Source organism: Amblyraja radiata, chromosome 2, assembly GCF_010909765.2.
Source record: "Amblyraja radiata isolate CabotCenter1 chromosome 2, sAmbRad1.1.pri, whole genome shotgun sequence".
In the NCBI taxonomy this organism is placed as follows: Eukaryota; Metazoa; Chordata; class Chondrichthyes; order Rajiformes; family Rajidae; genus Amblyraja; species Amblyraja radiata.
Genome location: NC_045957.1, coordinates 7,280,969 through 7,425,147, shown reverse-complemented (window position 1 = coordinate 7,425,147; position 144,179 = coordinate 7,280,969). Strand labels below are relative to the sequence as shown.

At 46.5% G+C, this 144,179-nt stretch overlaps 3 protein-coding genes across 7 annotated transcripts; 1 reads left to right on the top strand and 2 right to left on the bottom strand.

Moving 5' to 3' along the window:
* Positions 1-30,851: 30,851 nt before the first annotated feature.
* LOC116986042 (solute carrier family 52, riboflavin transporter, member 2-like) lies at positions 30,852-56,473 on the bottom strand. Of its 2 annotated transcripts, none has more exons than XM_033041232.1 (5): positions 56,385-56,473; positions 38,008-38,233; positions 36,070-36,886; positions 32,414-32,537; positions 30,852-31,823 (listed from the first exon to the last, which is right to left on the bottom strand). In XM_033041232.1, the coding sequence occupies exons 2-5, from the start codon at positions 38,132-38,134 to the stop codon at positions 31,611-31,613; spliced, it is 1,281 nt and encodes a 426-aa protein (XP_032897123.1). In that variant the 5' UTR covers positions 38,135-38,233; positions 56,385-56,473; the 3' UTR covers positions 30,852-31,610. The 2 variants fall into 2 exon arrangements, with proteins under 2 accessions (XP_032897123.1, XP_032897126.1); XM_033041235.1 differs by having other exon boundaries at positions 38,008-38,145; positions 56,385-56,462.
* A 3,467-nt stretch (positions 56,474-59,940) lies between these two features.
* fbxl6 (F-box and leucine rich repeat protein 6) lies at positions 59,941-88,471 on the top strand. 2 transcript variants are annotated; one of them, XM_033041222.1, is made up of 10 exons: positions 59,941-60,020; positions 64,454-65,032; positions 71,557-71,715; positions 72,491-72,554; positions 75,331-75,462; positions 78,105-78,212; positions 80,045-80,158; positions 80,689-80,920; positions 83,966-84,206; positions 85,461-88,471. In XM_033041222.1, exons 2-10 carry the CDS (start codon positions 64,545-64,547, stop codon positions 85,648-85,650), a joined length of 1,728 nt encoding a protein of 575 aa, XP_032897113.1. In that variant the 5' UTR covers positions 59,941-60,020; positions 64,454-64,544; the 3' UTR covers positions 85,651-88,471. The 2 variants fall into 2 exon arrangements, with proteins under 2 accessions (XP_032897113.1, XP_032897121.1); XM_033041230.1 differs by lacking the exon at positions 59,941-60,020 and adding an exon at positions 61,390-61,408.
* A 1,293-nt stretch (positions 88,472-89,764) lies between these two features.
* LOC116986009 (sphingomyelin phosphodiesterase 5-like) lies at positions 89,765-128,301 on the bottom strand. Of its 3 annotated transcripts, XM_033041199.1 has the most exons (9): positions 127,999-128,301; positions 118,382-118,677; positions 116,303-117,622; positions 114,418-114,493; positions 109,051-109,191; positions 108,218-108,307; positions 94,769-94,832; positions 93,572-93,731; positions 89,765-90,547 (listed from the first exon to the last, which is right to left on the bottom strand). In XM_033041199.1, the coding sequence occupies exons 3-9, from the start codon at positions 117,458-117,460 to the stop codon at positions 90,431-90,433; spliced, it is 1,806 nt and encodes a 601-aa protein (XP_032897090.1). In that variant the 5' UTR covers positions 117,461-117,622; positions 118,382-118,677; positions 127,999-128,301; the 3' UTR covers positions 89,765-90,430. The 3 variants fall into 3 exon arrangements, with proteins under 3 accessions (XP_032897090.1, XP_032897084.1, XP_032897099.1); XM_033041193.1 differs by lacking the exon at positions 118,382-118,677; XM_033041208.1 differs by lacking the exons at positions 118,382-118,677; positions 127,999-128,301 and adding an exon at positions 118,198-118,359.
* Positions 128,302-144,179: the final 15,878 nt, after the last annotated feature.

The window sequence follows — 144,179 nt, the reverse complement described above, 5'->3', positions numbered from 1 at the left end:
GAGTTTCTGGCGCTGTACTGGCCCTGTCCCACTGTACGAGTTCATTCACGTGCTCGCCCGAGTTTAAAAAAAAATCAAACTCGTGGTAAGCACGTTAGAATGAACGTAGCGGGTACGTCGGAGCTCGGGGACATCTCTTAGCGGCTCGTAACGCTAACGGCAGGTATTTGGGAAGACTCGCTAACGGCAGGTAAGCTCGGGAAGACGCGTGAAGATTTTGCAACATGTTGAAAAATGTCCACGAGAGCCCCGAGTACTTACGAGCGGCCATTATCATAAAACTCGGGAGAACTCTTTGAATGAACTCGTACAGTGGGACAGGGCTTTAAGGCAGCAACTCTACCGCTGTGCCACCGTGCTGCATTTGTTGATGGTAAAATCTAGACGGACGACACTCTGTTCCCTCAAAATTCTCGATGCAGATTGAGATCAGCTGGCGTCTGCATCAACCCATTAGACACAAGTGGTCAGGCCCATGAAGTGACGTACTTGTATTCACATCCACTATCCATGAATAAACTTCTCACCCACACTCAGATGTGTTTTGCCGGCCAATATACTAATTTGGTTTGATTTCATGAAACATTTTAGTCAAGGTCTTTTGAAAGCACATACGTTGTTTATTATTTGCTGTACGTCTTTATTTAACGGCAGCAGTAGGCCAGTGAGCCTTTTCAGATGGAAAGAATTTATAAGAGAAAATCTGACGGGATCGGGTTATCTGATTATTTGGAAAGAGAGGGTTGTTTTGTGTGGGGGAAATGTTGCCTCGGTAATTTATTTGAGTTTTTTTAATTGAGGAGTAAGTTAGATTATCATAGAACACAGAACAGTACGACAAAAGAACAGGCTCTTTGGCCAAATGATGCCTGTGCTGAACATGACATCCAGGCCAACTCTTACCTGCCTGCACTTAATCCGTATCCATCCATTCCCTGCATTTCCATGTGCCTATCCCACAGCCTATTAAATGCCACTATCATACCTGCCTCAAACACCACTCCCGTCAGCACGTTCCAGGCACCCACCAACCCGTCTGTGTGAAAAAACATGTCCCAAATATCTCCTTTGAACTCTACCCCCCTCACCTTAAAGCTATGCCCTCTAGCATTTGATATTCCCACCCTGGGGGGAAAAAGGTTCTGACTGTCTATCCCAGTGATTCCCAACCTGGGGTCTTAGGGGCCATGGCAAATTTCAGGGGGGCCACAGAAAAACTTAGAGATTTAGGGGGCCACAGAAAAACGTAGAGATTTAGGGGGCCACAGGTTCAATGAAGGGGGACACTTTTTTTCCCCGCTAATAATGTCGGGGGGGGGGGGCACATAAAAATTAAAGAGCCCAAGGGGGCATGAACTAAAAAAGGTTGGGAACCACTGGTCTATCCTATCCATGCCTCTCGTAGTTTTACATACTTCTAGCAGGTCTCCCTGCAACCTCCAGAATTCCAGAGAAAACAATCCAAGATTGTCCTACCTCTCCGCTAATCCTCCTCTGGACCTTGTCCAAAGCCTCCACATCCTTCCTGCAACGTCCCCTAAACGTTATTCTATTACCATGTATCTCTACACTGTAAATGGATCGAATGTAATCATGTATTGTCTTTCTGCTGACTGGTTGGCACGCAACAAAAAGCTTTTCGCTGTACCTCGGTACACGTGACAATAAACTAAACTGAACAATGGGGTGACCAGAATTACACACAATACTCCAAATGCAGCCTAACCAATGTCCTTAAAGGCTGCATCATGACCTCCTGGTTCTCATCATGGCAGGACCAATGTAGTTTACCTAGCATGCAGTATGCCTTCTTTACCAACTATCTTCTAGTGCTGCCATTTTCAAGGAGTTATGGACTTGGACCTCAAGATCCCTCTGTACATCTGTGGAGTCTTTTAAGCTCCTTGGAACCATCATCACCAAGGACCTTAAATGGGGGGCCACCATCGACTCTACAGTCAAAAAGGCACAACAGAGGATGTACTTCCTGCGGCAGCTGAGGAAACACAATCTGCCACAGGGCTTTGGCCCGAAACGTTGCCTATTTCCTTCGTTCCATAGATGCTGCTCACCCGCTGAGTTTCTCCAGCACTTTTGTCTACCTGCCACAAGCAATGATGGTCCAATTCTATACGGCCATCGTAGAGTCTGTTCTCACCTTCTCCATCATGGTCTGGTTTGGCCCAGCTACCAAGCACGACATCCGGAGGCTGCAGCGAATCGTCCGATCAGCTGAGAAGGTTATTGGCTGCAACTTTCCCTCCATTGATGAACTGTACACTGCAAGGGCCAGGAAGCGAGCGGGTAAGATCATCTCTGACCCCTCTCACCCTGGCCACAAACTCTTTGAATCACTTCCCTCTGGAAGGCAACTCCGGACTGTCAAAGCCGCCACAGCCAGACATAAAAACAGTTTTTTTCCACGAGCAGTAGCTCTACTCAATAACCAAAAATCTGTAGCCTCCTTTTACTCTGGTATTTTATTTCATTCTTCGCATGTCTAAACTATAATGTTTTATTCTTAATGTTTTATGTTTTACTCTTAATTGCTTACTATATGTCGTGTTGTTACTTGCGAGCGGAGCACCAAGGCAAATTCCTTGTATGTGTACATACTTGGCCAATAAACTTATTCATTCATTCATTCATGGCTGGGTGAATGATGAGTTGGCCCGGGGTGCTGGACTGTACACAAAGCCCAGCCGGCGGGCCAGCTGAGGAGCTTTGGCCCAGGCGCCAGGGGCTCGCGCAAAGTCCGGCGCCCCATCCAACTTGTGAACCGATGATCGGCCATGAGAAGGAGGGGTGGTGGTGGTGTCGGCGGTAAGCGAAGGTCCGAAGGTCGGACAGTTGGCCGGGCTGCCGACCGACGGGGCCACGGGCGAGGCGCTGCTGCTGCTGCTGCACTCCATGGGCTGCACTACGTCGGGACGGGTGAGGGGGGGCCGGACGCGACAGTCCCCTCGACCCGAGTAGTAGCGGTCAAATACGGGACAAGGGCGGTCCCGTACGGGACGAACCAATTTAGCCCAATATACGGCATGTCCCGGGTAATACGGGACAGTTGTCAACCCTAGTTCCCACTGTACAAGGTTTTACCATAGTTCCAAACCCCTGCTTGCTCTCTGCAACTCCGAGCCTCCCCCAGCCCCCACTCTCCCCACAGCCCAGAGAAATCCCTCTTGACACTTTCAGTCTCACTTCCTTCACTGTGATTTCCAGAGAGTGTAATCACAACAAGCAGTGAAAGTTTTTCAGCTTCCAGCCAATTCTCTACATATGAACGATGGTTTAACAATGGACCATTTCCCAACTCCCACAAACTCAGTACCGGATTTGTATCGGCACAAGGAACTGCTGCAGATGCTGGAATCTTCAGCAAAGCACAGACTAGGGGCGGTGGGAGATGGTGGGAGAGGGGGGGGGATGTGTGCGCACCAGGATGGGGAGGAGAGGTTTCGATGGGCGCGCTTTGCAAACGTCAGCAGAAGCTAATCTCTGGAGCACCGAGGTCCCGTGCCAGATATTACGTGCTGTGCTCTGCCACTGCGATAAGCAGCAGCCGCAAGGCCACAGGTTGATAGGAAGGAGTCTCGCCCCCATAAACAAGCGAGGGGGCGGGAGACTGCCCACAAGGAACCCCCTCCACTCCCTTTAGTCAGGGATTAGTTAATCTGTGGAACTCTTTGCCACAGAGGGCTGTGGAGGCCAAGTCAGTGGATATTTTTAAGGCGGAATAGAATGGGTATCAGGGTTTATTGGGGAGAAGGCAGGAGAATGGGATTAGGAGGCAGGGATCAGCCATGATTGAACGGCGTAGTGGGCTCGATGGGCCGAATGGCCTAATTCTACTCCTATAACCTGTGAACCTGTGAACTCTTCCTTCTCGGTGTGAGCTCCCTGACCATACACTCCCACCAACACCCTCGCCTCCCCCACTCCATCTGCGGCTGCTTGCTCGAAGATGGCTCCCCTTCCCACCCCCTGGACCTCGGCCTTGTGCGTCATCTGGAACCAGCGACCCTCCTGCCCTCGCTCAGTACGTCCTCCCACCCCCTCCAGAGCCGGCCTTTTGCAAATCTACTGGGTGGTGTCATATTCCTGTCACCCATTTACTTGTTCTCTGCACCTTGAAGTTAATAGCGAGGAACCTGTCTTGTATGAAGTGTAATCTATTAACCTTCCCGTGGGAGTAAGTGGAGAGCAGTCTGCACATCCAGTCTATTCTTCCATTCAACCGGAGAGAGGCCATTCAATAGTCTGTACCACAGCCATAGAGTCATACACCATGGATACAGGCCTTTCAGCTCAACTCATCCAAGATGCCCCATCTAAGCGAGGCCCCTTTGTTCACATTTGGCCCATATCCCTTTGAACCTTTCCCTTCCATGTACCTGACCAAGTATCTTTTAAATGTTATTCTACCTGCCTGAACTACTTCAGGGCCTGTCCCACTAGGGCGTTATTTGCGCGTCATTTACGCGACGTCATTTACGCGTGGTGACGTGCGCGTGGTGAGACGTGGTGGTGTAGGCAGTGGCGCGCGGTCGCGCGTGGAACCCCAGGATTTTGGGATTCACGAAATCTTCGCTCACCACCTGCGTGACGCGCAAATGACGCACAAGTGGGACAGGCCTATTCCTCTGGCAGCTCGTTCCATTTTCCCACCACCCTCTGTGTGACTAAGTTGCTCTTCTGATTCCTATTAAATCTTCCCCCCCCCCCCCATCTTAAACCTATGTCTTATCGTTCTTGATTCCCCTACTCTGGGTAAAATACACCGTGCATTCACCTTATCTATTCCGCTCATGATTTTATACTCTACCATAAGATCACCCCTCATCCTCCTGAACTCCACAGAATGCAGTCCTAGCCTGCCCAACTTCCCCCTCTTGCTCAAGCCATAGCCATAGCATTCAGCCTATCTATCCCCCTCATGATTTTGTACACCTATAAGATCACCCTCCAGTCTCCTGCCCTCTAAGGAATAGTCCTGGCCTGCCCAATGGCTGCTACGGGCCTTCATGGCCAGCTGCAGCCTGGACTTTGAAAATGGCGCCAGGACCGGCCGACTTGTATATGGTCTCAGTGGACTATTTCTATATACTTTGTACTTAATGTGGGATTGTGTTTGTGTGTGGTAATAATTTACTGAACTGTATGCAAAACAAATGTCACTGTGTATCTTGGTACATGTGATAATAAAGAGCCATTGAATCTCTCCCTATAGCTCAGGCCCTATAGAATAATATAGTCATTGAGTCATACAGTATTGAAACAGGCCCTTCGGCCCTACTCGTCCAGACTGTCCAAGGTGCCCCATGTTTCCCTGATAGTGCAGCTAGGGGAAAATATACCAAGAAAAAGAAAACAATATACTCAGGAAAAAAAGCTGATGACAGGTTAGGAAATGTAGGAAGTATGAAGAGGTGTCTATAATCAGGATGGACGTTGATAGGGGAATGCATAGTATTTTTCCCCCAAGGTAAGGAAAGACAAAACTAGAGAGCATAGGTTTAAGGTGAGAGGGGAAAGATTTATTAGGGGTCTGAGGGACAACCTTTTCACACAGAGGGGGTGGGTTTATGATACGAGCAGCCAGAGGAGGTAGTTGAGGCAGGTACCATAACAGCATTTAATAGACATTTCTGGGTAAAGAGACACAAGCAGTCAGCGTTACAGTCGACGAGGTGCTGAAGGTACTGTCATGTATGAAGGGAGCAAATCCCCGGACATGATCAGGACATTGTGGGAAACTAGCGAGGAAATTGCGGGAGCCCTGGTTGAAATTTACGAGTCGTCTTTAAATACAGGAGAGGTGCCGGAAGACAGGAGGGTGGCAAATGTTGTGCCTCTATTTAAGAAGGACTGCAGGGAAAATGCTGGGAACTATAGGACAGTGAGCTTAACATCTGGAAAGTTGGAAAGCTACAAGAGAGTATTCTGAGGGATAGGATATACAGGCATTTGGATAGGCAAGGGTTGATTAGGGATAGTCAGCATGGTTTTGTACGTGAGAGGTCGTGTCTTACAAATCTGATTGAGTTTTTTTGAAGGGCAGAGCTGTAGATGTTTTATACATGCACTTCAGCAAAGCATTTGACAAGGTTCCGCATGGTAGGCTGCTCTGGAAGGTTAGATCGTATGGGATCCAAAGTGAGATAACTGAATGGTTAGAAATTTGGCTTCATGGAAGGAAGCAGAGGGTGATGGTGGAAGGTTGCTTCTCGGACTGGAGGCCTGTGACTAGTGGTGTGCCTCAGGGTTCAGTGCTGGGCCCGTTACTGTTTGTTATCTACATCAATGATTTGGATGAGAACATACAGGGCAAGATTGGCAAGTTTGCTGATGATACAAACGTGGGTGATTTTTTGGGCAGGTGGGCTGAGGAATGGTTGATGGCATTTAATACAGAGAAATGTGAGTTGTTGCATTTTGGGTGGTCTAACATGGGCAGGACCCACACAGTGAACGGCAGGCCTCTGGGGAGTGTTGTAGAGCAGAGGGATCTAGGAGTGCAGGTGCATGGTTCCTTGAAGGTAGAGTCGCAGGTGGATAGGGTGATCAAAAAGGCCTTTGACACATTGGCCTTCATCAGTCGGAATATTGAGTATAGAAGTTGGGACGTCATGTTGCAGTTGTATAGGACGTTGGTGAGGCCACATTTAGAGCATTGAGTTCAGTTCTGAGCTCCATGTTATATGAAAGATGTTATCAAGCTGGAAAATACAGAGAAGATTTACGAGGATGTTGCCATGAATCGAGGGTCTGAGCTTTAGGGAGAGGTTGAGTAGGCTGGGACTCTATTCCTTGGAGCACAGGAAGATGAGGGGTGATCTTATGGAGTTGTATAAAATCATGAGAGGAATAGATCGGGTAGATGCCCAGAGTCTCTTGCCCAAAGTAGGTGAATCGAGGACCAGAGGACATAGGTTTGAGGTGAAGGGGAAAAGATTTAATAGGAATCTGAGAGGTAACTTTTTCACACAAATGGTGGTGAGTGTATGGAACGAGCTGCCAGAGGAGGTAGTTGAGGCAGGGTTTATCCCAACGTTTAAGAAACCGACAAGTACATGGATCAGACAGGTTTGGAGGGATATGGACCAAACTATTGTCTATTGTCAAACGCGGGCAGGTGGAACTAGTGTAGCTGGGACATGTTGGTCGGTGTGGGCAAGTTGGGCCGAAGGGCCCGTTTCCACACTGCATCACCCTGACTCTATTTGGACAGATACATGGATAGGGACGGTACCGAGGGATGTGGGCCAAACGCAAGCAGATGGGACTATCACATGTAGACATCCTGGTCGGCATGGTCAATTTGGGCCGAAGGAACAGTTTCCATGCTATGTGACTTTCTCCAAGTAGAACTGCAGCCGCTCCGCTCCAGCGACCCGGGTTCCATGCTGTCCGTGTGGAGTTTGCATGTTCTCCCTGTGGCTGCGTGGGTTTCCCCCGGGTGCTCCGGTTTCCCGGTGGTGCGTGGGTTGGAGGGCGAATTGGACGCTGTAAATTACCGCAAGCTTGTCGGCTGATGATGGGCATATGGAGCGAATGAAACGAGTTTAGTGTAGGATTAGCTTAAACGGGCTGTCGGTGGGCTGCAGGGACACGATGGGCCGAAGGGCCTACTGCCATGCTGTGGATACAATGGGGAGTTTCCAATGGATACCGGAGTGATTCAAGGATGGTTTCTTAGCTTTGTTTTAATGGAATGAACTTGCGGAAGGAAGGGAGAGAGATTGGAGGCTTGTATCTGAAATCGGTTGGATTTAGACATGGACAAAGATAGACTGGGAATTTACGTTTTGGATTGGACCAAGGCCAACTTTATAAACCAAGATGCGATTTGGCAATAGTTTCTTGGAAGCAATTGTATGAAGGGTAAATAAGTTTCAGAGCAGTGAGGCATTCAAGGACATGACACTGTACGTTCAGACCTAACATTCTGCCAGTAATCAGAGGATCTAACTTGGTCAAGTGGGAAATGGTGTATTTTAGTTTAGTTTAGAGATACAGCGCGGAAACTGGCCCTTCAGCGCCCCGAGTCCGCACCGACCGACGATCCCCGCACACTAACACTATCTTACACACACAAGGGATAACTCACAATTTTACCAAGCCAATTAACCTGTGCGTCTTTGGAATGTTGGAGGAAACCAGAGCTCCCGGAGAAAACGCACGCAGTTAGCAGGGAGAACGTACAAACTTCGTACAGACAGCACCCACAGTCAGGATCGAACCCGGGCCTCTGGTGCTGTACGGCAGCAACTCTACCGCTGCGCCACCGTGCCACCCTTAAAGCCGGGCTGGACCAGCGCCGGGACTTCCAGGCGCCCCCTGGGGAGTTTTGTAGAACTGGGGATGCACAGTATACACAAGGAACTGCAGATGCTGGTTTACAAAAACAAAAGATACAAAGTGCTGGTCGACAAAAGTGCTGGAGAAACTCAGCGGGTGCGGCAGCATCTATGGAGCGAAGGAAATAGGCAAAGTTTCGGCCCGAAACGTTGCCTATTTCCTTCGCTCATAGATGCTGCTGCACCTGCTGAGTTTCGCCAGCACTTTTGTCTACCTTCGATTTTCCAGCATCTGCAGTTCCTTCTTAAACACAAAGTGCTGGAGTAACTCAACGGGTCAGGCAGTATATCTGGAGGATGTGGAGAGGTGATTGTTCAGGTCTCGGGACCTCTCTTTACAATTGCCTGAGATGGGGGGCTCGTCGACAGAGTGGAGAGGAAGGCGTTTTATGCCCCTGTCCCACTTAGGAAACCTGAACGGAAACCTCTGGAGACTTTGTGCCCCACCCAAGGTTTCCGTGTGGTTCCCGGAGGTTGCAGCTGGTTGCCGGAGGTTGCAGGCAGTGGACGCAGTTAGGGAGACTGACAAAAACCTCCGGGAACCGCACGGAAACCTTGGGTGGTGCGCAAAGTCTCCAGAGGTTTCCGTTCAGGTTTCCGTTCAGGTTTCCTAAGTGGGACAGGGGCATTAGTCACACTGGTCTTCGTCGGGCACCCTGCTGAGAGGCCATTCCACTAAACACTGCCAAGCCACACTTGGTGTATTGTGCACAGTTCTGCGACCAACCTATGGGATGGGTGTGAGAGGGTGCAGAGATAGATTCACAAAGATGGTGCCTGGATTGGAGAACTTTTGTTTAAGGAGAGATTGGCCTGTTGGGTTAGGTTTCGCTATGGTGAAGGAAACTGAGAGGTGACATGATATAGGTATATACAAAAGATGAGAGTTACAGGTACATACAGGATAGAATAGCCAGAGAATACACAGAGTGCTGGAGTAGCATGGAGAACATGGAAAACATGGCCAGGCAACATTTCGGGATGGGACCCGAGATGCCACCGATGGGCACCAATGGGGGAGGGGAAAGTGGGTAGCAGAGGGTTCGGAGGGAACCAGGGTGGTCAAGGAGAGAAAGGAACACAGGTGTGAAAAAGGGTCCCGATCCAAAACATCACCTATCCATCTTCCCCACAGATGCTGCCTGACCCACTCCGGTACTCCGTGCCTTCTTTTGGAAACCTGCATCTGTAGTTCCTTGTTTATACCTAGAATAGCCAGAGTCGGTTTCCCAATCTGGGGCATATATAGGGAGGTTGCATGGCAGTCGAGGTCACGACCCGTGACCCGTACTGTTGCCACGCAACGCCAACTGGAGGGCAAGCATTTACTACGGCTGCCAGCACAGCCGGCCCTTCTTCTGGCCCAGCACCCGGACTCCACGGTGACAGGTTGCACACTTGCGGACCCCGGGCCATCTGTGGGTGGGAGGGAGGGGGGAGGAGGAGGAGGTTTGAGGGGGGTTGGTCGGGGTGTCGGTGCATTGCGGTCAGTGACTCTGGGTGGGCAGAGGGACCAGACTTCCCCCAACTCTGCTGCAGCTGACGGGGACGTTGCGGATTTTCATCCCCGTGTGTCCTCTGCCCGGAATTGCGGCCCCGCTCCACCAGGCCCCGTGTGTGTGGGCGCTGCCGACCCACAGCCCGTGACAGTGTGGCCGCACAGGGGGAGACGGGGCGGAGGGCGGCCGTGGCCGGACAGCGCTGACCCCGGGGGGAGAGTGGGGGCTGCCCCGAGGGATGCGCTCCTTCGGCCGCTTACACCTTGGTGCTCTGGTTCAGAGTAAAGATACCACAGCATTTGGTCCAGAGCGCTCAGTCACCCTCCACAATTATTTAGAGCGCAAAAATTGACAATTTCGCTGGTTTTTAACAGGTAAGAAAGTACGTGTTTCGTGTGTTAACATTGTATGCCGGAGGCTGCCATGTCCTCCAGAAGGATTGAGCTGCTCCGTGCCTCGCGCCATTTGACCCGATGACCTTACGTGCAACCCCCCTATAGAACAAGAGGGCAGAGGTGTAAGGTGAGAGGGAGAAGGTTTAAAGTGGATCTGATGGCTTCTCTTGAACACTACACAACGCTAACCTCAGTAACTACAGCCTTTTCTGGACTGTGTCTTTGGTTGCACTCCAGTGTTTGAGTTTTGCACTATTATGGTTATTAATATATGAAATTATTGATTATTATATCTGTGATTGATTATATGTTTATCGATGTGTTAATGAGCCTGTTAAGATGCAGCGAGTTAGAATTTAATCGTTCCTTTCCATATGACAATTTAACACTCTTGATTCTTGAGATTCATTGGAAGTTATGCAGTTGGTCATGATACATTTACCAAGGCACCTCGATAAAATTCAAAGCAACGAGAACTGAACATACGACTGTAGATGTGTTTAAGAAGGAACTGCAGATGCTGGAAAATCGAAGGTAGACAAAAATTCTGGAGAAACTCAGCGGGTGCAGCAGCATCTATGGAGCGAAGGAAATAGGCAACGTTTCGGGCCGAAACCTTTCTTCAGACCCGAACTGAAGATGTTGGGATTCCCACATATTAAAACAACGCTGGGACTCCTTCAACACAGAAGCTGCCCGACCAGCTGAACCTGAACAACCTGAGCATCAATAGTCATTGCTAGCCATGGATACATTTCACAGGGCCATCGAGATACACAGCACAGAAACAGGCCCTTCGGCCCACCAATCTCCCTGCCGTCCCATCTGCTCAGATTAGTTTAGAAATAATAGACAATAGGTGCAGGAGTAGGCCATTCGGCCCTGCGAGCCAGCACCACCATTCAATATGATCATGGCTGATCATCCCCAATCAGTACCCCGTTCCTGCCTTCTCCCCATATCCCCTGACCCCGCTATCTTTAAAAGATCCATCCAACTCTCTCTTGAAAGCATCCAGAGAACCTGCCTCCACTGTTCTCTGAGACAGAGAATTCCACAGACTCGCAACTCTCTGAGAAAAAGTGTTTCGTCATCTACGTTCTAAATGGCTTACTCCTTATTCTTAAACTGTGGCCCCTGGTTCTGGACTCCCCCAACATCGGGAACATGTTTCCTGTCTCTAGCGTGTCCAAACCTGCATGGAAACCGGCCCTTCGGCCCATCAAGACCACGCCGATCATCGATCACCCTGTTCACACTCATTCTATATCATTTTACTTTCTCACACACTTTAGGGGAATTGACAGAGGCTAACAAGGGGTCACAGTTTAAGGATAAGGGGGAAGTCTTTTAGGATCGAGATGAGAAAAAAAAATTTACACAGAGAGTGGTGAATCTATGGAATTCTCTGCCACAGAAGGTAGTTGAGGCCAGTTAATTGGCTATATTTAAGAGGGAGTTAGATGTGGCCCTTGTGGCTAAAGGGATCAGGGGGTATGGAGAGAAGGCAGGTATGGGATACTGAGTTGGATGATCTGCCATGATCATATTGAATGGCGATGCAGGCTCGAAGGGCCGAATGGCCTACTCCTGCACCTATTTTCTATGTTTCTAATTAACCGACAAACCCACACGTCTTCTGGAATGTGGGAGGAAACCAGAGCAACTGGAGGAAACCCAGGTAGAACGTGTAAACCCCACACAGACAGCACTCAAAATGGGGATTGAACCCGGGTCTCCGGTGCTGTGAAGCAGCACTGCGCCACTGTTGAGTGTTTCACAGAGCGGTTAAATCAAGAGACTGAAGAGTGTTTAATTGTCGTATGTATGGACAGTGGGACAATGGAATTCTTACTAGCAGCAGCGTAACAGGTCTGTAAATGCACCACTCATAACATACAATAGATGAAAGTTACACAGTCCATCACACAGACCAGACACCCCACCTTTGACCCCATCCACAATTCAAGCTGTCTCGGAAAAGCAGCCAACACAATCAAAGATTTGTCCCATCCCAATCATCCCTTCTTCTCCCTGCTCCCATCAGCAGAAGGTACAGAAGCTTGAAAGCGCGCATCACCAGACTCAGGAACAGCTTCTTCCAGTCTGTTATCAGGCTTCTGAACGGCCCTTCCATAAACTAGGGCAGTGCTTCTTAAACTGGCGAAAGGTTCACCCAAAGGCGAATGAAATTATTTTGGGGTGAATGAAACTAGAGGGGCGAATGATTTAATTTATTCAGATATTTATATATTTTTTTCTATACTTAAAAAAAGGCCTTGCCATGAAAGTGGTTAGTGAGCTCTTATTGGTTTTAATGGCAGTGGAGCTGGAAATTTGATGGGGTTTTCTCTCTACCTATGGTTTTCTAATTTCAAAGTAGCAGGATATTTCCCAAATTTACTGTAATATAACCTTTTATGGAAGACCAGACGAGCTAGTGGGATAATAAATATATAGATGGCATCACTGGAGGATCGCCGTAGGCAAGTGTTGAACAGTAACTTTACTTTGTGTAGCAATTTAGCTGCCAAAGTTGATATTTGGTGGTATTGTGAGCTTTCGTCGTACCATCAAAGACCCACACCATCCTGGCCACACACTCATCTCCCTGCTACCTTCAGGTAGAAGGTACAGGAGCCTGAAAACTGCAACAACCAGGTTCAGGAACAGCTACTTCGCCTCAGCCATCAGGCTATTAAACCTGGCTCGGACAAAACTCTGATTATTAGCAACCACTTTCTGTTATTTGCACTACCAGTTTATTTATTCATGTGTGTATATATTTATATCATGGTATATGGACACATTTATCTGTTTTGTAGTAAATGCCTACTATTTTCTGTGTGCTTAAGCAAAGCAAGAATTTCATTGTCCTATACAGGGACACAAGACAATAAACTCACTTGAACTTGAACTTGAGTTAGAGAAAGTTATATTAGTTGGATACTGATATATTAAATCACAACTCCATAGTTTTTTGAGCTAGTTTTCCAAGAAAAAAAACTGCAGTAATCAAAGCCCGAAAGGATAGGATGGGCCTGTGGAAAATATACATCTTCTAGATGCGCTGGGATGCACCCTCTGTGATGTGACCTGGGGTCATCGGGTGTTTCGGGTCTCACAACATCAGACACCCTCGCCCAGGCGACCCAGCCGGGGTTGATCAGGCCCCGACTTGCGTCCCAGCAGCAACTGCCCACGGATCAGCCATCTTAATAACTACTCTGCAGGGGTTGGGAGACTCTAGTGCGTGGAGGGACTGGGCTCTGTGGGGTGAGTCCTGGCCGGGCTCCTCCTGCGTCTCTCCAGGTTCAAGGCCTGTGCGCTGCACCTCTTTCTCCTTCTCCGAGCATTTCATTCTCACCTGATGGATTTTTAGGCCACGGTGGCTCATTAGGCCTTTCCGTAGCTTTGTTGGGTGACTTTCTCACGAAAGACACAGACTGGGGTGCCGTCTTTCCGTGCTGTCAACTATCTCTCCAGTAGTCACCAAACTATTCTTGGTTGTCACCCAGTCTATTCCTAGGTTGAAGCCCAGTGTTTAGACATTAGAACGTTTTTTTTAATCATTCTCATAGAATTATTTTCCAACTCCAACTCCAATGATAATTAAACTTATTTTGTTTTCTTTACATATTTTTAAGATGTTTAAAAAGTTGAATAAAATAAACACTTAAAAAATGAGTTAATTTATGTTTTTTGCTCATGTGACAAAATAAATGATTACATATAAAATTATACACAAGGGAGAAGAAGACGAAAATTTACCAAAAAAACATAAGAAAATGTAGTCGAGAATGAATGAAACATAGAAACATAGACAATAGGTGCAGGAGGATGCCATTCGGCCCTTCGAGCCAGCACCGCCATTCATTGTGATCATGGCTGATCGTCCCCAATCAATAACCAGTGCCTGCCTTCTCCCCATATCCCCAAATGTTGTGAGAAAGACTCAAGGGTGAATGACACTAGACTAGTTCACTGCGGCATTGCTCGAGGTTACTGTCTGATTCACCTCTACCCCACTACGGACATTGGACTTTGTCTCTGGACCTGATGCACTAACAACGCTGCGAACTACATTCTGCACCCTGTATCTTCCTTCCCCTTTGGTCTACCCGTTCCACTGGAGTTTGACTTGACTCAGACTGTACGTGTGTAGGAAGGAACTGCAGATGCTGGTAAAGGGAGGTTTCACGGCAGTCGGGTCACGACCCATGACCCGTACTGTTGCTAGACTACTCCAAGTGGAGTACACGCGATGAACTGCAGGTAGGCACTTACCATTGTGTCCAGCGTAGCGGGCCCGTTAAAACCCGCTGAAATTGTCCATTTTTTGCGCTGTAAATAAATATGGAAATCGGGATAAGCGTGAGAGACATTTAGCCTACTTCACAATTCCAAAAGTGAGGAGAAATGACGGTGGATAAAAACAAGAGCTGAGGGGACAACAACAGCTAGAGTGCTTGGCGACCATTGGCCGTCTGCTCACTGCATTTCATCAACTAAGGCATTATTTGTGTTTTTTCTTGATTCCTTTGGCATCTAAAAAGTTTCAGAAGTGATAAATCTGGCTGTAATTTTTTTAAATCGCCCATGGTTCTCAAGTGGGTTTTTACATACAAAATGCCAACGCATCTGAAGAAAATTTTACAGCCAGATTTACCACTTCTGAGACTTTTTAGATGCCAAAGGAATCAAGAAAAAAACACAAATAATGCCTTACTTGATGAAATGCAGTGAGCAAACGCAATAATTCCCAATATTTTCAATGTTTACCAAGCACTTTAGCTGCTGTTGTCCCTTCAGTTCTCGCTTCTCTATACCTTCATTTCGCTTCACGTTTGGAATTCTGAAGTTGGGTACATGTCTCTCACACTTACCCCGACTCCCACAATTTATTTCAGCGCAAAAATTCAACATTTTGGCGGTTTTTAACAGGTAGGAAAGTACGCGTTTCTAGCATTAATAACATATACCAGAAGTGACGGATGTCTTCCAGTTGGATTTAGCGGCTCCGTGCGTCGAGCCCTATGACCCAGTGACCTTTCGTGCAACCCCCCTATAAACCGAAGATAGACACAAAGTGTTGGAGTAACTCAGACAGCATCTCTGGAGAGAAGGACTGGGTGACGTTCCGAGTTATCTGTATAACTGGTCTGTTTGGATAGCATGCAAACAAGCTACACCTCGGTTACACGTGACAATGGTAAACCGAAGCCTACCTAAACCACAATGTAACAGGTATTGTATCTCAGGGGAGCGGTCTTTAATGCCCCACTCCACCCAAGCCCACATATTGACTCACCGCCCGCTGAGAACACATTCGTCCTCCAGAGATGCTGCCTGACCCGCTGGGTTACTCCAGCACGTTGTGTCTAACACCGCGCGGTAACGGGGCTGATTTACAAAAGCTAAACTCACGGGAAGCTGGTGGACGAGACGAGATGGGACAGCAGGTTGATGGCGAGCAGAGTGCTCTGTCTCTGTCTCTGTCTCTCTCTAGCCCCAGAGTGGTAGGAGCAGGTGGAGCGCGGTGATTCAGCGATTCTCTGGGCTGGGCTGGGCTGCTGATCCTTCTGATGTTCACCGCGGCTCGGAGGCAGATTGTGAATGGGAGCGGGAGCTGGAGCAGAGACACCTCACCCCGCCGTCTCCACCCACACGCCTCCCTCCCTCCCTCCCTCCCTTGCTCGGCCAGTGCCGGAGGCGTCACCCCCCATCTCACTCATTGCAACATTTCACGCTCTATTAACTGTAGAGATGCTGATTCGTTCCACAAATTAAAAAGGAACCTGGACCAGCCACTCGGCCCCTCGTTCCTGCCCCGCCATTCATAGAAACATAGAAACATAGAAATTAGGTGCAGGAGTAGGCCATTCGGCCCTTCGAGCCTGCACCGCCATTCGATATGATCATGGCTGATCATCCAACTCAGTATCCTGTACCTGCCTTCTCTCCATACCCTCTGATCCCCTTAGCCACAAGGGCCACATCTAACTCCCTCTTAAATATAGCCAATGAACTGGTCTCGACTACCCTCTGTGGCAGAGAGTTCCAGAGATTCACCACTCTCTGTGTGAAAAAGTTCTTCTCATCTCGGTTTTAAAGGATTTCCCCCTTATCCTTAAGCTGTGACCCCTTGTCCTGGACTTCCCCAACATCGGGACCAACTTCCTGCATATAGCCTGTCCAACCCCTTAAGAATTTTATAAGTTTCTATAAGATCCCCCCTCAATCTCCTAAATTCTAGAGAGTATAAACCAAGTCTATCCAGTCTTTCTTCATAAGACAATCCTGACATCCCAGGAATCAGTCTGGTGAACCTTCTCTGCACTCCCTCTATGGCAATAATGTCCTTCCTCAGATTTGGAGACCAAAACTGTACGCAATACTCCAGGTGAGTGGTACAGTACTTCATGTTACCAGGGTCCCTCTTTCCGCTGTTAAACTCAGTCGATCGATTGAAAAAGGTACATAGCACCTCACACTTGCCCCAGTTACATTCCATTTGCCATTCCTTCCTCCCCCTTTCCCAGCTGATCTAGTTTGGTTGGTTGGAAGCTGCAGCATGGAAACCTGCGGACCCACTGAGTCCAGCCTGCCATCAATCACATGTTCACACTAGTTGCATGTTATTGCACTTTCTCATTCATTCACTACACACCAAGGGGCAGTTTACAGAGGGCCAAATAACCTACAGACCCCGCACGTCTTTGGGATGTGGGAGGAAACCGGAGCACCCGGAGGAAACCCACGCGGTCACAGGGAAACTCCACAAGGACAGCGCCCAAGGTCAGGATTGAAACTGGGTCTCTGGCGCTGTGAGGCAGCAGCTCTACCAGCTGTGCCACAAGATTCCCTTAAACTGTCTGAAGATGGGTTCCAACCCTTCAACACCTTAAAAAAAAGTTTTCGTTTTAGAGATACAGCGCGGAAACAGGCCCTTCGGCCCACCGAGTCCGCACCGACCAGCGATCCCCGCACATTAACTCGACACTATCCTGCGCACACTAGGGACAATTTACACATACACCAAGCCAATTAACCTACAAACCTGTACGTCTTTGGAGCGCGGGAGGAAACCGAAGATCTCAGAGAAAACCCACGCGGTCACGGGGAGAACGTACACCAACACTATCCTACATTACTTACTTACTGCCTATTATGGCCCCTGGCATGTAGGGCAGCAACGAAGGTCCTCCACTCAGTAGTGTCGATTCCTTCAGTTGCTGTTTCCGTAACATATTTGTTTTACGAGACAGGGTTGTTAGCCCTGTGCTCAACTTCCAACCTGGAGGACCAGTGGATCGCTCTTCGTCTAGCCTCTACCCTTCGACCTGTCCAGCATGGGAGACCCTAACAGGAGACGAATCTCCCGCTGGCATAGCTCTAGGGGTCACTGACACACAAGCTCCCCGACCACGACAAGGTTGCAATCCAACGGGGAGACTATCCTACATACTAAGGACAATTTACAATTTTACAGATGCCAATGAACCTGCAAACCTCTGTCTTTGGAGAGTGGGGGGGAGACTGGAGCACCCGGAGAAAACTCACACGGTGACAGTGAGAACGTACAAACTCCATATCTGCTGATCAGGTTGCAACTCTGGAGAACATGGACGCGTGATGTTTTGGGTTGGAGCCCTTCATCAGGGCAGAAGGTACAGAAGTTTGAAAGCATTCACCACCACACTCAGGATCAGCTTGTTCCCATCAGTTATTAGGCTTCTGACGAGTCATTCCTTATCTAGGGTAGTGTCCGATTCACCTCTACCCCATTGCGGACAAAAAACTCTATTCTGCACTCTGTATCTTTCCCTTTGCTCTACCTATTGTACTTGAGTTTGCACTGATTGCATTTATCTATAGTATTATCTGATTTGTTTGGAAAGCATGCAAAACAAAGATTTTCACTGTACATTGCACATTGTACATGACTATAATAAGCCTGAGCCTAAAACGCCAGCACTTTGTTTTGACTAAAGATTCCAGCAGCTTAAGTTCCTTGTGTCTACTGTAGTTTACCATCTACGTCTTGTTCAATGAGGTTCATGACCCCACATCAGTCTGAAACATAGAAACATAGAAAATAGGTGCAGGAGTAGGCCATTCGGCCCTTTTGAGCCTGCACCGCCATTCAATATGATCATGGCTGATCATCCAACTCAGTATCCTGTACCTGCCTTCTCTCCATACCCCCTGATCCCTTTAGCCACAAGGGCCACATCTAACTCCCTCTTAAATATAGCCAATGAACTGGCCTCAACTACCTTCTGTGGCAGAGAGTTCCAGAGACTCACCACTCTCTGCGTGAAAAATGTTTTTCTCATCTCGGCCCTAAAGGATTTCCCCTTTATCCTTAAACTGTGACCCCTTGTCTTCCCCAACATCGGGAACAATCTTCCTGCATCTAGCCTGTCCAACCCCCTGATAATTTTGTAAGTTTCTATGAAGAAGGGTCTCGACCTGAAACGTCACCTATTCCTTCGCTGCCTCACCTGCTGAGTTTGTCCAGTAATTTTGTCGAGGTTCATGATGGAGATCATTTGAAATTCTCATCTGAATCAGCTGATCTTGCTTAAAACAAACCGTGGATAATCATAGCCTTGACATAGCCTCTGCTGTTGAATAGTATTAATGTGCTGGATGGGCTGCCTCAATGAAGGGAGCATGCAATCTGATAAAGTAAAACACAGAGTGCTGGAATAGCACAGCGGGTCGGGCAACATCTGTGGGAAAATATGGTTAGGAATCAATCCGATCTTTATCTTGTTTAAGTTTGTTACTTTTATCCCACTTTGATATTCATGTCGGGTAAACAGTCAGAATTTTTTGTTTATCCCAGGTTGGGAGTCTAAAGGGCAGAGCTTTAAGGTGAAAGAGGCAACGTTTAAGGGGGTTATGCAGGGGAAGTTTTTTCCCCCCACAGTGTGTCTGGAATCCACTGCCAGGGATGGTGGTGGAAGCAGGTACGACAGTGAGATTTATGGACAGGCATGTGGGTATGCAGGGAATGGAGGGATATGGATCACATGCTGGCAGAGGCGATTAGTTCAACTTGGCATCAAGCTCAGCACAGACACAGTGGGCTGAAGAGCCTGTACTGTAGTGTATGCATTACAGACAGAACCGTGCCGTAAACGGTTTGAACCATTTGTTCCCAGGTTGGGAACATCAAAGACTAGAGGGCATAACTTTAAAGTGAGAGGGGGATATTTTAAAGGAGATGTGGGTGAAGAGCTTTCTTTAACACAGGATTATAAGTGCCTGGCATGTGCTGCTGTGGGTTATGGATGAGGTGGACATGATAGTGATGTTTAAGAGGCTTTTGGATAGGCACGTGGATATGAAGGGATACGGATTATGTGCAGGCAGATAAGAGTTGGTTTAGTTTAGAAATACAGGGCAGAGACAGGCCCTTTGGCCCACTGAGTCAGCAACGAGCTATCCCCGCACACTAGGGATAATTTACACTTATACTCTTTACACCGTCGATTAATCTACTGACCTGTACGTCTTTGGAGTGTGGGAGGAAACCGGAGATCTCGGAGAAAACCCACGCAGGTCACGGGGAAAACACGCTAACTCCGTACAGACAGCAACCTGTCGTTTCCCAGCACTGGAGATGTTGAGGAACGAGAGACTGGATAGGCCTGGTCTGTTTTACCGGGAGCAAAGGTGGCTAAGGGGTGACCACATAGAGGATTTACTAAATCATGGGGTCTGGATATAAATTGGATAGTCACAGTTTACACATACACCTCCCCCCCCCCCCCCCCCCCCCCCACCCCTTCCCCCCTTCCCGGGTCAGGAGTCTAAAACTAGAGAGCGTATGTTTACGGTAAGGAGAACATTTAATAGGAACCTGAGGGGCTCCTTTTCCACAGAGGGTACATGGAACGAGCTACCAGAGGAGTTAGTTGAGGCAATTACAATCCTTATTACTAAAAAGTAAGTAAGTTTATTGGCCAAGTATTCACATACAAGGAATTTGCCTTGGTGCTCCGCCCACAAGTAACAACATGACATACAGTGACAGTTACGAATGACTCAGAAAACATTAAACATTAATAATAAAACATTAAGGATAAAACACCATTGACCAAGCATGTGAACCAACAAAATACCAGATCAAAGGGAGGCTACAGATTTTTGGCTGTTGAGTAGAGCAACTGCTCGTGGATAAAAACTGTTTTTATGTCTGGCTGTGGCAGCTTTGACAATCCGGAGTCACCTTCCAGAGGGAAGTGATTCAAAGAGTTTGTGGCCAGGGTGAGAGGGGTCAGAGATGATCTTGCCCGCTCGCTTCCTGGCCCTTGCAGTGTACAGTTCATCAATGGAGGGAAGGTTGCAGCCAATAACCTTCTCAGCTGATCGGACGATTCGCTGCAGCCTCCAGGTGTCGTGCTTGGTGGCTGAGCCAAAGCAGACCATGATGGAGAAGGTGATGACAGACTCTACGATGGCCGTCTAGAATTAGACCATCATTGCCTGTGGCAGATTGTGTTTCCTCAGCTGCTGTAGGAAGTACATCCTCTGTTGTGCCTTTTTGACTGTGGAGTCGATGGTAGCCTCCCACTTAAGGTCCTTGGAGATGATGGTCCTTGGAGATGATGGTTCCCAGGAACTTAAAAGACTCCACAGATGTGACTGTGGTGTTGTTGATGGTGAGTGGTGTGAGGGGAGGGGGAGCTCTCCTAAAGTCTACAATCAATTCCACTGTCTTAACAGCATTGAGCTCTAGGTTGTTGCGATTGCACCAGGATGCCAGCTTTGACACTTCCTGTCTGCCCGCTCGCCGTGATCCTGCCCGTTCACAGTCCTCCCCGCACGGCCGGCCATCCGCCCGGCGCTCGGGTCCATGACTGCCCACCCGGCTGCGGCCTCCCTTGATTCCACGTCTGCCCTCAGCCCTCTCTCTCTCTGCCCTCGAGCGAACCAGCACTCCACTGTCATGACCCCTGCCCCCCCCCCCCCCCCCCCAGCCCCCCTCCGGGTTCTGGATTGAAGCCGCTGAACACGCAGTCATTTGGTTGATGCCCGCGCCGCTTCCCGCTGCCCTTTCCTCACTACCCACCTCCTCTCTCCCTCTCTGTGCCTCTATCTGTGCCCCTGTGTCTCTGTCTGTGCCCCTGTGTCCCTGTCTGTGCCTGTGTCCCTCTCTCTCTACCCCCCTCCCTCTCTAGAAGCGCCTGCGAGTTGGGGGCTATGAGTGAGTGGATAGGGCGGGGGATGGGGTAAAAGGAGTGTGAGTGTGTGTGTTTGTGTTTGAAAGTGTGTGTTGGTGAGAGTGTGTGTGTGTGTGTGTGTGTGTGTGTGTGTGTGTGTGTGTGTGTGTGTGTGTGTGTGTGTGTGTGTGTGTGTGTTGGTTAGTGTGTGTAATGCCGCAGGCCGCCCCTTCCCCCCGCAACCGCGTATTGAGGGGACGTGACCCAGCGGGTCCCCCTTGGTCTAGTAATATTTAAAAGGATATTTGGACTGGTACAGATGGGAAAAGGATATGGGCAAAGTGGGACTAGCTTGGATGGGGCATTCTGGCTGAAACAGACTAGATGAGCCAAAAGGCCTGTTTCCGTGATTCCTCTGACCTATCTTTTGGAAAGTTGTATGGCAAATCCATTTTGTTTTCTCATTTGCAGGAGAGTGAGCCTAATAAGAGGGGAAGAAGCTGCTCCTCAGTTTGGTGATGCGCACTTTCAAGCTTCGGTGTCTTCTGTCTGATGGGAGCAAGTAGTTCCCTGGAAATGGGTTCAGAGGGAAGTAAAGACAGCAAATGGTGCTCTTGGCTTCTTAGGATGAGGCATTGTGTATATGTGTTGGGACATTGTGTTACACTGGACATAATATAGGTTGGGCTGCATCTGGAGGACTGCATGTAGTTCTGGTCGCCACATTGCAGGTAGAGTGTGATTAAGCTAGAGAAGGTGCAGAGGTATTTTCTGCACTGCATCGCAGTACACATGGCAATACTAATCCAATACTAAAGGACTCACTAGGATGTTGCCTGGATTGGGGTGCGCTTGAGATTGCATAAGCTAGGACTGTTTTCTTTTGAGCAAGGGAGGCGAGGACATGAAATAATAGCACATCTGATTATGAGGGGAATAGACAGGAAAGACACCCAGAGTATTTTTTTTTACATGTTAGGGATTTCTGAAACGAGAGGGCAGAGGTTTGAGGTGAGGAGTTTTAAATGGAATCTGCGGGATAACTTGCCACCCACAAAGTGTAGTTGGAGTTTGAAGTAAGTTACCAGAGGAAGTGTTGGAGGCAGGGACAGTAACAAGCTGCGAGAGGCAGGTATTGGAATGAGCAGGTTATAGAGGGATATGGAATTAATGCAAGCAAGTGGGAATAGTGTGGATAGGCACAATGGTTAATGGTGGGCTAAAGGGCCTGTGTCTGTGCTGTACAACCACGACTTTATGAAAGGCAGAGCAGCTCAGGGGGCCGATTGCCCTAATCCTGCTCCGATTCCTTATGTTTGGCGATCATGGGTAATGCACGTCTTTTGGCCGGGACTGGTCTTTAATGTTATACCAGAGAGGAAACCCTCATCCCAACCTCTTCCCCTTGCTCCATTCACATTTTCTGACTTTCCTCTGCACATTTAAACTCCCAGGAGACAGGATTGTTGCACCAAAACCAACAGGGACAGAGTCAGAGAGATATAGCATAAAAGGCCATTCTGCCCATTGGTCCACACTGGCGGACAACCATACATTTACACTAATCCTATATTAATTCAATCTATATACTATTAAAAGTCTCATCTTGTTTGTCTGTCTGTCTGTCTGTCTGTCTATCTGTGAATCAAGGAACTACGCCAAACCGGTACACAATAGCGTGAAAATGTTTGCAGAGTTACTCAACTTTTTCCCGTGGTCTTTAGTATCAAGTTTCTTCAAATTTGATGTTATATTTCACGTTATTGATATTTAAAGGTTTAAAAAAGCCAACTTTGAAAATAATAACTGCCTGTGAGAGTGAGACTTTTCTAGCAGCTTCCAGTGATGATGTCATAATGGGGTCTCATTTACAAAAGCTACCGTGAAGATTCCGACAACCGAACATGACATCACGATGTGATCTCGGCTGCCAATACACAAGCTATGAGGGTTGACGGAGTGGGGAATAGGAGGAGAAGAAATGTTATTTAAACATTAGTGAGGGAGTGCGAAAGGGGAGAGGTGAGGGAGGGAGTGACTGAGGGTAATAATAATAATGGATGGGATTTATATAGCGCCTTTCTAATACTCAAGGCGCTTTACATCGCATTATTCATTCACTCCTCAGTCACACTCGGTGGTGGTAAGCTACTTCTGTAGCCACAGCTGCCCTGGGGCAGACTGACGGAAGCGTGGCTGCCAATCTGCGCCTACGGCCCCTCCGACCACCACCAATCACTCACACACATTCACACACATTCACACACAGGCAAAGGTGGGTGAAGTGTCTTGCCCAAGGACACAACGACAGTATGCACTCCAAGCGGGATTTGAACCGGCTACCTTCCGGTTGCCAGCCGAACACTTAGCCCATTGTGCCATCTGTCGTCCTGAGGGTAGGGAAAGGGAGAGGCAGGGAGAGGTTACAGAGAGACAATGGAATCAGCAGCTTCAGGGGGAGTAAGAAGCGAGTGAGAATGGGCCTGTTGAGTAAATCACACATACTCTGCATCTGGTTTACCAGTATTTAGTGAGTAGCGTACACCACACACTGCAGCATGTTAATCCTATCATGCAAATCCTACCATGCAGCAGAACCAACTTAAGGGCCTGTCCCACTTTCCCAAGTTACTCACAAATTCTCCCGAGTTTTCCCCTTGATTCAAGCTTGCAAATTACAGTAGTAGCCAGCCGTAGGTACTCGGGGCTGTTTTTTTTTACTCGTAGACATTTTTCAACATGCTGAAAAAATGTCCCGACTTACCTGATGCCCCGAGTACCTATGGCTGGCATTACGAGCCGCTACAAAATATCTACGCACTCCAACGGCCTCCTACGGACTCACTACAGACTTTCTCCGAGTTTGAATCATGGGGAAAACTCGGGAGAATTCGTGAGTAACTCGGGAAAGTGGGACAGGGCCTTAACAGTACATGTCGGGTTGCAATAATATGAATGGTGTGGTAGTAGGCGGAGTTTATAATAATAAAGCACTACATTGGTTAGTAAGTAAAGTAACCGATCTACATCTTTCCTTGTAAGAATAAAAAATGAAACGCATCTACAATAAAGTGATATATGTATAAGCACGTTACTATGTTCTGACTGATTAATAATGTAACCAAAACGCCAAAAGCCCATACAAGGAAGTAGAGATGGTTCAAACCAAGTCCCTGTATCTAAAGGGCAGCCTACAAACCCGTCCCGCGCGCGTACGGCACAGATCCGCAACACCTCCCTTCACTGGCGAGAATGCCGGAGTCCCAGGCGGCGGGGGACAAACATGGCGAGGCAGGCGAGCCATCATTGTGCCATCATTGTCTATGACATTCTCGTTGCTGGATGCAACATGGCTGAATATTGATGCCAATTTTTTTAAAGTACTGGACCGTGCAAAAGACATCCACCTCAAACTCAACCCTCTGAAGTGCAGATTCCGCTTCAAGGAGGTCCAATATGTCGGACATGTATTCACCAGTGACGGTCTCAGACCTGAGCCCTCCAAGACCATTACCATCAACGAGATGCCAGTTCCCACTGTCGTGACTTGTTGCAGAGATTACTGGGAATGGTGGACTACTTGGAGAAATTCATTCCCAACTTATAAGCAAAATATCTGCCCCCCCTGCGACATCTGACTCACAAAGACACTACATGGTCTTGGTACCCACAATACCAGAGGGCGTTCGAAATCCTTCTATTACAATTGTCCAGTGCTCCTACCCTCACTTATTTCGATTTAAAACTACCAATGACACTTACATGTGATGCCTCCCAATATGGACTTGGAACTGCTTGCCTCCAGAATTCCGTCGAGGGAGACTGCCGACCTGTTGCTTACGCCTCCCGTATCTTGTCTGGGACAGAACAGCGCTATGCCCAGATGAAAAGGGAGTTATTAGCCATGGGTTTTGCCTGCACGAAATCCAAGGACTTTATTTTTGGGAAGATCGTGGTTGTTGAGACAGACCACCAACCATTGGTCACTATTCTGAACAAACCTATTCATGCTGCTCCTGCTCGCCTGCAACGCATGATGATGCAGCTACAGAGTTTCGATTTTACCCTAGTCTACAAATGGGGCAAGGACATGCATCAGGCTGACACGCTATCAAGAGCCCCACGAAAAACCTGCGAACAACAGCTGTCTGAAAACGACCAGTTCACAGTAATGATGGTGTCGTACATCCCTACAGAACGCCCAAGCGACCAGGCAGAGCAAACGGCTGCAGATAACACTTTACAGCTACTGTCTTCAGTCATCCGGCATGGCTGGTTGGATAAACAATATCGCCCACCACTTCCTATTCGCCCATACTACCAGGTCTGCGACAAACTGGTGCTGCAGGGCGGTGTCGTAATCAAGGGTCACAAGGAAGTCATCCCAACTGCCATGCGGGACAAATATTTTGATGCCGTCCACAGGGGTCACCCTGGAGTGGAAGCAACGATACTCGGAACAAAGAGCATGTTTTACTGGCCCGGAATTACCAAATTCGTGTGTGGGAAAGTTGAAGCCTGCGCCATCTACAAGAGCCTGATGTCACACCAACAGAAGCGGCCCCTGCTCTCACACCCTGTTCCAACTCTGCCTTGGTCCACGCTTACTACTGGCATATTCGAGTGGCGTGGCAAACAGTACCTGGTTCTCGTTGACTTGTCTTCGGGCTGGTTCGAAATCGACCTGCTCCAAAGCCCAACATCCACTGCAGTAATCCAAAAGTTGGCGCGCCATTTCGCCGTACTCGGTGCCCCCGCATGCCTCTTGTCAGACAACAGCAGTCAGTTCACGAGCCAGTGTTTTAAAAACTTTGCTCAACGATGGGATTTTCGTCATGTCACCAGCAGTCCAGAATTCCCACAGTCAAACGGACTTGCAGAACGGGCTGTCAGCAGCGCCAAGCAATTGATGGAGCGCTCACACCTTGCTAAATCCGATATCTACTTGTACCTGCTCAACCTGAGAAACATCGCCCGTGACCCAATACTGGGATCTCCTGCCCAACGCCTGATGTCCCGACAGATCCGTGCTGCACTGCCTGTGCCCCAAACAACTACTGCAGCCACAGGTTCGTTCAACACTTGCTGTACAGAAAGAACTCCAGCTGAAATGCGATACCCAAATGCGATTTTTTTGATAAGTCCAGCAAACCACTTACACCTCTCTCCAGTGGCCAAGTCATTCGCCTTCAAACCAACAAGGGCTATGGCCGTTTGGGTTTCATCCACAGTCCCGCAGAAGAGCCTCGCTCATACCTGGTGAGTGCAGACGGAGGGATCTCCAGACGCAACCGTCAACATCACCTTCCTGTGAAGGAACCACGTCCTGCTGTCTCCTATCCTGATGCTCCACGTCCGATCTACCAAGCATTAGCTCTGCGTCACACCATTCAACGAAAAGCAACAGAGGTTTCTTCAGTTCCTGAAGTGCTGGAGGCTCTATCAGGAGGGAACAGTAACAGTGTCACCACTGTATGTCAGGGGTCATAAATTCCACACAGCAGACAGATAAAATCACCAAGGGGCGGATTTTAAGTGGCCATTCATACTGTAAAGTTCCCGGAGGTTTTTGTCAGTCTCCCTATCTGCTTCCACTACCTGCCACCTCCGGCAACCACCTGCAACCTCCGGGAACCGCACGGAAACCTTGGGTGGGGCGCAAAGTCTCCAGAGGTTTCCGTTCAGGTTTCCTAAGTGGGACAGGGGCATAAAGATGACCAATAAAGAAATATGTTTGAGGGAACAAAGGGTAATTTTGAACAGTGTAGCACAAGAACAGGCCCTTCAGCCCACAATGTGCCCAAGACCAGGCGGAACGGTGTCACAGCGGTAGAGTTGCTGCCTTATAGCGCTTGCAGCTCCAGAGACCCAGGTTCAATCCGGACTGTGGGTGCAGTCTGTATGGAATTTGTATGTTCTCCCCGTGACCGTGTGGGCTTTCTCCGAGATATTCGTGCTTTACTCCCACACTCCAAAGACATAGATGTTTGCAGTTTAATTGACTTGGTAAGTGAGTGGACCTGATGGGCCAAAGGGCCTGGTTCCATGCTGTATCTCTGAACCAAATAGACTAAACCAACTCAATAGACAATAGACAATAGTTGCAGGAGTAGGCCATTCGGCCCTTCGAGCCAGCACTGCCATTCAATGTGATCATGGCTGATCATCCACAATCAGTACCCCGTTCCTGTCTTCTCCCCATATCCCCTGACTCCGCTCTTTTTAAGAGCCCTATCTAGCTCTCTCTTGAAAGCATCCAGAGAATCTGTCTCCACCGCCCTCTGAGGCAGAGAATTTCACAGACTCACAACTCTCTGTGAGAAAAAGTGTTCTTGGGCTCTTGAAGATAGCGGAGCACAATCAAATAGAACAGGTTGTCCTACAACTTTAGGCTGTGCACACCATACGCAAGAAGAAGGAACAAATCTTCTCTGCCTTCATGTAATCTATGTCCCTCCATATCCATGTGCCTATCTAAAAGTCTCTTAAACACCACTATTATATCTGCCTCTACCACCATCCCAGGCAGTGCCTTCCAGTCACCCACCACCTTTAAAAAAACTTCCTTCGAAGGAGGTAGAGGCGTTAACAAGCCTTCTTTGAGAGTGCATTAATCTGCTGGCCCACGACAGATATTCAGAGAGGCGCACAACTATGTTTTAACGTGTCTTGTATCAAGAACCAGACTCCATATGGAAAGAGGAAAATTCAATCCATCTTGATGCCTTCCACAAGGAATTCAAATAATCCATCATTGCTATGTGCAAATTGGCTGCTCCTTTTCCTAGACAAGTGACTATAGGAAGGGCAGAAGGAACTTAAGTCATAGAGTGATAGTGTAGAAACAGGTCCTTCGGCCCAACTTGCCCACACCGCAGCCAACGTGTCCCAGCTACACTAGTTCCACCTGCCTGCATTTGGTCCATATCACTCCAAACCAATCCTATCCATGTATCTGTCTAACTGTTTCTTAAACCTTGGTATAGTCCCAGCCTCAACTACCTCCTCTGGCAGCTTGTTCCATACACCCACCACCCTATGTGTGGAAAAGTTACCCTCAGACCTATTAAATCTTTTCCCTTTCACCTCAAATCTATCCTCTGGTCCTCGATTCACCTACTCCGAGACAAGAGACTCTGTGCATCTACCCGATCTAATCCTCTCATGATTTTATACACCGCTAAAAGATCACCCCTCATCCTCCTGCGCTCCAGGGAATAGTCCCAGACTATTCAACCTCTCCCCATAGTTCAGTTCCTCTAGTCCTGGCAGCATCCCTGTAAATCTTCTCTGTACCCTTTCCAGCTTGACAACATCTTTCCCATAATATGATGCCCAGAACTGAACACAATATTCTAAATGTGATCTCACCAATGTCTTATACAACTGCAAGATGACCTCCCAACTTCTATACTCAATACTCTAATGAAGGCAAATGTATCAAAAGCCTTTTTGACCTGCGACTCTACCTTCAAGGAACCATGCACCTGCACTCCTAGATCCCTCTGCTCTATAACACTCTCCAGAGCCCTACCACTCACTGTGTAGGTCCTGCCCTTGTTAGTCTTCCCAAAATGCAACACCTCACATTGCTCTGTATTAAATTCCATCAACCATTCCTCATTCCAACCATTTTTCATAATTATCTTCACTACCTGCAAAACCACCCACTTTTGTATCGTCTGCAAACTTGCTAATCCAAATCATTGATATAGATGACAATCAGTAACGGGCCCCTCCTGTCTTTCTGTGAAACTCACAAATTTCAACCAGGGCTCCCGCAATTTCCTCTCTGGTTTCCCACAATGTCCTCGGATATATCTAATATGGCCCCGGGGATTTGTCTACCTTAATACCCGATAGTACCTTCAGCACCTCGTTGACTGCTTATGTCTCTTTACCCAGAAATGTATTTTAAATGCTGTTATGGTACCTGCCTCAACTACCTCCTCTGGCTGCTCGTATCATAAACCCACCCCCTTTGTGTGAAAAGGTTGTCCCTCAGACCCCTAATAAATCTTTCCCCTCTCACCTTAAACCTATGCTCTCTAGTTTTGTCTTTCCTTACCTTGGGGGAAAAATGCTATGCATTCCCCTATCAAAGTCCATCCTGATTATAGACACCTCTTCATACTTCCTACATTTCCTAACCTGTCATCAGCTTTTTTTCCGGAGTATATTGTTTTCTTTTCTTGGTATATTTTCCCCTAGCTGCACTATCAGGGTAACATGGGGCACCTTGGACAGTCTGGACGAGTAGGGCCGAAGGGCCTGTTTCAATACTGTATGACTCAATGACTATATTATTCTATAGGGCCTGAGCTATAGGGAGAGATTCAATGGCTCTTTATTATCACATGTACCAAGATACACAGTGACATTTGTTTTGCATACAGTTCAGTAAATTATTACCACACACAAACACAATCCCAGATTATGTACAAAGTATATAGAAATAGTCCACTGAGACCATATACAAGTCGGCGGGTCCTGGCGCCATTTTCAAAGTCCAGGCTGCAGCTGGCCATGAAGGCCCGTAGCAGCCATTGGGCAGGCCAGGACTATTCCTTAGAGGGCAGGAGACTGGAGGGTGATCTTATAGGTGTACAAAATCATGAGGGGAATAGATAGTCCTAGCATTCAGCCTAAGGCCTGAGCATTAGGGAGAGGTTCGGAAAGTCTGACTTTATTCTGTGGAGCGCGGGAGGCTGAGGGGTGAACTTATACACCTCACATTTCTCCGTATTAAATTCTGTCAGGTCAGTGGGGGGGGGGGGGGGGGCACCGTGCCCGTTGATGTTTTCTACGATGATGTCGGGGCGGTCGGGGCGGTCGAAGCCCCCACATCAGGGTGATCGAAGCTCCCACGGCTTGGAGCTTCGAGGTCGATCCCCGACAGGGTTTGCCAGCTCCACAATGTTAAGTCCGTAGGCTCAATCGGTTGGAGCTCCCGAAGTCGGTCTCCAGCAAGAGACCGCCAACTCCATGATGTCAGGCCGCAGTGCGGACGCAGATACGATACGGAAATTTTTTTTTTTTTTAAATTGCATCTCCGTCGAGGTAAGAGATTAAAAAAGTTTCCCCCAACCCCCCCCACACATAAAACAAGCTAAAGAACACTAAAACATACATTTAACACATACTAAAAAACACGAAACGAGGAAGGGACACGACTGACCATTGGTGAGGCGGCCATTGCTGGCACCACCCGGTGGAAACATAATCTTGAGCAAAACACAAAGTTGTGGAGGAATTCAGTGGGTCAGGCAGCATCGGTGGCGGGAATGCAGAACCTGGACAGAAGAAGGGGCCAGACCTGAAATGTCATCAGTCTATTCCCTCCACAGATGCTTCCCGAGTTCCTCCAACAGAGTTTGTTTGAGGACGGATAATCGCATTACAAAGCAGAGCCAAAGGCAATTTAGAGAAATAATACGTTTATTCAAGTTTTAAAAATGTGTCCATACTTCCTGTAACGAGATGAACAAATACTAAGGCTATTGGTTCTTTCAGGCCTCAGTGAGGGAACCCAGTGTTAGCTGGTTAATTGTAGTGCAGTCAGACCCTGGCCTTGTGTGTCAGGCTGGGAGAGCGTGTGAAGGGAGACCAGCCCTGTCCTACGACAGGGAAAGGTTAACCTTGGGCAAAGTGTAAAGAGAAAGGCACCAAGGGCCAGCTTATTTCCACGGGGATCATTTAAGTTGGCACATCACACCCTTTTGCCCCCTGGACCACATCCCAGCCCTCAAGTCAAGCAGTCCCTCCAATGCTTGGGTGATTTCCCTCCAACCCCCAGAAAATCGACCACATCACGCTGATCAGTAGGTCCCTGCAGCGTTGGTGGTCAAAATAAAGAGGGGTGTACCATCTACCAGTGAAAATGACAAAACCCTGCCCATCTCACTCTTCAACTGAGTTAACAGAGCAAAACATTAATGAATGTGGAGACACTAACAACAATATTGACCAAGAGAGAGCAGGCCAGCCAAATGAAAACATGGTTGGGAAGGGGGTGGAGAAAAACACCAGAGGGAAAGAACCTGGGACAAAGCAAACAAAACAATGCATTTCCCTCGGGAGTGCAGTCTCCAGATTATCAGTGAAGTGTTCTGATGCCGTTGTCACAGTTGATCCCGGCAGGGTTAATGTCCCAGTTGGTCCCAGGTGCTCAGTGCCAGGTCAGTGGCTGCAGGTATCCACACACGGCTGGCTGGAGATGAAGAGGTGGTAGACACTGACCAGCGGGAACATCACCAGCGCTCCCAGCAGTGAGCCCACCTGGATGGCAACCCCGCACCACACCAGGGCGAGGTGGCCTGCCTCGTGCAGGATGCTGCTGATCACCACCTTTACGTAGGAGAACAGGCCCGTGAACACCATCCACGCAACCACCTGCAAGGAGGAAAGTAAGTCACTCAGAGGATCGAAGCCAAGCCAAGCATCCATCTCGTCAATCCCAATTCATCGCGTCAATCCCACATACCCCCACCCACCCCACCTCACACCCACCCCCCCACCTCACTCCCACCCACCTCACTCCCACCCACCCCATCTCACACCTACCCCACCACCTCACACTACCACCCACCTCCCCACCTCACACCCCCACCCACCCCCCCACCTCGCCAACACCCACCCACCCCACACTTCCGCCCACCCCCCCACCTCACCAACCCCCACCCACCTCGCCACCTCACACTTCCGCCCATGCCCCCACCTCACACCCCCATCCCCCTACCTCACACTCCCACCCCGCTCTGCCGCATCCACCTCGCCCCCCCAAAACTCCGTTGGGAAGTGGAATAACATAGAACTAGTGTGATCGGATGATTAATGGCCAGCGTGGACTTGGTGGGGCGAAGGGCCCGTTTCCACGCTGTACCTCCAAACCAAACAATTGCGGCCGAACAGATGTGGCTAGTTCAAACGCTAGTCTATCAACAGGTGGGCCACCCATGTTAGAGGGAGTACACTGTACTTACCACTAAAGTAACGCCTGTCGACTTCCCCAACAGCGGAGGGCATGGACTGAAGGCTGCCAGTGTCAGAATGTAGGCTCCAAACAGCAGCCCCAGCAATGCTAGTATACTCAGTCCAACACTCGATCTGTACACAGTAAAATGCACGTTTTAATGCATTTAAATAGGACTTAACCAGGTCATGCAACCCAACACAAGTCAAGAGTGTTTAATTGCCGATGTACCAACAATGGAACAATGAAACTCATACTTGCAGTAGCTTAACAGGCCTATAAACATTATGAACGCAGATTTAATTTAAGAAAATTATTATAACGGCAATACTAATGCAAAAACTGTAGTCCTCAGTTCAACCACAGTCCATAAAAATTCATGGTTCCTGAGGTGAGTGTGGTGTGGTGTTTGAGAGCTTGCTGGTTGTTGGAAAGAAGCTGATCCTAAACCCGCATTTCTCAGTCCCCTGTCCCTTCTTCCAAATGCTAGCAGTGAAATGCGAGTGTGGCCAGGGTGGTGAGTCTTTGATGATATTGGCTGCCTTTGAGGCAGCGCCTCCCATCCATCCTTTCAAAGGTGGAGAGGCCAGTGCCTGTGATAGATCGAGTGTCTACCACCCTCTAATCTCCCTCTTTCCTGGGTGTATAAGTTACATGCCATCAACATAACCTCCCACATGTTACTAACTACTAAATGAACCAATATTTTGTTTTCAAGAGAGAGCTCGATAGGGCTCTTAAAAATAGCGGAGCCAGGGGATTATCAGAAGGCAGGAACGGGGTACTGATTGGGGATGATCAACCATTATCACATAGAATGGCGGTGCAGGCTCGAAGGGCCGAATGGCCTACTCGTGCACCTATTGTCTATTGTCTGTTGGGAAAACAGATGCAAATTTGATTTACATAGTGATTACTACAAAAATAAAAGGGGATTTGCAAAAGGATACACAGGGCAGCACAGTGACGCAAGGGTACAGTTGCTGTCTTACAACGCAATAAACTCAGTATCGATCCCAACTATGGGTGCTGTGTGTAGAGTTTGTACGTTCTCCCTTTGACAGAATGGGCTTTCTCCAGTGTGCTCTGATTTCCCCCCACACTCCAAAGATGTACAGGTTTGTAGGGTAATTGGCTTCTGTAATTATAAAAATTGCCTCTAGCGTGTGTAGGTTCATGTACGGGGTGATTGCTGGTAAGTGTGGACTCGGAGGGCCTATTTCCACGCTGTGCCTCTGATTTAAAGTAAAAAAAACAAGATGCTCCATTAATAAGCAGCATGGAGACCAAGTGGCAAGATCTGTACTGGGGAATCAATGGCTGTGTGAAGGGTTTAAATGGATATCAGGGATGACACTAATAAAAGCACAAAGCACAGCAGCCAAATGTTCTTCTCAAGGAGAATTTAAGAGGGGTTAACCATTTCCAAGGGTAGTATTGGTACTGTTTTATTATTATTATGTGGAAAAACTGTGTTCTATCCAGTCAAATCATACTATACACAAGTACATAAAATGTTCAAGAAGGAAATGCAGATGCTGGAAAACGAAGGTACACAAAAATGCTGGAGAAACTCAGCGGGTGCGGCTGCATCTATGGAGCGAAGGAAATAGGCAAAGTTTCGGGCCGAAACCCTTCTTCAGACTGATGCAGAGTGGGAGGGGGGGCAGGAAGAAGAAAGGAAGATAAGGAGGCAGAGGGCTGAGGGAGAGCTGAGAAGGGCAGGAGACAGCAAGGGCTACCAGAAATTGGAGAAGTCAATGTTCAGGCCACTGGGATGCAGACTGCCCAAGCGGAATATGAGGTGCTGCTCCTCCAGTTTCCGGTGGTGCTCACTCTGGCAATGGACGAGGCCCAGGACAGAAAGGTCTGATTCGGAATGGGAGGGGGAGTTGAAGTGTTGAACCAGGTTGGTTAATGCGGACCGAGCGGAGGTGTTCGGCGAAACGATCGGCAAGCCTACGCTTGGTCTCACGAATGTAGATCAGCTGACATCTAGAGCAGTGGATGCAATAGATGACGTTGGAGGAGGTGCAGGTGAACCTCCCTGGTCAATCCTTGCCTTCCCACCCGCACCACCCCTTCCCTGGGCACTTTCCCTTGCAACCGCAAGGGATGCTACACGTGTCGCTTTACCTCCCCCCTCGACTCCATTCAAGGACCCAAGCAGTCGTTCCAGGTGCGACAGAGGTTCACCTGCACCTCCTCCAACCTCATCTATTGCATCCGCTGCTCTAGATGTCAGCTGATCTATATCAGTCAGACCAAGCGTAGGCTTGGTGATCGTTTCGCCGAACACCTCAGGTCCGCATTAACCAACCTGATCTCCCTGTGGCTCAGCACTTCAACTCCCCCTCCCATTCCGAATCAGACTTTTCTGTCCTGGGCCTCTTCCATGGCCAGAGTGAGCACCACCAGAAACTGGAGGAGCAGCACTTTCTATTCCGCTTGGGCAGTTTGCACCCTAGCGGCATGAACATTGAGTTCTCCAATTGCCGGTAGGCCTTGCTGTCTCCTCCCCTTCTCAGCTCTCCCTCAGCCCTCTGGCTCCTCCTCTTCCTTTCTCCTTACCGCCCCCCTCACCCTGCATCAGTCTGAAGAAGGGTTTTGGCCCGAAACGTTGCCTATTTCCTTCGCTCCATATATGCTGCTGCACCCGCTGAGTTTCTCCAGCATTTTTGTCTACCTATACACAAGTACAACAGGTAGTGGAAAAATAGAAATACCACAGTGTAGATTATAGTGTTACAATGTTAGTTACAGAGGAAATGCAGATTAAAAAGTACTGGGGCTGCAATGAATTAGGTTGGGAGATCAGGATTACACCCTAGGCCTATGGCCATTCAGTAGCCTGATAACAGCATGGAAGAAGGTGTTCCTGCATCTGGTGGTGTGTGTTTTTAAGTTCCTGTATCTTCTGCCCGACGGGAGAGGGGAGACGAGGGAATGACTGGGGGGGGGGGGGGGGGGGGGGGTGAGTGGTCCTTGCTTATGTTGGCTGCTTTCCTGAGGCAGCACGATGATTTCAAACATGCCAACCGGTGCACTAACCCTCACTGAAAACTCAACGGCAGTGTTCAAAGGAAATTGGGCAAAAGGGGGAATAAAGAACGTGGAGTCAGCGATAACTGAACAGCACTTTCAACTGGGCTAGCATGGGGATGAGACACAATGGCTTTTTCCAATGAGTGCAGGGTAGGATGTCACAGAAGCCTGGAGATTAATGAACTCCACTTGATGAACTGAACAATAACTAGGGCAAGAAAATACACAAAGTGCTGGAGTAACTCAGCAGGTCAGAAGCATCTCTGGAGAACATGGATAGGTGACGTTTTGGGTCAGAATCCCTCTGAAGCTAGGTTCTGAAGGATTTTGTACTAAAACGTCACCTATCCATGCTCTCCAGAGGTACTGTCTAACAAATTGAGTTACTCCAGCACTTTGTCTTTTAAAAAAATATATAAACCAACATTTGCAGTTCCTTGTATCTGCAGGCAGGTGACAGGTGGATACAGGCAATGGATGGGTGAGGAGATGTGATTGGGAGAAGGGTGGATCAAGATGGGAAGATGAGAAAAAGCAGTGAGGTAAGGAGGGGGCAGGGGAAGGGGATGCTGGTAGAAGGGGACAGGGCAGGTAAGAGGAAGGGAAGTAAGGTGTTCTCACCTCCAGAGGGCAAACATGGTGATGAAGCAAGCGATGGGGTTGGCCAAGTTGCCGAGCACGACTGCCAAGTGGAAGGTGGTGCTGCCGTAGGGAAGGCAGGAGTACGTCTGGATAGATGGCAGCACGCCGTTGGTCAAGGCGTTGGAGACGGCCAGCAAGATGAGCAGGTAGACGGTGCGAGGGCTGTAGAACGGCGAGGATGGCTTGGGGGCCGCCTCTGCCTCGGCCGAGAGGTGGCACGACTCCTCGCCCGTGCCCTGCTCCCGTGGCACGCTGCTCCTGGCCGCCCGCCAGGTCAGGGCGATGAAGGAGAGCAAGGAGACACCCATCAGGACGGCCAGGAGCCAGAAGAAGGAGCCGGCCGAGAAGTTCTCCTGCAGGTAGTGCGGCTGGAGAGAGTGAGAGCCATTGTCGCCCGTGACATTGCGACACTCCAGCTTGCTGACTCCTTGCACCAGGGCGGCAAGGCAGGGCATCAGGGCGCCCAGACCCTGGCCCACAAAGAAGGACCTGATGAACCTGGAGGGCAGGTGGAACATGAAGGGCAGGAAGGTGACGTTGGAGGTGCAGCAGACAGCAGCCAGGATGAAGGTCAAGGTCAGGAAGGCAACGCTATGCTGCTCCCCACCAATGACCACTGTCCCGTCCCAGCTCAGGGCCAGGGCGATCGAGGACATCACACCCAGTGTCTGGATGGAGTAGATGACGCAACGCTCGTTCAGCAGACCCGGGGAGAACTTGTGGGCCAGGGTGACAAAGAGGGGGCCGATGTTGGACAAAGCGATCAACACAGTCAGGTAAGCTGGCAAATTCCACCCTGGGGAAGACACAGAAGCAGAGCAGCATTACAGTCGGAAAACAAGTCCCACTCCAAGGAACCGGCCAGTCTCGGAGTCTCGGCTGAATTACCGAGGACAAAATCGCATGGCAAGTTTGTCTTCAGTGGTCAGGGCAATGAGTACAAGAGCAGGAAGCCATGTTGCAGCCTTCTAATGCTTTGGTCTGGCCAAATTTGGTGCAGTGTGTGAAGTACTGGTCACCCTATCACAGGAAGGTTGTGGTGGCTTTGGCAAGGGTGCAAAAGATGTTTACTAGAATTCTGCCAGATTAGAGGATAGTAGCTATGAGAAGTTGGAAAAAGTTGGAATGTTTTTCCTGGACAGAGGTTGAGGTGAGACCTGATAGAAGTGTATAGAATTATGAGAGGCGTAGATATGATAAACAATTAGAACCTTTTTCCCCCCAGGGGGTAAATGTGAAAGACTAGAGGACATAACTTTCAGGTTAGAAGGGTAAACGTTAGGAGTTGTGCAGGGCAAGTTTTTTTTATTCCCAACAGAGGTTGGTGGGTACCTGGAACACATTGGAGGCAGATACAACAGTACTTCTAGGATGCTTTTAAATAGGCACATGGCTATGCAGCGAATGGGGAATATGGATCATGTGAAGGCAGAGCAGATTTGTTCAACTTGGCCTCATGTTCAGCAATGACATTGTGGCCAAAGGGCTTGGTCCTGTTCTATATTCTATTGTCTACGCAACGTGGGACTACACACACAGCTCAGAAACAATGGGCTAAGAGAAAAAGTATTGGAGCCACAGAATGAGATCCAAGCCACAACCTGGTTAGTCTAAAGATTAATCTCATGTGCTTAACTAGACAGCACAATGACGGTATTCAGTGGACAATGTCAAAGATAGGGTTTTCCATGTGATATTTATGCAAGATCTGTTGATTTAGATAAGAATTTTAGGGCCACTTTTCCACCACAAGCCTAATTGAAAAGAGATGCAAAACAACAGTGGGGATATCATCTGCCTCAGGCGAGGTCATGGAGTTGCACAAAGCCCTGAAGATGAATTAGCTTCCCTGGAGTGAGCAGGACTGGGGATCGAGGAGGGAGCATGTGGACACGACCGGCCATCACCGACACTCACCTTCGGGCAGGCTCTTTGTCACCACGGGAAGTTCCACCCACAAGGCGTTCACTGCCAGCCAGGAGCCCATTCCAAACATGGCCACCAGCAGGTGGGTGATGAGGTAGCTCTGCACAGCCACGGCCATCTTGGTTATATCTGGGACGAGAAAGCACTTCTCCAGCACGTGATCAACACACTCGCCTCTGCTATGACGGAGGGTTCGGAGGCATCCCCAACACACAGTCTGAGCAAATGGTCAAATCTCAAAGGTCAACGTTTCCAAAAAAAAGTCACCAAGTCATACAGCGCAGAAACTGGCCCTTCAACCCACCTTGTCCATGCTGAATTAGTTGTCTCATCCAAGTTAATCCCACTTGCCCAAGCCTATCCTGAAACTTTCCCAACCACGTATCTGTTCAATATTAGGGTCCTTCCGCTACTGGGCATTGAGGGGCAGAGTCCAGTAAGGACCTCGAACCTCAAATAATGGAATTGACACTGAGAATATCTGAGGTTTTTTGTGCAGTTTTTGTTTTGAATACAGTTTTTACTCTGAACAAAGTTTATTTTTGAAATAAAGTCTTTAAACGTTACAATATCCACCTCAACCATTTCCATTGGCAATTTGTTCCATATACCCACCACCTTCTGAAAAAAGTTGTTCCTCAGATTCCTAGTAAATCTTTTCCCTCAATTGTCCTCTAGTTTTTGTTTCTCCTTAGTTTTTGAAAGACACTGTTAAAACTGTGTGTGTGTGTGTGTGTGTGTGTGTGTGTGTGTGTCTGTGTTTCCCCAGATTTTGAATAACGTTGTTCACAAAACTCACTTTTTAAAATTTAATCGCCGCTTGCACGCTGCTGACGTCACAATGCCCACATGCCCACCAATCCAGGCCCACCTGTCACTCTCCCCCAACCCCCTGCCCTCCCCTAAACCCCCATCCCCCCTCAACTCCACCCCTCCCCTCCACCCCCTTCCCTCCACCTCCCCTCCTTCCCACCCCCTCTCCCCCTTCCCTCCCCCCCTCTCAGCCCTCCTTTTCCTCCTCTCTCTCCTCCCATCTCTTGCTCCCCTCCCCTACCCCCCCCTCACCCACTCCTCCTCCCCCATCTCTGTCTCTCCCCATTCTCACTCTGCCCTCACTCTACCCCCCCTTCCCCACAGCCCCTCCACGCGCCTGCGAGTTGGGGGCTATGCGTCAGTGGATAGGGCAGTTATGGGATAAAAGGAGCAAATTAATAATATAATATTAAGGGAGGTAGTTAGTGTGTGTGGGGGTGGTTAGTGTGCGTGACGCCGCATGCCGCCCCGCCCACCCCCCCTCCCGCAAACGCGCGTTGGGGGAACAGGCCCAACGGGTCTGCACTTGGTCTAGTATACTTATAAAACTCTGATATTGGATGTGGATGTATTTGTGTGTTTACTTGTGTGTTTTTCTTTGATTCACATCTCCTTAAAAACCTGACGCGCTAACGGTGAAATTTTTGCATATTCCGGTAGAGATTTACCTGCTGATATCAAAACTCGCCTCATCTGAAAATTTTATTCATTATTTGATGTTATTTCTTTGAATTGTTCACAAATCTGAGATCTTTTTTAAAGCTAACGAGCTGGATGACATCACAATTGCTCTGCTCCTCGCGGCCAGCTGCACAGTTTCCAAAGCGCAGCCTGCCGGGCACTGTTTTTGCACGCGTTGCAAGTTATGTTGACCCCCCCCGGTTCTTCAAAAGACGCAGAAAGAACGAGCAAGTGGGTTCAGTTCTGCAGATCCCGAGAGCTTTAGAGCGCTTCCGATGTCGACGCACACTAGCGCCTCGGCTTTCCCAAGAGCTTTGGTCGACGCACGACGCAGTACTTGACTATCAACACACATAAGGGCTTGTATTCATATACAAAGCTGCCCTATGGTGTGAAATCCTCCCTAAAAAATTATCAGACTGTCATGGACAAAATGTTACAAGGCATTCCGCACTGTGTGTAAACCAGGATGACCCACTGATATTCACAAAGGGGGAGGGGGAGTGGGGAGGCTGTGGGGGCGGGGGAGTATCACCGATCGGAACAAAACTTATTTGCCTTGCAGCAGAGGAGAATGGCGAGTAAGGTGGCGAAAAATCGTAACGCTATGGGGGATCGTTTTTGTGCAAATCTAATTACAACGCAGACAGGACGTGGTCAAGATGAGAGTTTTAGTAATATATAGATTGTTGGGACGCAACACGATAATCAACCTTTATTTTCATAGCAGTACAACAAAGGAACGGGCCCTATCAGCCCATAATGTCCATGCTGAACATGGCGCCGTTAAAGTAACCATCTCTGCCTAAATGTGATTCATATCCCTCTATTTCCTGCATATCCACGTGTGTCTATCTAAAAACCTCAGACGCCACTATCGTATCTGCCTTCACCACTACCACTGGCAGCGCGTTCCAGGCACCCACCACTCTCTCACCAGTATGAGAAATACTTTGTGATTACACATCTCCTAGGCCACAATTGTTAAGGTTGGACTCCACAGACCTCTTGGGTTGAGATTTCCCAACATTCGCAACCCCTTTGTATGAAGAAGTTTCCATAACCTGCCTTGAATGGCCCCTGGCACTGGACCATCAAATGAAATCCCACCCCTGTATCTGCCAGCATTAAAATGTTGCACTTTTCTATGAGATCATCCTCTTTCCAACTTTTAGCCACAGGTCTGCACAATCACCTCGTAGAATAACATCGGCACGACTTTGCCCGCCAAACCTCAGCGATGGATCTGTTGAAATTTCTGCTGCACTCCCTGCATTGCAGAAGACGAACAGAACTCCACACACCAACATTCCAGAATGAAGGAGGGTCCCAATCCAAAACATCACTCATCCATGTCCTCCACAGATGCTGCCTGACTGCTGAGTTACTCTCGTACTTTGTGTTCCATGCAAGATTCCAGTATCTGCAGTTCCTTGTCCCTAAATTCTGATCGTGACATTTTGCAGTTAAGTCTTCATGCAAGAAGGGTTAAAAATAAACCACATTTGTCTCTCTAATTAGAAACATGGAAAAATAGGTGCCATTTGGCCTTTCAAACCAGCACCACCATCCAATATGGTTTCGAGTTTTGTTTTGAGATACAGAGTGGAAACAGGCCCTTTGGCCCACGCCGACCAGCGATCCCTGCACATTAACATTATCCTACACCCACTAGGGACAATTTTTACATTTACCAAGCCAATTAACCTACAAACTTGTACGTCTTTGGAGTGTGGGAGGAAACCGAAGATGTCGGAGAAAACCCACACAGGTCACGGGGAGAACGTACAAACTCCCCACAGACAACACCCGTAGTCGGAATCCAACCCGGGTCTCCGGCGCTGCATTCGCTGTAAGGCAGCAACTCTACCACTGCGCCACATGACTGCCCGAATGATCTAATATCAGTACCCCGTTCCTGCTTTTTCCCAATATGCCTTGATTCCTTTAGCCCCGAGGGCTAAATCTAACTCTTGAAAACATTCAGTGACTTGGCCTCCACTGCCTTCTGTGGCAGTAATTGGTTGTTCTCTGCTTCCGATTTGTGTACACGGTCACCAAGGTCCTTTTCAATAGTTCATTCTCCAAGCTAAATATAGAACTAGATACAAAAATTAGATAACATAGAATAAGCGATCAATAGTTGACGTGGAATCGGTGGGTCAAAAGGCCCGTTTCCATGCTGTATCTCCAAACTAAACCTCAATTTTCCCCCCACATTGTATTCCTTTCAGTCCAGCACTCATCTTGCTGCCCATTTTCACAATCCACACAGCCACCTAAGTTAGTTGATGGTAAAAGCTGGATATACTACGCTCTGCTCCCAAGTTCAAGTTTTTGATACAGATTGTGATCAGCTGGATCAGCTGACACACAGCCGGTCAGGCCAAACAAGTGACAATGATGCCTACATCTATTATCCATGAAGGAATCCTCTATCCACATTCATTTTTGTATTACATGCCAATATACCAATTTGGTTTAATTTCATTAGGCACTTCAGCTAAAGTCCTTTGAAAGTACATATGAAAGACTTCTACAGATGTACCATACATGATGTCAGATTGCATCACAGCTTGGTTTCGGAATAGCTCTTCCCAAAACTGTAAGAAATCGCAGAGAGTTGTGGATGTACGCCAGTCCACCCAGACCATTGACTCCACCTGCACGCTTCCTGGGAAAAGCAGCCAAGATAATCAAAGATAGACACAAAATGCTGGAGCAACTCAACGGGACAGGCAGCATCTCTGGATAGAAGGAATAGGTGATGTTCCAGTTCGAGACCCTTCTTCAGTCTGACCCTATACGTCACCCATTCCTTCCATCCAGAAATGCTGCCTGTCCTGTTGAGTTACTCCACCATTTTGTGTCTATCTTCGGTGTAAAACTGCATCTGCAGTTCCTTCCTACACAAGATAATCAAAGATTTGTCCCACCCATTCAAATGTCTTTTAAATGTTGTTATTGTACCTGCCTCAACTGCTTCTGGCAGCTTGTTCCTTATACCCATGACCCTCTGTATGAAAATGGTGTCTCTCAGATTCCTGTTTAAATGTTCCCCTCTTACCTTAAACCTCTGGATTTTGATTCCCCTCTCCTGTGAAAAAGACTGCATTCACCCCATCTATTCCCCTCATGATTTTATACATTTCTATACAATCACCTTTCAATCTCTTGCACACCAAGAAATACATTTCCAGACTGCCCAACCACTCCTTGTAGCTCAGGCCCTCAAGTCCTGGCAACATCCTCCTAAATTTTCTGCACTCTTTCCAGCTTAATTCCATCTTTCCTCAAGTAGGGTGACCATTACTGAACTCAGAACTTCAAATGCAGTCTTGGCAATATCTTGTACAACTGTAACAAACATCGCAACTTCTCTTAATGCCCTTGTAGATGAAGGTATGATACCAAAAGCAGCTTTCGCCACCCTGTCTACCTGTGACACTACATCTGGGAACAATGTACCTGCACTCCTAGATCCTTCCAGTCTACAACACTGCCTATGGACAACTGTTCACTAAGAGTGTCCTTCCCTGGTTTGACTTCCAAAAATGCAACCGTTCACTCCTATCTGAATTAAACAGCATTCGCCACTTTCCAGCACACTTAGCCAGCTGATCAAGATCCCTCTACAGAGGTATATTGTCAGGAAGCATGAGAGCTGTTCCCTGTGGTGAGATGGTAAATGTAGCCTCGCTGATTAGGAAAAAGAGGCAAAGGCAAAATGGTGAACTACAAGACACAGTATGGAAAAATGCCGGTATCCAAACTGTAACTGTGCACTCTGAGCATAAAAGGATGGGGTGGTCACATAGATCTATCACATAATTTCCATTGAGAAATTTTCTCTGCAATTCTCCTAACCCCTCAGATTATACCACTTCCCGACACACTATCAGCCATTCAGTTGTCAATTAAGCTACTGATATCTTCGGGGCAGAGAAGAAAACAGCAACTCACAGGAGCTCAGAAAAAAACAATGTGTTTGCAGGATGGACATGCAACCTCCACACACAGGGGAAGTTGCACTTTGGGAAGGAGAATGCAAGGGGAAGGTATGCAGATAATGGCAAGGCCCTTAGCAGCATTGATGTACAGAGGGATCTTGAGATGCAAGTCCTTCGCTCCCTGACAGTGGCAGCATGTAGATAGAGGTAAAGATGGCATATGGTATGCTTGCCTTCATCAGTCAGGGCAATGAGTAAAAGAGGCGGCAAGTCATATTGCAGCTTTATAGGACTTTGAACGGGACAGGCAGCATCTCTGGCACAAAAAGCTGGAGTAACTCAGCAGGCCAGGCAGCATCTCCGGACAGAAGTAATGGGTGACGTTTCGGGTCGAGATCCTTCTGCAGACTGAAAACTTTGGAATATTGTGTGCAGTTCTGGTTGCCCCATTACAGGAACGTATGGAGGCTTTGGGGAGGGTATAGAAGACATTTACCAGAAGGTATTATCTATAAGGAGAGGTTGGACAAATTTGGATTGTTTTCTCTAGAATGGGAGGTTGAGGGGAGACCTGATGGGTATATCAAATTAAAAGGCATAGATAGGGTAGACAATCAGAACCATTTTCCCCAGGTGGAAATTTCAAGGTCTCGAGTGCATAGCTTGAAGGTGAGAAAGTGAATGTTTAAAGTAGCCGTGTAGGCAAGCTTTTTTTTTTATTACACAGAGCAGTGGGTGCCTGGACACACTGTTAGAAATGGTAGTGGAGGATGATACAATAGCAGCATTTAAGTCTTTTAGATAGGCACATGGGTATGCAGGGAATGGAGGAGTATGGATCATGTACAGGCAGAGGAGATAAGTTCAACTGGCATCATGTACAGCATGGATATTGTGGGCTGAAGGACCTGTTCCTGTACTGTACTATGTTGGAGCCACAAGGCAGCACTTCCACCATTAAGAAGCAAATCCAATATTACTGAAGGGAGCCCTTTAGCCCATCACATCCATGCCATCTACACCAATCACATTTGCCCACATCCTTCTACCCACGCCCTGTTTACATGTCTGTCTCAGAATGTCAAATGTAGTGGCCGTATTCAACTCCTCCACCAACTTTGGCAGCGTGTTCGGAATATCAACCAGTGCTTAAAACGCTCTCAGATAGAGACATGGTGCTGGAGTAAATCAGCAGGTCAGGCAGCATCTCTGGAGAAAAAGGATGGGTGACGTTTTGGGTTGGGACTCTTCTTTAAAAATACTCCTTATATTTCCTTTAACACCCTCTCTCTCATCTCCCCCAGTATCTTTTTAAACTCCTGTCTCTCTGTAATAATAGAGTATTTGCTGGTTCTTTTTCCTGGCCCGTGGGTGGAGGGAATGCCCATGTTGCTTCACACTGTTCTAACCTACGTGACTCATCAACTTACAGTAACCGGAAGCCAGCCAGTTGCCACTATTGCTCAATATTACTTGAAAAACCTGCTGGGTTTCAGCTTCATAATGATTTTGGGGCGATCGTACAACATAAAATAGTACAGCGCAGAAACAGGCTCAGTATCCGTGCTGAGCACCATGCCCAGTTAATTGCCTCCGCACATGATCCTATATCCTCAGCCTAGCAGCGTTGGAGATTTCGACTACGTTGTGAAGCATCGCTCCAGTCCAGCCTATTCAACCCTTCTCGTCCATCTGAGCTTTGACAAGAGTTACCACTCTTATCCCAACTAAAATAATAGTTGCGGTTCATCCAAATAGATCATGACTAATGTGATCTTGGCCTCAACACCACTCCCACATTTCTTGCCACCTTGAATATTTTCCAATTGCTAAAGGAAGCTGCAGAAGCTGATACAATTAAGATTTTCTAAAGACAATGACAGGTATGGATAGGAATGGTTTAGAGGAATAGACAATAGACAATAAGCCATAGAATGTAGGCCAAAGGGGCAAATAGGCCTTTCCCAAGATAGGCATTGTGGGCCAAAGGCCCTGTTCTTGTGCCTTAGTGTTCTAGGTTTTAGGTTGGACCCACAGTGTGGCAGCTCTACCAACAGCACAGTGACGCTCTATACGTGAATCTATTGAATTTCCAAAAAAATGCAAACACCAAATCCAATATCGCCCGAGTTACCTCTTTCATAGTCAATTTTGTACACTGATTCTGACCAACTCTCAGGGAAGGAGTTGCAAAGATATACAATCTTCCAAAAAAACCTTGCACCTGAAATAACACCCACTTATTCTAAAATTACACCCCTACTTCTGCATCCCCCACGCCCCCCCGTGGGAAACACTCAGCTTCCACTCTATCAATCCTCAATCTTCCTACAAAATCATCCCTTTCCTCAAAACACTAAAGCAAGTTTAGGTTCAGCTTATCCACCTACAACAACTACTTTATCCCAGCGATCACCCAATGTATCCATTCACATACAGGCAGTTCAGTTATAATTCCTGTTCCCATAACATGGATCGTGTATAATGAGAGGAATTAATAAGAAAACTGTGCATTTCTCAGGCCTTATTGAATACAATACAATTTCAATCAGGAACTAGAGAAATTACTTTGAAAAATGACAAGCAGAAAAAAGCTGCCTTATATTTAAACAATATTAGGCAGGAAAACCATTTCCAGGTAAACCTGCCTGCAGTAATCAGAGCAATGGTCTCCTAAGAACAGTCTGTCAGTTTCACCTCAGGAGGCAATTGAAATCACTTCTATTGACACCTATGTGACAAAACCCTGTTAAATAATGTAATATACAGGCTGCTGCTGCCAGTTAGCAGTAACAAAATAAACTTATCTATATACTTAAAAGTCTGATCTTGGATGTGTGTGTGTTTATTTGTTTGGGTATAATCACATCTTCGCAAAAAAACAATGCAGTAACGGTAACATTTTTACATATTCCAGTAGAGATTTTCCCCGTGGAGTCCAAGATCGCCTTATCTGAAAATGTAATGCTTTATTTCTCGAGATTACTGAAAATGTTAAAAAATCTGACAAAACTAAATTAAAAAAGAACTGTCTTTCGCCGATGACGTCACAAAGGGTCTGCGTCGCATGCCCATCTTCTTCGCGCTGCGAGTGATGTCACCCCCCCCTGTGTGCGGTCAGTGTGTGCGCGGTCAGTGTGTGTGGTTAACACGGCAGGCCCCCCCCACCCCCCCCGCAACCGCGCGTTGAGGGGACGGGACCCAACGGGTTCCACTTGGTCTAGTTGCTATTAAAAACAGCCTCAACGTTTGAAAATCCATCTGGAAAAATAACTTATTGTTCATGTCATTGGAGTCGAATTACGCCATTTGGCCCATCAAATCCATTCCGCCATTCAATCATGGCTGATCTATCTTTCCTTCTCAACGCCATTCTCCTGCCTTCTCCGCATAACCCCTGGCACCCGTACTAATCAACAATCTATCAATCCCTACCTTAAAAATATCCACTGGCTTGGCCTCCACAGCCTTCTGTGGCAATGAATTCCAGATTCACCACCCTCTGACTAAATAAATTCCTCATATCTTTTCTAAAAGTAGGTCCTTTTATTCTGAATGCAGAATATTCCTATTCTGTATTTATTTCAAGTCTGAAACTCTCCCGCCCGTAAACTCCTTTTCTCCATTGACACAAATGTTTTTATAAACAGACTGTTCAACAATGAGGTTTCTTAGGAAACCAACAGAACTACCTGTATATTCTTCCTGAAACTTGGTGAGCAAAACTGTACCATTTCCCTTTCCATTGACTCTCAGTCTGAAGAAAGGTCTTGACCTGAAACGTCACCTATTCCTTTTATCCAGAGATGCTGTCTGACCTGCTGAGTTACTCCAGCTTTTTGTGTCTCTCTCCTATACAGAGTTCTCCAGGTGTTGTCTCACCAGCGCCCTCTGAAGTTGCATCAGTAGCTCCTGCTTTCTACACTTTATCCCCTGCCATTGAAGGCAGATGCTGGTTTAAATCGAAGAGAGACTTCTTGGTTACTTATTTAATACAAGTTCTTAGTTACTTGCTAAATTCTTCATGGCAATGCGTTAAATGAAAAAAAAAAACATAGATCTAGGCCACCAGATCCCCAGTACCATACCATTCTGTATTCTTGCCTTTTAAACATGCAAGGAGATACAGTGGAAACAACTGTGTGGTATCCATCAGATCGTGCACTAAGTGTACAATGATGACATACACAACAGGTAGTACAAATAGAAACACAACCAGAGTGCAGAATATAATCTTACAGCGTTAGGGCATTACAGTTACCCAGAAAGCACAAATAAATGTGTCAGCCTCAATAACAATCAGCACGGGAGCACCTCAAGGCTGCGTGCTCAGCCCCCTGCTGTACTCACTCTATACCCATGACTGCGTAGCGAACCACAGTGCGAACTCCATCATCAAGTTCGCTGACGACACCACTATTGTGGGGCGTATCACTGATGGGGATGAGTCAGAGTACAGAAGAGAGATCGAGCAACTGTCCATATGGTGCCAGCGCAATAACCTGGCCCTCAACACCAGCAAAACCAAGGAACTGATTGTGGACTTTGGAAGGAGTAGGAGGGGGACCCACAGCCCCATTTATATCAACGGGTCGATGGTTGAAAGGGTCAAGAGCTTCAAATTCCTGGGCGTGCACATCTCTGAAGATCTTACCTGGTCCGAGAACACTAATGCAATCATCAAAAAAGCACATCATAGCCTCTACTTTCTGAGAAGATTACGGAGAGTCGGATTGTCAAGGAAGACTCTCTCTAACTTCTACAGGTGCACAGTCGAGAGCATGCTGACCGGTTGCATCGTGGCTTGGTTTGGCAATTTGAGCGCCCTGGAGAGGAAAAGACTACAAAAAGTAGTAAACACTGCCCAGTCCATCATCGGCTCTGACCTTCCTTCCATCGAGGGGATTTATCGCAGTCGCTGCCTCAAAAAGGCTGGCAGTATCATCAAAGACCCACACCATCCTGGCCACGCACTCATCTCCCTGCTACCTTCAGGTAGAAGGTACAGGAGCCTGAAGACTGCAACAACCAGGTTCAGGAATAGTTACTTCCCCTCAGCCATCAGGCTATTAAACCTGGCTCGGACAAAACTCTGATTATTACCAACCACTTTCTGTTATTTGCACTATCAGTTTATTTATTCATGTGTGTATATATTTATATCATGGTATATGGACACATTTATCTGTTTTGTAGTAAATGCCTACTATTTTCTGTGTGCTTAAGCAAAGCAAGAATTTCATTGTCCTATACAGGGACACATGACAATAAACTCACTTGAACTTGAACTTAAAAAAAAGTGCAAGAACTGCAATGAGGTAAATTGGGAGATTGGGACTTTTTATTACCAACTTTTTACTTGCTCGGACTGTCCACAATTAATTTGGTACACTACTTCCTAACTCGATGCTCACCTACATGGAATTATCATCAGCAGATGCAGCTTTTGAACACTCAGTTCTTTCATCCAAGTGACAAAATAAATGCTAAAACTGAAACAAAACAGGAACTACTAGAAACATTATTTTCTCAAGCGATATCTATTAATTGAAAAAAATATATATATGTTCAGCCTACTGTCCACATTGACCATCAATCACCCACGTTCTATGCTATCCTACTTTCTCATCCAATCCTACATATTAGAGGCAATTTACAGAGGCCAATTAGCCTACAAACTCGCATGTTGGGACATAGGAGGAAACCTGTACACCTGGAGGAAACCCACACAGGGAGAACATACAAACTACACACAGACAGCAGCTCAGCATCAAACCTGGGTCTCTGGTGGCAGCTCTCCCAGCTGCAAAACTGTGCCACCCTATTACATATTAGGCCCTAGAGACATCCTCAACTAACAATTTGGAGTTGAAGTATCAAATCTACTTTTCTTTATAAATAGCTGAGAGAGTGCAGACGCTATAATCTGGAGCAAAAAAAAGACTGGAGGAACAAATCTTTTCGCTGTATCTCAGTACATATGCAATAAACTAAACGCAAACTCAGCGGGTCAGGTAGCATCCGTCAACATTTCGGGTCGGCACCCTGCATCATGACAAGTTTAGAGTGGCAGGCAGGATCGATCCCGGCCGGCTCTCCGGCGGTGTCCCGAGTGCCCCCCCCCCACGGGTGGCCAGAGAGCTCGGCAGTCAGACGCAAGCTATGCCCCCAGGCCCACAGCCAGCGCAGAGAAACAGCCCTAAACCCAGTTCATCTGTGCCTGTCCCGCCAGGTGAACCTGCCTGGACTTGAGGGAAATATGGCCAGCGCGGAGAAGCAGCACTGGTATCCCGACAGTCCAGGCTGGGCTGTAGTTAATCCGGTGAGAGGCAGAGTTGAGCTGCATTTAGCGCTGGATTGAGCCTCCAAAGCCTTGCGCGTGTGTGTGAGTGTGCGCATGCGCGCGCGCCCCCCAAAAAATTGTGTCCCCCGTCCCCTTCATGTTTTGATAGCGAGTTCCGCTCTTGGGGGATGATTAGCAGATGCAACCGGGTAGCAGGGATGGAAGGGTGAAGGTGGTGATAAGACGGGAAAGTGACAAGATCAGGCAAGAGGCTGCAGATGCAGAATCTGATAAGTAGGGAAGGTGACAAGTGGAACAAGATAAGGGAGGATGGTGGGCTGTTGGAACCAATGGGGGGGGTGAAGAGGAAATAGGTTACAGAAGGTTAGGAAGGAACCACGATGGTCAAGTAGTGAAAGGAACACAGGGCACTGACTTGAAACGTCACCAACCTATGTTCTCCAGAGATGCTGCCTGACCCACTGAATTATTCCAATATTGGGTCTTTTTTTGGGTAAACTAACAATCTGCAATTCCTTGTTATTACAAAGGAACACAGGTGTTGCAGGTTCCCCAAAATTGGAGAATTCAACATTCATATCAATAGGTTGTAGACTACCCAGGCAGAATACCTGCAGTGGTCAGTTAGGGGTTCCAGATGCAAGCCATTTCAACTCCCCTTCCCAAACCCACACTGACACATCTGCCCTCAGTCTTGCCACTGCCATGGTGAGACCAAACACAAACTGGAGGAACAGCACCCCACGTTCCAGTTCAGTAGTCTACAATCAGTGGTATTAACACTCAATTTTTCAAATTTAAGGTGACCCACACCCCCATGTCCCATTCTCTCTCCTGACTCGCCCAGGTTTTCCCATTCCTTTATTTTCAACTCTCCTCCCCAGCCCCCTATTACTGCTTCTTTCCCAATGCCCAATTGATTCTATCTGCCCATCACCCCTCCATCTGCTTCCATTCACCACCTTTGCACCTTTTCTGAAGCCACAATCACCAACTCTTTATTGTCTCCATATAACCCCATCTACCTGCCCTTCATCTCTCTCCTCAACTGGTTCCACCCTTTACCTGCCACCCACTTGTACACTGGCTATAACCGAAGATAGACACAAAGGGCTGATGTAACTCATCAGGACAGGCAGCATATGTGGAGAGAAGAAATGGGTGATGTTTAAGGTCGAGATATTTCTGTCAGGGTAGGAGGAGATAGAGATAAGGAAGTAAGGTGTGAGAACGTGACATCAAAGGGGGTGGAGATGAAGGAATATGTGGAATAGACCATGGTTAGCTGGGAGAGGGCAACAATAAACAATAGACAATAGGTGCAGGAGTAGGCCATTCGGCCCTTCCAGCCAGCACCGCTATTCAATGTGATCATGGCTGATCATCCACAATCAGTACCCCGTTCCTGCCTTCTCCCCATATCCCCTGACTCCGCTACTTTAAGAGCCCTATCTAGCTCTCTCTTGAAATTATCCAGAGAACTGGCCTCCACCGCCCTCCGAGGCAGAGAATTCCACAGACTCACAACTCTCTGTGAGAAAAAGTGTTTCCTCGTCTCCGTTCTAAATGGCTTACCCCTTATTCTTAAACTGTGGCCCCTGTTTCTGGACTCCCCCAACATCAGGAACATGTTTCCTGCCTCTAGCGTGTCCAAACCCTTAATAATCTTATACGTTTCAATAAGATCCCCTCTTTTCCTTCTAAACTCCAGAGTATACAAGCCCAGCCGCTCCATTCTCTCAGCATGTGTCCTGCCATCCCAGGAATTAACCTTGTAAACCTACGCTGCACTCCCTCAATAGCAATGTCCTTCCTCAAAATAGGGGACCAAACTGCACACAATACTCCAGGCGGGATCTCACTAGGGCCCTATACAACTGCAGAAGGACCTCTTTGCTCCTATACTCAACTCCTCTTGTTATGAAGGCCAACATGCCATTCGCTTTCTTCACTGCCTGCTGTACTTGCATGCTTACTTTCATTGACTGATGAACAAGGACCCACAGATCCCGTTGTACTTCCCCTTTTCCCAACTTGACACCATTTAGATAATAATCTGCCTTCCTGTTTTTGCTACCAAAGTGGATAACCTCACATTTATCCACATTAAACTGCATCTGCCATGCATCTGCCCACTCACCCAACCTGGCCAAGTCACCCTGCATTCTCATAGCATCCTCCTCACAGTTCACACTGCCACCCAGCTTCGTATCATCTGCAAATTTGCAAATGTTACTTTGTATCCCTTAATCTAAATCATTGATGTATATTGTAAATAGCTGCGGTCCCAGCACCGAGCCTTGCGGTACCCCCACTAGTCACTGCCTACCATTCTGAAAGGGACCCGTTAATCCCTACTCTTTTTTTCTTGTCTGCCAACCAATTTTTTATCCATGTCAGCACTCTACCCCCAATACCATGTGCCCTAATTTTGCACAATAATCTACTATGTGGGACCTTATCAAATGCTTTCTGAAAGTCCAGGTACACTACATCCACTGGCTCTTGTCCATTTTCCTAGTTACATCCTCAAAAAATGCCAGAAGATTTCCCCTTCGTAAATCCATGCTGACTCGGACCGATCCTGTTACTGCTATCCAATCCATGCTGACTCGGATCGACAACAAAGCAAACAGAGATAAAATGTAATCAGGGACAGTAAGACTTGTCGGAGAACTGGGAAGTGGGAGGGGTGGAGAGAGAAGGAAAGCAAGGGTTTCTTGAAGTTAGAGAGGTCAATTTTCATACCGCTGGGGTGTAAGCTGCCCAAGCGAAATATGAGGTGCTGTTCCTCCAATTTGCACTGGGCCTCACTCTGACAGTGGAGGAGGCCCTGGACAGAAAAGTCAGTGTAGGAATGGGAGGAGGAGTTAAAGTGTTTAGCAACCGGAAGATCAGGTAGGTTTAGGCAGATTGAGTGGTGGTGTTCAGCAAAACAAACATCCGCTCAAAGCTGGAGCGGATGTTCGGCAACTGTGGCAGGGTTTGAATGCCATCACCTCCTACAAGGCAAAATCAGGAGGCAGCTCAAGCGACAGCGAAGCATCACTCCCTGACGAGCCCAATGCGTTCTACGCACACTTTGATAGGGAGATCACATGTGCCTTCCCGAGCCCCCATTCGCCGTGATGGTATTTCAATCACAGTTACAGAGGCCGACGTCAGAAGATCCTTCAGGGGGGGGGGGGGGGGGGGGGGGGCAAACACTCTCAAAACCTGTGCAGACCAACTGGCTGGAGTTTTTGTGGACATTTTCAACCTCTCAATGAGGTCTGAGGTTTCCACCTGCTTTAAGAGTGTCCAAGAAATGTAAGGTGACGTGCCTCAATGACTATCGACCAGTGGCACTAGCGTCCGTGGTGATGAAGTGCTTCGAGAGGTTGGTTATGGTGCATATCAACTCCTACCTCAACAAGAACCTCGACCCATTACAGTTTGCCTACTGTCACAACAGGTCAACGGAAGATGCTATCTCACTGGCTCTCCACTCTGCACTGGACCACTTGGATAATAAAAACACTTGTGTCAGGCTGTTGTTTATAGACTACAGCTCGGCATTCAATACCATCATCCTCTCCAAGCTGGTTACTAAGCTCATGGGACTGGGTCTCTGTGTATCCCTCTGCAATTGGATCCTCGACTTCCTCATCCACAGACCACAGTCTGTTTGAATTGGCAGAAACACTTCTTCCGCATTAACAATCAGTATGGGAGCACCTCAAGGCTGCATGCTCAGCCCCCTGCTCTACTCACTCTATACTCATGACTGTGTAGCCGGACATAGTGCGAACTCCATCTTCAAATTCGCTGACAACACCACCGTTGTTGGACGAATTACAGATGGCGAGGAGTCAGAGTATAGAAGTGAGATCGACTGATTGACCAAATGGTGCCAGCACAACAACCTGGCTCTCTATATAAGTAAAACCAATGAACTGATCATAGACTTTAGAAGGGTAAGGATGAGGACCCACAATCCTGTTTATATCAACGGGACAAAGGCGGAGAGAGTCAAAAACTTCAAATTCCTGGGGGTGCATACTTCCAAAGATCTTTCCTGGACCCAGCACACTGATGCAATTATAAACAAAACACATCAACGCCTCTACTTCCTGAGAAGTTTACGGAGATTCTGTATGTCAGAGAATTCTCTTGAACTTCTACAGGTGCACTGTAGAGAGCATGCTGACTGGTTGCATCATGGCCTGGTTCAGCAATTTGAACACCCAGAAGTGGAAAAGACTGCAAAAAGTCGTGAGCACAGCCCAGTCCATCACCGGCTCTGACCTCCCCACCATCGAAGGGATTTATTGGCGTCGCTGCCTCTAAAAGGCAGCCAGCATCATCAGGGACCCACACCATCGTGGCCACACATTCATTTCACCCCTGCCATCGGGAAGAAGGTACAGGAGCCTGAAAACTGTAACAGCCAGGTTCAGGAACAGCTTCTTCCCTACAGCAATCAGGCTATTAAACACTACAACCTCAAATAAGTTCTGAACTTCAATAGATTATTATTGAACTACTATTGTTGTGTGTGTGTGTGTGTGTGTGTGTGTGTGTGTGTGTGTGTGTGTGCGTGTGCGCACGCGCACACTTGTAGGTATGTGTGTATATACACACACTGAGCTTTTTTCTCTCTCGTTTATTATAGTTTGCAGTGTACTAGGTTTACATATTCTGCTGTGCTGCAGCAAGTAAGAATTTCATTGTTCTATCTGGGAAACATGACAATAAAACGTTTGACTCTTAATATAGTTTACAAGTAGTCAAGGAGGTCTGACCCAATCTTTGTGCTACCCCACTAGTTACCGATTGCCAATCTTTCCCAACTTTTTTCTGTTTGTTAGACAGTTTCCAACCCTGCAAGCCATCATCTGCATGACCTTATCAACCTTATCAACAGTCAATCTATCGGTGGAACTCATTGTTTAAGAAAGAACTGCAGATGCTGGTAAAATCGAAGGTGGACAAAAAATGCTGGAAGAACTCAGCGGGTGAGGCAGCGTCAATGGAGAGAAGGAATTGGCGATGTTTCATGTTGAGACCCTTCTTCAGACTGAAGAAGGGTGTTAACCCGAATCGTCGCCAATTTCTTCTCTTTCGCTTTCTTCACTGCCTGCTGGGAGTGTTGGGAAGCAATAAGCGGTGCTGTTATGCACCTGTTGTATTGAGAGACCTAATAGAAGTATACAAAATTCTGAGAGGCATATAAAGGGTAGACAATCAGAACTTTGCTTGCTTACTTTCAGTGATTGATGAACAAGAACACCCAGATCTCGTTGTACTTCCCCTTTTCCCAACTTGACGCCATTCAGATAATAATCTGCCTTCCTATTTTTGCCACTAAAAACCTCACATTTATCCACATTAAATGGTATCTGCCATGCATCTGCCCACTCACCCAACATGTCCAAGTCACCCTGCATCCTCATAGCATCCTCCTCATAGTTCACACTGCCACCCAGCTTTGTGTCATCTGCAAATTTGCTTTTACTTTTAATCCCGTCATCAAAATCATTAATGTATATTGCAAATAGTTGCAGTCCCAGCACCGAGCCTTGTGGTGCCCCACTAGTCACTGCCTGCCATTCTGAAAGGGACCTGTTTATCCCTACTTTTTGTTTCCTGTCTGTCAACCAATTTTTTATCCATGTCAGCACTCTACCCCCAATACCATGTGCCCTAATTTTGCCCCCACTAATCTCGTATGCGGGACCTTATCGAATGCTTTCTGAAAGTCCAGGTACACTACATCCACTGGCTTTCCCTTGTCCATTTTCCTAGTTACATCTTCAAAAAATTCCAGAAGATTAGTCAAGCATGATTTCCCCTTCGTAAATCCATGCTGACTCGGGCCGATCCTGTTACTGCTATCCAAATGTGCGGCTATCTCATCTTTTAACAATTTATTACTGTCACATGTACCAAGAAAATATTTCTTTTAGATCTTTGAGATGGGTCAGTATAAAGAGGGTTGGGACAAGTGTTGGGAAGCAATAAGCGGCGCTGTTATACACCTGTTGTATTGAGAGACCCAATAGAAGTACACAACATTCTGAGAGGCATATATTGGGTAGACAATCAGAACGTGCCTGTTATCGCATAAATGTCAAAGACGAGACATAACGTAAGGTCAGAGGGGGAAAGTTGAAGGGAGATGTGTAGGTCCAGTTTGTGGGTGCCTGGAACACACTGCCAGGGGTGGTGGTGGTGGTGTTCAAGAGGCTTCTGGAACACCCTGGCAGTGTGCTCCAGGCACCCACCAACTGGACCTACACATCTCCCTTCAACTTTCCCCCTCTGACCTTACGTTGTCTCGTCTTTGACATTTATGCGATAACAGGCACATGTGGATAGGATCACGTGCAGGCTGGGGAGATTTAGTTTAACTTGGCACAGACATTGTGGGCCGAAGGGCCGGTTCCTGTGCTGTACAGCCCAGTGTACTGTGCTGGGACAGGGGAGACAGTCTGTTCATTCCCCTCCACAGGTGCTGCCCGGCCCGCTGAGATCCTCCAGCACTTTGTTTATAGTTCGGCACAGCCCCCTTCACTGAAGCCGCGTCCCTTCCACCGCCCTCCCCCACCCATCTGTCCCCCTGCCCTCTCCTGTCCTACCTGCCGGGCGCCGCCGCCTCCTCCACAGCAAACAGCCGCTCGCCCCTCTGCCCGGACCAGCCTCTTGTAACCTCGGCACCGCCGCACTCCGCAACAAGCGGCGCGCCCATTGGGCCTGCTCCCTCCACAGTCATCCAAGGGCGCTCGGGACCTTCTTAAAGGGACCGCTCCCCCCTCTCTCTCCTTTGTCTCCAAGGATCTGCAGATGATGCGATCCTGAGCCAAAGTAGGGCAGCCTCTGTGGATGGACTCAGTGGGGTTGGGCAGCCTCTGTCGATGGACTCAGTGGATGTCAGGCAGCTTCTGTGGATGAACTCAGTGGATGTCAGGCAGCCTCTGTGGATGGACTCAGTGGATGTCAGGCAGCCTCTGTGGATGGACTCAGTGGATGTCAGGCAGCCTCTGTGGATGGATTCAGTGGATGTCAGGCAGCCTCTGTGGATGGATTCAGTGGATGTCGGGCAGCCTCTGTGAATGGACTTAGTGGGGTCGGGCAGCCGCTGTGGATGGACTCAGTGGATGTCAGGCAGCCTCTGTGGATGGACTCAGTGGGGTCTGGCAGCCTCTGTGGATGGACTCAGTGGATGTCGGGCAGCCTCTGTGAATGGACTTAGTGGGGTTGGGCAGCCGCTGTGGATGGACTCAGATGATGTCAGGCCGCCTCTGTGGATGGACTTAGTGGGGTCGGGCAGCCTCTGTCGATGGACTCAGTGGGGTCTGGCAGCCTCTGTCGATGGACTCGGTGGGGTCTGGCAGCCTCTGTGGATGGACAGTGGGGTCAGGCAGCCGCTGTGGATGGACTCAGTGGGGTCTGGCAGCCTCTGGGTTAGGCAACTTCTGTGGAAGGACTCAGGGGTCCAAGCAGCTTCTGTGGAAGAAGGTGTAGAGCAAAACTTCTGATCATGACCAAAATTGCTGATAATAAAAGTAGTCTCATGACATTTACCATGGTAATACAGTGGCTAACAAGCTGTGGGAAGGAACCATGAGAATCTACATGCAATAATTAAGAGTCTTTTTTAATGTATTAATTTTCAAATCTAAGTGCCACTGGTGTCTGAAGATAGACACAAAATGCTGGTCAGGTTGAAGAAGGGTCTCAACCCAAAATGTCACCCATTCCTTCTCTCCAGAGTGCTGCCTGTCCCGCTGTGTTACAACAGCATTTTGTGTCTATCTTCGGTTCAAACTAGCATCTGCAGTTCCTTTCTACACATGTCACTGGTGTCCGTTCACCTCTAGGGTCAGTACAACTATCTGATGGAGTCGTGGTTACTGTTACCAAATGAATCATTCTATATTTAAAAGAGAAAATTGCTTAATTGATTTAATTTCCCTAACTGCCTCGGTTAGATCGCAACTCGCATTTCAGGATAAATTACTAAACTTCTACTGACGCATCATAAAAAGCATACTGTCAGGTTGCATGGTAGACACACAATGCTGGAGTAACTCAGCGGGTGAGGATGCATCTCTGGAGAGAAGGAATGGGTGACGTTTCGGGTCGAGACCCTTCTTCAGACAGACTCGAGGTCTGTCAGGCTGCATCACAACTTGGATTGTGAATCGCAAGCAATTGCAGAGTTGTGAATTACATACAACAGGTGGCCCACCACTGATTCCATCAATACATCGTGATGTCTCAGAAAAGAAGCCAACATAATCAATGATGTTTCCCATCCCTGTCATTCCCTTTTTTCCCCACTCCTGTGAGGCAGAAGGTACAGAAACTTGAAAGCAAGCACCACTAGACTCAGGAATAGTGTCTTCCCTTCTGTTATCAGGCTTTTGAATGGTTCTTCCATCAGCTAGGCCACTATTGGATTCACCTTTACCCCATTGAGGACATTGGACTTTGCCTAAGGAACGATATACAACAATGATAACTATATCCTGCAATAGAAAAGTACTCCTTTTCTATTGTACTTGACTTTGAACTGATTGTATCTATGTATGGTATATCGGATCTCATGTTCACAAGTGATAGGAGCAGAATTAAGCCATTTGGCCCATCACATCTACTCCACCATTCAATCATGGCTGGTTTATCTTTCCCTTCTAACCCCATTCTCCTGCCTTCTTCCCATAACCCTTGACACCTGCACTAACCAAGAAGCTATCTATCTCTGGATAGAAGGAATGGGTGATGTCAGGTCGAGTCCCTTCTTCAGACGTCTGAAGGAGGGTCTCAACCTGAAATGTCACCCATTCCTGCTATCCTGAGATGCTTGTCTGTTACTCCAGCATTTTGTGTCTATCTTCAGTGTAAACCAGCATCTGCAGTTCCTTCCTATACATCTATCTATCCCTGCCTGCTCTGTCTGGATAGCATACAAAACAGCTTTTCGCTATATTCGATACATATGACAATAATAAATCTAAGCAAGAGAAAAAGAGTTACAAATTATAAATCATTGTGAAAGAGAGTTATTGTTTCAGGTCTGAAACTAGGAAAGAGAGAACACATGAATTCTCAGTGGTAGAGAAGATGGGAGAGGGATGGTTAGAACAAAGGGAATGATGGGGTGGGACCATATGCTTTAATATGGTAGTTGGAAATCAGGTTATGCTTTACATAAATTATGCATTGTTAGCAACAGGACTAAGAGATGTTTCATGTTAATGAACAGAGAAAATTAGAGCCAAATGTATGGCTGGTTGACTATTACCAGTTCTGATACAGATGAGAAGAAATAACAAATTACCCAAGTGTAGATGGAGTGCTAAGAATATTGGGTGTGGCTAGAGATGATAAATGTAATTAATTTATGAAAAATAAGGTGGGAGGAGATTGACATTACAAGGACCAACTGAGACAGTTAAAAGTGTTATATAGTCCCATGTCCCGAAACGGAACAATGAAATTCTTACTTCAGGCATGTATTCTTCTGACAGCTATTCAGCGAATGAGTCTCCGGAGAGAGAGATGTGAATTCACTGTGACAAATGTATAACATAGAACAATACACCACAGAAACAGGTCCATTGGCCCACTATATCCATGCCCAACATAATGCTAAGATGTTCTCATTTGCTTATACATTTAGAATAGCTAAGAAAGTAATTTACCAGATCCAAGTATTTTCTAAGTAATTTGAGAGTAATTAAGGCGCTAAACAGGTAAATAGTAAAGTGAAACAATAAATTAAATAACACTTAATAATTAATCCAATGGCTGAAATATCACAAATTCAGTGGCAGTTTATGCAAATGAGAAGCTGCAATAAAACTAAACGTCAGCATTTTGCTTTGTGCCACGCATTTAACGCTAATTCAAAATAACTTACAGCTTTAAAGATAAGTAAAAAAAAATAATTAAATTCTGCCAGTTCAAAAAATAAACGACGCTTTGGTGGTTGCCCCTACCCTTTCAAAACGTTGCCTTTAAGATTAGGGTGCGAAGCGGCGGCGCGGGTGTCGACCCAACTTGATCGCGAGCGGCGGCTGATTGACGGGGACGGCGGACCAATCGACGTTGAGGACCTCGATTCCCTCTGGGAGGAGCGGCGGCGACGTGGCCAATCGGCGTGAGGTGTGGGCGGGACTTGGAGCCGGCTAGCAGGTTAGTGTGAGAGGCGGCGAGCGGCGGCCGGTAAAATGGCGGCGGCGGCGAGGGCGGCCGAGGATGCGAACTGAGTAAGTGACCGGACGGGGGAAAGCGATCAGCGAATGGAGGGAGGCAGAGAAGGGATAGTAGGAGCGGCTGGATAAGGTTAAAAGTAATGGTATCGCCTGTAAGGCATTAGTAAATCTTAGTTGCCATGGTTACCGCCCCACCGGGCCTAGTTGCTCCGTGTCCCCCTCCCCTTCATTTGTAGAATGTATAAAGTGTAGAACAATACATTTAACAGCTTAATACATTTGTAATTCCTCCCTACACAATGCATTGGCACGTGGGGGTGCATAAAACATGTATTTACTCTAATTGGTAAGTAATGACATGGTGTTCTCCCAGGGATATATGCTAAGGCTCCAGCCTTTCACTGAAGTGAATGGATTAGGTAGCAATGTTACTAAATTTTGAGATTTTAAATATCAGGTTTGCAATTTATCCCATCAGATAAAGCATAAAAAGAAGTTTAATTTGACACCTAATTCACTTTCATATCTTCATTGTTAAAAAAGTTATGGCCATTTTCATACTCGGAAATTAGCATCTTGTTCCCTATTGCTTTTCCATTGACTTAACACAAAAGCTGTGATCAAGGACTGTCAAAAGCCCATAACTTTCTTAAAAATTAAGAGAACTAAAATAAATTTTCAGTTATTATAGATTGAAGCATTCTGAAACAAATATTAAACAATTTTACTTGGATGACCTGAAATTAAAGCATATAATTAGTTAGTTACCCGATTGTAGCTAATTACAAAATTCAATTACTAGATCTAAACATCTATCCATTTCTTAAGAAAAGATTTACATTTGTAAATAGCCTAAATGTCCAAGTAACATTCACACAAGAATTCACGATATAACATGATTTTGAAATCTCATTGTCATGAATTTATAGGCCAAATGGAAGGAATTTTGTGTTTAATTGCTGTAAATTAATGGCCATTTAAATCATCTTGCGAGTGGGATTTTGTGGAACGCGATGGTTTGGAACGTTGCGGTTGCAGTGAATTTGAACCCCATGTCGGCAGGAAAAATACTGCCGGTTCGGATGGGCTCCAAGTCACCTTCTCGCAACTTAAAATTTTGATTAAAGGCATCTTAAGGAGCACTTTTTATTGTAAAAATGAACAGCTTACCTTGCCTTGTCCACTACGTGAGATCCGTCCCGTTGTCGGCGTTCACGGCTTTAGAGGATGATTTTTAATTTACTCTGACAATTAAATTATCCAACTTAGTTTAAAAATAAGTGCAGAGAACGGCTGTGGGAGCGATTTTTCTTGAGCAACTAAACAGGCTGGCCAACATCGATTTCAACAGCCTGGAGAAAACGGCATTTTAAACCCGCCCCCCTCTCAAAGGCGACAAAGTCGCGCACACGGGCAGTGACAGAACTGCAGCGCCGCTGAAGGTAAGTTTTGCAACATACCTAGATTAGGAGAAAGATTCAAACTTGAAATGGAGAGAAATCTTGGGCTGCAAGTTCGGAGCTCCCTGAAAATGGCAAACCAAGTGCATAGGATAGTGAAGATAATAGAACTGTAGATGCTGGTTTACAAATAAAGGCACACAATCATGCTGGAGTAACTCAGAGGGTCAGTGTTTTATTCCTGGGCTGGAGAACGTGAATAGATGTTTGGGTCGGAACCCTTCTTCAGACTGATTCAGAGTCAAGTCAAGAGAGTTTATTGTCAGATGTCCCAGATAGGACAATGAAATTCTTGCTTGCTGCAGCACAACAGAATATTGTAAGCATAAATACAGAACAGTTCAGTTCAATATACGCATAAATAAACAGATAAAGTGCAATAGGCTGTTACAGTTCAGAGTTTGTATGTTGGCGAGTTTAATAGCCTGATGGCTGTGGGGAAGAAGCTGTTCCTGAATCTGGTTGTAACAGATTTCAGGCTCCTGTACCTTCTACCCGATGGTAGCGGAGAGATGAGTGCGTGGCCAGGATGGTGTGGGTCCTTGATGATGATGGTGGGGAGGTCAGAGCCAATGATGGACTGGGCAGTGGTCACAACTTTCTGCATTCTTTCCGCTCCTGGACACTCAAGTTGCTGAACCAAGCCACGATGCAACCAGTCAGCATGCTCTCTACTGTGCACCTGTAGAAGTTCGAGAGAGTTCTCTTTGACATACCGGCTCTCCGTAATCTTCTCAGGAAGTCGAGGCGCTGATGTGCTTTCTTTATAATTGCATCAGTGTGCTGGGACCAGGAAAGATCTTCGGAAATGTGCACGCCCAGGAATTTGAAGTTCTTAACCCTTTCAATCGGGATAGAAACGGGATTGTGGGTCCCTATCCTACACTTTCCAAAAGTCCACGATCAGTTCCTTGGTTTTGCTGGTGTTGAGAGTGAGGTTATTGTGCTGGCACCATTCGGTCAATCGGTCGATCTCACTTCTATACTCTGACTCGTCCCCATCAGTAATTCGTCCTACAACAGTGGTGTCGTCGGCGAACTTGATGATGGAGTTCGCACTATGTCCGGCTGTGCAGTGATGAGTATAGAGTGAGTAAAGCAGAGGGCTGAGCACGCAGCCTTGAGGTGCTCTTGTGCTGATTGTTATCGAGGATGACACATTTCCACCAATACGGACAGACAGACTGTGATCTGTGGATGAGGAAGTCGAGGATCCAATTGCAAAGGGGCAAAGTTATTTGGCATGCCTCCCATTATAGGCCAAGGTATTGAGCATTACAGTTAGGACATCATGTTATAGTTATACTATATATTGATCATGCTGCGCCAGATGTATTGTGTGCAGTTGCTGCACTGCAAGATGTAGTAGTTCAGACAGGCTGGTTTTATTAACACATGTCAGAAGCTAAGGCGAGATCTTATTAAGAATTAGAGTCAAGCGTGTTTTATTGTCATATGTCCCAGATAGAACAATAACATTTTTACTTGTTATAGCATAATGGGAGGTATTGATAAGATATAGTCTTATTCCTAGGCTGGGTGAGTCTATAACTATAGGGCATAATGTAAGGTGAGATGAGAGAAATGTAGAGATGATCTGAAGGGTAAGTTTTTCACATTGCGGTTAGCTTTATTTTGCATGCTATCCAATTTGATAATACTGTACATAAATGCAACCAAGTCAAACATAAGACCAATAGGTAGAGCAAAGGGGAAGATATGAAGTGCAGAATATAGATCTCAGCATTGTAATACAACAGTTCCATAAATGCAGTCCAATGTCTGCAATGTGGGAAGAGGTGAACGCAGAGGGAGAACGAGAGAAGAGACAAGGACTTTAAGACTTTTGCCTTCCATCATAGTGAGGACTTCTAGCATATGGAAGGGCCATTCGGAGGGGAGCAAGCTGTCCCTGAGTCTGATGGTGTGCACTTTCAAGCTTTTGTATCTTCTGCCTAATGGGTGGTGGTTTATAGAACAAGCTGTCAGGAAATTGCAGAGGCAGATACAATCAAAAGGCATTTGTACAGGTGCTCGGAAAGGAAAGACTCGGAGGGATACGGGCCAAATGTGGGCAAATGGATTCACGTAGTTAGGTGTGAAGGTGAGCATTGATGAGTTGGGCCGAAGAGCTTGTTTCTGTGCTGTACAGCCCTATGACTCTACTTGCTACTAAATTATGGAGCACACTATGGTACACAGAGAGAGGCAAAATATTACGGTGAAATGCAGACAAATTGAGAGGACAAAACTAAAGCAAAAAGTTTAAAGAGAAATGACTCTACTTGCTACTGAATGCTGAAGAGAAAATGCTGAATACTTAAAAGGAAAGACTTGTATTTATGTAAGTGTGTTGATTAAACAAAATATTCCAAGGAACTCCACCCACTTAGTAGACTGACTCCCCCCCCCCCCCCTCCCCCAATATTTGCACCCCCCCAATCCTTTCCACTCGTCTCTTTAATTTCATGTATCTTGTGTTTTATGACTATTGGCAGATCAATCTCCCTCCTGGGATCAATAAAGTTCTATCGTATCGTAATGGATATTGTTAAGGCAGAGATAGATAGATTATTGATTAGTATGGATGTCAGGGGTTATGGGGAGAAGGCAGGAGAATGGGTTTAGGAGGGAGAGATAGATCAGCCATGATAGAATGGCGGAGCAGACTTGATGGGCCGAATGGCCTAATTCTGCTCCTATTACTTATGACCTAAATGTAAGTTTGGATCACGGAGTCTTGCCGTTGGGCACTTTCCGTAGAGTGTGGCCTTCTGGGTGAGCACCACGATCATTATCATTGTTTACAATATAAACCTGAGTGTTCGTACAATGTTGTGAAAATTACAAACTGCTTTAATTGCACTAGAGCCTGTTTACGTAATTGTTTACGTAAGTGTGTCAGCTCACGCAAGTCGCCTATTATATAAGTCGCGGAGTGCCGGTATTGTTTTAACGTTGGCAGAGGTGACGATTCGGTTAACAAATGGCGGCAAGCACTGAAATGTGTATTTTCTCTTGCTCCAGTGACACTGACGTTCCTCTTTGCGCTTTGCTGTTGGATAAGGACTTGTCCGGCCAAAGAATTTCATGAGGAGGACTGAGAGGGGACGTCGTGATGGAAGGCTCTTCATCTCCCAACACCTCTAGGCAGCCGTCTCGCAAACGAGAAGGGAGTGTGGAAAGCCAGGGGCGGTCGCGTGTCCGGGTGAACTCCAAGCCGGTGAAGAAGGCGCGGCGGGTGGCACAATGGAACACCAAGGACTACACGGTCCACGACACTGACAATGACATGCTCCTGATCATTTCCAACGATAGTGAGGTGCAGAGGAAGGCCAGGACCAGAAAACCATGGGCCAAGAAAAGCAACCACAAGTCCAATAAGAAGCATAGTCCAAATGGTACCAAGCTATCCCCAGTTGGCACGAGGGCGGCTGGTTCTGACCTGGACTGCTCTGAAGACCAGCGGAAGCTAATGAACTCTGAACGGAAGGTCGTGAAGGAAGAGGACTTGGACCGATGGGGTCAGCAGCTTCCAGTTGAAGTCTTGGTTCATATTTTCCATTACGTGGTGTCGTCAAATGGTGCTGTCCCGTTTCTCTGCAGGTAAGGCCAAGATGAGAGCAAGAAAGAGTTGCTGAGGTGAGTGCATTATGACAATCGGCATGCCAGCACACGGCCGATGCAAGTGGGATATCAATTGGTTTTAGGTTTATCATGGTGTCATGTTTTGGCACGGACATTGAGGGCTGAAGGGCCTATTCCTGTGTTGTACTGTTCTGTGTTCAATTTTTCCAATGAGACAGTTGGATCTTTGTCCTAGGGTGCAAATATCAAAGATTAGAAGGCATAGTTTTGTCAGAGGGCTATGTTTAATGGAGACAGGCGAGCCAAGTTCTTGTTTTACACCGAAAGTGGTGGGTGCCCGGAATGTGCTGACGGAAGCGGTGGCAGGTACAATACTGATGTTTAAGGGGCTTTTAGATAGGCACCTGGATATACAGGGAAAAGGGACAATGGACCAAGTGCATGCAGAGGTGTTTAACTTGCCATCACAGGCCCACATGGAAGTTGTGGGCCTGTGCTATCCTGTTCTTAGTTCTATGGCTTGGGTAATATTGCATGTTATTCAACCAGATCAGATAATACTGTGCATAAATACTATCAAGTCAAACTCAAATATAATAGATAGAGCAAAGAGGAAGATACAGAGTGCAGAATATAGTTCTCAACAGTGTAGTGCATTAGTTCTATTGACAAAGCCCAATGTCCGCAATGGGTAGAGGTGAATCGAACAGGACATTAGGTTTTGGGAGGACCGTTCAGAAACCTGATAACGGGGGGGCGGGGGGGGGGGGTGTGGAAGCTGTTCCTTATTCTGATAGGGTGCACTTTCAAGCTTCTGCACCTTCTGCACAATGGGTGCGGGCCGAAGGAGGAATGGCGGTGGATGATCAGTGAATATAGGGTAGAAAGTGGTTTGTGGGATTCTTGTCTGGTTGGAGGGCAAGAATCCCTCCGATTTACAGACCTGGCTATTGGCCTGCATCGCCTGTTGATTTAATCTTATCCCTGCATGGAAGGTGGTTCTTGTGATTGGGGAACAGATTGTGCTGCAAATAGAATTTAAATGTGGACCCGTCGTACAGCAGTGAAAGAGACCCTTTGGCCCATCAAGTCCATGTTGACCATCACATGCTAATTGTACCCTGATCCATTTGTCTTTTCCCCACATTCCTATTAGCTACCCCCTCCCCCAGATTCTACCACTTAGCTACACAGCAGGGGTAATTAACTCATTCGGCCCATCGAGTGCACTCCCGCCATTCAATCATGGCTGATCTCTGCCTCCTAATCCTATTTTCCTGCCTCTCCCCATAACCCTGACACCCATTCTAATCAAGAATCTGTCTATCTCTGCCTTAAAAATGTCTACTGACGTCCTCCACAGCCCTCTGTGGCAATGAGTTCCACAGATTAACTACCCTCTAAAGAAGTTCCTCCTCACCTTCATTCTAAAATAGCGCCCTTTAATTCTGGGGCTCTGACCTTTGGTCCTAGACTCTCCCACCATTGGAAACATCCTTTCCGCATCCACTCTATGCCTTTCTATAAGATTATTCTATAAGTTTCAATGAGGTCCCCCCTCAACCTTCTAAACTTCAGTGAGTAGAGGCCCAGTGCTGTCAAACACTCATCATATGCTAGCCCACTCATTCCTGGAATCATTCTTGTAAATCTCCTCTGGGCCCTCTCCAGAGCCAGCATATCCTTCCTCACATATGGGGGGGCCAAATTTGCTCACAGTGCTCCAAATGTGGCCTGACCAGCACCTAATTGATCCTCACCATTACATCGAAGATAGACACAAAAAGCTGGAGTAACTCAGCGGGACTGGCAGCATCTCTGGAAAGAAAGAATGGGTGACGTTTCGGGTCGAGATCTTATTTCAGACTGGTTATGGATAATGGAAAACGAGAGATATAGACGATGATGCAGAGAGATAAAGAACAATGAATGAAAATTATGCAAAAAAGTAACAATGATAAAGGAAACGGGCCATAGTTAGCTGTTGGGTGAAAACGAGAAGCTGGTGCGACTTGGGTGGGGGAGGGAGAGAGAGAGAGAGAGGAAATGCCAGGGTTAGATAAATCAATATTCATACCAATTGAATAAGCTGCCCAAGCGAAATATGAGATGCTGTTTCTCCAATTTCCATTTAGCCTCACTCTGACAATGGGGGAGACCTAGGACAGAAAGGTCTGTGTGGGGAATGGGAAGGAGAATTGAAGTGTTTAACAAACGGGAGATCAGACAGGTTGAGCGGAAGTGTTCAGCGAAACGATCGGCCAGTCTACGTTTGATCTCGCCGATGTATAAGAGTCAAAGGTTTCAAAGGCCTTTTATTGTCACGTGTACCAATTAAGGAAGAGTGATGCGAATTACCATACAGTCATACGAAAAAAAAGCAACAAGACACAACTACATAAAAGTTTACATAAACATCCACCACAGCGGAACTGTGATGGAAGGCAAAAATGTCCAATCATCTTCCTCTTTATTCTCCCGCTGTCGGGGCGATCGAAGCCCCCGCGTTGGGGCGGTCGGAGCACCTGCGGTTTGTAGTTCCCCGAAATCGGTCTCTAACCCGAAACCGCGAGTTCCGCGATGTTAATGTCTGGAGGCACCCACGGTTGGAGCTTCGAGGTCGATCCCTGGCAAAGGGATCGAGAATTCCGTGATGGTAAGTTCGCAGGCTCCCCGCGATGCAGCTCTCCAGCAAAGTCCGCCAACTCTTCGATGTTAGGGTAAAAGATCAGGAAAAGTTTCCTCCAACTCCCCCACACCCCCCACATAAAACAAGCTAAAGAACACTAAAAACATACATTTAACACATACTATTTAAACACAAAGCAGGAAGAGACTTTGGCGGCCATTGCTGGCGCCACACGGTGGTCCAATCTTGAACAACGGATGCAGTGGATGAGGTTGGAGGAGGTGCAAGCGAACCTCTGCCTAACCTGAAAGGACTGTCGGGGTCCCTGGACAGAGTCGAGGGAGGAGGTATAGCGACAGGTGTTGCATCTTCTGTGGTTGCAGGGGAAGGTACCTGGGGAGGGGGTGGTTTGGGTGGGAAGGGATGAGTTAACCAATGAGTTGCGGAGGGAACGGTCTCTGCGGAAGGTGGAAAGGGATGGAGATGGGAAGATGTGATCCCTTTGGAGGTGGCGTAAATTTCAGAGGATTATGTGCTGTATGTGACGGCTGATAGGGTGAAAGGGAAGGACAAGGGGAACTCTGTCTCTGTTGCAACTAGGAGGAGGGGGAGCAAGGACGGAGTTGCAATGTAACGAGGAAACACGTGTGAGGGCCTCATCTGAAAAAGCTACTTTCTTAACTACTAAACCGGGTTCGCTTCTTAATAAACAGACACCACACAAACTGTTTGGTAGACCAGTTCACAACTTTACTTATTATCGGCCGATGGAAGGGAGGGAGAACTCCAGTCAAGTGACCATTACAGACACTTGACCGTCCTCCGTCCACCACACTGAACAACAGAATTACATTGCATTATAGTGTTTCTTTGTCACCTTAGCACATTCCACAGACATTAGTCATGGTCAGAGGTACAGGAAAAGACATCACATCAAAGGCCTTTTGTCACATGGTACAAGATAACATTGGCCATTTGGTTTACGACATTTTAACTTCAAAGAGATCACCCTAGCTCTTTCGCTGCTTCCTCTCTGTCACTTGGTCCCTCATAAACATAGGCCATTTGGTTTATGGCATCTTACTTCACAGATATGACTAGCTGTTTCTCTCTTCCTTTCTCGCCTCCTCCCCCATAACATTGGCCATTTGGTTTACGGCATCTTACTTCAAAGAGATCTCTCTAGCTTCTCCTCTCTGCTTGTCACTTGGGAGACAATGTTATAGGATTTATTATCTCACACACCGCAACCTGAGGCAAGCCTAATTTGACACTAAATATAAGCTGTAAGCTAGCCCAGAAGCCAATTTAATATCTTCTTATATTTTAACTAAAATTCGGCTTCATCACATCTATGTTGGGAGAGGGGAAACCCCGTTCCCTAAAGAATGAGGACATGACGGAAGTCCTGTTATGGAACACCTCATCTTGGGCGCAGATGTGGCGTCGACAGAGGAATTGGGAGATAGTTTTTGCAGGAAGCAGAATGGGAAGAAGTCTAGTCGAGATAGTTGTGGGAGTCAGTGGGTTTGTAATAGATGTCAGTCGGTATGTGATGGAAACGGTGAGATCAATACAAGGGAGGGGGGTGTCGGAGATGGTCCAAGTAAATTTGAGTGCAGGATGGAAATTGGTCGTGAAGTTGATGAAGTCCATGAGTCCATGGTTGCAAGAGGTAGCACCGATGCACTCGTCAATGTAACGGAGATAGAGTTCGGGGATAGGGTCAGTATACGCTTGGAACAGGGGTTGTTCAACGTAACCTACAAAGAGGCAGGCATAGCTGGGGCCCATGCGGGTGCCCATAACTACGCCTTGGACGTGGAGGAAGTAGGAGGAGTCAAAGAAGAAGTTGTTGAGGGTGAGGACCAGCTCCGCTAGGCGGAGTAGAGTGTTAGTAGAGGGAAATTGGATGGTTCTACGGTCGAGGAAGAAACAGAGGGCCTTCCTGTTGGGAGATGGAAGTGTAGAGTGAATGTCCATAGTAAAGGTGAGGGAGTGGGAGCTCGGAAAGTGGGTCATTAAAGAGACAAAGGGCATGTGAGGTATATTGGACATAGGGCGTGAGAGATTGGACCAGGGGGGGATATGATTGAGTCGAAGTACATGGAAATAATTTCCGTGGGACAGGAGCAGGCAGAAACAATGGGTCTGCCAGGGCACTTGTGTTTGTGGATTTTGGGGAGAAGGCTTTGCGGGGCTGGGAAACGATAAGGTTGGACTCTTGGTTTCTTGGTCCTCCAAAATATTCCAAATGGAATTTAAACTGGAGGTGGAAGCTGTGGAAGGCAGACAGCCAGGTGATGAAATCAGTAATGGTGTGTGAGCCTGGTGCTCGTCTGTGGGATCATGGTCCAAGGATAAGTAGGAGGAGGGGTCTGAGAGTAGTCACCTGGCCTCGGCCTAGTCAGCGCACCAGACTACCACGGTACCCCCCTTGCCGGCAGGATTGTTTATAATTATTAATTGTTCTTTGTCTCTTTACATCATCGTCTATATCTCTTGTTTCCCTTATCCCTAACCTGTCTGAAGAAGGGTCTCGACCCGAAACGTCATCCATTCCTTCTCTCCAGAGATGCTGCCTGTCCCGCTGAGTTACTCCAGCTTTTTGTGTCTATCTTCAGTTTAAACCAGCATCTGCAGTTCCTTCCTACACACTCAACATTACATTTCGTTTTTGTATTTCAATCCTCTTGACATAAATGCTAGCGTTGAATTTGCCTTCCTTACTACCGATTCGACTCGCAAGTGAACTTTTTGGGAGTCCTGCACCAGCACTCCCAAGTCCCTTTGCACCTCTGATTTCTGGATCCTATCCCACCAATCGTTCCATCCCCTCCCCATCCCACCAATCATCTCCTCCCCAATCCCACAAACCACCCCATCCCACTGACTACCTGATCCTACTGACCATTCTTTCCTTCTCCCACCGACCACCCCATCTCATCAACCATTCCCTCCCCCTCTCCCATGGGGGAATCCGCCAATATCTTTCCGGTTTGCTGGTTGGTTGGTGTTCAGTTCGGAGAAAGGATGGGGGGGGGGGGATGGTCGATGGGAAAGGGAAAGGGAATGGCCTGGGATAGGGAGAGGGGTCGGGATGGTCGATGGGATGGATGGGTGAGGGGTATGGTTGGTGGGATAGGGTGAGGGGATGGTTGGTGGGATAAGGGACGAGTGAGGGAATGGGGTTGGTGCACATAAGGTCGGAAGGGATAAGAGTAGAATTAGGCCATTTGGCCCTTCAAGTCTACTCCTCCATTCAATAATGGCTGATCCATCTCTCCCTCTCCTAACCCCATTCTCTTGCCGTCTACCCATTACCTCTGACACCTGTACTAATCAAGAATCTATATATCTTCCCCTTACAAATATCCATTGATATCCATCTATCAATTTCTGCCTTAAAAATATTCTCTGATTTGGTCTCTACAGCCTTCTGTGGCAAAGAATTCCACAGATCCACCACCCTCTGACTAAAGGGATTCCTCCTCATCTCCTTCCTAAAAGAACATCCTTTAATTCTGAGGCCGTGACCTCTAGTCCTAGACTTCCCCACTATGGAAACATCCTCTAATCATTCAAGGAAACATCCATTCTAAGCCTTTCACTGGGATTGGAGGAGGGAATGATTGGTGGAATGGGGGAGGGGGAGGGAGAGAATTGTCGGTGGGATCGGGTGGTCTGTGGGACGGAGGGGGGATGAGGAGAGGGGGGTGGTCATTTGGATAGGGAGAGGGGATGATTGGTGTGATAAGGGGAGGGCGGTAGAACGGTTGTTGGGGGAGGGGGGGGGGGGCGTGATGGTGGGATCGGGGGAGAGGATAATCGATCTCACTCCGCCAGACAGTTACAGACCAGGCGTTCTGCCTACACGCGTTGTGATTTGACCTTGTCCCGTATCTTTGAGCAGAATGGCTCGAGTGTGTCGCCTGTGGAACGGAGCTGCTGAGAACGGCAAACTCTGGCGCAGGGTCACCATCTCCCATTGCTGGGTCAATCCTGCAAAGAAACTCCAGCCTCCGGTTCAGAGAAAAATCCAAAACACCTTAAACTGGCTGACGGACAACAGGTTAGTATGGCGAGGGAGTCTGACGGTGTCAACAGTGGGGTTGTAGCGTTTGGTGGATGGGTGGGGGGGGGGGGGGGGTTGTATGGTAGTTTTACGAGGGCTGGCGGTACTGAGGGGTGCAGGCATAGCTTCAGTTGTACCGCACTCTTGAAGCAAAATTACAGAGAGGTTCGTAACACAAGTAGATTGAGTGGTAAAGAAGGCTTGTGGTTTATAGCAAGTCAGTGAACTCACCACGCGTCTTCTGGATGTGGGAGGAAACCGGAGCACATGGAGGAGACCCACATTGTCGCAAGTAGAACATGCAAACTCCACACCGACAGTCCTGGTGGTCGGGATTGAACCCGCGTTGCTGGAACTGTGAGGCAGCAGCTCAGTTAGCTGTTCCTTTGTCCTGCCTTATTCAGCAACCAGAGAGGTGTTGGATGGGCAGACCCGGTTTTAAACCTCCCTGTTCTCCCATCAAACACCCACCTCCTCTGCATGTTTGATCAACTCACCCACCCTCTCCTGCCCCGGCCTGCTTCACTTCCCCAGGTCGATGTGGGGTATTTTTGGATTAGAGGAGTGGAGGTTTGCGATTCATCCCTGAGTTGATAGGAAACCTTTGGTGAAATGACTTTAGGCAGCTATTGGCTCTGAATTCAGGGGTTGCAAGCTCCAGCAGAGAATTGTTGCTCTCCTGCTTGCGCACCTTTAAACTGGAGGTGGGAAGCTGAGGGAGGAAAGGCAGCAGCTGATTTAACCTCCATTCAATGTGTTTCCCCTTACGCAGGTTTTCACAGCTCCAAGAGTTCTCCATCTGTCACTGGAGCAATCTAGTGAGCTACACCATGAAGGTAAGATCGATACTCAAGGGCTTATCCGTCACTCCGCTGTAATTTAGTTTACATTCTATCCCAAAGTCATTTAAATTACCGCTGTATCAGTCTGGAGCTGCCCTCTTGTATTTTTCTCTTTGCACTGCCTGTTATGCGTGTTTGACTTGATTGTACTCGTGTATAGCAGTGTAATGCACTAGTTCCAAAACTCTTTGTATTTAAGCTACATACAGTGCCCTCCATAATGTTTGGGACAAAGACCCGTCATTTATTTATTTCTCTCTTTGCTCCACAGTTTGAGATTTGTAATAGAAAAAAAAATCACATACAGTGCACATTGTCAGATTTTAATAGAGGTCATTTTTATACATTTTGGTTTCACAATTACAGCAGTGTTTATACATTGCCCCCCCCCATTTCAGGGCACCATAATGTTTGGGACACATGGCTTCACAGGTTTTTGGAATTGCTCAGGTGTGTTTAAATGCCTCATTAATGCAGGTATAAGAGAGCTCTCAGCACCTAGTCTTTTCTCAAGTCTTTCCATCACCTTTGGAAATTTTTATTGCTGTTTATCAACATGAGGACCAAAGTTGTGCCAATGAAAGTCAAAGAAGCCATTATGAGACTGAGAACCTAGAATAAAACTGTTAGAGACATCAGCCAAACCTTAGGCTTACCAAAATCAACTGTTTGGAACATCATTAAGAAGAAAGAGAGCACTGATGAGCTCACTAATCACAAAGGGACTGGCAGGCCAAGGAAGACCTCCACAGCTGATGACAGAAGAATTCTCTCTATAATAAAGAAAAATGCCTAAACACCTGTCCGACAGATCAGAAACACTCTTCAAGAACCAAGTGTGGATTTGTCAATGACCACTGTCTGCAGAAGATTTCATGAACAGAAATACAGAGGCTACACTGCAGGATGCAAACCACTGGTGAGCCACAAAAATAGGATGGCCAGGTTACAGTTTGCCAAGAAGTACTTAAAAGAGCAACCACAGTTCTGGAAAAAGATCTTGTGGACAGATGAGATGAAGATTAACTTATATCAGAGTGATGGCAAGAGCAAAGTATGGAGGAGAGAAGGAACTGCCCAAGATCCAAAGCATACCACTTCATCTGTGAAACACGGTGGTGGGGGTGTTATGGCCTGGGCATGTATGGCTGCTGAAGGTACTGGCTCACTTATCTTCATTGATGATACAACTGCTGATGGTAGTAGCATAATGAATTCTGAAATGTATAGACACATCCTATCTGCTCAAGTTCAAACAAATACCTAAAAACTCATTGGCCGGCGGTTCATTCTACAGCAAGACAATGATCCCAAACATACTGTTGAAGCAACAAAGGAGTTTTTCAAAGCAAAAAAATGGTAAATTCTTGAGTGGCCAAGTTAATCACCCGATCTGAACCCAATTGAGCATGCCTTTTATATGCTGAAGCGAAAACTGTAGGGAACTGTCCCCCAAAATAAGCATAAGCTAAAGATGGCTGCAATACAGGCCTGGCAGACCATCACCAGAGAAGACGCCCAACAACTGGCGATGTCCATGAATCGCAGACTTCAAGCAGTCATTGCATGCAAAGGATATGTAACAAAATACTAAACATGACTACTTTCATTTACATGACATTGCATGTGTCCCAAACATTATGGTGCCCTGAAATAGGGGGACTGTGTATAAACACAGCTGTAATTTCTACATGGTGAAACCAAAATGTATAAAAATGGCCTTTATTAAAATCTGACAATGTGCACTTTAACCACATGTAATTTTTTTCTATTATAAATCTCAAATTGTGGAGTACAGAGGCAAATAAATAAATGATGGGTCTTTGTCCCAAACATTATGGAGGGCACTGTATGTTATTGATATTGTTTATTATTGTCACGTGTACTGGGATACAGTGAAAATCTTTGCGTACTATCCAATCAAAGCCATATGTTAGTACAACAGGTAGTGCAAAGGGAAAAGTCCGGGAGTGCAGAATATAGTGTTGCAGCTAGTGTTACAGTGCATGTGGTGGTTGTAACTTGTGCCCGGAGGATGCTGATGTTGACTGGGAAATTCATTAGGACACTGCAGCAGTGGTGGGACAATGATGTACGGGGAAGCTTTACACTGCAGTACCTCATTTTAGCATGCTTGACACATCAGAAAAGTGAGAGCTTTACCATTGCTCAGTGAATACTGAATTCCGTCTGCCTCGTTCTTTACTTGATCTGCAACAGACATTGCTCGGGTAGTTTACACACTAACGGCAGACCTTCCTCTCTCTGACTTTGATATTCTACTTCTGACGTAGTTCATTTAGCATGCAAACAACACAGGTGACCATTTGGCCTATTAAGTTTATGCTACCTCTCTGTCGAGCAATCCCATCCACTCTGCTTGAAAAGTATTTTACCTTGAGTATCCCTCTTGATAGTACTGAGCAATGAGTTGTAGATTGTAACTACTCTTAAGTTTAATGCTCATGTACCCCTGCATCTTTAGCCCATCACTTTGAATCAATGTCCTTTTTGTTCGTGAATGGGAACAGCACCTCCCCTTGTATCGTACTTATAACAACCATGAACCTGTGCACCACTTACATTTCCTCCCATTGTTTTGTTCCAAGGAGAGAAAGGACAGTTTAACCCTGCCACTGAACTCTCTCCCTCATCCGTTTGAGTGAAACATTTGCTGCATTTTGATTCTGACTGATTTTAGGAACAGTGTCGGGTGTTGCTATATTCCACTGTTTTTACAATGTCAGTACTATGGTTCATCTCTCTGCAGGTCATCACTAAGTCCTGTCCTCAATTAGTCTCCTTGCGACTGACCAACTGCAATGGCGTGACATCCGATGTCTTTGAGTCGTTGGCCATGCATTCCCGGAAGCTGGAGAGTTTAAATCTACAGCATTCAGTGGTAAGAGGACTACTTGTGTGTTGTTGCCTCATGGGTTGTGTAAGTAGCCTTTTAATTGTTGCACAATTGTACCAATTTGAACCCAAAGTTAAGTTTAGTCAGTCTATATTGCCCAGGCTGAAAATAATCCGATCACTTGTCCCATTGATTTCTAATTAATGATTCAAGTCTCTCTTGGGGCGGCACAGTGGCGCAGCTGTCAGAGCTCGGTTTGATCTTTACTTTGGGTGCTGTCTGTAGAGTTTGCACATTCTCCCTGTGACTGCGTGGCCTTCCTCCGAATGATTCGGTTTCCTCCCACATCACAAAGACGTGCGGGTATTTAGATTAATTGGCCTCTGCAAACTGGCTGTAGTGTGCAGGGAGTGGATGAGAAAATGGGATAACAGAGAACTATTGTGAATGGGTGATCAATGGTTGGTGTGGACTTGTTGGGCTGAAGGGCCTGTTTCTGTGCATTTTTACCAATTGTTTTGCATTATCTGGCCAATTATTTTTATTTGTGCTTGCTTGGAGTATTGACCTAGCATCCCGGTGATCTCATTCCATACTTCCATTAGTGTCCTGGGATGAATCGCAGGTCCTATAGATCTATCCATTGGAATGTGCTTCACTTGTCAACATCTGCCCTGACAATCCCCTTAAGATTTTATATGAAGACACAAGAAACATGGATGCTGAAATCTTAAGTTCCTGCAGCAGTTTGTTTTTTACTTTGGATCTTGTGTATTGGAATAAATTCTTCTAAATTCCAACATAAATCCAAACCTCTGTTGAAAGGGCAACCCTCTCATCTCTGGTTAATCTCCTTTGAACTGCGCCCAATGCTACAGTATTATTTTTCAGGAAAGAAGACCAAGACTGTATAGTGCAATCCTGGTGTCCTCCTTGCCATCATTGCTCTCCAGATATGTGGTGGAAGATAAAGCAGGGAATAATGCCTTCTCTGGTGCATTATGGATTTAAATTTTACACTCTGACTTGCAGCCATCCAGTGTATCCCTTCGTACCTACTTTCTCTCCTTCCCACTCTTTCAGTCTGAAGAAGGGTTCCAACGGTCAACGTTGTTTATATATTTCCCTCCATAGATGCTGCTTGACCCGCTGAGTTCTTCCAGCAGGTTGCTCTTTGCTCCAGTGTATCTGTTGAGGGAAAAGTAAGAGTTTCCAAAACAGCGAGTGATATATTTTTCTGAACCAAGAACAGAACATGTCAAAGGAGGCTAATTGGGCCATTGAGTTTTCAGCTCTTGGAGCTATTCCACCCGTCCACTACTACCTTGTATGCCATCTACACCATCCTGCTTATCCTGTCGCCTTACCTACACCAGGGGTAATTTACAGTGGCCAATTGAGCGAGCAACCTGCACATCTTGGGAACGTGGGAGTAAACCAGAGCACCCGGGGGAAACCCACATGGTTACAGAGAGGATCTGCAAACTCCACACAAACAGCACCTGAGGTTGGGATAGAATATGGCACATGCGTTGTTGGACCTGTGATGCAGAGGAACTCTCTGGTGCGCCACTATACAGCCTAAAGAGAGAAGAGTTAAAGGCCAGATCTTTTTGATGAAACATTATCAACATCAAGTGTCATATTAATTAATAGACAATAGGTGCAGGAGTAGGCCATTCGGCCCTTTGAGTCAGCACCGCCATTCAATGTGATCATGGCTGATCATCCACAATCAGTACCCCGTTCCTGCCTTCTCCCCATATCCCTTGACTCCGCAATCTTTAAGAGCCCCATCTAACTCTCTTGAAAGTATCCAGAGAACAACCCTCTGAGGCAGAGAATTCCACAGACTCACAACTCTCTGTGTGAAAAAGTGTTTCCTCGTCTCCGTTCTAAATGGCTTACCCCTTATTTTTAAACTGTGGCCCCTGGTTCTGGATACCCCCAACGTCGGGAACATTTGCTGTCTCTAGCGTGTCCAAATCCTTAATAATCTTATGTTTCAATACGATTCCCTCTCATCCTTCTGCAATAAAATACGATACCCTCTCATCCTTCAGAGCAATAGAATTCTTACCATTTGCAACTTTACAAGCCCATTAACACAAAAACACCACAAATAAATATACAATAATCAAAATTACAATAAAATATCAGTAATCCAAGGTAACCAGACCACAAAAGTGCAAACCTAATTACATGGTGCAACCTAAGCATAGTCTATAATAGTTTGGTGCTGAGATAGGATTGTGCAGGATGGTTCATGAGACTGCTGTTTGCTGGGAAGAAGCAGTGCTTTAATCTGGAGGTCATAGTTCTCAGATTCCTGTACCAACTTCCCAGTGGTAGCAGTGAGATAAGAGCATGGCCAGGTTGGTGTGGGTCTTTGATATTAGCTGCCATCTTGAGGCACTTCCTCCTGTAGATCCCTTCTGTGATGGGTAGGTCAGCACTGGTGATGAACTACATTAACTCTGTTTTACTCTCCCATCAATGTTGCCTGACTTGCTGAATATTTCCAGCACTTTGTTTCTGTTTCAGATATCCAGCATCTGCGGTTTTCTTTGTTCTTTGATAGTTTGTTGCTATGATTATAGAGTTATCAAAGCAAAATATATTGAATTAGTCATGAGCTAAATGGTTGATCAGGTTTTGATGTGGTTACCTCTGCCCCTACTCTGCAGGTCGATGTAGCAGCTGTTGTTGGTTTCCTTGAGACAGCGGGTTCGAACCTCAAACAGCTTTGTGTGACGTATAACAGCCGTCTCCACAACATCTTCAATGCCATCGTGGTAAGGTACCTCGTGGTCGAGGAGCGGGGGGTAATCGGGCATAGTTGTAGGCTCTTGTGAGACGGAAGGGGTGATGTTCTAGGCTGGGTAACTCTTATTTGATCTGCAGTGGCATAAGTAGTTTTTATGATTTCTGTTCTGACATCTCCTGGATCAGCCTTATTTACATTAATTATGTAATGAATAGTTTGGTTGGTTAGTTAGCTTGATGAATATTTGCGATTTAAAAATATAAATATTTTACGCCATTTTATACATCACTTTCTTAACTGCCTTTGGGTCAAAGAAACCCTGCAGGATCAGAGATGGTTGGATGGACCAATATTGTGAGGATGTAGTTTAGTTTTATGTCGGAAGGAACTGGTTTAAACCAAAGATTCACAAAAAGCTGTAGTAACTCAGCGGGTCAGACAGCATCTCTGGGGAAAAGGAAGAGGTAATGTTTTGGGTCGAGACCCTTCAGTTTAGATTTAGTTTAGTTTAGATATGCAGCGTGGAAACATCCCCTTCAGTCCACCGAGTCCCCGCGAACATCGATCACCCATTCACACTAGTTCGATGTTATCCCACTTTCATATCCTACACAAAAGATAAACACAAAAAGCTGGAGTAACTCAGCGGGACAGGCAGCATCTCTGCCGAGAAGAAATGGGTGACGTTTTGGGTCGAGACCCTTCTTCACACTCCCTGCACACTAAAAGCAATTTACAGAAGTCAATTGACCTACAAACGTCCACGCCTTTGGAATGTGGGAGGAGACCGGAGCACCCGGAGTGAACTCACGCGGTCACAGGGAGTACTTACAAACTACGTACAGACAGCACCCGTAGTCAGGATCGAACCCGCTTCTCTGATACTGTGAGGCAGTAACTCCACCGCTGCGCCACTGTCCTGCCCTCTAGTTAGTTAAACAAAACATATTGGATCCTGTGATTCATCAATGTACAGTACAAAAACAGATGTTTATGTTGCAGCATCCTACAGCACAGAAATGGGCCCTGCCGCCCAACTTGTCCATGACACCCAAGCTGCCCATATATGCGAGTCCTATTTGACCCATGTCTTTCTAAACCTTTCGTGTCTTTGCACCTGTCCAAATGTCCTTAAATATTATTATTGCACCTACATAACACATTGGTCATTGAACTTGTATCCAGTTCCTCGTGTGAACGGATGGTCGACGTGACTCGGTGGGCAGAAGGCCCTGTTTCCATGCTGTATCTTTCAATCAATCAATGATTAGACTACAGAATATTTGATTGTTCTCTGTAGGGCAAGGAATGTGCAGAGGAAGCATAGGTGGTAAAAAAGTACAGGGTTGAAGTTAGTTAACAGCTATCCTGATGCCTGTTGCAGGAAGATTGTTCCCGATGTTGGGGAAGTCCAGGACAAGGGGTCACAGTTTAAGGATAAAGGGGAAATCCTTTAGGACCGAGATGAGAAAAACATTTTTCACACAGAGAGTGGTAAATCTCTGGAACTCTGCCACAGAAAGTAGTTGAGTCCAGTTCATTGGCTATATTTAAGAGGGAGTTAGATGTGGCCCTTGTGGCTAAAGGGATCAGGGGGTATGGAGAGAAGGCAGGTACAGGATACTGAGTTGGATGATCAGCCATGATCATATTGAATGGCGGTGCAGGCTCGAAGGGCCGAATGGCCTACTCCTGCACCTATTTTCTATGTTTCTATGTTTCTATGTTGTATTTGACATTTATAAGTAGATGGTTGATATTTGGTCCTCTTTGGTCTGAGAACAGGCGGCAAGGCAGCATCAGAGGCAGCGTAGACTTTCCTTGTGCAGTCACACACTTTCTCTCTGCCCCTGTCCCCAGGCTGGCTACTGTACTGAACTTCGGCTACTGGAGGTCAACACTGAAATCAAGCAGACCAACCCCTACTTCCAGTTCTGTATTGAGATGCTGCAGGCAGGCTGCCCCAAACTGCAGGTAACTAGTTACTGGGTGGCGGAGAGGGGGTGATGGGGAGTGAGAGAGGGCGAGGGGGGGGATGGACAGAGGGGAGGGGGGGGGGGGAGGAGAGTAGGAGATGGTGAGATGGGGTTGAAAGCAAGGTGGAGTGAAGAGGGCGAGGAGGGGAATGGCGAGTGAGAAGAGGGGGTGGGAGGGGAGAGAGCGGGATGGGAGGGGGGAGAGAGGGAGGTAGATGATGATGGGGTGAGATAACGGGTGGGAGAGAGTAAGATGAGTTTGTAAGGGGGAGGGGCATCGATCCAAGTCACAGTCATACAGCATGGAAACAGACCATTCAGCCCATCACATCTGTGCTGACCGATGGACACCCTTCCGTATTAATCCCATTTTCCAGCACTTAGCTGTGGCATTTTACACTTCGTCTGAAGCCTTTCACCGAGCCTCCTTGCTGTGCTCACCGTCTCAGCTTGTCTCTCTGCCTTGCTCAGCAGCACCCTGTCCCTTTCACTGCTCCCAGCCCCTACTAACAGCATCATTTGGTGCAGGTGCTGCGACTGCTGAATCTGACCTGGTTCCCGAAGGCTTGCACCATGATCGTCTCGCCCGAAGTCGGATTCTCGGAGCTGGAGGAGTTGTGCCTGGCCACTTCCTCCTTCTCACTGGTCACGGACGAAGTTCTGGTGAAACTGCTCCACCTGTCCTCCAGGCTGCGCACTTTGGACCTGAGGGGCTGTTACCGGATCACATCAGCGGGGTTACAGCTCCTGCCCTGTCAAGGTAGGGAGATCTTTCTCTCCACCTACTATGTCATGTGATTCCTCTGTCCGGGTGTTTGTACGTGATTAGAGAGTTTATAAGATCATCAGAAATAGAAGCAGAAACATTGAATTCTCCAAAGTTAGGTAACTAATCAACAACCGTCCCCGCCCCACCACACCCCCTCTTTTTATCTATTATTGAGCCGGAAAGAGTGCAGAGAAGCTTTAAGGGGATGTTGCCAGGATTTGAGGGTCTGAGCTATAGGGAGAGGTTGGGCAGGCCAGAACTGTATTCCTTGGAACGCAGGAGGATGAAAGGGATATTTAGACCATGAGAGGAATAGATAGGGTAGATGCATCGAGACTCTTACCCATAGTAAGGGAATAAAGAACCAGAGGACATAGGTTTTTGTTGAGAGGGGAAAGATTTAATAGGAATCTAATGGGCAACCTTTCCACACAGGTTAGTGGGTATATGGAAAGAGCTGCCAGAGGAGGTAGTTGAGGCAGAACCTACAACATTTAAAATACATTTGGACTAGTAAATCGAGAAAGGTTTAGAGGGATATGGGCCAAACGTGGGCAGGTGGGACTAATGTAGATGGGGCACCTTGGTCTGTGGGCAAGCCGGGCCGGAAGGCCTGTTTCGTGTTGTTTGATTCTCTGACTAAGTGTGAGGCGTTGCACTTTGTGAGGTCAATTGTAAGGGGAAAGTAAACATTTAATGGCAGGAATCTCTGGGTGCATTAAAGTACAGAGGCATTGTGGATTCAAGTCCATAGCTCTCTGAAAGTGGCAACACAAACAAATACAATAGTGAAGAAGGCTCATGGCATGCTTGCCTTGATAGGTCAGGGCATTCAATATCAGACTCGGATACCTGTGTTCCAGTTTGTAAAATTTTCATTAGGCTGCATTTGGAGTATAGTGTGCAATTCTGGTCACACTATTGATGGAAAGATCTGGAGGGTTTGGTCTGGGTGTAGAAGGCGTTTTCCTGAATGAAAGCTGGATTAAGGCGTATTAGTTACAGGGAGAGGTTGGACAGACTTGGATTGTTTTCTATGGAATGGCAGAGGTTAAGAGGAGATCTAATGGAAGTGTATGAAATTTTGAGAGGCAGAGGTAAACTTGACAATCGGAAGCTTTTCCCCACGGTGAAAATATCAAAGACTAAAGGGCATGGGTTTAATGTGAGATGGGCAAAGCTTAAAGGAGATGTGCAGGGTGGGTTTTTTTTAACATAAAGGGTGGTGACAGCTGCCAATATGCTGTCAGGGGTCGTGGTGGAGGCTGGTTACATAGTAGCGTTTGAGGCTTTTGGATAGGCACGAGATGTGCTGGAAGTGTTCGGATGACGGTCGGGTTCAGATCGGTTAATGGCTGCATACTGGTCAGGAAGGGACCAGAAGATACACAAAATTGCTGGGGAAACTCAGCGTGTGCAGCAGCATCTATGGAGCGAAGGAAATAGGCGACGTTTCGGGCCGAAACCCTTCTTCAGACTGATGGGGGGTGGGGGGGGGGGAAAGAAAGAAGGAAAAGGGGAGGAGGAGGAGCCCGAGGGCGGGCGGATGGGAGGGTGGGAGGAGACAGCTAGAGGGTTAAGGAAGGGGAGGAGACAGCAAGGGCTAGCCAAATTGGGAGAATTCAATGTTAATGCCATAAGGACGCAAGGTCCCCAGACGGAATATGAGGTGCTGTTCCTCCAATTTCCGCTGTTGCTCACTCTGGCAATGGAGGAGACCCAGGACAGAGAGGTCGGATTGGGAATGGGAGGGGGAGTTGAAGTGCTGAGCCACCGGGAGGTCAGGTAGGTTATTGCGGACTGAGCGGAGGTGTTCGGCGAAACGATCGCCCAACCTACGCTTGGTCTCACCGATGTAAATCAGCTGACATCTAGAGCAGCGGATGCAGTAGATGAGGTTGGAGGAGATACAGGTGAACCTTTGTCGCACCTGGAACGACTGCTTGGGACCTTGAATGGAGTCGAGGGGGGAGGTGAAGGGACAGGTGTTGCATTTCTTGCGGTTGCAACGGAAAGTGCCCGGGGAGGGGGTGGTGCGGGAGGGAAGGGAAGAATTGACGAGGGAGTTGCGGAGGGAGCGGTCTTTGCAGAAGGCAGACATGGGGGGAGATGGGAAGATGTGGCGAGTGGTGGGGTCACGTTGGAGGTGGCGGAAATGGCGGAGGATTATGTGTTGTATTTGCCGGCTGGTGGGGTGAAAGGTGAGGACCAGAGGGACTCTGCCCTTGTTGCGTGTGCGGGGATGGGGAGAGAGAGCAGTGTTACGGGGTATGGATGAGACCCTGGTGTGAGCCTCATCTATGGTGGCGGAGGGGAATCCCCGTTCCCTGAAGAACGAGGACATTTCCGATGCCCTGGTATGAAATGTCTCATCCTGGGAACAGATGCGGCGTAGGCGGAGGAATTGGGAGTAGGGGATGGAGTCTTTACAGGGGGCAGGGTGGGAAGACGTGTAGTCCAGATAGCCATGTGAGTCAGTGGGTTTGTAATGTATGTCGGTCAGGAGTCTGTCCCCTGCGATGGAGATGGTGAGGTCAAGGAATGGTAGGGAAGTGTCGGAAATCGTCCAGGTGTATTGGAGTGCCGGATGGAAGTTGGTGGTGAAGTGGATGAAGTCAGTCAGTTGTGTGTGGGTGCAGGAGGTGGCACCAAAGCAGTTGTCAATGTAACGGAGGTAGAGGTCGGGGATGGGGCCCTGGTACGTCTCGAACAAGGATTGTTCAACGTACCCGACAAAGAGGCAGGCGTAGCTGGGGCCCGAAGAGATTGTTTTCCTCTCCACAGTCACAGAGCATGTTGTTTATAGCCGCTGTTCTAGTGCTGAGAAAGCAGTAGCAGAATTAAATGCCCCGATTTCCCCTTCTCCCACCTTTGCAACCTTTGTGCAAATCTAAAGCTTGGCAGACAGATCTTTATTCTGTAATTTTGATTGAACAGAATCGAGTAGCCGTGTTATCCCCCCCTCCCCCCCCCCCCCCCCCCCCATGCCGTTCCTAATTGCTTTCTTATGAAACCCTCTGCTTGTTCCCACACCAGATCTTGTGCGGTTGTTCCTGGGCCTTTACTGCAGCACCACCACGCTGCTGTTGGCCAAGCAGGGTTCTGAGCAGATGGCACTGAAGTGGAAACACTCGTTGGAAGAGCTGGATCTCACTGGTCAGTGCTACAAAGAGAAGGACCTTGAGTTGGCCATGGGAATCCTGGCGGGGCCTGAGGGGAATTTCGTCTTACGCTCTCTCAACCTGGCTGGGACCAAGGTCACCCTGGATGCAATCAGGTATTCATCTTCATCCATGTGGTAGTCACCTCGAGCCCGAGTGTGAAAGACCATACACCACACACCCACACAGCATGGGACCAGGCTCTTTGGCTCAACTTGCCCATGTTGACCAAGAAACCCCATCTATGCTTGCCCCACCTGCCTGCATTTGGCCCATATCACTTTAAACCTTTCCTATCCATATACTTGTCCAAATGTCTTTTAAATGTTGTTATAGTACCTGTTTCAACTGTCTCCTCTGGCTGCTTGTTCCATATACCCTCCACCCTCGGCTTCCTATTACATCTTTCTCTTTTCACCTTAAACCTATGTCCTCTGTGTCTTGACTTCACTACTTTTGGGGAAAAAGTCGTGCATTCACCCTATCTGATCCAATTATGATCATTTATGCCACTATAAGATCACCACTCAGCCTCCTGCACTCCAAGGAATAATGTCCTAGCTCGCCCAACCTCTCCCTATAGCTCAGGCCCTTGAGTCTTGACAACATTCTCGTAAATCTTCTCTGCACTCTTTCCAGTTTCACACCCTTCCTATAGCAGGGTGACCAAAAGTAAACACAATTCTCCAAATGTGGCCTAACAAACGTCTTGTACAAGTGTACCATGACATCCCAACTTCTTTGCCTTCAAGGCCAATGTACCGAAAACCGCCTTGACCACCCTATCTAAATGTGACATCACTTTCAATGAACTATGTACCTCCACTCCAAGATCCCTCTGCTCTCCAACACTCCCTAGGGTATTTCTGTTCACTGTAAAGATCCTGCCCTGGTTTGACTTCCCAAAGTGCAATGCCTCATGTGGAAGATCAGCCATGATCACATTGAATGGTGGTGCTGGCTCGGGGCCGAATGGCCTACTCCTGCACCTATTGTCTATTGTCATGTTAATGCAGATAAATGCATTCAACATCTGCATTAAACTCCATTAATCATTCCTCAGCCCACTTGCCCAACTGACCAAGATCCTGTTGTAATTTTAGATAACCATCTTCACTATCTGATTTGATTTCAATTATCTGATCTGATTGGATCTTTTCACCTTTTCTCAGTACATATGACAATAATAAACCTAAACTTTGACCCGTCTTTCTGTACAGAGGCTGTGCAGGTAGAGCCTTCTGTTAGCAGCTGCCCAGTGCCATAATTCCCTCGGGAAACAGCCAACGTATTTTTCCCCGGTTGTTGTTGCATTTGCAATAGGGATTAACATCTGCTTTCCTTTCTCTGCTCTCCCCTCCGTCCTTCAGGGTGGTAGTAAGCAGCAGCCCTGCCCTCAGCTACCTGAACTTGACGTCCTGCCGCTGCCTGCCCCGCGGGCTGAAGAGGATCTACCGGGGCCGAGATGAAATCTCCCAGTTTGTCAACTGCTTACTGAGCGGCGGAGGAGGACAGCAGCTCACTGGCGATCGGCGGCCGCAGGGGAAGTGCGTCAAGTAAGAATCCCGCTCGCATGAGACCAACGACGGCTAGAGTCGACGGGTAGTGTGTCAGCCTCACCTCCACAAACAAATCCCATGTGTCCAACTCGTTCCGTAAAGTTCAGAGCACAATCGATAAATAAAGCAAAAACCGTATCAACTGCACTGCAGGCCAAGCTCCGTGTTCTAGGTTGACCTCAGAGGTACTCTGTGCAGGTCAAAGCTGATTTGGACTGCAGTCAATGGAATTTAGTGTTCCGGTCACCAATCGTCCTGAGGTTTACCCCATCACCTTCAAAAGAACATGGATCGCCAGCCGACATCTGTGGCAGGCTGGAGCACGGGACCAGCCTGCAGTATAAGGTGTCTTGTGCGGAGGCTGGGGACATATTGCAAGGTGGCCACAGCCATTAGAGGACGCCTAGGGCAGGCCATGATCTGGTCTGAGCTGTTGACGGGCTTCCCTGAGACAACCTGAGTGCATTGGCTGGTGGAGTGAAAGTGATAGATGTTCTTAGACCAGGAATTGTCTCTGAATGTAAACAAAGTCCCATCTGTGGAGGTGTGCATTGTTATGGTGTGTTTTCAAAGGGCTTGCTCTGGGCACTCATCCCGAGTTTAGTGCCTTAAGCGTCTTCCACTTTAGTGGTGCACAGTAGTGCAGTCGGGAGAACTGCTGCCTCACTGCGCCGGAGACCCAGGTTTGGTCCTGTGCTCGGGTGATGTTAGTTGTGGAGTCTGCTCGTTCTCTCCGGATTTTCATCCGGGTGCCCCAGTTATATCCCTGATCCCAAAGACGTGCAGGTCTGAGTTAATTGGCCCTCTGTAAATTTCCTACGTGTGTAGGGAGTGGATGCACAAGAGGGATAATGTGGAACGAGTGTCAAAAGGCCGATGGATGGTTGGCATGGATTTGGTGGACCGAAGGGCCTGTTTCCATACTTTATCATATTCAATTGATTCATTTTCTGTACATTTCTCCTAGCTGTGCACCGTACAACATTATCTCCACTGTCCAAGGTGCAGAAAGAGTCTTAGTTTTATTTCCTTGTGAGGAACTTTGGACATTCCCTTTTTCTGTTCACTTTCACTGTTGCCTTTTTACGTGGTGTGTGTGGTGCCACAGGTAGTGTGGTTTTATATTTCCTGGTGCTCTGGATCATCTGCTTGGACAGTGATTGGGAACCTGGACACGAGGGGAATTGAGAGGCAGTGGTTCTAAATCAAACTTGCCCTTATTGTTGACTTAATCAACCGATGGATGGAAAATCACGTTATTTAGAGTGTCGCTGATGGGAGACATTGGCTCCATTTCTCTCGCCACCGAGGCAGCTGGCTGCTTCCTCCGGCATTTGCTGATTGGATGCTGCGTTGTATCCATGACTAATTTTGCCTGACGCCCAGTGGAAAGCAGAGGAATAACGGCATCTGCAGGACTCCTCTGATTTCAGGAGCTCTTCATTCAGTCAGTGTTTGGTGGGAGGTTCTCTCAACAGACATTCAGAGGATGCAAGGCCTGGCCAGGTCTCCAAAGCAGATTTTAAAATCATTGTACCTGGATGTGTACCAGCGAGTAGTTGACATTGCGTACAACAACCCCCCACCTGATATTCCCATGACATGTTTCAGATTTTGATCAGCTGGGTGCATGAAATGTTTCCTTGTACAAGCTGTCAGGGGCCACTTACTTTTTGACGCGGGGCTATTGCTACCGGTAACAGAGTAAAGATGGTCTTCTACTTGCCTTGCTTTTTTCTGTCGGTGCACTCTGAGTGATTGTAAAGTTACTGGTGGAGGGGGTAGCTGAGGCAAGACCATGACACCCAGACCCTGCTCGCTGGTCTGTCCACGGGTAGGGGAACAGGCAGCGCTGCAGTCTCTTCACCTCTTCCCTCCCCTGAGGGGGGAGTCCCAGATCACGGTGCTGTTCAACTTCTATACCCCAGGTTCCAACAGCAATACATTGTGTCACTGGTCTCATTCGGAGACCACTTTAATTAGGAACGTGCAAAGTGCTGCAGTAAGTCAACTGGCCCGGCCGCATCTCTGGAAAACATGGATATGTGACATTTCAGGTTGGGATCCTTCTTCAGTTTGAAGGGCCCGACCCGAAACATCGTCTGTCGATTCTCTCCAAATATGCTGCCTGACCCGCTGAATTGTCCCTACTCAACATTCCAGCACCTGCAGTTCCTTGTCTCAATTAGAAGCTTATTCCTTTCCTATCGGTACAAAGTGATGACTGCCTTTCCACATTGAGAATGGATAAAACATTGGTGACTTGTGAATATGTAAATCATGGTGCATTATAGAAAATATGGATTTATAATTGTTATGCTGTAAACTATGGGGGCTATTGCCAGCTTTCAATCTCAGGAAAAGGTTGCTTTCTCAGCCGGAACCAAGCCTCAACCAACTGAGCAGCCTGGGTGCTGCATTGGATTCTCTGCAGTGATTGCTGAGCTTAGCCAGGCCAGGCCCAACCTTGCATTGAAGGCAGAGTGAGCCCAGCTGGAAATCCTCCTGCTGCTGTACAGCAACCTGACCAGGGACACCCCCTGCAGTTCACTCACTGTTTTACAGTGCGAGTTATCTTCCCAGCAAAGGGTCTTCCATTTGGGGGAATTAGTGGTGGGTGTTTTAGGGTGGAGGAGGGGACGGGCAGGAACATTTGGGACTGTGTTGCAGCAGCTGATAAACCAGTAACCGCTGCCTCTGCTAACTGGCAAATGCTTCTATTTTATGAAAATGTTTTTTTATCTCCTATCGATTGTGATTGTAGAAATAAATAACTGGGATAAAATATTAATAATAATAATAAAATATTTGGAAAACCTAAAGGTTTCATTCTGTCTTCTGTTACTAAAGTGGATTAAATTTAGCACACCATTTTTGTTTAGTTTGTCACGTGTCACAGTAGAAAGTTTTTTATGTTATGTGCTATCCAGTCAGCAGAAAGACTATACATGAATACAATCAAGCTGTCCACAGTGTACAGATACGGGATAATGGGAATAACATTTTTTAGTCCAAGATAAACTCCAGTAAATTCTGATGAAAGATATTCTGAGGGTCTCCAATGAGGTAGATGGTAGCTCAGAACCACTCTCTAGTTGGTGATAGGATGGTTCAATTGCCTGATAACAGCTGGGAAGAAACTGTCTTTAAATCTGGAGGTGTGTGTTGTCATACTTCTGTACTTTATGCCTGATGGAAGAGGGGAGAACAGGGAATGTCCAGAGTGAGACTCATCCTTGATTATGCTGGTTGCCTTGACGAGGCAGTGTGAAGTATAGATGGAGTTAAAGGATGAAACTATTCCCAAACCATGCCATGATGGATCCTGATAAAATGTTTTCTGCAGCACATCTGTAGAAGTTGGTCAGAGTTGTTTGGGACATGGGGACCATTCAGACTTCACCACTCGTCACTATCGTATCTACCTTCCCACCTCCACTGGCCGCATGTTCCAGGCACTAGCCACCATCTGTATAAACCTTCCTCTCTCACCTTAAAGATATGCACCATTTAAAAAAAAAATATACTTCCATCAGGTCTCTCCCCAAGCTCTGGTCTTCCAGAGAAAACAATCTGTCTGCCCAAACTCTTTTTGTAGCTAATATATACACTAATCCAGGTTCTCCTAAACCTCCACTGCACCCTTTCAAAAGCCTCCATATCATTCCTGTGTTGGAGCGACCAGACTGCTTGCTGGTGGTTACGCCAAATGTGGGTCTAAACCAAAATCCTATAAAGCTTCATTGTGACTTCCTCTCTTGTACTGTGTCCTGACCAATGAAGGCAAGCATAATATATGCCTTATTTTCCACTCAGTCTACTTGTAGTTATGGCATTGGAACCCCCCCCTCCAGGATCCCTCTGTAGGAACAACATTAAGCTAAATGTTAACCACTGAGACTGGTCCCCCTCCCCCCAATGTTTCTGTTTTGATTAGTGACTGAAATGCTTGCACATCACTCATTCAGAGCAATGATTGGGAATGTCAACCCTTCACCATCATCAGGGCTCATCAGCCTCCACCAGTCTGCGATCTTATGGATATTGTGATGTATCTCCTGGACACCATGAACATCACAGGACAAGTCAGAGCAACCCAAGAATAGGCTAGCAGATGCCTTCCTTTTTCATTTATTAGTTATGAAAGTATAGCTGAACGGGAGTAAAGACAGAAATCTAGTGCGATGGAATCTTCTGTAATACATTCAACCTAAATCAGCAACTATCTCTTGAACACTGTTCAAATCGGATCAGAAGAGTCTTGACCCAAATAGTCGTTGGTCTGGGTTTTCTTGCTTGCAGGCATTGAAGTGGAAATAGAAATTGAGGGGACTGGACACAGCAGCATACAAACCAGACATTTGGCAATAAATTAATAACTATCACATTGGCATCCTGAGGAAATGATGTGTGGGAAAAGAACAAGAAAGCAGAGGACTTTGCCGCCAAGGTGGAGAGTTCATGCTGGACCTGACCTACAGCTCTAGATTCCAAACATCCAGTTACAGGACTTTGCAGCCAAGGTTGAGAGTTTATATTGGGCCTGACCTCCAACAGCTCTAGATTCCAAACATCCAACATTTAAAGTGCACATTCTTCAGATCCATGGTCTAATTTCCAGCACAATAGGCATAAAGGACAGCAAACACCCCTAGTTTGTTCAGATGTCAAATGTCATGATTTGTATTCATAATTTATGCATTTAAAAAACATCCTTTAACGGTAGTTTTGACACATCTTGAAGTTCTTTGGCTCTTATTGGGGGTGGGAGATACTGTAGGTCAAAATTCATCAACGAGATCATCCTCTGATGCCATGGAAATGAAGAGTCTCATTGCGATTGGAAGGTGATCAGTCATTCCAGCCAGCTGGGTAATAAAAGTAAACTCATCCAGTTCCTGTCAAAGAACACACAGATTAACTATAATCACTACTCATCATTAATAAACAAGAACAAGTAACCAACATAGAGACGACAGGAGTCTGGATGCAGGAATCTTGAGCAAAACAAAGTGCTGGAGGAATGCAGTAGATCAGGCAGCATCTGTGGGAGGGAATGAACAGACGATGTTTCAGGGCAGGACTCCTCTTCCCACTGTTCAGTTTCTCCAGCAATTTATTTATTGCTCAAGAATCTGCCACAAATAGATTTTGTTACTCAGGGTAATAGGATAATTAAAAATAGTCGAAAGTTAGATTGTGAATCGTACATTAGAGTCGGGACTTTTGGCCTTCCACAGCTATGCTGGTTTGTTGCTCCACCTACATTAGTTACAGGGAGGTGGTGTGAACTTCACACAGACAGCACCGGAGATCAAAGGATCAAAGCTGGCTCTCTGGAGCTGTGAAGCAGCACGTCTACCAGCTGCACCACTGTGCTACACACATTTCTCCAGTGTCTTTGTTATAAATATGTGCCCTAATCGTCCTCAAGTGTTATCCAACAAAGTTTTATACATTGATATTCAGATTGGATAATGGATAAAACAATCAAGGATGTACATTTTAAATGTGTAAGAAGATGCTGGTTTACTCCAAAGATAGACACAAAATGCTGGAGTAACTCAGTGGGTAAGACACAATCTGGAGAAAAGGAAAAGGTGTGACATTTCAGGTTGAGACCCTTCATTAGACCGAGAGTCGGAGAGGGAAACTAGAGATATAGGAAGGTAGACAAAAAATGTTGGAGAAACTCAGCGGGTGAGGCAGCATCTATGGAGAGAAGGAATTGGCGACGTTTCAGGTCGAGATCCTTCAGACTGATGCCGGGGGGAGGGGCGGGAAAAAGAAAGGAAGTAGGCAGAGGCAGTAGGACTTGTGCGGGAACTTGGAAGGGGAGGGGAAGGAGGGAGAAACCATGGGCTATGTAAAATTAGAGAAGTCAATGTTAATTCCGCTGGGGTGTGAACTACCCAAACAAAATATGAGGTGCTGTTCCTCCAATTTGCGTTGGGCCTCACACTGACAATGGAGGAGGCCCAGGACAGAAAGGTCAGATTGGGAATGGGAGGAGGAGTTGAAGTGCTGAGCGATCAGGTTGGTTAAGACAGACTGAGCGGAGGTGTTCAGTGACGCGATCGCCGAGCCTGCGATTGGTCTCGTCGACGTAGAGAAGTTAACACCTGGAACAGCGGATGCAGATATGAGGTTGGAGGAGGTGCAGGTGAACCTGTGCTTCACCTAGAAAGAGTGATTGGGTCCTTGGATGGAGTCGAGGGGGGAGGTAAAGGGACAAGTGTTGCATTTCCAGCAGTTGCAGGGGAAAGTACCCGGGGAGGGGGTAGTTTGGGTGGGAAGGGACGAATTGTCAGGGAGTTACAGAGGGAACGGTCTCTGCAGAAAGCAGAAAGGGGAGGATTTGGGAAGAGGTGCTACATCTTGGCAGGACAAATCAAAATAGGACGTACATGGTAAATGGTAGTGAATTGAGGAATGCAGTTGAACAGAGGGATCTAGGAATAACTGCACAGTTCCCTGAAGGTGGAATCTCATGTAGATAGGGTGGTAAAGAAAGCTTTTGGTGTGCTGGCCTTTATAAATCAGAGCATTGAGTATAGAAGTTGGGATGTAATGTTAAAATTGTACAAGGCATTGGTGAGGCCAATTCTGGAGTATGGTGTACAATTTTGGTCGCCTAATTATAGGAAGGATGTCAACAAAATAGAGAGTACAGAGGAGATTTACTAGATTGTTGCCTGGGTTTCTGCAACTAAGTTACAGAGAAAGGTTGAACAAGTTAGGTCTTTATTCTTTGGAGCGCAGAAGGTTAAGGGGGGGGACTTGATAGAGGTCTTTAAAATGATGAGTGGGATAGACAGAGTTGACGTGGATAAGCTTTTCCCACTGAGAGTAGGGAAGATTCAAACAAGAGGACATGACTTGAGAATTAAGGGACAGACGTTTAGGGGTAACATGAGGGGGAACTGCTTTTTCCCCATACCCCTTGATTCCTTAAGCCCTCAGAACTATATCTAACTCTCTTGAAAACATCCAGTGAATTGGCCTCCATTGCCTTCTGTGGTTGAGAATTCCAGATTCACAACTCTCTGGGTGAAGAAGTTTTTCCTCATCTCAGTCCTAAATGGCCTTCTCCTTATTCTTAAACTGTGACCCCTGGTTCTGGACTCTCCCAACATTTTATTTTATTTTAGATGTTTCTTTATGTAAAGGCTGCATCGATGACTCAGGAAAGGTGGAGCCCACAATGGTCAATTGTTGGCAGCAGATGAGGTAATAACGAGGGAGTACAGACAGGGTGGGGGAGGGACGGAGAGAGGGGGAATGGATGTTTGAATCTTCCCTACTCTCAGGTTACTTAGTTATAGAAATCAATCTTCATGCCACTGGGTTGTAAGCTACCCAAGCAAAATACAAGATGCTGTTCCAATTTGCGTGTGGCGTCACTCTGACTGGGGGAAGCCCAGGAGAGAAAGGTCAGTATGGGAATGGGAAAATGTTTGGCAACTGGGAGATCGCATAGGCCAAAGGCAGACTGAGCGTAGGTGTTCAGCGAAATGGTCGCCCAGTGTGCGGTTGGTCTCGCCGATATATAGGAGTCCACAATGAGAATACCGGATACAGTAGATGAGGTTGGAGGAGGTGTAAGTGAACCTCTGCTTCACCTGAAATGACTGTTGAGGTCCCTGGATGCAGTCGAGGGAGGTGGCATAGGGACAAGAGGTATTGTATATCTTGCGTTTGCTGGGGAAAATCCCTGGGGAGGGATGGTTTTGGCTGAGAAAGGATGAGTGAACCAGGGAGTTGTTCATTGTATTCATTGTTCTTGATTATGTTGGCTGCTTTCCCGAGGCAGCTTTCATACAAGGGAGAAAAATCTAAAATTTGATGTTCTCAAGAGACGGAACAAACATAATTCAGTGCATACAGGGTTTTGGTAGCATGGTACTGGTAACCATACTTACAGTTGTCACTTCCTGTGCAACAGTATCTTCCCGATACAGCAAGTAATCAATCCTGCGTCCCCCTCCGACAGTTGAGGCCTCTGGACTGTCGTTGGTGTCAATGACGCAGTTAATCGGGAATGCCAGGAACTGTTTCCTCAACTCATCAATTTCCAAGACCCTGAAAGAATGAGAGGTAGTTGGGTGTTTTGGAGTTATAATAGTACGGAACAAGGCCCTTCAGCCCACCATGTCCGTGCTCATGATCAAGTTCCTATCTACACTAATCCCATCGACCAGTACTTGGTATATAGCCGGCGATGCCAAGGAGATCCAAGTGATCGTTCAGATACTTAAATGTGCAGAGTGGATCTGCCTGCATCACCTCCTCTGGCAATGCATTCCAGATTGCAGCCACCCTCTGGCTTAAAAATATATCCTCAGATCCTACCCAAACCTACCTGGTTTAAGACATCTCTGTCATGGAGAAAGGTTTCTCACTATGCACCTATCTGTGGCCCTCTTAACGACGGTGCACCTCTATCTGAACCCCGTTAGGTTCCTCAGAAACCACTCCTATCTCCTCATAACTGAAGTTCTCCATGCCAGGCAACAAATTGGGAAATCTCCTCTGCATTCTCTCCAGCGCAATCACATTATTATTGGTTTGTTATTGTCACGTGCACATGATACAATGAAAGACTGTGTTTTGCATGCTATCCAGGCAAATCATGCACATGTAAATTTAGTAGTATAAATTTGTCCAAGTCCATGGCTCTCTGAAAGAAGCCACAAACTAGATAGAATGGTGAAGGCGTGCAGCCTACAGGCCTACATTGGCCAGCCTGCCGAGTATAAAAATTGGGAAATCACTTCGCAGTTGTATAAAACTTTGGTTCACAAAGGTCATATTTGGAGCATTTTTGGAGCAGTTCTGGTCGCTGCATGAGAGAAAGGTTGTGATGGCTTTGGAGTGTAGAACAAGTGTGAACAGATGATCAACGATGGTCAACATGGACTCAGTGGGCCGAACGGCCTATTTCCGTGCCGTATCTCGATCTCTAGACTATCTACAATACTTGTGTTACCACTTTCAGGGACCCAGGTATCCCTCTGAACATAAATACTCAGGGAATGTGCTGTATTACAGGTCACATTGAAGGATGAAGCACTAGCCGGGCCCAGATTGCTTTCCCTCCCACTTTTGCCACTACTCACCGCTGCAAATTCTCAGGGCTGATCACTGGCTCTTCATACATCGTTCTTTGTTCTAACAGAGTACCTGGAAAACAGACAGCACAAGCCAATTGAGATCTTTATAAAACAATGGCCAACGATGTGGAAACAGACTTTAAGAAAGTTGTGAAGGAATTGGACTGGGTGCAAGACAGATTTACCAGAATGATTCCCAAGTTATTTTCCTTGAAAAGGGCCTGACAGAGGTATTTAACACACGGGGTAGACATTGACCACTGCTCTGTCCACAGTCCAATTCATTAGTGATTCATGTGCTCATCTGATCATTGTGTTTTATGTCTGTTGGCAGATCAATTTCCCTCCTGGGATAAATAAAGTTCACTCATATTGTGTTGTCTGTTTCTTAAATAGTCATTGAGCTATTGCAAGGAAATAGGCTATCCAGTCCAGGCCAACCAAGTTGCCTAATTGAGCTGCTCCCACTTGCCACTCTCGGTCTACATCCCTCCAAACGTTTCCTACCCATGCAGCTGCCCAAGTCACTTTTAACAATTGCAATCGTACCTGCCCCAATCACTTCATCTGGCAGCTCATTCCACGTTCCCACCATACTGCGTGGAAGAAAATCATACCTTTCAAATCTTTCCCCTCTCACTTTAAGCCTATGCCTTCTAGTGTTAATCACTCCAACCCTGGGGATAAAGACTGTGACCATTTACCTCATCAATGCCCCTCATGATTTTATAAACCTTTATAAGATCACCCCTCAGCCTCTTATGCTTCAAGGAAAATAGACCCTGCTGATGCACCCTCTTCTTACAACTGAAACTCTCTAGAACTAGTAACATTCTCATAAATCTATTTTACACCCTTTCCAGTTTAATGACATCCTTCATATAGCTGGTTGATCAGAACTGTGCACAGTAAACCAAATGTGGTCTCACCATCGACTTGTACAGTTCTAATGTGTTCCAACTTCTGTATTCAATACCCTAACCGCTGAATATAAGTGTGCCAAACGCCTTCTTTACTAACATGTCTACTGCGCTGCTACTTTCATGGAACCACGTACAGACACTCCCAGACTTACGTGAGAATTAGGTAAATCCTTAAATAGGTCAGATTTTACATGTTGGAATCACCTTAAAACTAGGTAGAAACAAAGAACTGCAGATGTTGGTTAATACACAAAATGACAAAGTGCTGGAGTAACTCAGTGAGTCAGGCAGCATCTCTAGAGAACATGGATAGGTGACGTTTCAGGTCGCAGCCCTTCTTCAAAGATTCAGCTGCACTATCCTGTTTGGCAATCCCTTGGTAATAACACGGGTCATTCAGGAAACAGGACCACCTACTCATAATCATCATAATACTATATTAGCCAAGTATATTTTGCAACATACAAGGAATTTGATTTGCCATACAGTCATCATACCAATAAAAAGCAACAGAACATACAAAATACATTTTAACATGAACATCCACCATAGTGACTCCTCCACATTCCTCACTGCGATGGAAGGCAAAAAAAGTTCAATCTCTCCCTTCTTTGTCCTCCAGCGATCGGGGGCCTCTATTGACAGGACGATCTTACTCCCGTAGCCAGCGGCAGGCCTCCTCGTCGGGGCGATCAAGCTCCTGCATCGGAGGGAATCTCAGCTCCCCCACGTCGGGCGATCTACACCGGGTCGGGGCTAGTCGAACATCATGCGGCTTTTGGAGCTTCCCGACGTCGGTCTCAACCCGAGACTGCGAGCTCCTTGATGTTAAAAGTCTGCAGGCCGTGGTTGGAGCGTTGATCCCAGGCAAGGTATGAACTATGAGCTGTTTACGCAAGTGCGAGTTTATTGCCATTTACGCAACACTAGGAGTGCCTGCACGAAATTTCGTTCAGACCGCAAGGTCTGAATGACAATAAAGGTATTCAATTCAATTCAATTCAATTCACATGTATCTCTAGCTCCCTGTTCTACAACACTCCAGGCCCTACAATTTGCTGTGCAACCTCTGCCTGGGTTTATCTTATCAAAATTCAATAGGTCATATTTATGTGAATTAAACCGCATCTGCCATTCCTCAGCTCATTGGCCCAGTTGATCAAGAAAATGATGCCACAGCAATTGCGTCCACCACCTATCCTGTAAGCATTTCAGATAGACCAGCCAGATGCCTTCCCTGCTAAAAAAAGTTTAGTTCTCTACTAGAGTGGCATCCTTATGAACTGAAGCATGTTCTCTTGCATCCATTCACTCTGGAGATCTAGCATTCAACTCAAGTAATGCACATAGATCTGTGTAGTAAAAATGGTCATGAATTATTTGTTCAAAAAAATATACAAAATGCTGGAGTAACTCAGTAGGTCAAACAGCATATCTGGAGAACATGGATATGTGATGTTTCGGGTCGGGACCCTTCTTCAGACTCACGGTTTCCAGATACTGTATGCTGCCTGACCCACTGAGTTATTCCAATAGTTTGTGTTTTCTTTTGTAACAAGCACTGCAGTTCCTTGTGTCTCTATAACAAGGTCTCAGATGTGCAGGAGTCAGATCTGAGTACGAGACACACCCAGTGTAATGACAATTTCAAATTTTTCCAATGTCCAACTTTCCGTTGCCATTACTACACGGGTAAGTAGGAGTAATCTTACACAGACCGGTCTGTTCCCCGGGCGCGTCTGGGTCTCTCTGATCATTGTCTAGTTCACCTTATTCCGACCTACAGGCAGAAACTAAAATCTGCTACGCCTGTGGTCAGAACAACATGAAAAGGTGGACAAGTGAGGGCATTGAGAACCTACAATCCTGCTTTGACTGTATAGATTGGAATGTGTTCAGGAAAGCAACCACAAGCTTCGATGAGTATACCGACACTATCATCATATGTCAGCTTTTGTGAGGACAGGTGCATTCCAACTAGGAACCGGACCTAGTTCAACAACGACAAGCGCAGGTTTACTGCAGAACTCAGACAGCTCCGACAGTCTAAAGAGGAGGGCGACAGGAGCGGGTATGCAGACCTCTGCAGGCAGGCAAAGTACAAGCTGAGAAGAGGAATCAGAGTTGCCAAGGAAAGGTACTCTGAGAAGTTGAGGCGCAAGTTCTCAGCTGGTGACACTTCTTCAGTGTGGAAGGGCTTGCAAGAAATCACCAGGAGGAAAGTCTCCCGCTCCTTGGACAATCGTCAGCTGACCAACGACCTGAATGGGTTCTACTGCAGGTTTGACAAGCAGAAACACAACCCTGGTACCCCCCCCCCCCCCCCCCCTCCCCCCTCCCTGTATTGAGTACAGTTTTGGTCTCCTAATCTGAGGAAAGACATTCTTGCCATAGAGGGAGTACAGAGAAGGTTCACCAGACTGATTCCTGGGATGGCAGGACTTTCATATGAAGAAAGACTGGATAGATTTGGCTTGTACTCGCTAGAATTTAGACGATTGAGGGGGGATCTTATAGAAACTTACAAAATTCTTAAGGGGTTTGACAGGCTAGATGCAGGAAGATTATTCCCGATGTTGGGGAAGTCCAGAACTAGGGGTCACAGTTTAAGGATAAGAGGGAAGTCATTTAGGACCAAGATGAGAAAATCATTTTTTACACAGAGAGTGGTGAATCTGTGGAATTCTCTGCCACAGAAGGTAGTTGAGGCCAGTTCATTGGCTATATTTAAGAGGGAGTTAGATGTGGCCCTTGTGGCTAAAGGGATCAGGGGGTATGGAGAGAAGGCAGGGATGGGATACTGAGTTGGATGATCAGCCATGATCATATCGAATGGTGGTGCACGCTCGAAGGGCCGAATGGCCTACTCCTGCACCTATTTTCTATGTTTCTATGTTTTCCCCCAACCAACACAGCCAGACCCCAGTCTGAAAAGACTGGACCCTTTCCATAGAAACATAGAAAATTGGTGCAGGAGTCCATTCGGCCCTTCGAGCCAGCACCGCCATTCATTGTGATCATGGCTGATCGTCCCCTATCAATAACCCGTGCTTGCCTTCGCCCCATATCACTTGACTCCACTAGCCCCTAGAGCTCTATCTAACTCTCTTAAATCCATCCAGTGACTTGGCCTCCACTGCCCTCTGTGGCAGGGAATTCCATAAATTCCCAACTCTCTGGGTGAAAAAGTTTTTTCTCACCTCAGTCTTAAATGACCTCCCCTTTATTCTAAGACACCCACCCACCCACCCCTCTCCAATCACCACTTCACCGGACAATGTTTCCCCCTCTACTCTCAAGCTCTGTGCCGAACAACTGGCACAGACATTTTCAACCAGTCCCTGCATGCTTCAAAGTCTCCACTATTGTCCCTGTACCCAAAAAGGCAAGGATTACCGGTCTTAATGACTACAGGCATGTCGCACTGTAATCATGAAAACCCTTGAAAGGCTTATGGTGGCCAAGTTGAAAAATATCACGAACGCCCTGCTGGACCCTCTGCAGTTTGCATATCGGGCCAATAGATCTGTGGATGACGCAGGGCCTGGACTCCACCTCCAGCACCTAGATCGCCAGGGGACCTATGCAAAGATTTTGTTTGTTGATTTTAGCTCTGCATTCAACACCATTATGCCAGAGCTACACTCCAAACTTTCCAAGTTGATTGTGCCTGAACCCCTCTGTCGGTGGATCACCAGCTTCCTGACAGACAAAAAGCAGCATGTGAGGCTGGGAAAGCACACCTCGGACCCGCAGACCCTCAGCATAGCAGCATCGTAAGGCTGCATACTCTCCCCTTTCCTCTACTCTCTATAGACCAATGACTGCACCTCCACTGACTCCTCTGTCAAGCTTCTCAAGTTTGCGGACAACACAATCCTGATTGGACTGATCCAGGATGGGGAGGAATCTGCCTACAGACAGGAAGTGACACAGCTGGCGGCCTGGTGCCATCGCAACAACCTGGAGCTCAATGCTCTTAAGACAGTGGAATTGATTGTCGACTTTAGGTGAGCTCCCCCTTCCATCACCATCAACAACACTACAGTCACATCTGTGGAGTCTTTTAAGTTCCTGGGAACCATCCTCTCCAAGGACCTTAAATGGGGGGGGGGGGGGGGGGGGGGGGGGCTACCATCGACTCCACTGTCAAAAATGCACAATGGAGGATGTACTTCTTGCAGCAGCAGAGGAAGCACAATCTGCCACAGGCAATGATGGTCCAATTCTATACGGCCATCGTAGAGTCTGTCCTCACCTTCTCCATCATGGTCTGATTTGGCTCAGCCACCAAACACGACACTCGAAGTTTGCAGCGAATCGTCCGATCAGCTGAGAAGGTTATTGGCTGCAACCTTCCCTCCATTGATGAACTGTACACTGCAAGGGCCAGGAAGCGAGCGGGTAAGATCATCTCTGACCCCTCTCACCCTGGCCACAAACTCTTTGAATCACTGGAAGGCGACTCCGGACTGTCAAAGCTGCCACAGCCAGACATAAAAACTGCTTTTTTCCACGAGTAGTAGCTCTACTCAATAACCAAAAATTTGTAGCCTCCTTTTGCTCTGGTATTTCAACGCACCAGTGCAATCCCAGTGCCCTTTTCATCGGCAGATTGTCTTTGACCAAGTCCAACTCCCTGGACTCCTTGTGGAATGATTGCCAATACAGCATGGCTGTTACTGATCCACTTTGATAGCATGAATCCTCCCATTTGGCAGAGGGAAGTTAGGTCTCTTGCCATTCGAACTGCTTCCTGTTCCGAAGGCATGGACTTTAAACAATCATCTACGTAGAAGTTGTTATTTACTGTGTTTGTCACCTCTGCTGGGAAATGAGCTTTGTTGTCTTCAGCAGTCTTCCTTAATGCAAGGTTTGCACAACTTGGTTGACACTGCTCCAAAAAGATGTACCTTCATCCGGTATTCAACAAGATCTTGCTGCACATCACCCTCAGGCGACCACAGGAATCGCAAATAGTCAATATGCTTTTCTGATACCTTGATCTGATGAAACATTGCTTTGATATTAGCCATCAAAACAACCGGTTTATGTCTGAATCTGATGAGAACTCCAATGCGTGAGTTGCAGGCACGTGCCGTGATTAATTACTCAGAGTAGGCAGTCAGTCAGCTATAAAAAAAAACTTAAACCGCGCATGCGCAGATTGTTCTCTCTGTAAAAATAAAAAATAAAAGTGAAGACAGTAACAATTCAATTTGCCCAAGGCTTCCAAGTCTCTTTTATTCTGAATTACTGAATGGTGAAGGTGAAGGGTGATGGCAGGTGGAGAGATGGTGGGAAAAACGGGAGCACAGGGAAAAGTTGAATCAGTTGTGATCTTATTTAATGACAACACTTGCTCAAGGGACCAATTGGGGGGAGAGTTCCTTTCACAGCGTGTGGAGAGTCTGTGCCAGGGGTAAAGTAGCGGGGAAGGCAGGAGTGTTGAGAAGGAGGGGGTCGTGGATAATGCCAGTAACTCACTCACCGCTGCTGTGGCACTCCGGGCGCGGAGCCACAGCATTATAGCCGGGGATAGAAGCAGCTCGGGTAGCTGCGAGCGGCCGCCGGGACCCGACAGCAGAACTGGCCGCCACTTCGGCGCCTTCTGCCGGCCCGCTCATCTCTGGCAGTACTCTCCGTCTGAACACCTCTCATCCTTAAATTCCCACAGCAGAGTAACCTCAACTGTGCTGTCGAAATTTAAGGACTTGCGGGAAGTGGCTGACATGAGTGAGGCCAGCGAGCGAGGTTTTTAGACGGAGAGATGCCAGAGGTGAGCGGGGGCCGGCAGAAGGCGTTGAGGTGGCGGCCGGTTCCGCTGTCCGGCCCGGCAGCCGCTCACAGCCACCCAGGCTACTCCCCCCCCCCCCCCCCCCCCCCCGCCTCAATGTGGTGGCTCCGTGCAAGGAGCGTCGCAAGTGGGTTACTGGCATGATCCAGATCCTTTCCATCACAACGCTCCTACCCTCCCCACAACTTTACCCCGGGCCAGACTCCCCATACGCTGTGAAAGGAACTCTTCCCTCCCCCCCGCCCACCACGAAATACGGTATTTAAAAACATATAGCACCAAGAAATTTACTTACCACATTATTGGTACACGAACTCCATTCTTCTCATTTGTTTTCTCAGATACTCTTCAGATAATGGCAATCCATATTTAAAAAACCCGGCAAGAAACTAGCGTTGCGCTTGCGCAGTAGGCTGTTGTGCCTGCGCAGTACTGCGAAGGCAGAATTTCAGCTGCCTTCAGCCCCGTTTGTCATTAACGGCTTGAAGCAGTGCTGACGGCACGTGGGCTGCACAGACCTTCGCGTGTTGCAAGTGCTGCGGATGAAAGGCACGGAGAATTATGCCTACCTAAGAGATCGATCTCTTAGATAGGCATTATTCTCCCATGCCTTTACTATTTATATTTAGTAATTACCATTTTATAATTTTAGTCAGGGTAGGCAGAGCCTACCTTGCCGACCCTGACGGCACGTGCCTGGTGAATTGGTATGGTCTGGACCCTGCAACAGTTATAGGCCATTCTCACGTTACGAGCTGACACAAGAGGTAACCAGAGTTAAACCTCGTGGTAATAGCGTACGATTAACGTACGGCATTCGTGGACGCAACGAAGTGCATCGTGGCGCTAACGGCAGGTTCTCGTATAACTTGTCTACTCTTGCAAAAAATCAAACATATTTGAAATTTTCCACGAGTCAATTTTACTCTTGTGGTTAATAATTGAAACATTTTAACTCGATTTAAGAACGTAGTGGCCCGTGCTTTTACCTTAGTGTATCGTGAGTCTACCGTGGGAACTCTTTAACTCAGCGGGCAGGCAGCAGCAGATTGTCGCTCCCTTCAGTTTCCCAGCGACAGTCACCTGCCACGCGAGAGAGATCATGCACTGTTGTAGGTCTCCTTTGCACGTCGGTGTTTCTGTCTTTCTCCACTCATTGTTGGCCCCATCTGTCACCACCCCCACCTACACCCCTCTGCTTCCTGGCCATGTGTGTGACCCCTTCCCTCCCCTCTCCAACTCCCTGCCCATAGCACCGGCGCGGGGGCTTTGCACTGTCTTCACGTCGGCGATGCCAGCAGGTCCGTGCCAGTCACCGGAGACGTCAGTACCAATGGGACATCGACCCCCAGGCCCACTGCAAGCACGGAGAACCCAGAGACCCACAGCCAACAGCAACTCCAGCCCAGCCCCAACTCCAGAGGAACCCGGGTTGCGGATTAGGGGGCGCAGCTCGGGCTGTGGGCGAATTGCCACGTCGCCGTAGCGGCCCATCGGTGAGCGGGTTCCTGTTGGTCCTGGCGTCTCCGGCCACCCGCCTGTACAGGAGCTGAGACTGGGAACTGTACCGCCCTTGCAGGTGAGCAGGAGAGTGTGGTTGTTTGCAGTTGCAGAGGGAGGGGGCAAGGGCGGTACAGTTCCCAGTCTCAGCTCCTGTCCAGGGGGGTGGTCGGAGACGTCAGGACCAACGGGACACCGACCCCCAGGCCCACTGCAAGCACGGAGATCCCAGAGACCCACAGCCAGCAGCAACTCCAGCTCAGCCCCGCTCCAACTCCAGAGGAACACACTCCCCGTAGAGGCAGAAGCTGATGGTGTGCAAGGTACGTCTTGTTCTTGGGGTGGCGGATGAGGGGGCGCAGCTCGGGCTGTGGGCGAACTGCCACTTGTCACCGTAGCGGCCCATCGGGGAGCGGATTCCTCGAGTTGGAGGGGGAGGGGGGTATTGTGCTGTTTGATCGCCTCCTGCTATCCCAGGGACAGGGAGACACAGCAGCTTTTGAGACTGGTGGGCAATCATTTCCAAAGTTCTGCCCAGTCAGTACACCTCTTCTACACTTGTCTCCCGCACTAAGATCACCCCGCAGAGAATGATCCCAGCCTAACCCAAGAGCCATGTCACTCCAGACAGATTAATGACGCCCCCCCCCCAACCTCTCTCCATCTCAACTCACGCCTGGGCACCAAAGCAACTCAGGAGGCGAACCTTGAGCTCCGTCTCACAACAATCTGATGTGCACATCCGTCCACATTCAAAGATTTAATCTCCCATCTCCCCGCAGTGTGTAGACATGGCAGTAAATTCAATTAAAACATATCAAACCTGTGCGTTTCAAACAAATCATAAGTATAACTGCTCTGGCACTGGAAGGTGCGCATTTTCCCTTTGTAGGTCACATCAATAGATGCGGCCGCTCTGAATTATATCTTTAAAACAAAGCCACAGGATGGAGAGGTCTTTTTTAACACTGTTGCTTATTAAAACATAACACTGTTGCTTATTAAAACAAAACTTCAATCAGGATTGGCTCAAGAGTAACTCGGGAGACGAACTGGGAACATCGCAGAAATGACAAGTAAACGGGAAACTGCCGTCTACCCGTGGGAACTCGGTTAACCTCTTGATCTTTCACTTGTTATATCGTGCTCAACCACGACCCCTTCACTCGGGTTACCTCTTGAGTCAGCTCGTAACATGAGAATGGCCTATTAGCAGTTAAGTGATGTTCCTTTGAAGACTGCACCACAGTCAAAGACCACCCCCAAGGTCCCTTTCCTGGAGTGATACACCCCATGGTGTGGGCTGTACCAGAGCTCTCCATCACTTCGATTCAGCTGGTCCACTGGTACCATTTCAGCATTACCATTATCAATCATTTCTGTGAGAAAGATGTACATTTATCATGAAATTTCTTATTCTTGCCAAACCTGCGTTTCAGGCTCTGGATGCGCTGGTCTGTAATGCAACGGTTATTCGACAAACTGACGCTTTCTTGTTTGAAAGGCAAGTCTAGACAAATGTGTCTATCTATCATCTTTACTAAGTGATTTGTAATATCCATGAACTTTACCTCTTCTCTAGACATTTCCTCTGTTTCCCTGCTGGTTCTTTCACTGTTCTTGATTGTATTGCTTGACCAGTATAGCTCCTCTGAGTTTACAATGGATATATTCGATTGACAGCAGCAGAAGGGCAGCCATTTTCATCCCTGGTTTCGTTGTCTCTTCTCAGGGGACCATAGATGACCCATCCAAGTCGGGTCCTCACGGCGAATAGTTCATCCCCTTGGCTGTTAACCAGCTCCCAAAGTTCCAATACCTTTGGAGCATTTGTTCCGGTGAGTAGGTTGATGCCAGAGTCTATTTTAGGAATCTTGATATCCTTCAAGTAAGGGCATTGTATCAGGTCTTCCAGTCTGGGAATGTTTAACTGAGAAACAGGCAAGGTCTTATGTGTGAACACAGCAGATAGTTGTATAAAATCGTCTTTGACCAGACATTTCCAAACCTGAGATATGATGACTGATTACAGGCATTTCTTGATTCATGGTGCGCAAGAGAATCTTAGTCTTTTGTCCTGTAATGTTCAGCCTTCTCAACAAGCTTTCTGTGCAAAAGGTAGTTGAACTTCCATGATCCAAAAATGCATATGTTTGTAACACTGTGTCTCCCTTGTGGCTCTTTACCTATACTGGTATGATGGAGAGGATGCAGGTTTCATCACCGGCCCCAATATGCCCACACATCTGAGATGAGGAAACAGCATCACTCAGTTGGCTTCTAATTTTGTTCTGTATGCTCCGGCTTCTTCTCTGTGTTCTTTTGTTCAACATGAAGTATTTCAGGATGATCTTGGTTGCACACATCACAAGTCATGCAGACTTCGCTCATGTGTCCTTTCTTCAAACATCCAAAACAGAATCCCTTCCCCCTTAAGATGTCTTTCTTTGTGCTCCTTCTTCCTGATCAGTAGACACCACCCTGTGACCACCTTTATTACAGAACAAACAAGAACATTGAGTATTAGTGGTAGATATATTTCTTCTTGTTCCACCTGTTGTCGGATTTACTTGCACTGCTGTTTTTACAGGTATTACAGTTGTTGCAAAATTGCTTCCCTTTTGTCCTGGTCTTTCTCATGCTTTAGCAAAAGTAGAGCTTTTGACAATTGCAATTGGTCTAGCATCCTGAATGTTTCCAAAAAGTGGATCTGACAGTATATTTACTTGCCTCTCCATGAAGTCTACCAGGTCAGAAAATTTAGCTCGATGTCTATGCTTTTCCTGTATTCGATATGCCCTATCCCTCTACTTGTTTCTGAGCTTGTAAGGCAGTTTTAGGATAGTCTTCATATTGGAAGCAACACTCATTTCCTCCATATTGGTGAGATGTTCCATAGCATTGCAACAACTACTAAGAAACAGCGAGAACACATGCAATGCCTTCACATCCTCTGTTGTAAGGCATCTTCAACTATGGAGTGTGTAGTTTGCTCCCCAACTTCAGATAACCACATCTCTACATCTTGTATAAAACCATTAAAAAATTCCATTCTTGATTGAAACCACTGCCTTTGCCTTTCGAGCTTCTTTTCAGGCAGTGGTACTTTGATCATAGACTCTTGGTTTTCTCTGACTTCATTACAGAGCTTGGTTAATTGAACCAGGTTAGATTGTACCTCATTCACATTCTCATCCCATTTCATGAGCTCCATCAGCTTTTCAATTAACTTGTTAGCTTGTTTGCAAATCGTGTTTCTTGACTTCTGACACTTTTCCATGAACGATTCCTGGTCTTTGTCCGTGTACCTAATGGTTCTTCTCTCTTCTCCAGAATCTTGTTCTACATCTCCCTCTTGTGGCTGAGCTTTAGACATACTCACTATCACTTTAAGACGTGTTGACGTAAAGCCGTATGCCTACAAGCTGGAATTCAAAACAACTGACCGGGAAATCAAAACAACAGATATCGTTGTGATTCTAAAGTCACTTCTCAAATCTCCATTGCAACAGCCATTTTCCAATACAGCTTATCTTTTAGCAGCCGTTTTCCAATACAGCTTAATGCAGTACGTACTTACTGTCTCCCTGCACTGGGTTCCGAAGTCTTCAAACTTCATTAGTCAGAATAGCGCAGATGGCGACCATGTTCAGTAATCAGAGTGGCAACGTCACGCTTATGAAAAAAAACAATACTATGTTCCCACATTTCACAAGCTCCACTTCACTAGTAGAGACTAGTTCTCTCTTCAATACAATGGCAATTTCAAACTTTTCCAATGTCCAACTTTCCATTGCCATTACTGTTCGGGTAAGTGGGAGTGATCATACGCATATAAACATGTATAATAACTCAGGATCCAAACATAAGTAGAAGTTGTTTATTATAGTAAACACACAGAGCTCAAATACAATGGTGTTGTAAGCAAGCTCAGCAACAAATCTAACCAGAGGCTGGACTAACAGACTAGATAATTTGAGGCATAACCAGATGACTGTTTGAGTACACCACGGCATGCAGTAAAACATGACATGGATCAGGTTAACTAATACTAACTGATCCACAACACAGACGATAAGAACGGATCTTCCAGTCGTTATTTCCAGCTCAATTGGTTCTTTATTGAACTAGTTGTACAGACAAAAAGATGAACATACCAGATCCTCTTTATTCGTATACAAATTGTAGCTTTCTGTTCTTACTATCTGGTGAGAACTGTGTTCTCTCCAACTCCTGTGGCTCGTCTGACCTGGCCACTCCCTCTCTAACTATAATATGTAACACCCATCTATGTATCAAATACCCTCGCCCAAGCATTCAAAATAATACTGCTAGTAATATCCAGACAAAATAATAATATGCCATCAGTAACTAGCTTAAGCATGAATGGCTCCTACACCTAGTTACATGGTCATTTGCTTAAAGTATTCTATGATTACTTATTCTATGTCTACCTATGATTATTTAATACTTTTACCTTTTCCCATCTATGCCATTCAATTGTACCTGTACTAACATATAGTTATCACACAGTTGATCTGCATGCGAAGCTATCCACCCTGATTCTATCATCTTTTGAATCCTTGCAAAACAGAAATTTGAATTGCCCCAGTCTGCAGGAGAGCATATGGACCTGTCACTAAAGCAATTAACAGTCATGTTTTATTTTCCTAATTGAGTACATATTTGTACAAATTATTTTCTTTTTATTGCTTTCTAGAATTTATGTTGTTTACATATAATTTATGTTTTGTGCATTACCCGCGGGCCTATGACGCTGCTCCAAGCAAGACTTTCAATGTACCTGCACTTCAATGATTCTAAGCTCGACTTGACTGAGTGGGAGGCCAATTACGATGGTCTGGGGGAATTAAAATAAAATGAGCTGGTATCCACTGCAGATATTATTGATATTGTTGACATTATAGAGACCAAATAGAATGAAAGCAGTATGTGGGTGTTAATCAGGAAATTTAAGGAAGGATTAAGATGGCAATTAAATAGCTGGCCAGTGGGCGAGGTTTAATAATAATAATATCTTTTATTGTCATTGCACATAAGCGCAACGAGATTTGGTATGCAGCTTCCAACCGATGTCATAACATAAATAAATAATAAATTTGGATTTAGATGTCCCGAGAACATGGATTGTAAAAACAACAGTAAAACAGTCAAAACAGTTCACAGAATAAAGGGCACAATCTGTTTTAAAGACTGAGGGAGAGGAGTACTCACCTATGACTCCAGGCTTCTCTTTACCTGGCGCAATGCAGCAAGGATCTTTATACAGTTTGAGGATTTGATGCTGCTGTTCCAAATGATCCTCTAAAATAAACGAATTAGTGGCTGGTTAAACTGTAATGAGACATTCAGTGAGCTGTCACAGGATAGCATTCTCTGGGACTGTACTCTGAGGGCATTCTACTGCATTATAAAATGGCACATTGAGAGAACACGGGTTTTGAGCGAAACTGTATGTGCCGATAAGTTCCAACTCCTGAAGTAATCATCTCTTTCACATTTCCTTTCCAGAGGTCCTGCAATATACTTTAAAAATATCTAATTCAGTTATTTAATTAATGTACTTCTGTATTTTCTTTGCACGACCTCAGATTGCAGTACAATCTTTGCACCACTCTGCTGTTTTTGCATTTGTCGTTATATTTATTGTTGCATCGATCATCATGGAGTGTACTACTGTGTAGTACTCCATGAGCTTCACCCAAACAAGGAATTTCATTGCAATATTGTATATGTGTTAATAAACTAGGGATTAATATAGAAAAGGAATTGATGAGTGACTTTTCAGCTGAAGAGGCTGTTATTAGTGGGTTGCCATTGGAACTGGATTTGGGGTCACAACTGTTCAATCTATATCAATGAATGAATCATGTTTGCAGAGATAATAAACAGGTTGGTACTGTGTGAAATTTTAGTCTTCCGTTCTATGGGTCCTGTTCTAGAATTTATAGAACACTGAAAGATAACAACAAGTGAGATCAGGGTGTAAACAGCAGGGGATGAGAAAACACTGTCATTTGCAGGTGTGGGTAGAGTATGATACTCACCCATTGAGGAGTTATCGAAGTTGAAATCCCCACAAAGAACATCGAACACAACCATCTCATCCTTGCATCCTGTTGCTGTCATGAACTCACTGATCCAATCCACGATATGGCTGAGCTGATTTTGGCGGATGTGGTTGTCCTCTGAAACAAAGAGGCGCAGACTTGAAACGTAAGACACGCTCACTCAGCCGTTGTGACCACAAATAGCCAGAAAACCTTGAGCTGTCCTGCAAGAAATGCAAATAATGGGCCAGGCACAGGTGGGACCAGTTCAGTTAAGTAAATTGGTTGGTATAGTCAAGCTTGGCCAAAGAGCTTGTTTCAATGTTGTATAGCTAAATGACTTAATAAGTCTTGCTTTTACACTTGGGCACGTACTCTAAACTCAGAGCTTAGAGTGTCACGGGCACATAGTACAGCTGGATGTCTGGCTAAGGAGCAAGTGCAGAAGGGAGGTGTCCAGGTACATTGCTCATCAGCCTTTCTTCCAGGGTAGATTAACTTAAACTGGAAGGGTACCAGTAACCTTGCAGAGAATTAGCTTGTACAACCCCGGAGGGTTTAAACTAATGTAGCTGATGGTGGAAAAGAAAGCAGGAAGTCAGCAAGTGGAGGGATTGAGGGGAAGGTAGAGGTTAGGTCAAATGAACCTGATAGGAAGGACAGGCAGGAACAGATTAATGAACACAGTGAGACTGATGGGCTGAAGAATATAATTTCAATATAGGGGGTATGCAGAGAAGGCAGGGATGGGATACTGAGTTGGATGATCAGCCATGATCATATTGAATGGCTCGAAGGGCCGAATGGCCTACTCCTGCACCTATTTTCTATGTTTCTATGTTTCAATGCAAGTAGTGTTTTGGATAAGACAGACAAACCCAGAGCCTGAACTAAAGCACGGATCTATTGATATTGTGGCCATTACAGGGATTTTGTTGAAAGGAAGGATTGGCAACTCAACATTCTAGGATTTAGTACGTTTCCGATGTAATAGAGTAGGGTGTAAAAGCGGTGGTCGATGGAGAACGTCACAGCTACCCTCAGAGAAGACATACTGCAGGGCTCATCCAATGAGGCAAGATGGGCAGAGCTCAACAATAAGGTCCAATCAGTCTGATGGAATTATAGTATGGGCCCCCCAATAGCCAGACTGAGATGGAGAAACAGATATATAGGCAGATCATCAAAAAATGTGAAAGCAACAGAATTGTTGGAGAGGGTTACTTTAGATCTGCCAATATTGTCTGGGACTTCTAGTGGGAGGGAAGAGCTGAAGGAAATCCACATTAGTCAGGAAATTGTGTTAGGTAAACTGTTGGGACTGAAGGCAGATAAATCCCCAGGGCCTGATGGTCTGCATCCCAGAGTACTCAAGGAGATGGTCCTAGAAATTGTGGATGCATTGTGATAATTTTCCAATGTTCTAGACTCTGGATCAGTTCCTGTGGACTGGAGGGTAGCTAATGTACCTTTACTGGAGGCGGAGAGAAAACAGGGAATTATAGACCAGTTAACCTTGCGTCGGCAGTGGGGAAGATGCTTGAATCGATTATTAAAGATATGAAAGCTATCACAGGATTGGTCAAGTCAGTATGGATTTATGAAGGGGAAATCATGCTTGACTAATCTGCTGGAACTTTTTGAGGATGTAACAAGTAGAATGGATAAGGGAGAGCCAATGGGTGTGGTGTATGTGGACTTTCAAACAGTCCCTCACAAGAGATTAGTGTGCAAAATTAGAGCACACGGCATTGGGGGCAGGGTTTTGACATGGATAGAGAAATGGTTGGTAGACAGGAAACAAAGAGTAGGAATTAAGGCAAAAGAGTCTGAAGAAGGGTTTTGGCCCGAAACGTTGCCTATCTCCTTCGCTCCATAGATGCTGCTGCACCCGCTGAGTTTCTCCAGCATTTTTGTGTACCCAGTAGGAATTAATAGGTCCTTTTCAGAATGGCAGGCAGTGACTAGTGGAGTACTGCATGGCTCAGTGCTGGGACCCCAGTTATTTACAAAATATATTAACGATTTAGACAAAGGAATTAAATGTAACATCTCCAAGTTTGCGTATGATACAAAGCTGGGTGGCTGTGTGAGCTGCGAGGAGGATGCTGTGAGGCTGACTTGGGTGACTTGGATAGGTTGGGCGAGTGGGCAGATGTATGGCAGATGCAGTATAATGTGGATAAATGTGAGGTTATTCACTGGTGGCAAGAACAGGAAGGCGGATTATTATCTGAATGGTGTCGTTAGGAAAAGGGGAGGTGCAACGAGACCTAGGTGTCCTTGTACATCAGTCACGGAAAGTAAGCATGCAGGTACTGCAGGCAGTGAAGAAAGCAAATGGCATGTTGGCCTTCATAGTGAGAGAATTTGAGTATAGGAGCAAGGAAGTCCTTCTGCAGTTGTACAGGGGTCTGCTGAGACTACACCTGGAGTATTGTGTGCAGTTTTGGTCTCCTAATTTGAGGAAGGACATTCTTGGATATGGGCCAAATAGTACTAGCTTAGATTGGGCATCTTGGTTGACATGGATGTGGTGGGCCGAAGGGCCCGTTTCAGTACTGACTCAATAACGCTATAGGTTTTCAGATAGTTATCGATAAGGATAAGATTTGACGTTGGGCAAAAGTCCTAAATTGGGGAAAAGTGCTAAATTGGCAGAAGGCTAATTACAGCAGTATTAGACAGGAGAAAGAAGCAGCCTGTCAGACTGCAGAAGGGTCCTTGCCTGAAAAGTCATCTATCCATGCCTCCCCCACTGAGTTACTTCAGTATTTTGTGACTTTTCTCAGTATTAATCAGGAGCTAGGGAGTATTGGACATCCATGTCTGACATGTGGGAGAGATAAGAGACTGCAGATGCTGGAATCTTGAGCAAAAGAAAACAGACTGATGGAGGAATTCAGTGTGTCAGGCAGTTGATGTTAAAAATAGAAAAGCTTCAGGTAAGAGATGCCATAGGACACCCAACCATTGACCTGCTAATCTCTGCAGAATATGTGCATTTATATGGCTAGTCCTGTTGATTAACCGTCACAAATGGGATGCAGGTGGGGGTGTTCTTGATAGCCATTAATTATTAAAATATATTGTTAGACTCTTTCTTATTGAAGAAAGTAATTGTGTGGCACTATTGTGGATGAATGTTACCTGCCATTTATCAGCCCACAACCAAGTGTTGGCTAGGTCATGCTACATACAGACATGGGCTACTCCATTTGTTGAGAGGTTATGAATGTAATTGACCATTGTGCAATCATTAGTGTACATCCCCAACTCTGATAGAAGGAAGATCACTGGGGTGATATCCGAGGCTTAGAATATTGGATCACCAACAACCACAACCACCTATTTGCAGGAGATATGACCAACATTGGGGTGATCTCCTCAGAAACTCTTTCACTTCAGTAGATGACGCAGTCAACCTAGGCCTGCACTTCATCCTCCAGCACCTGGATCGCCAGGGTACCTATGCAAGGATTTTGTTTGTGGATTTTAGCTCTGCATTCAACACCATTGTGCCAGAGCTACTACACTCCAAACTCTCTCAGTTGACTGTGCCTGAACCCCTTTGTCAGTGGATCACCAACTTCCTGACAGACAGGAAGCAGGATGTGAGGCTGGGAAAGCACATCTCGGACCCACAGACCCTCAGCATAGGAGCACCACAAGGCTGCGTACTCTCCCCTCTCCTTTACTCTCTCTACACCAACGACTGCACCTCCACAGACACCTCTGTCAAGCTTCTCAAGTTTGCAGATGACACAATCCTGATTGGACTGATCCAGGATGAGGAGGAATCTGCCTACAGACAGGAAGTGACACAGCTGGCATCCTGGTGCCTTTGTAACAACCTGGAGCTCAATGTTCTTAAGACAGTGGAATTGATAAAGTGTTTAAGAAGGAACTGCAGATGCTGGAAAATCGAAGGTACACAAAAATGCTGGAGAAACTCAGCGGGTGCAGCAGCATCTATGGAGCGAAGGAAATAGGCAACGTTTCGGGCCGAAACCCTTCTTCAGACGAAGGGTTTCGGCCCGAAACGTTGCCTATTTCCTTCGCTCCATAGATGCTGCTGCACCCGCTGAGTTTCTCCAGCATTTTTGTGTACCAGTGGAATTGATAGTAGACTTTAGGAGAGCTCCCCCTCCCCTCCCCCCACTCACCATCAACAATACCACAGTCACATCTGTGGCGTCTTTTAAGTTCTTTGGAACCATTATCTCCCTTAAATGGGGAGCCACCATGGACTCCAGTCAGAAAAGCCAAACAGAGGATGTACTTCATGCAGCAGCTGAGGAAGCACAATCTGCCACAGGCAATGATGGTCCAATTCTATACTGCCATCGTAGTCTGTCCTCACCTTCTCCATCATGGTCTGGTTTGGCTCAGCCACCAAGCACGACATACGGCGGCTGCAGCGAATCATTTGATCAGCTGAGAAGGTTGTTGGCTGCAACCTTCCCCCCATTGATGAACTGTACACTGCAAGGGCCAGGAAGCGAGCAGGTAAGATCATCTCTGACCCCTCTCATCCTGGCCACAAACCCTGACGCACTACCCTCTGGAAGGCGACTCCGGACTGTCAAAGCTGCCACAGCCAGACATAAAAACAGTTGTTTCCCACGAGCAGTAGCTCTACTCAATAACCAAAAGTCTGTAGCCTCCTTTTGCTCTGGCATGTTATTTAATTCACATGTTTAAACTATAATGTTTCATTCTTAATGGTTTAATGTTTTATTCTTCATTGTTTACTGTATGTCGTGTTGTTACTTGCGAGCGGAGCACCAAGGCAAATTCCTTGTATGTGTACATACTTGGCCAATAAACTTATTAATTCATTCAATTTTATCAGGGGGCCTTGGTGCCACGCTCATTCAAAAACTTATTTTATGTCACTTCACGTCTGGAGTTCAGCTGTTTGGTCCAAAGCTATAAAGAGGTCTGGTCCCAAGTGGTCCTAGCAAAACCCAAACAAGGCATCAGTGAATTTGATTGCACAGTCCATAACATTTTTGATTGGGAAAAGACTGACTGCGCAATCATAACAAGCTGGATAAGATGTTATGCCTTTTGTGGACAGGGTTTACCTTGGAAGCTGAGTGAGATGATATAGTTTCCCCACCCTCAAAGTAATAAACAATGTACTTGATTACTTAACATTACATAGTTTAGTGCCAAATGCTACTGTTGAGCTCTACATGAGCATCCTCACATCTTATGTCCTCTAAACCCACCATGAATGCATCACATCCCACTAGATTATGAATTATTTTCTGGCTATAGAGTTAGATAGCACAGAAATAGGCGCACCATAGATCATCAATTATTCATGTACACTATTCCCGACTCTATACACGTTACCTGCTGTGGCATGTAGGTGAGTGCAGCTGACATATCCCACAATCCGAAGGTCATTTTGGGTCAATCCAACTTGGATCTGAGAGAAAGATTTTAATTAATCACATCTGAAAGATTTTTTTCTTTTTAATTACCTCCAACTAAAAGTTTTGGAAGAGTTATGAATAAAAAAATATAGGGCCTTTCAGGTAAAGTCTATTCTGATAGTCACACAAGTTTAGAAAATGGAAACAGTAAGAAGGTTTAAAAAGAATTAGAATAGAGATCAGAAAGAGTGCACTAGGAGCAAGTTGTGAACAAGACTCCATACAGAGTGGGGGGATTGGTTAAATGAAGTTGGGTGGGATTGAGGGTGGGCAGGGAATGAGAAGGGTAGGTGCATTGTATTGAAATGTCGATAGTGTAACATACCATCGCTGAACCCAGAGGCAGAGTCCAAGAGGTTCACTTCAGGATTCAAAAAGTGGAGCGTGGTACACGAGAAAGCCAATTGCTAACCAGGACCGGGTAAGTACCTGTAATATTACTTGGGTTTGTTATTGTCACCTATTCTGAGATAGAGTGAAAAAAAACTATTTTGTGCGCTATTCAAGTAGTTTAATTGTAAAGTATACCGACAAAAGAAAATGAAATGATTACTTACTGCAGCTTTACAGGAATATTAATGCAGTAGCACAAATATACAATCATCAATAATGCAACAAATCAGTAATATTCAATAACCAGACCATAACAGTGCAAAACCAAAGTACATAGTGCAACAAAACCAAAGTCCATAGTAGGTCATAGATGTTGAGAAGTAAACCAACATCGTTCTAATTTAGAAGCAAGCAAGTTTATTTATATAGCACATTTCAGCAACAAGGCAATTCAAAGTGCTTTACACAAAGCATTAAAAAGCAGCCAAAAGAAATTAAAAGCAGTCATTAAAAAGAATAGAAAATAAAACAAGCTAAAATAGAATACGTCAAGTATAAAATATAAGAATAAAAGTTAAAGTGCAGTGTAAGAAATGAATAATTATTTAATTTAATTAAAAGCAGCGTCAAACAGGAAAGTCTTCAGCCCCGATTTAAAAGAACTGAGAGGTGGAGCAGACCTGCATTTTTCTGGAAGTTTGTTCCATATATGTGGTGCATAAAAACTAAACGCTGCTTCTCCATGTTTAGTTCAGACTCTGGGGACAGAATGCAGACATGTCCCAGACGACCTCAGAGGTCTGGATGGTTCATAATGTAGCAGAAGATCGGAAATGTATTTTGGCCCTAGACCATTCAGTACTTTATAAACCAACAGTAATATTTTGAAATCAATTCTTTGACAGACTGGAAGAACCACTCAAAACTGGAGTGATATGATCCACTTTCTTGGTCTTAGAGAGGACTCGCGCAGCAGCATTCTGAATCAGCTGCAGCTGTCTAATTGATTTTTAGGGAGGCCTGTGAAGACAGCAGTACAGTAGTCAAGTCTACTGAAGATAAATGTTTTTCCAAACCCTGCTGAACCATCAGTGAAGAGTCTTCACTGAGCCAAGGCAGACCTATGACAACCACACAGATGCTTAAGGCGGCACAGTGGTAGAGTTGCCTTACAGCGCCAGAGACCCAGGTTCGATCCTGACTATGGGTGCTGTCTGTACGGAGTTTGTACATTCTCCCTGTGACAGTGTGGGTTTCCCCTGGGTGCTCCAGTTTCCTGTCACACTCCAAAGATGGTTAATTTGGCTTCGGTAAAAATTTCAAATTGCCCCGGAGTGTGTGGGATAGTACTAATGTACAAGGATCCCTTGTCGACGAGGACTCTGTGAGCCAAAGGGCCTGTTTCCGCACTGTATCTCTAAACTAAACATTGAAGCTAACACGCACAGGACCAATTAATACTTCTTTACCTTAACGCACAGGAGACCTTTTGCAGCCAGGGCATCTTCTCCCCGGGCCCTGGGAAAGCAGTAATACTCAGCGTCGAGGATGGGGTAGCGGCTAGCAAAGAAGATCCCACTGTTGAGGAATTTAAACTCGCAGCAGCTATGGAAGCCGTAGACACCGACATCGTAGAGAACGTGCCCGAAGGCCGGCTGAAGGAGCTGCTTCAGCTTGGCCGCTGCCCGCTTCTCAAACACCTCCAGGAGGCAGACGAAGGCCATGTCAGCAGGGAAGATCGGAGAGATTTCTGCAACCAGGTCTTCTTTCCTATTTTGTTTTCCCCGAGGTCTGCTGTGGCATTTTCCCAGGGTAGGAGATGGAGCAGGGCATTTGCTGTGCTGCTCATTTGACACCACTTCCGTGATTTCTGCTGGCTGACGGTCTCCCACTGCTGCAGGTTCTGAAGGATGCTCGCCGGTTTGACCTGCACTTATATTTGCAGGAAAGTTCTCAACTTCACTGCTCTCCTCAGAGCTGTCGATATAGTGGAGGCTGTTCATGACTGGAAGCAACCCCCCAGGCGCCTGTGCCCCATTCACGCTGAGAGAGTTGAACGCTACCTTGACTGGTGCCAATGAGCTCCTTCTGCTCTGCGAGCTGATGGACATGCTTGTTGGAGAGTCCACACACACTGTAATCCTTGGCCGATCAACAGAAGCGCAGATGTGGGTGGCAATCTGAGCAGCCCTCCTTTGGGTCCTAGCCAGATTGTTAAATCGGGCCAGGCAGTTCGGCAGAAAGCATAAGTTTGCTTCAAGAAAACCAAATCCCATTCCTTCTCCATATCCCGTCCATTGCTTCCGAGCATCTCCCATTGGATCTTCAATAACTGAATAACTGAAAGGCCTTCTTACTGCCTGCAAAGGAGCCCAGACAATAAACCCAAGCAGTGCCAATGGCATGCAGATTACTAAGAGAGTCAGACAGAGAAGAACACCAAAAAAAACCTTCATGGGATAGAGGTAGCATTCCTGCTCTTGCTTTTGACGTGTCTCGTGAGTAGTTGGCACACAGATTGCAATCATATGATCCAGGGACCAGAAACAGGGAAAGATCAAGGCCCAAGCCACAGAATGCAGTCCATGAACACAGGCATTCGGGAATGGAGATTCACGTAGAACCATGTTTACAAACTTGCATTTAACCTTCTCAATTAGCAAGTACGCTTTGGGATATATAAACAACTTTAACTGGATCTAGCCTGCCTATCATTTGCATTTTGAGGCATATTGAATTGGGGACCTTTCGTCACTGTGCAACAAATTTTCTGTTTGCCTTCACGTAACCTGGAATAAAAAAGTAATGTTTAGGTGCATATTCTTAAAATGAAGGAAATTAAAGCAATAAAAGGTTCCCAGCCCAAAACATCTTCTATCGATTCCCTCCACAGATGCTAGCTGACCCACCAAGTTCCACCACATTTTTTTTTTGCTCAATACACAAGTATTCCACAACTATAATATTGGAACACAACCAGATGAAGTATAGCACTATAAGGAGAGTCAGATAATCTGTTTTGAGAGGAATGAATATTGGCTAGGATACCAGGTGCAACACTGATTCTTTTTGACATTTTGCCATGGAATATTTTATGTCCGTTTGGAGAATAAACAAGGTATTGGATCAAAGATCAAGAGATCACTTCAGTTAGCAGAGTAGTGTGCCAGAGTGTTGAACTCGATGTCAGTTTAAGTTCCTGGAACTTTTGTATGCAAAAGCCTATCTCTGAACCAATATTCATTGTAAAAAAAGCCCAGATAATCTACATTGATTGATCTTATGAGAAAACTGGTGCCACATTTTCTACATCATAATCATTACAATGGAAAGTATCAAGTTATTTATTTCACTCGTTATTTACCAGAATTGTGGATCAGGTTTGTGAGGACTGACGATAGAACAAGGCTCTGATGCACAGATTCATAGGTTGGCAGCCTAGATCACGAATCTTGCATCCATCCACCTCCCTCCTGCAGAATGATTCTGAAGCCTTTCAAGTGGTTGCAAGACCCAGCAACAATCTATTTTGTTATCTCCATGCTCACCTTTTCACATGACAAGTGGACTGTAACCTTGTGTTCCCATTGATATAACACAGGTTGATCGTCACAAATAATCCTGGTTCATTCTCCCTCCCTTTAACTACGACTCCAAGATCATACAATTCCACAGAAGTATGATTGCCTCAGTTTTCTCCACAAATCATTCTTGTACTTGTTCCCAATTCAGTTTCCAATGCATACCACAATGCAGGTGTGCCCCAGTCCAAACCAGTTTTATCTCCTCCAGTTCCTGTGATTCCTACCACTTCAGTTGCTCGTGGAAAAGAAAGATACAAGACCTACATGAAATTTAGTCAAAGACTTTAAAAACAATTAAACACCAACACGAACGGGACTAAAACAAACAAGCGGTTGAGGGAACTTTTTTTCTGCTTCAGATTCCAGCATCTGCAATCACGTCAGAGTGATACAGCGTGGAAACAGGCCTTCCACCCCAACTTGCCCACACCGACCAACATGTCCCAGCTATACTAGTCCCACCTGCCCACGTTTGGTCCATATCCCTCCAAATCTGTCCTATCCATATATTTTACTAACACGAAAAAGAAACACGTCTTGTGGGAAACACCACCCTCTGTAGGTTCCCCTTCAAGTTATATGGCATCCTGGTATTCTTCAAGTCCTTCATTGTTATCAGATCTAAATCTTGGAATTCTCAACTCAACAGCACTGTGAAAGTGCCTTAACCAGTAGAACTGCAGTGGTTCAGACAGGGTCTCATAAGGGGGATTAGAGATGGCCACTAAATGCTGGCCTCACCAACAATGAGGACCAACCAATAGGTAAAATCAGGATGGTTATGAGAGGAGGGGTGGTCAACACCGAATTGAAGGTATTATATTTGAATGCACGTAGCATAAGGAACAAAGTGGTTGAGCTTGTAGCACAGTTCGAAATTTGTAGGTATGATGTTGTAAGCATTACGGAGACGTGGCTACAAGAGGATCGGAACTGGGAGCTAAATATTCAAGGCTAGACATCCTATCGCAAGGACAGACAGGTGGGCAGAGGGGGTGGGGTAGCACTGCTGTTAAGGAATGGAATTCAGTCCTCAGCAAAGGGTGACATGGGATCAGGAGGTGTAGAGTCCCTGCCGGTAGAGCTGAAAAACTGCAAGGGTAAAAAGACTCTAATGGGAGTTACAGGCCCCTCAAACAGTAGCCAGGATATAGGGTACAAGTTGCATCAGAAAATAAAATCAGCGTGTTGGAAAGGCAATGCTATGGTGGTCATGGATGATTTCAATATGCAGGTAGAGTTGGAGAATCAGGTTGGCACTGCACCCAAAGAGAGATAATTTATAGATGCCTCTGAGAGTTTCTTAGAGCAGCTTGTAGTGGAGCCTACCAGAGATAAGGCAATTCTGGAACCAGATTTAATAAGAGAAATTGAGGTAAAAGAACCACTAGGAGGTAGTGACCACAATACAACATTGAAAGGGAGAAGGTGAAATTGGATGTGTCGGTAAGTGTCTGTATTACAGCTGAGGAAAGGGGACTACCGAGGCATGAGGGAGGAGTTGCCAAAGATTGACTGAAAAGAGGCTTCAGTAGGAAGGGCGGTAGGGCAGCAATGGCAGGAATTTCTGAGGATAATTTGGAAGGTATAGGATCATTTCATTCCCAAGAGAAAGAAAGATTTCAAGGGGAGAATAAGATGACCGTGGCTGACAAGGGAGGTTAAGGACAACATAAAAGCAGAAGAGAACATTGCAAATATTAGTGGGATGCCAGAGGATTGGGATGTTTTTGAAGGAACAACAAAAGGTAACTAAGTTCAAGTTCACATTTATTGCCACATGCACCAATTAAGGTACATTGGAATTTGACTTGCCATGCTGCCATACAAACAAAAGAACACAATAGAATACAACATGAACATCCACCACAGTGGAATCAACGTTGTTCACTGTGGTGGAAGGCAATAACTTTGTCAGTCCTCCTCCTTTGTTCATCTGTGGTCGGGGACATGAACCCTCTGCAGTCGCCGCAACAGAAGGCCTGATGTACAGGCCCTCTCGTTGGGATGCTTGAAACTCCGACGTCAGCACGGACGGACATGCTTGGAGGTCCCGAATCGGCCACTCCCTACTGGAGACTGGGGCTTCACGATGTTATAGGCCGCAGGCCGGTGGTCGGAGCTCTTCCCCGGTGATCCCCGGCATGGGATCCCAGGCTCCGCGATGGAGTCTACACCACGCCCGCAGCTAGAAGCTTCGCAGATCGCAGCTTCAGGATGTTATAGGCCGCAGGTCGGAACTCTTCTCCGACGATCCCTTGCGAGGGATCCAAGACTCTGCGATGGAAAGTCTACGCCGCGCCGGTGGCTAGAAGCTCCGCAGACTGTGGCTTCAGGATGTCGTAGTCCGCGGGCCAGCGATCAGAGCACTTCTTCTGGTGACCCCCAGCAAGGGATCGCCAGGCTCCGCAATGGAATTCCGCACTGCGCCCGCTGGTGAAGCTCTAGGCCCCGACTCCGGGAGAAGCCGCACCAATCCAAGCTATTAGGCCGCAAGGGAGGGCTAAAATTAGACTAGGAGAAAAGTCACATACTTGGCTTAACTAAAAGGACAATACGGTGAGAAAAGATGAAGTACGAATGTAAGCTAGCCAATAATATAAAAGAGGATAGCAAGAGTTTCTATGGATATATAAAGAGTATAAAAGAGGCACGAATGGACGTTGGGCCGCTGGAGAATGATGCAGGAGAAGTTATAACGGGAATCAAGAAATGGCAGAGGAATTGAACAACATTTTACATTTTACAAGAAATACACTTCTTCCCACCCTGCTTCTTGTAAGGACTCCATCCCCTACTCCCAATTCCTCCGCCTACGCCGCATCTGCTCCCAGGATGAGGCGTTCCACACCAGGGCATCTGAAATGTGCTCATTCTTCAGGGAACGGGGGTTCCCCTCCTCCACCATAGATGAGGCTCGCACCAGGGTCTCTTCCATACCCCGCAACATGCTCTCTCTCCCCATCCCTGCACTCGCAACAAGGGCAGAGTCCCCCTAGTCCTCACCTTTCACCTCACCAGCCGTCACATACAACAAATAATCCTCCGTCATTTTCGCCACCTCCAACGTGACCCCACCACTCGCCACATCTTCCCATCTCCCCCCATGTCTGCCTTCCGCAAAGACCGCTCCCTCCGCAACTCCCTTGTCAATTCTTCCCTTCCCTCCCGTAACACCCCCTCCCCGGGCACTTTCCGTTGCAACCGCAAGAAATGCAACACCTGTCCCTTTACCTCCCCCCTCGACTCCATTCAAGGACCCAAGCAGTCGTTCCAGGTGCGACAGAAGTTCACCTGTATCTCCTCCAACCTCATCTACTGCATCCGCTGCTCTAGATGTCAGCTGATCTACATCGGTGAGACCAAGCGGAGGTTGGGCGATTGTTTTGCCGAACACCTCCGCTCGGTCCGCAAGAACCTACCTGACCTTCCGGTGGCTCAGCACTTGAACTCCCCCTCCCACTCCGAATCCGACCTCTCTGTCCTGGGTCTCCTCCTTGGCCAGAGCGAGCAACACCGGAAATTGGAGGAACAGCACCTTATATTCCGCTTGGGGAGTCTGCAGCCTGCGGGCTTGAACATTGAATTCTCCCAGTTTTGTTAGCCCTTGCTGTCTCCTTCCCTTCCTTGGCCCTCGGGCTGTCTCCTCCCATGCCCCAGCCCTCGGGCTCCTCCTCCTTTTTCCTTCCTTCTCCCCGCCACCCCCTATCAGTCTGAAGAAGGGTTTCGGCCCGAAACGTTGCCTATTTACTTCGCTCCATAGATGCTGCTGCACCCACTGAGTTTCTACAGCTTTTTTGTGTACCTAACAGTCTTCACAGTGGAAGACACCAGCAGTGTCCCTGCAATCCTAGAGATTCAGCGGGTGGAAGTTAGTGGATTGGCGATTACTAAGGGGAAGGTGCTAGGAAAACGGAAAGCTATGAGGGTGGATAAGCCACCTGTTCTGGGTGGCGCCGTCAGCCTCACCAACCGTCTGTCTGTCTTTTTTGTTATTTTTAGTGTTTTAAAAGTTTGTGTTAATGTTCTCTGGTTTGTTTTATGTGGGAGGTGGGGGGTGGGGTTGGGGGAAACATTTTAAAAATCTCTTACCTTGTCGGAGATGGAGACGGTCGATCTCCAGCCTAACATCATGGAGCTGGAGGCCTTGCTCGTGACTGGCTTTCAGCCCCTCTGCGGGGCTGTAGACTTACCATCAGAGCCTGCGATCCCTTGCCTGGGATCAACGCTCCAACTGCGGCTTGCGCATTTCAACATCGAGTGCTCGCAGTCTCGGGTAGAGACTGATGTTGGTAAGCTCCAAAATTGCAAGAGGTTCAACTAGCCCCGACCCGGGGTCCGATCGCCCGTCGTGGGAAGCTGAGATCCCCCCCCCCTTGCGGGAGCTTGATCGCCCCGATGCGGAGGGCTCGACCGCCAGCTACGGGAGCCAAAATCGTCCCATCAACGGAAGGCTCGAGCCCCTCGACCACGGTAGAACAAAGAAGGGAAGAGATTTAACTTTTTTTTCACTTTCCATCACAGTGAGGAATGTGGAGGAGTCACTGTTGTGGATGTTTATGTTAAAATGTATTTTGTGTGTTTTGTTGCTTTGTATTGGTATGACTGTATTACAAGTCATTTCCTCGTATGTTGCAAAACATACTTGGCTAATAAAGTATAATTATGACCGCACTGTACTGATGGACTGCATTCCAGGGTTCTGAAGGAGGTGACCTCAGAAATTGTGGTGGCATTAATTGTAATTTCAAGAATCACTAGTTAGGAGTGGTTCCTGAAGATTGGAAAATTATGAATATCACCCCGCTGAAGGGAGCAAAGCAGAAGAGCAGAAACTATAGGCCGGTCAGCCTGTCAGCAGTTGGTAAGATTTTAGAGTCAATTATAAAAGATGAGGTTACGCAGTACACAGAAGTTCACGATAAAATAGGCTGAATTCAGCATGGTTTTGTGAAGGGAAGATCTTGCCCAGTGAATCTGCTGGAGTTCTTTGAGGAAGTTAATAGCAGGACAGACATAGGGGAGGCTGTAGATGTTGTTTACCTAGATTTGCCAAAGACCTTCGATAAAGTGCCACAGATCAGGCTGCTAGGGAAGATGAGAGCCCATGGTATTAAAGGGAAGATGAGTGCCCATGGTATTAAAGGGAAGGTACTAGCATGTATAGCGGGTTGGCTGGATGGCAGAAGGCAAACAGTTGCAATAAAAGGCACTTTTTCCAAGTTGGCTGCCAGTGACTAGCGGAGTTCCGTCAGAGTCGATGCGGGGCCTGCTTCTCTTCACGTTGTATATTAATGATATACATAAGGGGATTGAAGGCTTTGTAGCCAAGTTTGCAGATGATGCTAAGATAAGTGGAGGGGCAGGCAGTGTACAGGAAGCAAGGAATCTGCAGAAGGACTGGACAGGTTTGGAGTGGGCAGAGAATTGGCAGATGCAATTCAGTATCGTAAAGTGCAAAGTCATGCATTTTGGTAATAAGAATAAAGGCAGAGATTATTTTTTAAATGGACAGCGAATCCAGAAATCGGAGGTGGAAAGGGACTTGGGAGTGCTGGTACAAGACTCCCAAAAAGGTAATTGCAAGTCGGATCGGTAGCGTGGAAGGCAAATTCAAAAGGATATCGAGAGGACTGGAATACAAAAACAGAGATGTAATGCTGAGCCTCCATAAGGTGCCGGTCAGGTCACATTTGGAGTAATAAGTGCAATTTTGGGTACTATATCTGAGGAAGGATGTGCTTGTTCTGGAGAGGGTCGAGGTTTACAAGAATGATGCCAGGAATGAGCATATGATGAGCATTTCACAGCACTGCGCCTGTACTCACTGGAGTTTAGAAGGTTGAAGGGCGAACCACATTGAAACTTACAGAATAATGAAAGGCATACAGCGCCAAACATTATGATGTTTGGGACAAAGACCCATCATTTATTTATTTGCCTCTGTACTCCACAATTTGAGATTTGTAACAGAAAAAAAATCACATGTGGTTAAGGTACACATTGTCAGATTTTAATAAAGGCCATTTTTATACAATTTGGATTCACCATGCAGAAATTACAGCAGTGTTTGTACATAGTCCCCCCCCATTTCAGGTCACCAAAATGTTTGGGGCAAAACAATGTCATGTAAATGAAAGTAGTCATGTTTAGTATTTTGTTGCATATCCTTTGCATGCAATGACTGCTTGAAGTCTGCGATTCATGGACATCACCAGTTGTTGGGCGTCTTCTCTGGTGATGGTCTGCCAGGCCTGTATTGCAGCTATCTTTAGCTTATGCTTATTTTGGGGGACAGTTCCCTACAGTTTTCCCTTCAGCATATAAAAGGCATGCTCAATTGGGTTCAGATCGGGTGATTAACTTGGCCACTCAAGAATTGACCATTTTTTAGCTTTGAAAAACTCCTTTGTTGCTTCAACAGTATGTTTGGGATCATTGTCTTGCTGTAGAATGAACCGCCTGCCAATGATTGAGGCATTTGTTTGAACTTGATAGGATGTGTTTATACACTTCAGAATTCATTATGTTACTACCTTGTTGTATCATCAATGACGATAAGTCAGCCAGTACCTTCAGGAGCCTTACATGCCCAGGCCATAACACCCACACCACCGTGTTTCACAGATGAGGTGGTATGCTTTTGATCTTGGGCAGTTCTTTCTCTCCTTCATACTTTGCTCTTGCCATCACTCTAATATTAGTTAATCTTCATCTCATCTGTCCACAAGACCTTTTTCCAGAACTGTGGCTGCTCTTTTAAGTACGTCTTGGCAAACTGTAACCCGGCCATCCTATTTATGTGGCTAACCGGTGGTTTGCATCTTGCAGTGTAGCCTCTGAATTTCTGTTCATGAAGTCTTCTGCGGACAGTGGTCATTGACACATTCACACCTGACTCCTGAAGAGTGTTTCTGATCTGTCGAACAGGTGTTCGGTTTTCTTTATTATAGAGAGAATTCTTCTGTCACCAGCTGTGGAAGTCTTCCTTGGCCTGCCAGTCCCTTTGCGATCAGTAAGCTCACCAGTGCTCTCTTTCTTCTTAATGTTCCAACCAGTTGATGCTGGTAAGCCTAAGGTGTGGCTGATGTCTGTAACAGCTTTATTCTTGTTTCTCAGTCTCATAATGGCTTATTTGACTTTCATTGGCACAACTTTGCTCCTCGTGTTGATAAACAGCAATAAAAGTTTTCAAAGCTGATGGAAAGACTGGACAAAGACTAGGTGCCGAGAGCTCTCTTGTACCTCCATTAACGAGGCAATTACAAACGCCTGTGAAGCCATGTGTCCCAAACATTACGATGCCCTGAAATGAGGGGGGGGGGACACTATGCATAAATACAGCTGTAATTTCTACATGGTGAAACCAAAATGTATAAAAATACCCTTTAATAATCCGACAATCTGTACTATTTTACTACAAATCTCAAATTGTGGAGTACAGAGGCAAATAATTAAATGATGGGTCTCTGTCCCAAACATTATGGAGGGCTCTGTAGATAGAGTGGATATTGAATGGATGTTTCCACTGGTGGGAGAGTCTAAGACCAGAGGTCATAGACTCAGAATTAAAGGGTGCTCTTTTAGAAAGGTGAGGCAACCTCATCCTTTATAATTGACTTCTTTAGTCAGAGGGTAGTTAATCAATGGAACTTATTGCCACAGAGGCTGTGGAGGCCAAGTCAGTGGAAATATTTTTAAGGCAGAGATACACAAATTCTTGATTAGAACCGGTGTCAAAAGTTATGGGGAGAAGGCAGGAAATTTGGATTAGGAGGCAAAGATCAGCCATGATTGAATGGTGGAGTAGACTAGATGATCTGAATGACCTAATTCTACTCCTATAACTTGTGAATAAGTTCATATCCTTAAAAATGAACAAATCATGATGACAACGAGAAATTTAAGCAACAATGTAAACACAGGGCGTAACCACTGTTCATAAACTGCCTGAGGTTTATTTAAAATATATATTTATAGATATATATCAGGTTCCCTGACTCATTAACCACATTTGACTGGATTTGCTTAAGGTGTGGGGTTGATCATGAAACAGGCCAGTCTTGAATTAAGTTTCGAAAAACAATTTCCCCATAATTGAACAGGTAAGTTAGGGAGCACGATGGTCAAAAGAGATAGTTGTAAAGTTAGATTAAATTATGGTGCTTATCAAAGTCATTTTAATATTTTTGACAGACCAGAACATAAACAACAATATATTGCAAAAGACCTAGTACAGAACTATAGCCACCCCTACCATCTCAACTACCTTCAGCCAAGGAAGGGAGAACTTTCACTACATTAATACACAGGAGGCCATTCAGCTGCTGGAGGCTCACCCAGTAAGGCTATCCCATCCAACATTCTCTCTGATCAAGTGCCCTTCCTTCCTTCCTTTTACTATTAAAGGCAAATTTAAAGTAGACAATTAACCGACAAGCATACCTTTGGGACATGGGCGGAAACCAGAGCACCCAGCTGAAACCTATGTAGTCACAGGGAAAATACACAAAGTATACACAGAGAACCCACAATTTTAAATTAACCAAGATGCTTGGAGCTGTGAGACAGAAGTACCAAACATTGCAGTACCATATCGTCCATTAAGGGGAGAAGTTTATTGCCTCAGCTTCTTGGTGCCATTATGATTTATTCATTTATCAGTTGACGGTTTAGAGACTTGCTCCACATGGGTCAGAGCTGCCAATTATATTATGTTAGGACCTAATCTTGCTTCCGCCAAGTGCCAGAAACATCAAATTGCATGGTCACCTCCACCCTCACCAACCAACTCCCCCCCACCCCACTTCAATACTGAAACCAAGTGTTCAAAAGACAACCAAAACATTTGGCCCGAAACACCACCTGTCCATTCTATCCACAGATGCTGTCTGCCCCATTGAGTTTCTCCAGCACTTTGAGTTTTGCTCAAGATTCCAGCATCTGCAGTCTCTTATGTCTCTCTAAAGCTTTCTTAAGTACCACTCCTGGGTATTTTCTTCAAGGCCAGGACCTACCAAGGAAATTTTGGACAGACGTGAGAAATAAGCCAGAAGTGCAAGAGACTGCACATGCTGAAATCAGGAGCCATATATATATATATATATTGACTGCATTGACGAAATGACTGCATTTCGTTGTCTCTGTACTGTACACTGTACAATGATAATAAAGTTTGAATCTGAACCTGAATCTGAAAAAAAAGCAAGGAACTCAGATCAGGCAGCACCTGTGGAGAAAATTGACATTTTACAGCAAGACCCATTATTTAAGAGAAATTAACTTGCAGAGTAACAGGAGGAGAATGGGACTGATCAGATTTCGCTAAAGAAAGCTGGGAATGACAAAATGTTAACCCTTCCTAGTCTCCCTTCCTCCGCATTACCCCCTCCATCCCCGTTGAGCCCCTCCAAAACCTCCCTCCATCCCCATTACCCCCCCCCCCCCTCCTCCGCTTCATTCTATTCCCCCACCCCTTCTTTCCCAATTCTCTTCTTCCCTCCTCCATTCTCTCCTCCTTCACCCCCGCCCCCCTGTTATCCTCCTCTCGCCGAGCATCCCTGGCCACTGCACCCACTCACCTGGTGCCGCTTCCTCATGGCAAGGACGGCGACACGGAGTGTGAAGTGACGGGCAGCCCGCCCCCTCTCACTGCCCTGAGGCCCGAGGCCTGCTCCATATCGCCTCCCCGCCGCCAACGACAACCTGTCACCTGCGCTCGCGCTCGCGCTCCCGCCGCCAACGGCAACCTGTCACCTGCGCTCGCGCTCCCACCGCCGCCGCCGTCACCACCACCACGACCACTACTACCTGCGTGACGCCATCGCGCACGGAGTGACCCCGCCCACAGGTGCGGCTCCGAACGAGACCTGCGGCCGCGAGCGCGGCGGGACCAACTGCCGTTTCGGTCGCCGTTATTTCCCGCCTCCTCTGTGGCAAAGGATGGCGAGAGAGACGACAACACATTTTCAGATGCAGTAAAACCAGAGGATGAGGGGAAATCCCTAGATTTAGCACAAAAAAAACCCGAGTAGGTTATTAGGAACGTCAAAATGTATAAAATCAGGTTGGTATAAAATCCATTGTTCAAGTTCAAGTGAGTTTATTGTCATGTGTCCCTGTATAGGCAATGAAATTCTTGCTTTGCTTAAGCACACAGTAAATAGTCGGCATTTACTACAAAACAGATAAATGTATCTATATACCATGATATAAATATATACACACATGAATAAATAAACTGGTAAAGTGCAAATAACAGAAAGTGGTTATTAATAATCAGAGTTTTGTCCGAGCCAGGTTTAATAGCCTGATGGCTGTGGGGAAGTAGCCATTGACTGAGCATATCTAAAAAAGGTAAAATAATGCAGGAAAATTGAGGAAATACAAAATGTACAGCATTAGACTAACATCTAAAGATATATACAAAGGAAAAAGATTGGCAAGAAGTTATGAATTGAATTGTATTGTATTGTATTGTATGAAGAAAGGCAAATTTTGTAAAACCAGGATACTAAAGATATATAAAGACAAATAAGATGGGCAAGAAGTTATGAAGGAACAAAATGCACAAAAATCAGACTATAAATTCTACTGTCAATGTGTAAAGAAAAAAAAAGAAAGGCATTATGAGGAAAAGGAAATTATAAAATAATACTGAAATCTACTAAAGATGTTTGAAAAGGAAAAAGAAGGCAAGAAGTTATAAAATATGACTACAATCTACTAAAGAAGTTTAAAAAGGGAAAAGATGGCAAGAAGTTATGAGGATAGGCAAAATGTATGAAATCAGATTAAAATCCGCTGTTCAGGATGTGAACTCGTATACTTCGGCGACACCAAACGCAGACTGGGCGATTGTTCCGCTGAACATCTTCGCTCAGCCCACCTGAACCAAGCTGATCTCCCAGTTGCTGGACATTGTAATTCTCCTTCCCATTCCCGCACATACATTTCTGTCCTCGGTCTCCTCCATCGTCAGGGTGAGGCTAAATTGGAGAAACAGCATCTCATATTTTGCTTGGGCAGCTTACAGCCCAGTGGGATGAATATTGATTTAATTCACTTCACGTAGCTCTGGCATTCCCTCTCTATCCCTCCCCCACCCAAGTCGCACTAGCTTCTCATTTTCACTCTACAAACCTGCAATTGGTCTGTTTTATTTATCATCGTTGGGACGACAGATGGCACAATGGGCTAAGTGTTCGGCTGGCAACCGGAAGGTAGCCGGTTCGAATCCCGCTTGGAGTGCATACTGTCGTTGTGTCCTTGGGCAAGACACTTCACCCACCTTTTCCTGTGTGTGAATGTGTGTGAGTGATTGGTGGTGGTCGGAGGGGCCGTAGGCGCAGATTGGCAGCCACGCTTCCGTCAGTCTGCCCCAGGGCAGCTGTGGCTACAGAAGTAGCTTACCACCACCGAGTGTGACTGAGGAGTGAATGAATAATGCGATGTAAAGCGCCTTGAGTATTAGAAAGGCGCTATATAAATCCCATCCATTATTATTATTATTATCGTTACTTTTTTGCATAACTTTAATTCATTGTTCTTTGTCTCACCGTCTATATCTCTCGTTTCCCTTATCCCTAACCAGTCTGAAGAAGTGTCTCGACCCGAAAAGTCACCCATTCCTTCTCTCCAGAGATGCTGCCTGTCCCGCTATGTTACTCCAGCTTTTCGTGTCTAAAATCTACCATGGTTGTGTAAGGTGTGAAAAATAGCAAGAAATTGAGGAAAGGCAAAATGTATAAATCAGATTGTGAAACCGACTACTTCGCTTAGATTAGCTTAGATCCTTTATTTGTCATTCAGACCTTTCGGTCTGAACGAAATGTCGTTGCCTGCAGCCATACATGTAATAATAAACAACAAAACACACAATAAACACAAATTAACATCCACCACAGTGAGTTCACCAGGCACCTCCTCATTGTGATGGAGGCAAAAATCTTAGGGTTACTGTCTCTTCCCTCCTCTTTTCCCTCTGCACTGAGGCGATACCCCACCGGGCGATGGTAAGTCAGTCCCGCGGCTCACGGAAAGATATTGCAAAAAAACGAGGAAAGGTAAAACGTGTAAAAGACTTAAATCTGTTACAGATGTGCTTAAAATAGAAAATGATGAAAGAATTTGGGAGGAAAGTGAAAATCTGTAAAAGCAGACTGAAATGTATCATAAGTGTGTACAAATAAAACTTGAAAGAAATTATGAGGAAAAATAAAATGTAAAATCGGACTAAAATCTAGTTATAGTCATAGTGATACAGTGTGGAAACGGTTTGGCCCAACTCCCCCACACCGGCCAATAATGTCCCAGCTACACTAGTCCCAGTTGCCTGCGCATGGTCCATATCCCTCCAAACCTGTCCTATCCATATACCTGTCTAACTGTTTCTTAAACTATGGGATAGTCACAGCCTCAACTACCTCCTCTGGCAGCTTGTTCCATACACCCCCCATCCTTTGTGTGGAAAAAGTTACCCCTCGGATTCCTATTAAATCTTTTCCCCTTCACATTGAACCGATGTCCTCTGGTCCTCGATTTCCCTACTTTGGGCAAAAGACTGTGCATCTAACCGATCTATTCCTCTCATGATTTTGTATACCTCTACAAGATTGCACCTCATCCTCCTGCGCTCCATGGAATAGAGACCTCCCCTACTCAACCTCTCCCTAATGCTCACATCCTCTAGACAGGGCCGGAGTTACGTATAAGCTTCACAAGCTTAAGCTTAGGGCCTGAAAAACTTACGTATAAGATTCACAAGCTTAATCTTAGGCCCTACAGGCCTCATAGGTTGAAGCCTAGGGCCTCAAAATTAGGGGGATTCCGTCCAAGGTGTTTTTTTCCCAGAGTAAAAAAAATCCCGAGAAAACAAAGATTGGAGCGCTATTGACGGAAATTACCCGAAATTCGGCCCGCTGAAAGTTTTGGGGGGAAAAAATTGCGCAGTTGGGGGAAGCCGGTGACGCAGTAGCGATGCAAAATGACGCTATCTCTCCGCGAGTACGCAGTGGGCCCGGGCGGGTTCAGATCTCCATTTGCATTCCACACAATCACCTCGATGCCTCGTGTCTATTCCAGGTAAGTAGTGGAATATTGCGTTGCGGAAGTGCCCGTTTCTCCAGGCCGGGGGGGGGGGGTGGGGCGCGCTGCAGTGTCGGCAGCGCGGAGTTGGAGCCTCGCTGCATGGAGGGATGGAGGGGAGGATGTGAGAAGGGGAAAGGGGGGGTTGAGACAGGGGGGAGAGAGAGGGAGGGGAGGGGGAGAGAGAGAGGGGAGGGGGGAGAGAGAGGTGGAGAGGGAGAGGGATGGAGAAGGAGGAGAGGGGAAGGGGGATTATCTTTAGTGAGATTGCAAAATTAAGGTCGATTTTAGAGCAATTATATGTTTTCCTCCATATGAATAATATCAAACAATTGGAACTGCTTTCTTTTCCTTGATAACAATACTGAAAAATATGAATTCCATAGTTTGCGACTTTCATTTTGCATCATTTTTAATGTGCAAACACTAACACAGTCGAACAGTAACGCAATCAAATCAACGCACAAAACATGTTCTAAAAAAAGGTTTTATTTACTGCAAAAACCTACAGTATTTTATTTGCAGTGTTTGCATGCTTCTTTATAACATTTTATAGTACAACTTGATTATTAAAACAAGGACTGCTTCAATTTTTGATTTTATAAAAATGTATACAACAATTACCCCAATCATCCCATTCCAACCACTCATTACTCTTGACTCAACCAAAATTATTTCTGAAATATTCGTCATAAATTTGGTGCAAAAATGCTCCAAAATAAGGCTCAGAATGCACCAGAGAGCATCTAAAACCCCGGCTGCAAGGGTCTTTCAGCTTCGCACTTGTGATATGCTCTGCGTGCACTTGTTTCACATAACATTTTTGAAATCCTGCCATCCCACCTCCCTTTTTGAAAAGCTTCATACGGGCCTGGTGTATAATATTTTTGACACTGTCATAGGCCTTTCTTACATATGCTGTCACAACGCACTGTAGTCTCTAAACAACACTTCAGTAATTTTCCTTGCCCTCCATTTCAGAATAATAGCAGATAACTTGACACTAGCATTGGCAATAAATAAAAAGCGCAGCTTTGCAGCCCTTATCTCATTGGCCACGCTCGGCTGCACATCGGTGTCAATCTGGTGGACTCTTCCATCTTCCTCTCGTTGTGGGGGTGGGCGATTGGGAGGGGCCCTCACAAGTGGAATAGCCTAGGGCCTCTCTTCATCTAAATCCGGTCCTGTACACCTGGCAACATCCTCGTAAATCTTTTCTGAACCCTTTCAAGCTTGACGATATCTTTCCTATAACATGGTGCCCAGAACTGAACACAATATTCTAAATGCAGTCTCACCAACGTCTTATACAACTGCAACATGACCTCCCAACTTCTATACTCAATACTCTGACCGATGAAGACCAAAATGCCAAAAGCCTTCTGGACCACCTTATCTAACTGCGACCCGACCTTCAAGGAACCATGCACATGTAATCCTAGATCCCTCTGCTCTACAACACTACCTAGAGACCTACCATTTACTGGGTAGGTCCTGCCCTTGTTCGACATCCCAAAATGCAACACCTCACACTTCTCTGTATTAAATTCCTTCAACCATTCCTCTGTGGCGGCACTTAGTGGTGGCTTGGGGAAATGTGAACCCTCGATATTGGCTGGCGCCATCACGTGATGGGCGGTGTGTTTTCGCGGGGTTTTCTCCTCTGTGGACAGCGCTCCTCCCGAGTAGCAGAAGCTATTATATATATGGCTGACCCAGCACATGGTTTTTGAGTACTTCCTTTTTGTTGTTTCCAAATAAAAATTTGTTTTACTCAACCTGCCTGTCTCGCCAAAGTGGTGACCCCACTGGTCCGATTGTGATTTCGGATCCCGGCTATGAACGCCGCCGCAAACCTCGATGCCCAGCCCGCCCAGCAAAACTAGGTGGCCCTGAATCTGCCCATTTTCTGGGCGCTACAGCCTCAAGTGTGGTTCACCCACATTGAGGCCCAATATGAGTTTCGCAATATCGTCGCAGACGCCACTCGCTACTTTTACGTGGTTGGGGCAAATACGAGGGCCTCAAGGCGCCGCTGCTCCGCACTTTCAGGCTCAGTCGCCGCGATCGTGCGGCCCGCCGCCCTCCTTCTGCATTTGGATGGCCTCGGCGATCACAAGCCGTCTGCGCTGATGAGTGAGATGCTCGCACTGATGGATGGCCATCAGCCCTGCCTGCTGTTTGAACAGGCTTTCCTCGAGCAGATGCCCGATGACATCTGCCTGCTCCTCGCTGGATCGGATTTTGCCGACCCCCTGCAGCTCGCTGAATGGGCCGACGAGCTGTGGCGAGCCAGGCAGCAGGACGGTGGATTCATCAGCCGGGTGTCCGCGCTCTCGCACCAACATCTTGGCCGGGACATTCAGCCCTCCGCTGCCATCGCCGCACCGCAGCCGCCTGCCGGATACCGCGGTATGTGCCAGTGGCGCTAATATCACCACCGCTGGGGTGCAGAGGCCCGCTGATGCTGCGTTCCCTGCTCGTTTCCGGGAAATGCCTCGGACGATCGCCAGTAGAGGCTATCGTGGTCGGCCAGAACCATCGCCTCTACGTCCAGGATCGCCTTTCCGGGCTTCGCTTCCTGGTTGACTCCAGGGCCGTGCTGAGCATCATCCCTCCGTCTGGACTCGATACCAGTGCTCGCCAAAACTCCGCCCACCTGGCCAATAGATAAAGATCCTGCTGTAATCGTTCACAACCATCTTCACTATCTACAAAACCACTAACTAACTTTTGTATCATATAGAGATATGTAAAGAGATAAAAGGTTGCTAAGAAATTATGAGGAAAGGGAAATTGCATAAAAACGGAATAATATCTACTGTAAAACATGTAAAGAAAATAAGAAATTATGAGGAAAAGAAAATGCATAAAATAAGAATAAAGTTTACTAAGGACGTATAAAAAGGGAAAGGATGGGCAAGAAATTATGAAGACAGGCAAAGTGTAGATCAGACTATAAAATCTATAGTTAATAAGGGGAAAATGACAAATTGAGGAAAGGCAAAATGCATAAAATCAGAATGTGAATACTATAGATGTATTTCAAAAGAAAACAAAAAGTATTTATGAGGAAATGAAACATATATAAAATTGGACTTTAAATCTACAGTAGTTATGTAAAAAGGGAAACAAATGAAATAAATTCCAAGGGTAAGGATAATGTATAAAATCAGACTAAAATCTACTTCAGCGGCAGCGGTGATTCGGTGGAAACGTGAGCCTCGACATAGGCGGCGGTGGGCCTTGGCGGCAACGGGAACCTTGGCGGTAACGGGAGTCTCAGTGGTGGTGGGGGCTTGGCGGCGATGAGGCCTCGGCGGTAACGGGAGCCTCAGCGGTGGTGGGGCCATGGTGGTGGTGCGGTCTTGGCGTCGATGAGGCCTCGGCGATCAATGGAGGACCCGGCGTGGGGAGACTGCCATGAGGGACGGGGGATAGAGCAATGGGGACCCGATGTGAGGGAAAGTTTTAGTTTTAGAATCCTAGGGGATAATCCTGCGTATGGTCCTGTCCCACTTAGGCGATTTTTCAGCGGACTGCCGGCGACTGTCAAGTTGCCGGCAGTCACCTGAAAAACGGGGAACTGGAACGGCGACTGTCAGAGTAGAACACACACAAACACATCGCAAATGCGGAGGAGCGCAAGCTGGGGAGCGCTGTCTAAAAAATTCTCACGGTGCAAAGCCAAGGTGATAGAGACACACACCACGAGTGTGTGTCTGTATCACCTTGGTTTTGCACCGTGAGAATTTTTTAGACAAAAGGTTGGAAGGTTGGTGCTGTCATTAAGACAGCTAAAGCACAGTGTACGCTAAGTCCTTTAAAAGAGTGGGGGAGAAGGAGGGAGAAGGAGTGGAGACAACTTTTAAGAAACCAGTGATACACGGCTGTGAAGTTCGGCAGACATTTAACATTCCCGATCGGTTCCTTGGTTCTGAAAACTACTGCTTACCTTTTTTTTCGCCCAATGAGCCAATGATATGCACCGGTCAGCACCGGCTCCAACCCTCGAGAACCTCCGAGAACCTTCGACCTCCTGGCAACCCACTAGGACCTCCTTGCGACCCACCTACGGCTCGAGAATTCTCGCTAATCTCCATGGCGATTTAATTCTTGTCGCCGCTAATATTTCAACATGTTTGTTTGTTCTTTTGTTCATTCTGGTTAAGGTGCAGTGCACACGGCTGCCAACCAACAGTCGCCTGTCTTTTTCTTTTTTTCACTTTTAATTTTAAGTTTTTGTGTAACTTTTTGTGGAAGAAAAAATAATATCCTTCCTGCAGTTGTACAGGGTCTTGGTGAGACCACACCTGGAGTATTGCGTACAGTTTTGGTCTCCTAATCTGAGGAAAGACATTCTTGCCATAGAGGGAGTACAGAGAAGGTTCATCAGACTGATTCCTGGGATGGCAGGACTTTCATATGAAGAAAGATTGGATAGACTCGGCTTGTACTCGCTAGAATTTAGACGATTGAGGGGGGATCTTATAGAAACTTACAAAATTCTTAAGGGGTTGGACAGGCTAGATGCAGGAACATTATTCCCGATGTTGGGGAAGTCCAGAACAAGGGGTCACAGTTTAAGGATAAGGGGGAAGTCTTTTAGGACCGAGATGAGAAAATCATTTTTTACACAGAGAGTGGTGAATCTCTGGAATTCTCTGCCACAGAAGGTAGTTGAGGCCAGTTCATTGGCTATATTTAAGAGGGGGTTAGATGTGGGCCTTGTGGCTAAAGGGATCAGGGGGTATGGAGAGAAGGTACGTACAGGATACTGTGTTGGATGATCAACCATGATCATATTGAATGGCGGTGCAGGCTGGAAGGGCCTAATGGCCTACTCCTGCACCTATTTTTTATGTTTCTATGTTTCCTTATTTAATTTTGATTGGAATAAACAAGGTAACAAAATGGTGTTTTGGATGTGACAATTGGCATCTCTCGCTTGACCAGGTGCAGAAGAAGTTTGTGGGAATCAGCAAAGTAAGATTAGACTGGGAATGTGTTGAAGGGTGGATGGTAAATGTAAACATGAAATAGTAGAGGAGATTACGAAGCTTGTTTAACTTTCTGTGAGGAGTAATAGTAGGTCACCTGCGCCCCCTGCCACCTGTGGCATAGAAATGTTACTGTAATTGGGAGGCTTATGATTGGCTCGGAGAACGGATCGTGGCGCGGGCCGCCCGAAAGGTGAGAGAAAATAATGTCAAGATGCCCTTGTATTGTGTTTGACTTGTATTAACCATCTGTTGTTGAATAAGATTAACATAAGCAAAATATATGTTATGACTAATGAAATAATTGGTACGCATGTAGTTGATAGAATATTTTCATAGAATAGAATCTAACAAAAGTAAACAAAAGTTGTTTCTGCACAGTATAACTGTCGGCTAATTCCGTTGTGAGGTCAGAGAACTGGTGAGCAGCTTTACTGCAGCCATCTCTCCATGATAACTATCTATACATAACTAAAACTCTGATCTTATTATCTTCTGGTTTGGCAGTCATTCTACTTGCGCAAAAACGATTTGCGATAGCGCTATGATTTTTTGCCAGTTCACTTACCGTTCTCCTATGCTGCAAGTCCACCAAGTTTCATTCCGATCGATTGAATGTCGTCAAAGTTAGCGAGGTTTAAAAATCTTAAAAAACGCGCGTGGGCAGATCGATCTCTTCTCCTGCCTTCCTGCGCTGCGCGGATTAGTCTCTTCCCCTTTCACTGCCCGGGATGGTCCGCTCCTTCCTGTGCCATCGCGTCTTTACTGGAGCTGAGGAAAGTGGAGGGACCCGAAGATCAGCAGGACCCGAAGCAGCCCCGCAGCGTTACCAAATGGAAAGCTGAGAGTTTGATCCCGACGGAGGAGAACATCCAGAGCCCGCTGTGAGTCCCAAACGCACTGCCATTGCAACGCCCCACAGCTCCACCCGTTTCCCCTCTGGTCCCCCTCACTGGCTCCTACCCCCTCCCCATGATACGCCCCTCTTCCCCCATGGCTCTTCCCCCATCTTTTCTTCGAGCCCTGCTCCCCCCCTCCCGACCACACACCGGCGTGGCCATAGTTGCTGGTGCTTCCGGGCCGAACCAAGGTTTGGCTCTGAGGGCGCCGATGGTTGATGCTCCTCCGGGGCACGCAAGAAGGGAGAGGAGCGGCAACCTCGAGATTCTGGGAAGGGAGAGTGGGGGAGGAGAGGGGATAGAGGGAGAGGAGTAGGGAAGGGAGAGGAGTTATGGAGGGAGGGAGTGGCTGAGGGTAGGGGAAAGGAGAGGGAGGGAGAAGTGAGGGATGGATTTGGGGAGGAGAGGAGGAGAGGGAAAAGAAGAGGGTGGAGGTGAGGAGGCAGAATGGAGTAGGAGGGGGAATAGAGGGAGAGGAGGGGAGAAGTGGGGGAGGTAGGGAGTGGGGAATAGATGGAGGAGGGCAGTGGGGGAGGTGAGGGATAGTGTGGGGTAGGGGTTGAGGAGTGGGGAGATGGGGATAGAGGGATAGGAGGAGGGTAGGGAGGAGAGACGAGTTAGGGAGGGAGGGAGTGACTGAGGGTAGGGGAGAGGGAGAGATTGGGGGAAGGGAGGAGGAGAGGGGAAAGCAGATGGAGGATGGAGGAGGGGGAGAGAGTGTTAGGGATGAGTGGAAATGAGCTGCGCCTGTGTAGTTGGGGGCTATGGGTGAGTGGTGGAATATTGCATTGGGGGACCAAGCCTCCTGTGTGACAGGGACCCAACGGGTCCCACTTAGTCTAGTCATGCAATAAAATCGCGAAGCAAATCTGCGAAGTCTCCGCTTTTTATTTTCCATTAATTTTCCTCTAAATTAATTTTTTCCACACTTGTGTGTTATGACTGTTGGCAGACCAATTACCCTCCGGGGATGAATAAAGTTTTATCGTATAGCATCGTAAAGATATGTAAAGTAGATAAAGATTGGTAGGAAATTATGAGTAAAGGGAAAATGTATAAAATTAGGCTGTGAAATCAACTATGTTTGTAACAAAATGATTAGAAATTATGAGGACTGGAAAAATCTATAACATCAAACTGAAATGTAATCTACATATGTGAAAAGGAAATAAAGGAGCAAGAAGTTGAGGAAAGTCAAAATGTATAAATTCGGACTGAAATCTAGGTATTTTTAAAGAAAGAAAAAGATGAACAAAAGTTAAGGTAGGTTTCTTAAAGATTTAGGATGGGTTATTGGGGATAATAAAATGGTAGAAAATTTATATTTTGCATCTGTCTTCACAGGAAATGACACTAGGAGCCTCCAGGAAACAACTGCGAGCCTCCAGGAGAGCTACTTTTCAAGATGTTGAAATAAATTAGCAGTAACATTTAATATGGTGACTTGTCAAAGGTTTGATAGCAAACAATAATTTATGCAATGGTCTGCCTGACAAACATTGGTGAGTAGGTATAAATGGAGCAAAAAAGAAACTGAAGGAACCTGACGGTCGAGCGGCATTTGTGGAGATAGAAGCATCGTCAAAGTTTAGGATTGAGTCCCTGCATTAGGACTGAAAGCAGGAACGAGAGAGATGGCTAGTATAAAGATGGGTGGGCGTGAGGCAGGGGTGGGGAGGCCAGAGGTGGAATCAGGTGAGATGATCGGCTGATGGATGCAAAGAAGGGGTCTGGTGACAAGTGGTTGATAGGTAGAGACAGTAACGAAAGACATCAAAACAAATGGGACAGATGGACCCAAGAGGGGAAGGAAGGGGAGAGACCGAGAATGTGATAAGTGGAACCAAAATGTGGCAGATGCAGATAAATAAGGAAGATGATGAGTGGAACCACATAAGGCTGGAGTGATGAGCAGATAGAACCAGTTGGCAAAGCTGATTGGAGAATCAAGAAACAATGTACAGGTGGTAGACAGATGGAACCAGGTTGGAGAAGGGAATGAATGTGGGTGACGGAGCAGGTGGTGGGGTCGTTGGAGGTGAACTCTATGTTCTGAGGCATGCAGTGTGAAAACACCACCTATTCCAGAGATGATGCCTGTCCCGGTGAGTTACTCCAGCTTTTTGTGTCTATCCTATGTTCATACCATAGGGTTGCAGACTACCCAGTGATGTGTTGTTCTAGTTTGCATTTGACCTGACCCTGGCAATGGAGAAGGTTGTGAAGAGAGGTTAGTATGAGCATCGGAATCAGAAGACAAGTTGAACAAGTTGTTCTGCAAAATGGGCGTAAATGAACGCTTTACTTGGCAAGATGTAATGAGAGGTGTGCCGCAGGTAAAGGTGCTGAGGCCCCATATTTTACAAGTAATGGCTAAAGACGCACTTCAGGGCTGCTAAATTTGCTGCTGACTCAAAAATAGGTGGATGTAAAAAGGGGGCATTATAAGGCTACAAAAGTAAAATGTGGGCACAGATTTAGCAAATGCAGACTAGTTGGGGGGGGGGGGGAGGGTGGGGGGGGATGTGAAATTGTCTATTTTTGAAGGGAAAGTTACAAAAGAAGCCTATTAACTGAATGATGAGGAAGTTCTGAGATGCAGAGGAAGCTCTGTGAAAAATGCAAAGTTTGCAAAAAGCTAGTATACATGCACAACAAGTCATTACAAAATTGACATAACTTTATTGTTTATTACTAGAGGATTGTAATGAAAAAGAAGAGGGGTTATTCCTCAGTTATATAATGCACTGGTGAGATGATGAGACTGGCAAGAATTTAATTGTCCTATCTGGGACACATGACAATAAACTCTCTTGACTTGACTAGATGTCTGCATTACTAATCTTTTTAAGGAAAGATGTAAATTGTTCAATTAGGTGTGAGGAGGTTTAGTCGGCAACATAATGGTCGTTATATTCGATTCAATGTTACATACAGTAACATACAGTAATGGTCTACTTGCAGTGCTCAATGGCAATATTCACCTTCTTTCGGTTGATAAATAACCATTCACAATGAGCTATTGTTTGTTATTTAGCCAATATCATGTCTATTCTATCATTTACCCTGAGGGTAATGAAATTATAAATCTCTGTCTAAGAGTGCTGTGGTGGTTGCACAGTGAGTAAATTCAATTCAAGAGAGAGCTAGATTTAGCTCTTAGGGCTAACAGAATCAAGGGATATGGGGAAAAAGCAGGAACGGGGTACTGATTTTGGATGATCAGCCATGATCATATTGAATGGCGGTGCTGGCTCGAAGGGCTGAATGGCCTACCCCTGCACCTATTTTCTATGTTTCTAAGATATTGATAGATGTTTGGACACAAAAAGCTGGAGCAACAGCAGGCCAGCCAGCATCTCCGGAGAAAACAGTTTAAGAATAAGTGGTAAGCAATTAGAATGGAGATGAGGAAACACTTTTTCACACAGAGTTATGAGTGTGGAATTCTCTGCATCAGAGGGCGGTGGAGGCCAGTTCTCTGGATACTTTCAAGAGAGAGCTAGATAGGGCTCTTAAAGATAACGGAGTCAGGGGATATGGGGAGAAGGCAGGAACGGGTTACTGATTGGGGGTGATTAGCAATGATCACATTGAATGGCGGTGCTGGCTCGAAGGGCCGAATGGCCTACTCCTGCACTACTGTCTATTGTCTATTGTCCAAAAGGAATAGATGATGTTTCGGGTCAAGACCCTTCTTCAGACAGGAGAAAAGGAATAGGTGACGTCTTGGGCCGAGACCCTTATTCAAACTTCAGTGAAAACCTGCATCTGCAGCTCTTTCCTACATATTTTGACAAATGTTTAGTTATTAAGGAAATCAAGCATCAGTTAATTGCTGAAGAGTGGTGTGAGTAAAATATTAGTCATGATCTTAGTGAACGGTGGAGCAAAAACATATGACAAAGAGGCAACCTATGCTTCTGTTTTGTATGTTGAAATGTTGCATTTATTTTTTAATTGTTAAGCCCCTAGGATGGTTAACAAAGTTTTTGCTTATTACCCCTATCCCTCACTGTCCTGAGTAATTTTAGCCACTGTGTTGGTGGAAGACAGGAATCATACTAGCTAGAGCAAGCAAGGCTGGTTAAAAGGATACTGGTGACCTCAATGTGTTTTTCAAGCTGTCATATTTTTATTGATAACATGGTTATAATTTCTCAAGCTTCCAGCACGGGATATAATCAGTTGTTCTGTGAATTATCAATCCAATAATATGATTGCTGCACTCTCACACTGTTAGCATTAGGGGATATATCAATTGAAAAAAGAACAATGTTTTAAATGGAATGTTAAGCGGGGGAGAGGGTGGGGGGAGAGGTGGGAAGTATACTCTGGAGTCCATGTCAGAAAGATAGTGGCAATCGATGGACCCCTTTCTCTTCTCTTTTGTTCCATATATTCAAATTATCCAATGCGAGATGGGGTGGGAGTGCGTTCAAATCTTGGGAAGGCAGTTAATGAGAGTTGAGACACAAGTCAACGCAGATTCTGGAATCTCAAGTGAAATATAGACAGTTGGTGGAACCCAACAGTTCAGGCAGCATCTAACAACATAAAAAAATGAGCAAATAGCAATTTATTAATTGCAGGAACAGCTCGCTTTACATCGAGTGTCTGCTTACATCATCAGCCCTTTCCTATGTCATAAAGCTTTCAATTTGATGACCCAAAACTGTTGTCCAACTTGCCTTTAACAAATGCTTATGCTGAATAAATAGAAACCAGGAGGAGGAGGAGGAAGTTATGGAATCAATTCAACAAAGATGTTCATCTGATTCGTATTATGGTTAGTCTGTGTAAATTCTAACAGCTCTTGGCGGGGCTTTTTCCAGTAACCCATTCTGGCCACATTTACATTTACAAAGGCAGTGATGATAATTTTAACCTAATTTGCAAGCTGCAATTCTATGTAATTGGGCAGATAACCACTTTTATATCCAATTCAGGAATACATCCTAGCTTATGTGAGGTCCGTTTAAGAGTCTGATCAGGGCCGGTGCTAGGAATTGCGGGGCCCAATTAGAAAATTGATGGCGGGGCCCCTACTCTAGAAAAGTAAAAATTTATGTATGTTTATATTTCGTGTAGTATGCTCGTCTTTAACCAAAAAAAACATTAAATGCTTGATATACTAAAATTTTGAAAAACTATATGAAAGTGTCACACATCTAATAAAATGAGCGGCACTTTGAAAGATTGAATGTGTGTGTGTGTGTGTGTGTGTGTGTGTTTATGAGTGTATGCGATTGTGTCTCTGTGTCTGTGTGACTGAGTGTGTGTGTTTGTGTGTATGCGTCTGTGTGTGTGCGTGCATGGCCGGCCTTAGGGGGTTTAAACGGTTTAGAGATGTTTAGAGGGCTTCAGATGGGTTCAGGTGTGTTTACAATTGTTTAGAGGGGAATAGAGGGAAATAGGGGGGCTAGAGGGGGTTTAGAGGTGTTCAGATGGTCCCAGAGGGGTTTAGAGACGTTATAAGCCCCCCGTGAGAAATTGTATTTCTCTGAAATTGAAGATAGACATAAAGCTGGAGTAACTCAGCAGACAGGCAGCGCAGCGACTCTGGAGAGAAGACCCTTCTTCAGACCGAACTGAACTCGCGTCGGTGAGAGTACTTGTGATTGTCTGAAGAAGGGTCTCGACCAGAAACACAACCCTCTCCCCAGAGCCGCTGCCCGTCCCGCTGAGCCACCTTCAACTTCAGAGCCAAACAAATAACACAGAGTGCTGGAGGAACTCAGCGGGCCAGGCGAATGCCTCACCAGCTGAGTTTCTCCAGCATTTTTGTCTACCGCTAAACATCAATGATTCCGGGAATGCTGAGGGGACAGGGTGATAGAGAGGGAGTAGGAGAGCTAGAGAGAGACGAGACGGGGAGCGGGAGAGAGAGCGCGAGAGAAAGAGGGAGGGAGGGAGTGTGCAAAAGACAGAGACACAACGTGGGTCGGTAGGTGAATGACTAACCTGCACACCAGGAAGAAGCCCCTTCTCGCGGTCCGGGGCCCTCACTCATGATGGTGAGTTAAATGAAATTCTCAACGTGTCATCGATCTACATTCCTCAGTAATGTAATTGTGTTTTAAACAAGTATTAATGACGCCGCGTGAATTTTATTCAAAGGAACACGACGTCATTAAATGAGTCTGAAAAAGGGTTTCGGCCCGAAACGTCGCCTATTTCCTTCGCTCCATAGATGCTGCTGCACCCGCTGAGTTTCCCCAGCAATTTTGTGTACCTTCGATATTCCAGCATCTGCAGTTCCCTTTTGAACACGGCGTCATTAATACTTGTTCAAAACACTATAACATTTACTGAGGAATGTGGATAGATGCAGATTCATGACATCGCATAACAAGGTGTTAACTACTTACCGTTAAGAAGTGCTAACAGCACTAGTTAACAAATCGTTTGTGTATGATGGCCGTGCAGCGGTTGTTATGCATGTTCGTTTAAAAAAAATCCGGATGGCGAATTAAAAAAAATCTTTATTTAACAAAGAGAATTCGTATTTCCGTACGAAATACTGAACATTAGTGCGGGGCCCCCATTAGGCGCGGGGCCCAATTGGGAGCAATCGGTCAAATCGGCTTAACGCCGGCCCTGAGTCTGATGACAGAGGGTTGTCCTCTAACCAGAGGCTAGATGGTTTAGGTCTGTATTCCTTGGAGTTTAGAGTATAGGTTCATAAGTCATAGGAGCAGAATTAGGCCTTTCAGCTCATCAAGTCTATTCAGCCAATCAACCATGACTGAAGTATCTTTCTCTCTCAACCTCATG

What these genes read in the sequence shown, in the direction of transcription:
- LOC116986042 (XM_033041232.1), bottom strand. Translation starts at nt 38,134, where the DNA reads ATGGCCGTGGCTGTGCAGAGCTACCTCATCACCCACCTGCTGGTGGCC. An exon ending in GACAAAGAGCCTGCCCGAAG is followed by an intron (nt 36,887 to 38,007) that starts GTGAGTGTCGGT and finishes TGTCTTCCCCAG; the next exon opens with GGTGGAATTTGCCAGCTTAC. An exon ending in ACCATGTTTGCCCTCTGGAG is followed by an intron (nt 32,538 to 36,069) that starts GTGAGAACACCT and finishes TACTGTGTACAG; the next exon opens with ATCGAGTGTTGGACTGAGTA.
- fbxl6 (XM_033041222.1), top strand. Translation starts at nt 64,545, where the DNA reads ATGGAAGGCTCTTCATCTCCCAACACCTCTAGGCAGCCGTCTCGCAAA. An exon ending in TAGTGAGCTACACCATGAAG is followed by an intron (nt 72,555 to 75,330) that starts GTAAGATCGATA and finishes ATCTCTCTGCAG; the next exon opens with GTCATCACTAAGTCCTGTCC. An exon ending in TAAATCTACAGCATTCAGTG is followed by an intron (nt 75,463 to 78,104) that starts GTAAGAGGACTA and finishes CCTACTCTGCAG; the next exon opens with GTCGATGTAGCAGCTGTTGT.
- LOC116986009 (XM_033041199.1), bottom strand. Translation starts at nt 117,460, where the DNA reads ATGGTTCTACGTGAATCTCCATTCCCGAATGCCTGTGTTCATGGACTG. An exon ending in AAGGTCTCCTGTGCGTTAAG is followed by an intron (nt 114,494 to 116,302) that starts GTAAAGAAGTAT and finishes TCTTTCTCTCAG; the next exon opens with ATCCAAGTTGGATTGACCCA. An exon ending in AGCCCTGAGAATTTGCAGCG is followed by an intron (nt 93,732 to 94,768) that starts GTGAGTAGTGGC and finishes TCATTCTTTCAG; the next exon opens with GGTCTTGGAAATTGATGAGT.